At 37.0% G+C, this 144,179-nt stretch overlaps 5 protein-coding genes and 1 long non-coding RNA gene across 9 annotated transcripts; 2 read left to right on the top strand and 4 right to left on the bottom strand.

The window, feature by feature from the left end:
* Positions 1-38,711: 38,711 nt before the first annotated feature.
* LOC149844098 (alkaline ceramidase-like) lies at positions 38,712-61,048 on the top strand. Its single transcript, XM_090002054.1, has 3 exons — positions 38,712-38,837; positions 39,035-39,339; positions 60,232-61,048. Exons 2-3 carry the CDS (start codon positions 39,083-39,085, stop codon positions 60,743-60,745), a joined length of 771 nt encoding a protein of 256 aa, XP_089858180.1. The 5' UTR covers positions 38,712-38,837; positions 39,035-39,082; the 3' UTR covers positions 60,746-61,048.
* Positions 61,049-69,793: 8,745 nt separating this feature from the next.
* LOC149844097 (uncharacterized) lies at positions 69,794-74,634 on the bottom strand. The gene is made up of 2 exons (XR_016430952.1): positions 74,400-74,634; positions 69,794-70,052 (listed from the first exon to the last, which is right to left on the bottom strand). It is a non-coding gene; the product is annotated as an uncharacterized LOC149844097 (long non-coding RNA).
* A 3,075-nt stretch (positions 74,635-77,709) lies between these two features.
* Positions 77,710-89,710, bottom strand: LOC149844096 (vesicle transport v-SNARE 13-like). 4 transcript variants are annotated; one of them, XM_090002057.1, is made up of 7 exons: positions 89,348-89,710; positions 88,684-88,773; positions 88,321-88,509; positions 80,018-80,076; positions 79,734-79,919; positions 79,274-79,444; positions 77,710-78,181 (listed from the first exon to the last, which is right to left on the bottom strand). In XM_090002057.1, the coding sequence occupies exons 3-7, from the start codon at positions 88,412-88,414 to the stop codon at positions 78,029-78,031; spliced, it is 663 nt and encodes a 220-aa protein (XP_089858183.1). In that variant the 5' UTR covers positions 88,415-88,509; positions 88,684-88,773; positions 89,348-89,710; the 3' UTR covers positions 77,710-78,028. The 4 variants fall into 4 exon arrangements, with proteins under 4 accessions (XP_089858183.1, XP_089858182.1, XP_089858184.1 ...); XM_090002056.1 differs by lacking the exon at positions 88,684-88,773; XM_090002058.1 differs by lacking the exon at positions 88,684-88,773 and having other exon boundaries at positions 88,321-88,450.
* A 5,074-nt stretch (positions 89,711-94,784) lies between these two features.
* On the bottom strand, positions 94,785-99,361 carry LOC149844095 (NPL4-like protein A). Its single transcript, XM_090000318.1, has 2 exons — positions 98,227-99,361; positions 94,785-95,253 (listed from the first exon to the last, which is right to left on the bottom strand). The coding sequence occupies exons 1-2, from the start codon at positions 99,214-99,216 to the stop codon at positions 94,993-94,995; spliced, it is 1,251 nt and encodes a 416-aa protein (XP_089856444.1). The 5' UTR covers positions 99,217-99,361; the 3' UTR covers positions 94,785-94,992.
* A 23,166-nt stretch (positions 99,362-122,527) lies between these two features.
* LOC149844094 (peroxidase 24-like) lies at positions 122,528-124,553 on the top strand. Its single transcript, XM_090001034.1, has 4 exons — positions 122,528-122,743; positions 123,057-123,251; positions 123,369-123,534; positions 124,130-124,553. The coding sequence occupies exons 1-4, from the start codon at positions 122,528-122,530 to the stop codon at positions 124,531-124,533; spliced, it is 981 nt and encodes a 326-aa protein (XP_089857160.1). The 3' UTR covers positions 124,534-124,553.
* Positions 124,554-125,725: 1,172 nt separating this feature from the next.
* Positions 125,726-128,674, bottom strand: LOC149844093 (peroxidase 3-like). Its single transcript, XM_090001033.1, has 4 exons — positions 128,459-128,674; positions 128,108-128,299; positions 127,775-127,940; positions 125,726-126,132 (listed from the first exon to the last, which is right to left on the bottom strand). Exons 1-4 carry the CDS (start codon positions 128,672-128,674, stop codon positions 125,726-125,728), a joined length of 981 nt encoding a protein of 326 aa, XP_089857159.1.
* Positions 128,675-144,179: the final 15,505 nt, after the last annotated feature.

The following is a 144,179-nucleotide window of genomic DNA, read 5'->3' as shown; positions in this document are numbered from 1 at the left end:
TGCTAATTGAGAAGCACTGAAGAGACTTCGATAAAAAGAAATGGAGTGACTTAGACAAATGTTGATTATGGATATCCTTGGATCAATCAATTGAATGTTGATTAATATGTGCAACATAAATTTTTTTGAATAATACAATGATTTTCACAAAAAATCAAATCACTGAATTGTTCAATGATTCATTAAAAGGAAATATGGGTGGCCTTGGGGGCTCGATCCCTAGGCTCGGAGTTTTATGCCTCTAAGCTGATGACCGTAGGTATGGCAGGCTGAGTCAACGCGACTAGGTCTTCAATCCCAGATGCAGTTTTTTCCGGTGAAAAACCAAAACCAAAAAACCAAAAAAAAAAGATAATGGTTTTTCTCATTATCAACTTGGGACCCTAAAATCACATGGAGTTTAATAGCTATTGGCTAATTGATAACTAAAAAATATTGTCTATGACTCTATGGTTTCTGGATGTACACCAGTTATCACGTTGGGTTCTCTGAGAGGACAAAGAACTCACTAAAAATGGTACTATTTTGTGGGTTGTTGGAACCAATGTTGTCAGAATAGATTTAAATCTGCCAATTCGAATCAAATCAGTTCTTCACTGTCTTTTGTGAGAATCAGCTGAATCATTTTTTATTTTTTTTATTTTTTATAATAATTATAATATGTATTGGCTGTTTCTTTGTTTAGTCATTAAATGCATATTTTAGAATTTGATTGGACCTGGGGTGTCAATAGGTCGGGTTTGGTTTGGACGTAGGTGAAACCTGACTTGAACCAGATTTTCGGGGATGGTATCGGGTCCGGACATAGGTCTAATCGGGTCTACTATAAGAGAAACCATACTCAAACTCAATAAGAACTACATGAACCAGACCCGGATCATACCCGGTAAAATAATATTTTTTGTCATTTTTACATTGAAAAATTATAAGTCTTAATCAGAACTCAGGTCGGGTCCGAGTCTGGTATAAAAAATCAAAAACTATACCTAGGTCCATGTATTACTTGGACCTTCGGGTCCAGACCCAGGTCTTTTTCTTTGTCACCATACCTAGAACCTATAGGGTTTGGTTTGGGTAAACCCGACTCGTTGACACCCCAACCTACAAGTAATCATTTCATTTATTTCTGTATTTTCATACATTTTTTTGAATTTTTGAACTTTCTGATTTTTAATATTCTTCAAACTTTTGTAAAAATAAGAAAATTTTAAAAGTCTGATTCAAAGTGTTTCGATTCAATTCTGAATCGACTGATTCGCTGATTGTTTTTAGAAAGAAATATGTGATGGCCACCATAAATAGTTGACACCTCATTCCACCTCTTCTGATCTTGTCCTACCTTTGTGGAGATCTTTCATAGGACTTGGAGGCACCCGGAGGTCCTGGTTAAGGAGGAGTTCTTTACGCTAGACCTCATCTTGGGTTCGGTCTGCCTTCGGCGCAGCAAGTGGTGGCGGTTAATCTGGAGGTCATGGTTGTTTACCACTTGGTGGTTTGTTTGGATGGCGTGCAACGATGCCCTTTTTTGGAAATCTTTGGTCGACATTAATCATCTTGCACAAAAAATCCTAGTGGATGTTTATGCGATTCTGCATATTCATCTTCCCGATCTAACGTCTCCTCCTGTTGTCGCTTTGCTCCCTTTGGGCCTTATCGGTTTTGCGGCTCCTCGTGAGCTGCTTGTTTTTTGTTTGTTTTGCTTCTGCTTGTTTCTGTTCTGTTTTTGCTTTTCTGCTTTTGTTCTCTTTGGGTTCAACTCTGTTGACCCTTTATGTGGCTATGTTGAAATCATGTTTCGGCTCCCTCTCTCTCTCTCATTCTTGTTGGGAATACAGAAATACCACAAAAAATTACAACAGTAAAAGACTCTCTCTCTCTCTCTATATATATATATATATACATATATATATATATAGCAACTACGTGAATAGGTCCATTGCTAGAATCTAGAATATGATAATCTTTAGACCTATTAAACATGAATAGTTTTTTGGATTGGCTACCATTAATATTTCAACGTTTAAAACTATAAAATTCATGATATGTTAGGCAAGATATTAAAAATCTTACAATAATGTCAGGATCTTCATGGCCTCTGAAAATCCCACAAAAAATATTGAAAGATTTTCAACATATCAGAAATATTTTTGGCTCTTGGTGCGACTCCACTAATCTAGCCCCACCATCCTGACCCAACAGAACATTAAGTGTAGGGCTAACATATTGATGAGTAGTGGGGCGTATACCGATGAATTCTTGGGAGAGACGTGGTGTGGTGCATGGGCACCATTATGCATAAGCAACGATAGAAGGCCACTGTGTGGGAGCGAATGACTAATCAGTGCCAAAACACTTGAGAGGCCTAATGAGGTGTGGGACTTGAGGGCATAGTAGCAACAATGATACTCGGAAGGGACGGCCACACACAGAGCTACAAAGGCGATGTGGTGTGACACGCAATCACCAAAGTGTAGTGCAGTGTGGCACCAATGAAGCAAGGATGCATGAGCAACCGTAAAGAAGACAAGCAACAATACACACAAGACACCAAAATGCAATAGCAATGGAATAGAGACAAAGGCATTGTGTCAAGAAAGCAAATTGTATTGAAAGGCAAGCCAGAAAACACTTACAAGAGGCGGCAACAATGAGACGTTCTTGGACAGTGGGCCTTCGAGGGAATCTCTACTAACCAAAGAGTCCCATCTATAGGTATTAACAGTGTTATCCCCCATGAATATGAGAAACCTAAAAAAGACTTGAGGAACCATAAAATTTTTCAAGAAAGTGTCTTCTCCTAGCCAAGAGTGGTACCATGCATGCTGACAAGGAGCTCATGGGCACTACTACTCCCCTAAGCTAGTTACAAGACCAAAATGGCTCATTGAGTCGTGCAAAGATTTCAATAGGGAATAACAAGGGATAAAAAAACACAAAACAACTTAGCTATAGTGCGGCACTCAAGTGCCAAAACATGTAGTACAAACAAAGGGTCTCGGGGAAACTTTGTGGGTTGTCAATAGGCCTATCGGGGTTGTTTTGGTGCTCGACAGAACTCCCAGACCCTGCCCATAGGTATGGAAGGCACTTTGCACACGTCCAAGCCATGATTGGGCACTCATGCATGCAACATTCTCCCCCACCAAATTCGGCATTTCCCTCGATGACAACTATTGTTGATTGAGTTACTCATCAATCTTTGCTCAAAATTGGGAGAGCTTCATTGTGTCCTCCCAAGTTGCTTATGCTTTGAGGAGACCCTTCCATTTGACTAGAAAACTCATTGTAGCCATTGCACGTGTTTTTGTGATGATTATGAATGTAGTCAACTTCTCTAACACATATGGTTATGAGCGGTGTTGAATGATGCATGGGCTTCTGCTTGGGTCTTTATCAGCAATGTAGAAGGGCTTGAGTTGAGTAACATAAAAGACTGAATGCAAGTTGAAGTGCGAGGGAAGATCAAGCTTGTATGTGAGATTTCCTACCTTCTTCACAATAGTAAAGGGGTCTTCACACTTGCAAACGAGACCCTTATGTAGCTTGCAATAGGCACAAATCTGATTTGTGTTGAGTTTCACTATAACTTGGTTGCCAACCGTCAATGCTTTAGATTTTATCATTTCTTCATGCGTATGACTGGCTTTCGCAGGAATTCCTTCACAAGTTCTATTTTTTCCAGCCAATCATGGACGAACTAGTGGGCAAGGAGAGTTTTTCCTGTGAGCCTAGCAAACAAACCATGCTGAACGTTTCTTGTGAATTTTTTACTGCTGATATTTTGCTGTTTTTAACTTTTGTCACTATGATTGTACATACAGTAGACAATAGCAAATATATATATTCTATCAGACTTTGAAAATTCTGATTAAAAGTGTTGGTTTAGAACCGCTGATTAGCGTAGGGTTTTGTTGAATTCCATAGGTCATTGCAGTCTTCTCATTGGTAATGCTGGATGCCACTCATGGTGGGTGATATTTTGAAAATAATATGAAAAAGTGATATTTTGGTAACCATTTTAAACAATCAAAATACCATGTTATTATTCTAAAAAGATTGCAATATTATCATTAAAATAAAAATGTCACAATTTTATCATGATAGTTTATGTTTATATCAGCTATATTACTAAGGGAAAAGGTCTATTTTATTTATACATCAAATAAAGGTAAAGTAGTTGATTGGCTTCACTCACTTTATTTGTTTATTCTCAAAAGATTGCAATATTATCATTAAAATAAAAATGTCACACAACTTTATCATGATAGTTTATGTCTACATCAGCTATTGCTGAGGGAAAAGGTCTGTTTTATTTATACATCAAATAAAGGTAAGGTAACTGATTGGCTTCAGTCACTTTCTTTGTTTATTCCTCTCTAGAAACATATGATTTCATGATATTAAGCTATTAACTTGTCACCATGAATATGTTTGGATGGTCAAGAACATACGATTTCTTCAAACTCTCTAGAAAAGAATTATTTAGTTGAAAATATTGATAAAAAAGATAATGCTTAGCAAAGTTATGATTTTGAAAACTATAATGCGTTGGGTTAGGGCTTCAAAGTGCCAAACCTAACACATGGATGTCCAGATGCCTTTCGTGTCTTTGTGGAGTCTTCCCTTAATTTTAAATAGTGATTGCCTATCTAAGTTAAAATAGCCAGTATTTATGCTATCAACTATAAGTTGAAACTATTTTATTCAAGTCGTCACCTAACTTTAATGCTTTTTCCTTGAAAGGTTGGAGAAACCACCCCTGGAGTAAGAGACCTGTCCAGGCTTGGCTTTGAGGTGTCAAGGGTTACTGACTGGTAGTCAGCTTAAAGGGGTTGTGATCGAATGACTCACTTTTTGCAAGTTATAGTTTAATTGGGAAACGCCTAGTAGTTGCACTCAAACTCTCTGGTTGACATTGACAAAATGTCTCAAATAGTCTTCAAGAAGTGCCTTGATTCATCCGACCTACCATCTGTTTGTGGATGGAATATTGTAGAGAAATGATGTTCCAACCCCAACAACCTTAACACCTTGGTCCATAATCTGCCAGTGAAGCAAAAATCATGATCACTAACAATGTCTTTTGGTAATCTCAAGTACTTGATTATGTTCTTCATGAAGAGCTGGGTGACGTGATCAGTAGTGCAAGTAGGTGGAGCATGAACAAAGATGTCATACTTTGAACACTTGTTTACCACCATAAAAATTAAGTTGAATCCATCAACTTACGAGAGTGCAAAGATAAAGTCAATGGAAATGTTTTGCCATAAAAGATTAGGGTTTGCCAGCTAGATAAGTTTAGCCATCAAAATTGGGAGAGCTTCCTTGTGTCCTCATGTAGTTCGCATATATTTTTTGCGAGGATGAGGAAGTACACATGTTTTATGCGAGGATGAGGAAGTTCACACATATTTTGTGCGAGGATGAGGAAGTTTGCATATAGTTTTTTACAAGGATAAGGAAGTCTGCATATATTTTATGTAAGGATGAGGAAGTTCGCATATATTTTTTTGTGAAGATGAGGAAGTTCACATATATTTTATGAGGAAGACCTCACGAAATCCACATAAAATATGTGGACTTCCTTATCCTTGCATAAAATATATGTAAACTTCCTTATCCTTGCCTATATTTTATATGGACTTCCTCATCTTTACAAATATTAGTCATTTTTTGCCTAATTTTATGCGAACTTTGTGAGGTCTGAAATATTTTTTTTTTAATCTACCTTTTAATTACATGGTGTGATACATAAGAAAAGTCTATCTTAAAGATAGTGTTTCTCCCAAATCGCTCATAAGATCAAGGCGGTCTTGGTAGTGTTGGAAAGCTAACACACCAATCCTTTTATCCTTTTTATTATTTTTTTAGATTTTTAACTCCGCCTGTGTATAACTGTTTAGTTATACACTGTCGGTCCCAAGCCCGGATAAAGGAGGAGGGTTGCAGTAGGCCTGTGACAGCCAACATAAAAACTTAGTCATACCCTATGAATATGAACCAATATGAGAATTTTGTTGGGGCATTCCCTATTGAGCGACGTGCTGTACTCTATAGGCCCGGAGGCAGTGATAAATGGGCAAGGGTTGCTAGGTCGTCGCTCGGAAGCGACGCGTCATACCGGCGCCCGGGTGTGATGTCAAATAGGCAAGGGTTCCCTCACTTTGTTGGACGGGTGGGGGTAAAGAAGTTAGTCCAAGACCATAAAATTAGGTTAGCCACTTGGAACATAGGATCTTTAACTAGTAAGTTGGTAGAGTTAGTAGGTGTTATGTGTAGGAGAAAGATTGATGTTTTATATTTACAAGAGACCAAATGGGTAGGTGAGAAATCAAAAGTGATAGAACCTTGGGGATATAAGATTTGGTATACAGGAATAAATAGGAATAGGAATGGAGTAGGGATTGTTATGAGTCGTGAGTTTATAGATAATGTAGTAGAGGTCCGTAGGAAGGGTGATAGGATTTTACTTAATTAGTAGTAGGTTCGGAGATTATTAATATTATTAGTGTTTATGCACCTCAAGTAGGTTTAGATGATTCCATTAAGCATTAATTTTGGGAAGATTTAGATGGAGTAGTACAAGGGATATCTTATGGAGAAAGGCTTTTCATCGGCGGTGACCTTAATGGGCATGTAGGTATTAGTAGGGATGGATTTGAGAGTATCCATGGAGGCTATGGTATAGGAGAAATAAACAAAAGTGGAGAAAGGATTTTAGATTTTGGTTTGTCCTATAATATGATCTTAGCAAACACTTGGTTTAGGAAGAGGGAGTCTCATCTAGTAACATTTAAAAGTGGGGTTAATACGAGTCAGATAGATTTTTTCCTACTTAGAAAGAGAGATAGGGGTTGTTGCATCGATTGTAAGGTTATACCGGAAGAAAGTGTAGCTACACAACATAGAGTCTTAATTTTAGATCTTAGAATTAGACAATGCCGCAAAAGGGATAGACATAGTATAGATCCTAGAATTAAGTGGTGGACACTAAAAGGAGCCAAACAAGGAATGTTTGTAGAGCAGGTTGTTAAGGAAGTTGATTAGTGTCTTGAGGAGGATTCAGAATCAATGTGGAATAAGATAGCGGGTGGCATGAGAAAGGTGGCTAAGGAGGTATTGGGTGAGTCTAAAGGCGGTGCACCGCTAGGTAAGGATACATTGTGGTGGAACGAGGATGTCAAATTAGCTATTAAGGTTAAAAGAGAGTGTTATAGAAATCTAAGTAAGAGTTGTGATAATGAGAATTTGGAGAAGTATATGATAGCAAAGAAGAAAGCTAAAAAAGTAGTTCGGAATGCGAGGGGTAAGGTATATAAGGAGGTTTATGACAAGTTGGATACCAAAGAGGGCAAAAAGGATATTTATAGGCTTGCAAAGATAAGAGATAGGAAATCGAGGGATCTGGGTATGGTTAGATGTATCAAAGATGAAACGCAAAGGGTTTTAGTCAAAGATGAGGAGATTAAGGAGAGATGAAAATATTATTTTGATAAGCTATTTAATGAAAGTCATGCTCAAGATCTTGGAGACTTGTCCATTCCTTTTCAGGAGATGAATCGTGACTTCATGCGCAAGATTCAAAAGAAAGAAATTGCAGAGGCTTTGAAGAAAATGAAATCAAGAAGGGCAGTTGGCCCAGATGGTATACCTATCGAGGCTTGGAAATGCTTGGGAGAGAAAGGTTTAAAATGGTTGACAAATCTTTTTAACAAGATTTAGCGGACAAATAAGATGTCTAATGAGTGGAGAAAGAGTACTTTGGTGCCTATATATAAGAATAAGGGTGATATACAAGATTGCACAAACTATCGTGCTATAACCACCTCATCTACAAGATTGCACAAATTCACTTTACATCTAATTTGCTTAAACTCTCTTTGATCTCTTTTTTGTAACAATCAACGACCTAATTTCTGTATTTTGATTGTTGCAGGCTTGTACTGAGAAGCTTTTGCTATTACACATGAAAGTATTGATGGGTAGCCTATTTGCACCCTTCTTTGTCGACTGTTACATCATTCCATGACTGCACAACCATCTGAATTTTTCATGCTAACACTTGGCAAGCGTTATCTTTATTATTTCTCATATCATGGAAATTTTGTGGGACCTTGCATTCCATTCCTTACAACTCCAACCTTTCTCTATTCAACTTAGGGCAATGCTTGTTTTTGTAAAAAAAAATGGCTCTTATTTCCATATGCTCCTCTTAGATAGCAATGCATGCATCATTAGTGTTGGAGTGTGGAGCATGTTTCCTACCTTAATATAAATTTTAAATTTTTGCAGCAAATTTTTTAAAAGGTATTTTTGTAATTTTATCCTAGACTCCTTGTATAGTCCAACTATACTTGTAGAATCTTTGCTATATCTAGCAACATTGTTAGACTCCTTGTAAAATTTGTAGACTCCTATTTAAGGAGGCATTTGTCTTCTTTATTCTGCATTACAATCAATAAAGAAGAAGCCTCAATGCAGTCGTGGACGTAGGCAATTCTTGTTAAACCACGTCATGTGTAGTTGTTTTTTCTCTTTTTGCTTTTTCGTGTTTGTTTCTTCAATCCATCGCCAGATCAAAGGGTCATTCCCTAACAATCACATCACATGCAACACCTTTGCATTTCTTAGTCATCCTTCTTTTCTCCTTGTGAATTTAGCATTTTTGAGACCACAAATTTTGCACCTTTTTTATGTGCATCATTTGTTTCATCATCCAAGTCCTCTTTTTCATTTCCTTTTTTTCACCTTTGTAATATGTGCTTCATTTTCATAATTTGATTTTTCAAAAACCTCTTATAACTTAGACAAGATGCAATCCAATTCTTCTACTTCATAAGCTGAAATTACCATCACATTGTATCTCATCATCTCCTTTTTCAATTTCATACAGGCTTTGAGTAGGAACTATAGTGCAAGATTGGTCCACTGCACCATTCATAAATCTAGAATTTTCTTAATGCTACCTGCAATTTTTTTAGGTGTTGCTTCTTCCTCTTCAACTCCAATGATAACTAGAGTGTCAATGATTTGACAAATTCTTTTGATTTGCGTACCCAACTCTAAGGCTCTTGAATGAGGTACCCTAATTTATAGTAGACGTTTTTTCTAGAAGTGAACACAACTGCATGCATAATTTCCAAAGTAATTTATACAACTGCCTTGGATTTTTCATTGCCCCAAATAAACTCTTGAACTAAATTTTCTGCACTTAACTATATTGGGGTTTTGTTTAGGCCAATTGGAGTATTGCAGGGATTAGGTTAATTTCAGTCAAAGCTTGGTTTTGTAATAGTTGGGTAATAACAAACTTTAATGCATAATTTTTAATTAAGCAAAGGTGTCCAAAATTTCTCAAATTTGGAGGGTATGAATTCAACACATGTACAAAACTTCAGTAAAAAATTTAGGTTCATATTCCAAGTAATTTAAGGGATATGATTTTTTTTGAATTGGACTAATTCTTCAGAGTTGTATAGATTCAAGTTTTACATAGTCTTGAAAAATAGGTTTCACCATAAAAAAATTATCTAAGATCACAGATGTTTAAAAATACTAAACATTCGATAGTAGTATGTAGCTAACATGTGTATGGAGCAGTAAAAATTTGAGAGTCAAACTTAGCATAGCTGTCTAAAAATCTGAAAAATTGGAAGACAACAAGTTGACAAACTAAAGTAATTGCTATCTAATTTTGAGATCCAAAATTTTTAATCTGACCCAAAATAAGAAATGTTCTGGACTAGGCTATGATGAGTTAGCACTCTTATAAAATCAAGAACTTAGCCATTGAACCTCCAAACAAGATATGGCACCCAAACACGACTTTCAGTTCTTCTCTACACTCCAAATCACAGCAAAACAAGGTAAATAGCAAGAACAATAGCAGGATCTTAGCTACACACCACACTCAAGAGATCAATGATCAAGATCTTGAGAACTCTAACAAGGCTTCATTAGGACCTTGTGAATTCAATCAAGATTTGACCCACAATTCATGCACACACTCCATACACTACAACAAAGCAGTAGATTAGCGACGACCACATTCCGTCGCTAATCCGTCGCTAACATGGTTAGCGACGGATTAGCGACAACGAGGCGACAATATGCTTACATCGCGAATATTTCGACGCTAACTGGCGACGGAATTATTCCGTCGCCAGGTCCGTCGCTAATTGCGACGGAATAACGAGCGCTATATTCCGTCGCCAATCCGCCGGTACTCAACGTCGACCACCGCTTGGCGACGGATTTACTTCCGTCGCTATGCCGTCGCTATATTAATATGAATAGCGACGGATGGTTCCGTCGCTAATCCGTCGCAAACACGAAAAAAAAATTAAAAAAAAATTATTTGAAAATTAATTACCGAGAACTGTACAATTTCTATTTCCTGTATAATTTATATTTCCTGTAAATAAAAAATAAACCACAAAAAAAAATTCATATAACAAGAATCTACAACAATTAATCGTTCCACCTTAAAATTAAAAAGTTTAATTATTTACAATCCAACAATTATAATTAGGAAAAATAAAAAAAATAGAACTTCTTCAACACAGTCCTCTAATCATCGCCAAGATTTTGTGCGTCTTCTTGTTCATTGTCTTTATCTGTCCCTTCAGCTCCACTACCCTGATTATCGCTAGCAGCCTACACAAGAAAAGAACAGTCAATATTGATAAACAAAATATAATGAAATAAATTACACACTATATGTGATTCTATCATGTGCTCATGTGTGATCTAAGGCAATAAAAAAACTCTATATGTGATTCTATCATGCTCATATGTGCTCTAAGGCAGTCAAAAAATTGAATATGTGATTATAGCATGTTCATATGTGTTCTAAGGCATCTAAAAAAACTCTATATGTGATTCTACCATGCTCAGATGTGCTTTAAGGCAGGCAAAAAACTATATATGTGATTCGATCATGCTCGTATGTGTGCTAAGGCAGTAAAAAAATTGAATATGTGAATATAGCATGCTCATATGTGCTCTAAGGCAGGCAAAGCCAAAATTTTTATATGTGATTCTATCATAAATGATATATAACATGTTCATATATGTTCTAAGGCAGTAAAAAAACTCTATATGTTATTATAGCATGCTCACATGTGTGCTAAGACAGTAAAAAAACTGAATATGTGATTATAATATGCTCATATGTGTTCTTAGGCAGTCAAAAAACTGAATATGTGATTATAGCATGCTCATATGTGTTATAATGCAGTCAAAAAAACTTTATATGTGATTCTATCATGCTCATATGTGCTCTAAGACAAACAAAAAGTTATATATATATATGTGTGTGATTCTATCATGCTCATATGTGTGCTAAGGCAGTAAAAAAATTGAATATGTGAATATAGCATGCTCATATGTGCTCTAAGGCAGGCAAAGCCAAAAAATTTATATGTGATTCTATAATAAATGATATATAACATGTTCATATATGTTCTAAGGCAGTCAAAAAATTGAATATGTGATTATAGCATGTTCATATGTGTTCTAAGGCATCTAAAAAAACTCTATATGTGATTCTACCATGCTCAGATGTGCTTTAAGGCAGGCAAAAAACTATATATGTGATTCGATCATGCTCATATATGTGCTAAGGCAGTCAAAAAATTGAATATGTGAATATAGCATGCTCATATGTGCTCTAAGGCAGTCAAAAAACTGAATATGTGATTATACCTGAGAGGGACCTGGAATCGAAGATCCCCTATCCTGAACAGCGGCCTTGATCTCATTTCGGAGAAAGGGGGCGACGGTGTATTGAAAGTAGTTATTCAGTGATTCATTAATGATCTCGCGTACATCATCACCAGAAAGAATAGTCAGCTGCTTGGAGCTTATGTCGGCGCAAGAAGTCGGTGAGCCGTAACTGAAAGAACCAATAACTGGTGAAGTGTTCATATTACTCCCAAACCCGAACACGCGACCTTTTTTGGGTTCACCTGCTGCAGTCACCCATGCTGTAGGATCAAATGATGGATGCTGAGTAGCGTCTTCGCCATATCGCTCTACCATCTGTTGCTCATATGCCTCCTACAAAATAATGTTTAAAGTATTCATTAATAATTAATGATAACATTATGATAACTTGCATATATATTGCAATGATTATTAATAGAATTAATACATACCGTTGTCGTTCTCGCCTTCTCTGATACGAAGACTCCTGTGGTCTTCCGTTTATGTGTTTCTACAAACACATCCTTATATGGTACACTGCCTCCTTTTTCTGCTTCCTGCGAAGTTAAATGACAAAAGATTTAGTACACAAGTTTGCAACAATACTTATAAAATTAATATTATATATTGATGAGTTACCATTTTCTTTAGGTGGCTCCCAAATGTCTTAGATCCACCTGTGTGTAGATGGGCTTCGGGCATCTTCGATCGATTTTGTGAAGCCTTCGCAGAGCAATTTTTAAATGCATCTCCCGCCCACTTATCGCACATTTCATCCCAGTAATCTCTCCTGATAGTAATAGGATCATGGCTCTTCCACAGTAATGGATCATCTACTACGCCAGATGTTTTTTTTGCTGCAGTCTTCATAGTGTGCAGCATGTCTGCAAATCGATTGGCAACCACCTTCTGCCATACCTTCCTTGCATCATTTTCTTCCACCGTAGTTGCGAAGCGATTTGAAGCCTACAAATATTTTCAGAAAGTTAGTAGACATTGCTTAAATAAATTAAATATGAAATACATTAACTATGAGGAACAACTGTATACCATGAATGAGGACCACAATCTGTCTAACACCTCCTTTGGGTACTCTTTCCATTAAGCAACTGGTCCTGGTAGATGTTGAAGAAGTGAATTCCTAATCTCCCGTACTACTTCTTGTGGCTCAAACCTCGTGCTGCACATGAATTGTTACACAGTAAATATCAATATAAAATATTTAAAAGATATGCAATAATTTAAAACAAAATACTTACGGTCGATTATCGATATACACTGTTGTGCCAGCCTGAGAAGACCTTGTTTCCTGTGTTGGCTGTTGACTTGTGTGATCAACTGGTGTAGGTGGGTCGTGTACATGCGCAACATCATCTGTAAAAAAATACATTAGAAATTCTCAGAATGTGCATTTGAACTAATCAAGCATCTAATTAGTTATATGATATACCTATCACAGGAGCCTGTGAAGATTAAGGCTGAGTCTGGCTACTACTCGATGAGCGACCACTATAACCTCCACGAACCATATTCTAACAAATAACATATGTCATACAATACATTCAAATAATTCACATCAAGTATTACAATGCAATCAAGTCATTCACATCAAGCATTGCAATGCATTCAAATAATTCAAATCATTGGCATCAAGTATTGCACTAATTCAAATCATTCGTTAATTGCATAAATTATAATACATTCAGATAATTCAAATAATTCACATCAAGTATTACAATGCAATCAAGTCATTCACATCAAGCATTGCAATGCATTCAAATAATTCAAATCATTGGCATCAAATATTGCACTAATTCAAATCATTCGTTAAATGCATAAATTATAATACATTCAGATAATTGAAATCATTCACATCAAGTATTACAATGCAATCAAGTCATTCACATCAAGCATTGCAATGCATTCAAATAATTCAAATCATTGGCATCAAATATTGCACTAATTCAAATCATTCGTTAAATGCATAAATTATAATACATTCAGATAATTGAAATCATTCACATCAAGTATTACAATGCAATCAAGTCATTCACATCAAGCATTGCAATGCATTCAAATAATTCAAATCATTGGCATCAAGTATTGCACTAGTTCAAATCATTCGTTAATTGCATAAATTATAATACATTCAGATAATTGAAATCATTCATATCAAGTATTACAATGCATTCGAATCATTCGTATCAAGTATTACAATACATTCAAATAAAATTTATGATCATTCACACCAAGTATTGCAATACAACTCACATCAAGTATTACAATGCATTTAAATAGAGGTTTGTAGTATAAGATTTTGCTCACTAGCTTGAGAATTCTTCCTCGTCACTAGTTTGACTTTTTTCTTCTTCTTCTTCTTCTTCATTGTTTGCCCATCCTCTTGGTACATCATTTGGATCACATTCCTCTATGAATGTTTCATCGGCCAATGGAGATATGACATGCATATCATGCGCAACATCGTGACCATAAGCGAAGTCATAGACATCATCTGATTGATAGTAATCACTGTCTTCGGCTAACTCATCTTCCTGTAACTGATCATACTCGGGGTATAGTTTGGATTTCACCTTGCAAACTGCCCACCATTCATTTCTATCTGACTTTTTTATACTCGGATATGAAGTATAATAAACTTGTTGAGCTTGCGAGGCTAATATGAATGGTTCATATGTTCCAAACCTGGATTTATGATTCACCTCCACAAAGCCTGAAGCTTTGTCGAGTCTTGTTGCAATTGGATCAAACCAATGACACTTGAATATCGTAACCCTGTTATTCATGCCTAAGTAAGTCAACTCCATTATTTCCTCTATAACACCGTAGTAATCATGTTCATTTTCACCGTAGCTGCTACCCTTGACACACACGCCACTATTTATCGTTGATTTGTTTATACCGTAGTCTTTTGTATGGAATCGATAACCATTTACGATATACTCGTTGTAGCATTGCACAACTTTGGTCGGACCATTTTCTAAATCACATATTCCTTGATCTTTAACATCACCATTGCGAACCTACGCACAAACATAAACAATGATTGTGATCACGATCAATTAAGTAACTTAGTGTTGTTTATAAGTACAAAATTTATGTTAGCTTCTTTACCAACTGTTTCAACCACTCCACAAACTTAGTTTCACGTTCTTTTTGTACTTCTGCATCAGTGAGATGTGAAACTTCGTTTTGCAACTCCAGATCAAATCGTCTACAAACCACAAATACTTATATTACTGAGCTATGTATCCACATATAGAACATAAAAGGATTTATAATTGAGTTGCATATACATATACTTACTCGATGTATGGGTCGATCGCTGAGCAATTAAAAAGAATATAGATGTGTGCTGCATCTTGCTCTCGATCTGTCAATAGCCTTGATCGGCAACTACCAAATGCATGCCCAAGTGGTTGAAATATCGACAACTTGTCAGCTACAGTTACTTGTTCTCCATCATCGTTACGAGGCGGGCATGTGTAACGTGTTGGAATATGAGGTTCGAAGTACATAGATGAGAAATTTGAAATCTCTTCTAAAGTGTACGCCTCACAAATAGAGCCTTCTACTCTTGCTTTATTACGAACCTTTTTTTTAGGTCGAACATGCATCTGACAAGAATATATATTTCAAATTTTAAATATCTGTCACTAAAGAGACAAATATAAAAAAACATATACCTTTCAAATGGGTACATCCATCGATATTGCACAGGGCCACCAACCCTTAGTTCATATGGCAGATGTATGATCAAATGTTCCATAACATCAAAAAATGCTGACGAAAATATCTTTTATAACAGACAAACAGTGGTGATGACAGAGTCCTCGAGATTCTTTACATCTGATACAACGACCTCCCGTGCGCACAATGTTCTAAAAAATCCGCTCAACTCAGACAATACCCCCCATATAGGTTTGTCTAACATATCATGGAATGCTAGGGGTATCAATCGTTGCATAAAGATATGACAATCATGGCTCTTCAACCCATATAACTGTCCATCGTCAATCTTCACAGCCCGAGCAATGTTAGAGACATATCCATATGGAAATCTCAGTTGTCTCAACCATTGACATACATGTTTTATTTGATCAGGTCCGAGCACGTACTTCGCCTTTGGTTTCAGTACTTTGCCATTATACTCTTTGAGTTCCAATTCTGGTCTTTTACATATTAATTTTAAATCCATACGGGCCTTCAGATTATCCTTCATTTTTCCTTTAATATTCATTACTGTATTGAACACATTATCAAACACATTTTTCTCTACATGCATCACATCCAAATTATGTCGTATCAATAGGGTCGGCCAATACGGTAGTTCCCAAAAAATAGATTTTTTCGTCCAATTGTGATCTTTCCTAAATCCACGGAAGAGTGTAGGACTGCGGGCATCTGTTAATACATCTGGAAAGTATCGCAATCTTCTTAGAATCTCTATGCCAGACAATCTTGAGGATGGACCTTCCGTTTCAGTTGTGCCTGCTTTAAATGCATTCTTTTGACGTCGGAACGGATGATCGCTGGGTAGAAATCGACGATGACAATCAAACCAGCAAGGCTTCTTTCCATGCCTCAATCTAAAAGCTTTGGAATCCTTCATGCAGTACGGACAAGCCAACCTCCCATGTGTGCTCCAACCAGATAACATACCATATGCAGGGAAGTCACTGATTGTCCATAGAACAGCGGCCTTCATGTTGAAATTTTGTTTTTTGTGGGCATCATACGTGGTAACACCGTCATCCCACAGTACTTTTAATTCATCAATCAATGGCCTTAGATATACATCAAGATTTTGGCCAGGTGAGGTCGGACCAGGGATCAACAGAGACAAGAAAAGTTTTGGACGTTTCATACACAAGCTTGGTGGAAGGTTGTATGAAGTTACAAATACTGGCCAGCATGAGTATGGAGTTGATCTACCCCCAAATGGATTAAATCCATCTGTACATAGACCGAGTCTAACATTTCGCACTTCCATTGCGAAGTTCTGATGAGTACGATCAAAGTGCTTCCAAGCTTCAGCGTCAACAGGATGCGTGATCTTGTTTTCATCGTGTCGAACTTTATTTGCATGTCATCTTATGTGTTTAGCTGTCTTTGAAGACATATACAATCGCTGCAATCTAGGAGTGATAGGAAAGTAGCAGAGCGACTTGTATGAAACTTCCTTTGATCTCGTGCTACCATTGCCTCTTGTCTTTGGCTTGAACCGAGGATGCCCACATGACGGGCATGATATGTCGTTTTCCTGCTCCTTGAAATACATGCAGTGATTTGGACAAGCATCAATCTTTTTGTAACCCATACCTAGAGCGTTGACCATAACTTTTGCACGATAGAAATTTTGTGGCAATTTCTCATCTTTAGGCAACATGCTCTTCACAATCATGCACAAACGGTCAAAACATGATTGACTCAAATTATACTCGGACTTCAAATTCATTAGTTGAAGAACTGCAGACAAGATAGTGTGACTCTCACAACCATTCCAAAGTGGCTCATCAGCATCTTTAAGTAAATCATAAAATATACTAGCAGCATCGTTTGGTGATTCTTCATCTACGGCAGTTATTACATCACTAGAACTCATAGCAGAACCCAGTTCTGTTCCTGCAGCATCAAATATCAAATTCGTATATGGATTATCGTGCACCACATTCACCCGTGCATCAAAATCGTTTCTAAATTCTTCTCCATGAAACGTCCAGTTCTGATAATCACTCACAAAACCTTTCCTGTATAGGTGATGTCTAACGCCATGAGGTTCTACAAATCGTTTATTCTTACAAATCTTGCAGGGACACCTAATCCGACCTGTGGGATCTACCGTACTGACACTTGCCATTGTAAATTCAATAAAACTATCGACACCATCCATATATTCATGCGATAACTCATTATCCACTATCCTACGGTACATCCATTCACGGTTTGTAGTCATTCTGTCGTATGATGTTACGAATAGTATCCTAACCAGTTAAAAGAGAACCATCAGAATGCTATGATGAAGAAAATATCAAATTTATCATGCAATATATGATGTCATACAATCACAAGAATTATGATGCATGCATTGATAACTTAATATTTTCATGTGCAAACTATTCATGACACAATACATTCATTTGAAGCATGCTTTCAGTATACAATTTCACATGGAAGACATAATCAAATTGAAAGTAACTACATGTAAGCATGGATACAATCACATCAAACATTGTAATACATCGAAATAATTCAGATCAAATAAATGTCAAACATGTACCTGCAGCAAACACACTTCAATATCCCACTAACTACTACCATGCATAGCATGGACTCCGTACTCCAAAAATAAGAACACTTCTATTCTCATACATTAAAATCATGCTCAGCATGATCTCCGAACTCCAACAAAGCAGTCCTAGATATCAACAACTAAGTGAGTGTGTGAACAATAAAGTGTTACATTCAATAAATTAAATAACATGTGATGCGCTTGCATCACTTACTCACCACGGGTATTTACCCGATTTGCATTGTTTTTGTCACTTACTTACCACGGGTGGCGGGGCACAAGCGAGTTCCGTTGAGAAATCTACAAAAAACACTGTGTTAAAATGAATATTGAAGCTAATTAGGGAAACACAAACACTTATGCAATGCAAAAAACAACTAAACTGTTGATGATATATCTAATGATGAAATGCGATGAAATAAAGTGAAAAAGAAGCATTGATGATATATTTTTTTAAATTAGCGTCTTCCCCTAAAAAAAAGGGAGAAAAATTATAAGTGCACTCTGAACCTTGTTTTTGAAGCTTGAACATCAAATTGTAGTGAGAACTCGATGAAAAAACTAAAGGCTAATTTTTCAAATTGCTCCCATGTTTTCAGTATAATTCAAAATTGCACCAATGTTACAAAACTTTTCGCCCAAAGTAGGAAAAAAAAAGAAATCTGATTCTTTCATGCTTGATGCACACATTCATGATCATCACCAAAGTGGAAAAAAGAAAAAAAAAATTAACACAAGCATGTGGAATCTTAAGGAAGAAATGTGATTTTGATGATTCCAATAACAAACCAAGCAAAAGACCCACAACTTGAAGGTTTGAGGGACCAACGTGAGGGCGATGGAAGGATTGTGGATCTTGAAAACGTGCACACAAGGGACAGCGAACAGGCTGGCGATGTTGCGTGGATGAGCAAGACCTCAAGCCTGACTGAAGTGAGGAATGGAGGCTAGGCTGAGGTGAGCTCACCTCAGGGGAGGCTCAGACGTGAACCTGGCCCAGGCGAGGGCTCGACCCTGGCCTCAACGAGCACACCTTATGGCTCGAGCATGAGGCTGGCTCAAGCGAGGACTCACCTCAGGCTATGAGCCTGAGGCAAGCCCGGCTCAGGCGAAGCCTCACCTCAGGCCATGAGCTTGAGGCAAGGCAAGCTCAGGCGAGGTTCGTCGCCGATAGCCCGGGCTCAACCTCATCGGCCATCGCCGGGGCGTACAGCGTGAAGAAGAAGAAGAAGAAGAAGAAGAAGAAGAAGAAGAAGAAGAAGAAGAAGAAGAAGATGCAAGTGATTACCTGCGCGTCGCCGGGCGGTGGCGGGAGGTTGACGGGGAGCGGCAGCTGGCGAGCGCCGGCTGGCGAGCGGTGGACGGGGAGCGGTGGCTGGCGAGCGGCGGCGGCTGGCGAGCGGCGGCGGCCGGACGGTGGCGAGAGCCGACGGGCGGCGGGAGGGAGAGGGCGGCGGGTGGGAGCAATACAGCGAAACAGGAAAAAGAGAAAGAGGGATGGGATTAGGGATTTACGCGACATTTAGCGACGGCTTAGCGACAGAATGTTTTCGTCGCTAAGCCGTCGCTAAATCAAAATACAAAAAAAGCGACGGAATATATTCTGTCGCTACGCCGTCGCTAATTAGCGACGGATTAGCGACGACAGAGTTCCCTCTCTAAATCCATCGCTAAAATGGTGTTCTTGTAATAAAAAGTAGCGACAAAAAATTGCAGTCGCTAATCCGTCGCTAAGTAGCGACAGATTAGCGATAAAAGTTGTTTCCTCGCTAATCCGTCGCGAATTAGCGACAGATTCTATCTCTAGCTAATCTGTCGCTAATTAGCGACGGAAAAAATTCGTCGCTAATTTCCGTCGCTAATTAACAATTTTCTTGTAGTGATAATCAAAATTCTTGCATCAATGAACTTCTAATTGTTTTTTTATTCACATATATATGATCCACAAGTTAACTCAAAACAATTATCTAATAAATAGCAAAAAAAATAACAACTATATTGGGGTCTCCAACATGGCTCTAGAGCATGCACACATGAATCAACCCAATCAAACACTCAATTTCATATAGAATCTCAATTTTTAGAAAACTTGACTCTAATCAATTTTCAACATATATGAAATATGAATACTAACTCAAACAAGATCTCATGCAATTCTTAAAAAACCATCCTTCTAAAGTCACACGTCAAGGTGGCTAGCCGTGTGGGTGCATATGACCCCCATGTTTGGCTAATGATAATGGCTAGGGAAAAGTGCATGTAACATAATGAGGGCCTTGCGGTGAGTAAAGTGACTATTCCTAGTGCATTTTTAACCCATGATTGTGACTTGCTCTGATACCAGTTGTCATGAGCTAAATTGAGAGTCCATGTTGTTTCTAGGGTGAGTGCTAGACGAGTCTTAAGTAGTAGGGTGAATACCTTGAGAGTGGCACAGTGCAGTGCATGGTGCGTGAACACTATTAAGCAAAAGTGACTTGAGGGAGAAATGATAGAATGCCATCATGTGGGAGCGGATGCTCAATCAATACCAAATCACTCGAGAGGACCAATAAGGTATGAGACTCATGGGCGGAGTAGCAACAATGGTAATTAGGAGGGACAAACACAAAGGCGATGTAGTCTGACGGATAATCACGAGAGCATGGTGCGATGTGGCACCAATGCATGAGGAACATGTGAAGAAGATAAATAAAGAGCACACACGAAGTACTAAAAAACAATAACAATGCAATAGGGATGAAGGCACATTATTGAAGAAGCAAATTGTATTGAAAGGCAAGTCAGACGACACTTATAAAAGACATCAATGATGGAACAACCTTGGAGAGTAGGCATTCTGGGGAGCTTTACTTACCAATGAGTCCCCTCTATAGGTATTAATGGTGTTATCCCCTGTGGATAGGAGAAACCCAAAAAATACTTGAAAAACCATAAAAAATTTCAAGGGAAGGTCTTCTCCTAACCATAAGTGGTAGCATGCATGTTGATAAGGAGCTCATGGACATCACTACTCCCCTAATCTAATTACAAGGCCAAAATGGCTCATTGAGTCATGAAAGTCTTTTGGTACAAAGTCTAAAAAAACACAACCTAAATATAGTGTGATACTTGGATGCCAAAACATGTTGTAAGGACAGATCTCAAGGGCATCGCTCGGGTTATTGGTAGGCTTATCGGAGCTGTTTTGGTGCTCAGTGGGCCTCTCGGACCCTACCCATGGGTGCAATGCCCTTTTGGTGCTCAGTAGGCCTCCCAAACCCTACCCATGGGTGTGGGGTTAGTTTGCACACCTGTGAGCCATGGTTGGGCTCTCACACGCATAACACCAGAGCACAATAGTCCCAACCCAAACCCAAACCCTCTTAAAGATCAATCTAAACCCATGTTCATCAAAAGCTCAACCAGATTACTATCTCTCTCTGAGAAAAGGAACAACTCTATATTTTTTGTTATCTTAATGAATTTACAAAACCGTATATATAGCCAATGAGGCTGGCAAAATACATTTTACACGATAAGGATGCATTATGTTTTCTACAACTATCTTCTAGCTAATCTTGATCTTCCATGATATAGTATCTCAACTTCTTGCTAAGAATAAGGGATCGTTACCAGACATTTAAGGAAATAACTATCAACATTATCTAAAATGCCCAGTTTGGAGACTAGCAACTGAAATTGATCCTTTCCCAGTGCTTTAGTGAACAAATCAGCAAACTGAAGATTTGTATTCACATATTTTGTTTGAACTACTCCATTATTTGTTCTCGAACAAGAAGACAATCTATGTCTATATGCTTTGTTCATTCATGGTATACCGGATTAGAGGTGATGTGTAATGCTATAGAATATGAGATCTTAAGATCATCAAGGAGATATCACAGCCAAATGAGCTCACATATTGCATTTGCCATCTTCCTATATTCGACTTCAGTTGAAGAACTAGACACAATATGCTACTTTTTTGTTTTTCATGAAACTAGATTCTCTCCAAGAAAAACACAATACTCAGTTACTGACCATCGAGTATCAGAACATGTTGCTCAGTCTGAATCACAGTAAACTAAAAAATGACATGAATAAGAAGCTTTGAAAAACAAGCCTTGTTTGGGGCTTCTTTTAAGATATCAAACTACTATTAAAGTTGCTTCCATGTGCAGCCTTCTTGGTGAGTGCATAAACCGGCTTAAAACATGTATTGAAAACATAATGTTAGGTCGTGAGATGGTTAGATAGATTAACCTTCCCATAAGATGACGATATTTGCGACAGATCTTTTAGAAGTTCTTCATCCGACGAGCTGAGTTGATGATTTTGTTCCATTGGAAATTCAGTTGGTTTTGCCCCACTTAGTCTTGCTTCATCAAGAATTTCAAGAGTGTATTTTCTTTGTGAAATGCATATACCAGATTTGGATTTGGAGAGTTCAATGCCTAGAAAATATTTAAGAGGACCTAAATCCTTCATATGAAATTCTTTGTGTAGATATGCTTTAACCCGATTAATTTCATCCTCATTGTTACCATCCAACACTAGATTATAAACATAGACCAAAAGTGCAACAAATTTATCATGTTTCTGGTATATAAACAAAGAGTAGTCGGCCTTGGATTGAAAAAAACTAAACTGAAGCAAGGCGACAGAAAACTTCTCAAACCAATTTCGTGGGGCTTGTTAGAGACCATAAAGAGATTTATTTAATTTACACACTAAATTCTCTCCCTTTCTCAAATAGCCCTCAAGAATACTCATATATACATCCTCATGTAAATCTTCATGTAAAAAAGCGTTATGCACATCCATTTGATACAAGCACCAATTTTTAATAGCAGTAATAAAGAGAAGACATCAAACAATAGTAAGCTTTGCCACATGAGCAATGGTTTCATGATAGTCAAGACCCTCCTGTTGTGCATAACCTTTGGCAACAAGTCATGCCTTATATTGTTCTATTATACCATTCGCTTTGTATTTAATTTTGAATACCCACTTATTGCAATAGGTTTAACACTTGGAGGTAATGTCATGACAGTCCAAGTATTGTTTTTCTCAAGATTACGGAGTTTAGCTGTCATAGCCTATTGCCAATATGGATTTTGAATAGCTTGACTATAGGTAATGGGTTCATGATTATGAGAAATGACAACTAAGAAGGCTTTATAGGATATTGAGAAGTTATCAAAGGAAACAAAATTAGCCAAAGGGAACCAAATATCTTGCTTGGAAGTGATTGAATTGGATAAGGATCCAGTGGCCGACCAATAAAAATCCTTCAAGCGTACCGATGGGTGTCGTTCATGAGTGGATCGACGAAGGGGTTCATGAGTAGATAAATTAGTTTGGATGTTAGCTTCTATAGGTTCAATGATAGGCTCAGGTATAGTAGGTCCGGATCTAGTAATTTGATTTAATGATGAAATTTGAGGAAGGTCTGGTATAGGTAAAGGCAAAACTAGATCAGTAGATATTTCTTTATGATTATGAAAAGAAAAAAATTCTTCGTAAAAGATTACATCTCTATTAGTGAACACCTCATGTTTTTCAAATTCAAACAACTTATAAGCTTTTTGTGCATAAGCATAGCCAATCATTATGCATTTTCTTGCTCTAGAATCGAACTTAATTTTATGGTGAGTGTAATTTGTAGTAAAACATAAGCTTCCAAAAACTCGTAAATGTGTATAAGAAGGTTTTTTATTGAAAAGCCTCTCATAAGGAGTTTTTCCACCAAGTTTTTGTGTAGGAGTTCGATTAATTATGTAAGCAGCAGTGAAAACGCATTCTCCCCAAAATTTTAAAGGGAGATTGGCTTGAAACATGAAAGCTCTTGCAACTTCAAGAAGATGGCGATGTTTTTTCTCGACAACACCATTTTGTTGTGGGATTTCTACAAAACTATGTTGATCAATGACCCCTCGTTTGGTAAAAAGAATTGCATTTCAAGAGAGAGAAATTTTGACCCATTATCAGTCCGAATTTTTAAGATTTTTGCCTTAAATTGAATTTTTACCATCTTAAAAAAATTTTGATGAAGAGACTTGGTTTTGAACTTATGCCGCATTAAGAAAACCGAAGTGCCTCTAGAGAAGTCATCTACAATGGTTAAAAAATAATGTGCTCTAGTAAGAGATGCTTGAGAATAGGGACCCCACAAATCATAATGAATAAGTTCAAATACTTTATTTGAAGAAATTTCACTTAAAGAAAATATGAGTCTAGTTTGTTTGGCACAAGGACAAACTTCATAGGTACAATATTCTTTCATAGAAAAATTAATTTCATAATCATGAAGCAATTTCATATGCTTGTGAGATGGATGACCGAGACATTGGTTCCATAGATTGAAGGTGAAAGTTTTGATGGAGGTCAAGCTTGCTAGTATGCTTGTTGAAACTTTTAAGTGATAAAGCACATCCTTTTCCTCACCCATTCCAATCGTCATCTTGGAAGCAAGGTCTTGAATAAGATAGTAATCAGAGAAGAATGTGATTGAACAATTCAATGCTTTCATGATTTTACTGACAGAAAGAAGATTAAAACAAAAAGCGGAAACACACAAAACATTTTGCAAGGATAAATTAGGTGTGATGTTAACTGAACCAACATGAGAGACTTGAGCCAATTTTCCTATAGGGAGACAGACTGGTAAAACTTCAGATGTAAACCAAGACTGGGACAACATATTGGGTGAAGTTACCATGTGTTCATTTGCACCAGAATCTATGATCCAGTTGCAAGCCTGAGAAGAACAGGACATACCTGCAAAATTGATCGAAGATGATTGATGTTTGACAAGTTTCATCAGCTGATTGTATTCCTCCATTGTGAGTAAAAGAGCAACATTGGACTATGCACTAGAGTTACCTTCAGACATCTTATCCATGGCTGGAGTTGGTAATTTATTATGTTCCAAAGTAGACGGCTGACCTGTCTTTTGTTGAGCTGCAACATTCTTGTTGGAGAAGATCTGTTATTGGAAGCTTTGGCTTTAAATCTAGGTAGAAACCCGTGCAAGAAATAGCATCGCTCCTTGATATGGCCTACTTTATTACAATAATTGCAGACAAGTCGATTGCTTCTCAAGTTTGGTTTGAGTTGTTTGGAGATATTTTATTGAGCGATGAATGATGTTTTCTCAATCCCCGCTAGGAGATATATGTGCTTCTCTCTGCTTCTATTCTTGTATTACAAGGGAATAGTTTTTTTTCACAAAAAGGAAGAGGATCTAAAAGAAGAATTTGTTCTCTAATGGCATTATAACTGAATGACTTTTTTTCTTTGTTGTTGATCATTGATTTCTTTCATATCACCACACATGCAACAAGACAAAGTAGAGTATGATGAGAACTCATCCCACAGTGATTTGAGCTTAGTGAAATAGTCAACTACAGACATTGATTCTTGCTGGGGCCTTGATATAGCAAACTGAATTTGATATACCCTTGGTGAAACACTTTGGGTATATCTTTCTTTGAGATCGTCCCAAACCTCTTTCATTGTGGTAGCATATGCCACGCTGTTAGCTAATTTTTTGAAAAAGAATTCAATGTCCACGACAGAATCATATGATTACATCGGATCCATACGGGCAACTCAGATGAAGTAGAAGCAGGTTTAGCAATGATACTGTCAATAAATTTGAGTTTGTTCTTGGCGCTGAGGGCCATGATCATGGCAATGCTCCATGTTGCGTAATTTTCTCTATCAAGAACTTGTGTAACTAGAACAATACATGGGCTATCAGAGTGATGCGGATAATACGGGCTTGCCATATCAACGTTGTAAACTGAGGAGTTAGAAGCCGTGGGTTGAGGATTTGCCGAAGACTGAGAATTAGCACTCATGATGAAAAACTCGACAGGATCATACAAAGCCTTAGGCTATGATACCATGAGAAAAGGAACTTATTTTTTGTTATCTTAATGAATTTACAAAGCAGTATATATAGCCAATAAGGCTGGCAAAATACATTTTACATGATAAGGATGCATTTTGTTTTATATAACTAACTTATTGCTAATCCTGGTCTTCTAGGATAGAGTATCTCAACTTTTTGCTAAGAATAAGAGATTGTTATCAGACATCTAAGGAAATAACTATCAACACTCTCTCTCTTAGATAATTAACTTGAGGATAATTAATATTTTCCTCTCTACCATTTTATGGAACTTCCTTCACGTAAGTGGGAGAGAGAGAGAGAGGCTCTTTTCTACTGGTAGAGGCCTCTTGGATATGCCAAATGGTGGCATGCCATTGTTTCTCTTTGAGAAACGATTTGGTTTAGAAACTGATTCTGTCAACATTGGTTGGAACTAGGGGTGGCAATCGGGTCGGGTTGGCGGGTTGGCGTGTCAGCATACCTCAACCTGAACCCGACCTGTTTATTAAACGGGTCGGCTGTGGCAAACACGAACCCGACCCGTTTAATAAACGGGTAACCCGACACGACCCGCCAACCCATTTAATAAATGGGTTGGGTCGGGTAAACGGGTTTTCAGGTTGGCGGGTTGACGGATTGGGTTGTCAAGTAGGCAGGTTGGCGGGTCGGGTTGACAGGTTGACGGGTCGGGTTGGCGGTCGGGTTGGCGGGTTGACGGGTCGGGTTGGCGGTCGGGTTGGCGGGTTGACGGGTCGGGCAGACGGGTTGGCGGGTTGACCCACCCGCCTAACCCGTTTATTAAACGGGTCAGCCGGGTTGGCATACCCCCAACCCGAACCCGACCTGTTTAATAAACGGGTTACACGGGTCGACCCGTTTATTAAACGGGTTGGCTTAAGCCCAACCCGAACCCGCCTAAGAGGCGGGTTGGCGGGTCGTGTCAGAAATTGCCACCCCTAGTTGGAACAATGTATTTTGGTGTGTTGATAAGAGGCTGATTGACCTATGATTCTCCCACCAACTCTATCTAGCTAATTATAGGCATCAGTTGAAAAATATGGATGAAGAATTGAGTGAACATCCTCAACTGTTAAAAACAGCAAACTTTTACACCCACCCGGGTAGCCCAAATTGCAGCTGGTCTAGAGAGATGGTGCTGACCCCTTTGTCCCAGATTCAACTCTCACCGGATGTGCGGGTGCTTTTAACTGGTGGGTTCGATACGGGCTTGGGTGTCGGCGACCCCACCCAGGGTTTTACCTGTTCGGGGTTGGGCCTATTAAATGACCTAGTTCTTAGCGAGGGTTTCTCCTCATAAAAAAAAAGAATTTTCATGATTAAGTGGTCGAGAACAATATCTTTATAGCTGGAAGAGGGATCTTAATAAGAGTGTTCCTTTGATAAAGAGAGTTCAACAAGCTAAAGTTGCATTTCTAGAACAGGAATATGAAGAATCATTCTGTAGCCACTCAAGTTTGTGCTATATTTTTTTTTAGCTGGACTAATATAGTGGTGCTTTGATGGGAATCCAAACTAGAGCATCAATCATGCACAGGTTAAAGGCCAAGATGACATGTGAAATATACCTGTCCAAATTTCTCAACACTAAAAAGGTACCTTGTTAAACGTGTTTTGGAACCACATTAACAAAAATGGGTGATTTTTTAAATATCAAGATTTTTCTACAATATTTTGAAAATGTTGCAAATTTTTTTGTGATATTTTAAAACCTGATATAATTAAAAAAAAACATGATATTTGCAAAAAGTCACTATTTTGAAAATATTGTGATTTAAGTGACCCGGTTCTGATTTTCTGGAGGAAATCCTGAAACCAATAAACTCTTTTATTTTGGTGGAAATCCGGACATAGGTTTGAACGGCACCAGCTCCAAGAGAAAGCAAATTTATCAAGTACGAATGAGCATCTGCTTAATAAAAGCATAATAATCTATAGTTCAGCTAGCTAGTGAAGTGCATATCATACAAGTATGAAACAGAGATTAACAGAAAGAGAAAGCTAAACAAAGCAAAAGGGACTAGTAAAGGTAGGTTAAGGGACTTCACTTTCAATTTTCAAATTAAAATTCCATGCAAAAGTGATGTCTGGCATGGGGGCATGAATGAGGGTGACCTAACCATCCAGCTATCTCATTTGACCCCGGGTTCGTAGTTACAAATATCGTGAGATTTATGAAAATCTCACCACAATATCCCGAGAAATTGCCTGAAAGTTTAAAACAGCAATTTCTCGCGAGATTTTCAAAATATCATGAGATTTATGAAAAAACATAAATACCGTGATTTAAATGCAATATTTATGTTTTAAATGGCTATTTATCGTGAAAAAATCATGTATTTTTATTTTTAAATAATTTTATTAATATTTTCTTATAAAAATAATTTTTATATTTTTTAATTAAATTCTTTATTGCCAAGATTTTGCCAAAAAATGTGAGATTAATGAAAAAATATCAATTTCTCACGAGTTTTTGAAAAATGAGATTTTGCCAAAAAAAAAAGTTTGTCACTATGCCCTTGTCCAAGTAGATCGTTGGGCCGACTAGTCTTACTATCTTAACCTAAACATTTTGGGCATGTTTGCAGTGCCATGCTATACTTAGGCTATTCAGAATATGTGAAAGAGATTCTAATAGCCTGAAATTTCATGTTCATGCCCAATATGAGATTTCAGATTTTTAATCAGAATTCTTCAAAATTCTGAAAAAAGATCTCACGGGTTGCCCTGGGATTTAGAATCAGTTCAAATCATTTTGATTCTACCCTTAGATTTTCTTAAGATTTTTTATTAGAAATTCCAATTACAACACTTTCTGAAGGTTAGTGATACATAAGAAAAGTACAACTTGTGTTTGATTGTGATTGTTTTTGCCTTGAATCTTGTGAAAGTTTGCAACAAGATTGACCAGCAATCATGCTGGTTTACCAATTCTGCTCTCATAACACCAAGCAAATCTCGAAATCAAGTCATCAGGGTCTTGAGGTAAACAAACACTGTGCTCGCATATTACTTATCCATGGTTAAATTGCACTAGGCTATTGAGATCAAGAGTATATTTCCAAGCCATATGTGTCTTTTATGTCGTGTTTGATACACCGGACAAATGCTGCACGAACAAAATGTGAAGCATTTGTCCGGTATTCTCCAGTTGCACCCCTAAGGGTGTAACTGGAGTGTCCCATGCTGACACGTTATAACATGTCGCACGGCATGCTGTTTTGTCCCATCCAGGATGTGCTCCACGGTGCAAGTCAAATGCGGGACGCACGCCTCAGGGGCCACCCACTTTGTCCCTGCGGTGGCGTGAATCCTGCAACTCAAACACACCCTTATAGTCTCTTCTTAGATCATTGTATTCCATCATCAAATTCATTTAACCAACCCGAAAACCTAAGGGTTCCTCCGCAAGGTTCATCCCTCGGAGGGTGAGTCAGGGCCTAAGATCAGGCCGAAAGGCGTAGTCGATGAACAGCAGGTGAATATTCCTGTTCTACCCCTTGATTCACATCCAAAATATATCAATAGTTGGAAGCTTTTAAGTTCTAAGCCTCCCTCCTCTCTCTCCCTAAATGGAGACAGTAGTGATAGTTGTTAATTGGCTTTAGCTTTGCAGCAAGGACCCTGAGGGCATGTTTAGAAGCATGAAATGCTAGGAAAAATACAAGTTGGAAAGGAAAAGTGGCAATTTTGTCATTAGTTGCAAACAATAGAATTTTTTTTTTGAAAAGAAAAGTTTTCTATAATCTTGCCTTGATTTTGACAGGAAATTTTCTCCATCTCAGAGATGGAAAAAAAAATCTATAAAAATTTTTGAGGGCAACTCAGCCTAACCAAAACAAACATTTTTTCAACCCGATTTCATGTCCGAATATTTGTCATGATATGAAAACTTCTCATAGGCAAATTTTTTCTTTTCCTATAAGTTTTTTTGTCACTTACAAAAATGTGTCACAATATTCTCAATGTTTTTCAACTTGAATGCCTCAAGGATCACATTAACTAGATGTGTGATGCTCAATTGGGCTTTATGCTTGCATATTATCTAGAATAAAAGAAATGTATTTACTTGAGACAGTGCCTCATATCTCAAGTGAGTCCAATATTGAATTCACGGCTCTGGGGTGTAGGCCTCATTTCATGCAAGAACATGAACTGCAGTTAGGCTCATTCAATATATGAGCTCATGCTGTTTTCATACATCAACTTACATTCTAATATTTTTTGTGAGGAACCGGAAAACCACCCCCGGGATCAGAGATCTGGTTGCGCTGGCTATGCCTGCCGTACTTACGATCGTTTTTCGGACAGTGTAAACCTGTGGCCCACCCCTTGCCCAATTCACATTTTAATATTGGTTGACCTAATTTTAAAATGGTGTGGTTAAATGAGCAGCGTGACATTGTGGACTATTTACTTAGAACACTTATAAGAAGTTAATTTTCAAATCATATTTATCATTTGCATTAGCTTTCAATTTTTTGGATTTATGCATGTGGCAACATTTTTCTTGGTTATTTGACTAGTATGCTGTGTTTGATTTGTGAAAAAAAAAGTTGATTCCATGATACAATGCATTCACACTGAGAGAGAGAGAGAGAGAGAGAGAGAGAGAGAGAGAGAGAGAGAGAGAGAGAGAGAGAGAGAGAGAACTAAGGGTGTGTTTAATTGCTTGGTATCTCCCCGGGCTCCGCCTGTGCCTTTAACTGGTGAGCTCTGTAAGAGCCATAGTGACACACGTTTTTATAGGCAATTTCTCGTTTTTAAAAAACTCGAGAGAAATTGAAAAAAATCCATAAATCTTGCATTTTTTGGCAAAAATCTTGGCAATAAAAAAAATAATTAAAAATATATATAAAATATCTTTTTAAAATAAAATATTAATAAAAATACATGATTTTTTTGCGATAAATAGCTGTTTAAAACGTAAATATCGTGTTTAAATCATGGTATTTATGTTTTTTTATAAATCTCACGATATTTTGTAAATCTCGAGAGAAATTGTCGTTTTAAACTTTCAGGCAATTTCTCGTGATATTATCGTGAGATTTTCATAAATCTCGCGATATTTGTCACACTGGTAAGGGCTTGAGTGTTGGTGACCCCACCCAGGGTATATCTTACATGGGGCAGGCCCATTAAGTGACCTAATTCTCGGCGTGGGTTCTTTATCATAAAAAAAAAATGCTTGGTATCTCAAATCAAAGCTAATTTGAGATCCTATAATTTCAAATAAAAGGATCTTTGGACTAACCTCATTCGGGAATAGAGATTCTTGCATTTTGAGGGTTTTTTAGAATTTTCAAAGTTTAAAATCTATTGTTTGCAAAATCAAGAACTGATCTGAGATCCGAGACAGTCAAACACACCCTGAGAATGACCCTTTCTCTTTTTTGAGAGAAAAATATTCCCTGAGAATGACCCTTTCTCTTTTTTGAGAGAAAAATACTCCCTGAGAATGACCCTTTGCTTTTCATGATGCGTATATTTAACACTTAAAAGAATGCCTTTCTCAATGTGGATTCTACTTTTTCATGTAAGAATGTCCTTTCATATGTTGTTTTGGTGGAAAATGGAATAAGCATTTCAGGCGGTTTACAAGCTGCAACTCTTAGGTTAACTGTGTTGAAATCATAGTGTCAAAATGTTTAAAATGGCAATCTCACTGCAGCCAAAAACTCAAGAGAAATTGGTAATTTAAGATTTTCATGTGTTTTTATCAGCAAAATATCCGCAAAATAAATGAATATAAAATAGAGAAATATATTTATAAAAAAACAAAAAAAATGTCATTTTTCCTATTAAATAGCCAATGTAAAGGTAAATGTCACCATGGTCATTTTTATGATGAGAAACTCTCGCAGAGAAGTGGGTCACTTAATGAACTGGCAGCAAGCAGGCGATACTATGGTTGTAGTTCCGCAACAAGAAAAGAAGACAAGACATGCTGTTACAGGCCCAAAGGTGACACATTGACCGTGGACATGACTTGGTGTTTGTAGCAAAAACTCCATGAGTACTCTCATTTACCTGCGGAAGCTAGCTTCCAATTTTGGCTTAGGCTTGCGAGCGAGGATGTGTACCCCGAGTATCCAACTCACAACCTCATTCCACCACTTAAAAGCCATAAGGGCGTGTTTGATACGCTGGATACGCTTGGGCGGAGACAGATCAGTTCCTGCCGGGCGCTATCCCACGTTTGATTCATGGGGACAGAGCAGTCCTGGCTGAGGCTGCTTTGTTACCTCAGGTTGTATTTCAGGTGGGACTGGCGCGTTCTGGACGATTTGTCCAGCAAGTCAAAGTACCCTAAAAAAAATCAACTAGACATTGTGGAGTCCTTGTGGGCTTCGTTTGAGGGAACTGAGTCTGGAGGACAGGGTGATAGGACCCACGTCTCATGTAGGAGGATGGCTCACCAATGATATATATATATATATATATATATATATATATATATATATATATATATATATATAGTGATAGCTGCTTACCACTTTTCTAGTTTACTGCTAGCTTATCTTGAAGGGATTTTTCTATTTGTTTTTTAAATCTTACTTATTTTACATGCTTGGAATTGACTCTTGGACCATCCAATTCCGATACGCAGCCATCTTTTTATAAGATTTAAAACTCGACGGTCTACAATTTTTATAAATATTTAATGCTTAAAAACCATTTTTTTATCAAAAAAGCAGTATCAAGTGTCATTTCTTAACAAATCTAACACGTCAAACACATGCAGGGTCAGATTTGGGAAAAACAGCACACAACCACCTATTTGATCGTGGTTATATATATATATATATATAGATAAAGAGAGAGAGAGAGAGAGTAATGAGTAGGTGCTAAATGAGTTTTTCAAAGCTTTTTTATTTTATTTTAAAATTATGACCATACAGATGTGATCTATGTACTTGATTTTAATACATTGGTGGGTTTTTATAAGGTTCCAAAAAACAATGGTCCAAAATATTTGCAAAATTTTTGACACTCTAAATATCATTTTTTTATCAAAAACACATGATCCAGGTGTGGATTCCTCGTAAAATCGATCAGCCCAACATATTTATGGGTTGGGAACTAAAAAAAAAACATCAAAAGTGCAGAAAAGCCCATTTAACATGTATCATTTCGCATGCGTCAATTTCACACTTACCCATCTCTCTCTCTCTTTATATATATATATATATATATATATATATATATATATATATATATATATATATATATATATATATATATATATAACCACCGCAGTGGGGTGGTTGTGATGGTGTTGAATTGAAGACCCCCGATCAAACCCCGTTGATGCATGGGTGTGTCAGTAGAGGTGGGCCACATAAGGCAGAGTAGTCATGGGGGCCCAATCACGGTTTTCCTTTGCTTAGGCAGGAGTTTTTTATCATTATATAGAAAAACTTTAAAAGTAAACCAACGAAATATGTAAACTAGTATGAACTAGGGGGGTCAACGGGTCGGGTTTGGTTCGGACCCAGGTGAAACCAGACTCAGTCCACATCTTCAGGTATGGTATCAGATCTAGACCTAGGTATAATTGGGTCCTCTATAAGAAAAACCATACCCAGACCCGATAAGAACTATATGAACCAAATCCAGACCATAGCAGTTAAAACCATTTTTTTTATCATTTTTACATTGAAAATTTGCAGGTCTTAATCAATAACTTAGGTCAGGTATGTGTCTAACATAAAATTTCACAAACTATATTTGGGTCCAAGCATTAATCAGACCTTTGGGTCTGGACCGAAGTCTTATTTGGGTCTTCTTATTTATCATCATACTTGTACCCTATAGGGTTTGGTTCAGATAAACTAGGCCCATTGACACCCCTAGTATGAACTAGGATTTTCGTTGTTTTTTTTATAAATCTAATCCTGGAGATGCATTCGACGTGGTCCATTTGCTTGCAATCGACTATTGGATCATTGTAATAGGATCAAAAAATGTGATTTTGTATGCTTAAATATTTCCAAAAATTTTGAGTATTTGATTTTCAAGCCTTAAAAGATATTTTGAATACATCTTAATCGAATGGTCTAAGGGTCTAATTCTATAAAACCAAAACATCTAGATAAAAAAAAAACTTATAAAAATCTTGGTTCATACTAGTTTACATATTTCAGTTATACATTAATTATATATATATATATATATATATATATAGAGAGAGAGAGAGAGAGAGATGAGCATATCGTCAAACACACAAAGCGTTTGATGAAAAAGCATACACTTTTCTGTCACTAATCGTGTAAGATCAACGGTGAAACATATTTTTTTTGTTAAAAAGATCCTTAAGCGTGGTCACAACTGCCACTAAAGACTATTTTTCAGCCCGAACCTTAAGAGGTGGTCGTGACCGCCGCTAAAGATCGAGAAACACACCCCCAAAAAATATAACTGATGTGCCAGGTGCATCCGACCCACATTCGGCGAGGAGGGCGTCCGATGTCACACCCTTCTCTCTCTCTCTCTCTCTCTATATATATATATATATATATATATATATATATATATATATATAGTGTTAAAGTTTGCCACAATCATTTGTTGTACAAAAATCATTTAGTAAATTTTTTGATGTTGTTGGTAGAACTCACCTTAAGTTATATATATCCTTTTTTTAGTGGCAACCAACTCTTGAATTGCCAGAATCCAAATTCTCTGATAACTTAGAAATCAACGGCTATAAAAAACACTGATTTTTTTATTCAAATAATATTTTTTATAAAAAAAATAATCCAAGAGTTGATTTCTACTACTAAATCAACTATACTTAACACTTATATAAGGATAGATTGACACCTATATAAGGTTAGATTGAATCAAAACAACTTGGATCATGAGATTCCAACTAGATTGTAGTTTCAATCGATTGTCTATACACGGGCGTGCACGCACACACATTAGTCGTACCTATTTGTTACAGTTAAACCACTGAAGAAAACATTAAATCATTAGATCCATGGAAACCGTTTGGTTTAACAACTAATAACACAAGGTACACACACATACAATGGAGAATAAAAAAATGCAATCAACTATGAGTGAAGCTTCGATAACATTATTTGAACGATTAGATTATATATTCAATCTAACATATTAGACTTACTTTTAAGATTCAAGCCCATAAAAATCGATACAACCTAAATGGTGCTTGTGAATTAGTTAACATGCAAAGGTAGCTCATAAATGATACTAACGAAAACAGACATTTATAAAAGGTTTGAATTTTAAAACTAAATTTGAATGGGAAGCTGAGTCCAAATAATGTTCTCAATGGATCACTTATAGTTTTTAATGCTCCCATCTTCATCTATATGAGGAATGCACTCATTTGGACCCATTTTTATTACGGTCTCTATTAGAGTCATAAAAAAAATCACAGTTTTATTCATTATTTTTTGCTCAATATGAATCTTTAGACGTGTTTGTCATTGCTTATTTATTAAATTACATACTCTGGATGTAATTTATCAAATGAAAAACCCCCGTCTTTTGTTCATTTAGTGTCATATTAGCCATTGACTTTTTACATCTTTAAGAAACACAACTGATCGTGATATAACCCCTATCTGAATCTAGCATAAACACACACAAACATTATATATATATATATATATATATATATATATATATATATATATATATATATATATATATATATTAGAAGATTAAAAAACAAACAATCCACAACATGTTAAGATTTTATGATTGAGAAAAATCATATTTTTACATCAAAACCACTTGATCGAAAGTGCATTTTTGAGTAAATAAACTATGTTGAACGCATATGTGAGATTAGATTAATCAGATAAAGCTCACACCTCTGGATTTTGTTTGAGGGTTCTGTATTCTAGAGTGTAGTCAATATTTTCTCACATATGTGTGTGTATGTGTGAGAGAAATGAAAACCTACAAAATGGGCATGGTGCTAAATGAAATATGTTATTGAATTTTTTGTGTTATTTCTTCTTCAAAATTCCAACCCCATAGATGGATTCATCATGATAGTTTTACTAGAAATTGATACTTGGATCATGCATTTTGGATAGAAAAAATGGTATTTGGAGCCTCAAAATTTTATGAATATTGCAGGCCATTGATTTTTGAAACCCTATAAAAACCGATCCATGCATCTGAATCAAATGCTCCAAGAAGTTATTCCTATAAAAAAAGCATATAGATCACATCTGTATGGTCAGAATTTTGAAAGAACATTGAAAATTCAATTGCATGTTTCAATTAACACCATGCCCATTTTGTATGTTTTCATTTTCCACACACACACACACACACACACACACACACACATATATATATATATATATATATATATATATATATATATATATATATATATATAAGATCACCATGGCATCCAAATGTTTTTTTGTTATTTTTCGTGAAATTAACCTTATAGATATGATTTATATGGTTTCATTAGTGAAAATTGACTCATGTTTGATTGCCGCAAGTAGGCATAATTTTATGAGGTTTGAAAAAAAAAAGAGGTATACCATTTTTTAATAATTTTTTCATTGAAAAAGTATGATCCAAAGTCAATCCCTAGCATTTGGACCATGCAGAACACATCTATAGGGCTCAATTTGGTCAACACTACATGCACTTATGATTTTTAGTTCATTCAAATAGTTAGGTCATCATGAGTAAATGTTGCTATATATATATATACAGTAGATGTAGCTTCCTACTTCATTTCATGCCAGGGGAAGGAGGGAGTTGTTTTTCACAAATCTGACCCCGCAGATGCATACAACATGGTCGATTTGTTAGGAAACAGCAGTCTGATATGCATTTTTTTGGTAAAAAACATAATTTTTTAAGCTTTAAATATTTATGATGTTTTTAAAAATTTTACACCGTCCAAACCTACCTGCGCGTCCGAACAGGCCGATGCAAGAGTCCATTTCTATAAAATCTAGCACATAAAACACATATGCATGATTAGATTGGAGAAAAACATGAAAACCCTTTAAAGGCCTTGTAGGATATGGTAGGGATCGGTGAAAGCAGCTACCTTCTACTATATATAATCTAGTACAAAACACTGATCTTATTATAAATAGTTTTACTTTTTTTTTATAGATATAAACTTATAAATGTCATCTGCATTTATAGTAGAAAACAAATGCAACAAGCAATTTGGTTTTCCAATTACTTCAAAATCAGAAGCCCACAATGTACCAAAATTTCACTATTAAATTAATCATATTTTACATCATAAAAAGATTATTCAAAGCACAATTCCTAACAATCAATCCATGTTGATTCTATGAGGTTAGACTCTATGGTTACAACTTCTACACTACCAATATATATATATATATATATATATATATATATATATATATATATATATATATATATATGAACAAATGAGTATTTTGAGGTTGTTTTCACAAATCTGACCTGGGCAAATGTGTTCAACATGATCAACTTGCTAGGAAACTACACTTGGATCATGTTTTTTTATAAAAAAATATGATTTTTAAGCCTTAAATATTTATGAAAAACTTAAACCCTTGATTTTTAAACCTTATAAAAGCCTACATGTATGCCAGACTCAGATGATCCAAGAATCTATTTTTATAAAATTAAGCATGTAGAACACATGTTTACGATCAGATTTAAAAAAAACATGAAAAAAACCTGGTAGGTTTGAAATGTGGTAAGCAACTACCATAAACTATATATATAGTGAGGGAAACAAGCTAATTTTGTTTTTTGATAATTTTTTGATTTACTTTTAAATTTTGACCATAAAGATGTGATCTATGTACTTGATTTTATAGGGATTAGCTCTTGGAGTGTTCAAATCTATGTACTTGATTTTATAAGGATCGACTATTGGAGTGTTTGATTCTAACGCATGGGTGGGTTTTTATAGGGTTCGAAAAATTAGCTGTATAAAATCTTTGTAAAATTTTGAGGCTCCAAATATCATTTTTTATCAGAAACACATGGTCCGAGCATCAATTCCTAGAAAATCAACCATGCTGAACACATCTATGAGGTCTGAATCACCAAAGAAGCACAAAAAAAGCTGAAAATCTCATTTAACATATTTCTCTCATTATATATATATATATATATATATATATATATATATATATTATGCATATATCGAAATGAACGACCCCAATTGTTTTGGGATGAAGGCGTAGTTGTTGTTGTTGTTTTGTATATCGAAATGAAAACTTACAAAATGAGCATATGCTCAATGAAGCATGCTATTGGATTTTCTGTAATTTTTTAAAAATTCTGACCGTATAAGTGTGGTCTGTATGCTTGTTTTTATATGAATCACTTGGAGCATTGGATTCCCGATTCATGGATAGGTTTTTATAAGGTTTCAAAAATCATAATTTTTATAAAATTTTAAGGCTTTAAATACCATTTTTCCATCCAAAATGCATGATCCAAGCATCAATTTATATTAAATCAATCATTCTGAACACATGCATACATGTATGCGGGTTGCACTAAAAAATGATGAAAATCCATTTGCATGTTTCATTTATCACCCTGACGTAGGTATCCATTTCTCATATATATATATATATATATATATTATTTTATTTTATTTTATTTTATTTATAAAACTACGTTAAACTAGCTCTGGCACAAAGGATCGTCATTTAACACAAAAGATTGTATGCATCCCAAGCACTGTCTATGAGGGCAGTGTCGTAATTTAATACCATCCACGATTGTTTTGCCCCTCCTTCGCTCTCCCGCCTCTATTGATCTAACCCTAATAAAGAGGGAGATTCCCGCAGGATCGCTCACTGCCACTCATCGACGGGCGATTCACGCGATCGGCTGCCGGAGACCGGTCTCCGGCCACCGGAATAAGGAGATCAGATCCGCACTGGGGTGGGTTTTTGTCCCTACAATCTTTCGTTCCTCTTGTTTCCTTCCCTCTAGAGAAAGAAAAGGATTGATCTCTACACCATGCTTCTCTGTTTCTTTCTCTACCCGAAACGCCCTACCAATCGATCCGTTCGGACGAAAAGTTTTGTGGATATTCATTAGAATCGATTTTCTGACCTGCCCATCTGTTTTTTCTCAAGGTTTCTGATCCAGATGCGTTGAAAAACATCGAAAAGATCGGGGAAAAAATGGCGGACACGGTGGTATCCAGTTTCTGGGGGCCCGTCACCTCCACCACCGAGTCGTGCGAGAAGAATTACACCCACTCTTCGTACATTGCCGAGTTCTACAACACGATATCGAACATACCGTGCATCCTTCTCGCGCTTGTGGGGCTTATCAATGCGTTGAGGCAGCGGTTCGAGAAGAGATTTAGCGTTCTTCATCTGTCGAATATGACGCTTGCGATCGGGAGCGTGCTGTTCCATGCCACATTGCGACGTGGGTATGTTCTTGCTTTGTTTGAATTCTTTTGGGGATTGAGTCCTGGTATTCTTTTGATTACTGTGGAAGAGTGTGCTGAACTTGGGCACATTAATAGTGTTTTTTTTTCCTGCAGATTTCTTCTTAGTTATTGCGTGCGTATTTGGTATTTGTTGTTTAGTCTGTTGCTAGATGATACGTTGGTAGTATTTGATTTACTTTGCAATTCTTTTTTAGTTTGTAGTGGTGGATGCTATGTTGGTGAAGTTAGGTAATGATCTTTTTTCTACCTTTTTCGTTTTTGATGTGGTATGTATGCCATTGACTCTTGTTATTTAGATTATTGAGAATTATGCTCTGCCTGGTATTCGAAGTCTTATATTGACTGTTATCCGTGATTTGTTTAAAGGTTTATAACCATGAGTCACCTTTATATTTGGAAGTCTTTGTTCTTTGTAACTACTGGCATTCAAAGAGATCTCTTCCTCCCCCACCCTTATTTTCATTCTTGATATAGCTTTTTAGGTCAACTGTGTTATCTTGTGATCTCTGTTATTAGTGTTCTGTTTCTTTGTTGCTCCACAGTTTTTTTTCAAATGTTGCCTTTCTGTTTAGGACATTGAAAACCCTGTAATGGTTGTTCATCTCGACAGTTTCTTGTTGCATATGAATGGTGAATTATAGATCAGGCTCAAAAGGAATTTATTTGATGTCTGGTATTGTCTTTTGTAGATTTTTCTACCTATTTGATGCCCTATAATGTTTTAAGGCAGAGAATTTGATTTTCTACTTTTCTAGACTTACTCATTACATTAGGCTGCTTTATTAGTGTTGGGCCGCCACACCATCCCTGTCGCAGAAGTTGGAAAGACAAGATCATATGCATTTTTATATGTATATTTTATGTATGTGTTTCAAACCACCATGTTTTCAACTTTTTGCGTCTCTTTGGCACTCTCCAATGCTTGTAAATGGCCTTTGACCTAAGATTCCCATTATACTTCGATAACGAGCCCCTCTCCCCCCTCTCTCTCTATCTTTCTACTTACAAATTGTTATAAAGAAGTTTATGCATCCTTGCCTCCTTGCTCTTTCTATATGTTTGCACATGCACGTACTTTTGTTTTTGCTCCCGCGCGTGCGTTTAGAGTTTGACTGTGCGCTTGAAAGACCTGCTTTCGATGTTTGAATAACTTGAGGCGCCGTTGTGGGGCCTTCACTTTTAAGCTCGTGACAAGTTGGTACCAGAGCCTTATCAACGTTGGGATTGACAATGCCGCCGAAGAAACAGAACATGATTCAATTCAGGTAGTCAGGATTCTCCCGAAGAAGAGTTCATGTCTGAAGACTGTGTGACAACTCTCGTGCACGATGTCACCAAGCTAATGGGTACCGTAACCAATGTGGAGAAGTTGGTTAGCGATAGGAATATTGCTTTTGTGACGCTTGATCAAGATATCAAGAATGCAATATAGGGAATAGAGGGCTCTCTGGAAGGTCTTGCCACTAAATTTAGGGTCCGAATTAATGATCTTACTATCAAGTTTAATGATATGGTAGAACGGTTCAACACCATGGCTGTAGAAATGAATGTTGTTCGATAGAAGAATAATCAGTTAGAGCGTCATTTAAGGATTGACCCAACTGGTGGAGTAGTGACGCATGTGGACAAGCCGCGTATCAAGCTGCCTGAGCCTGCCAAGTGTAAGGGCACTCGAAACTTGAGAGATATCGAGAATTTTATTTACCTGATGGAGTAGTACCTTGATGCTGCCAGAATTGAGGAAGACGCAAACGGATTGTTTATCACAATGATGTACCTTGTGGATGACGCTATCCTTTGGTGGAGCCACCACTTGGGCAATGTTCGACGAGGGCTTGTCGTGGTAGACTCATCGGAGGATCTCAAGAGAGAACTATACGACTTCTTTTTGCTCAAAAATGAGGAAAGAATGACTCGCAACAAATTGTTAGCATTGAAGCAGACAAGGTCAATTCATGAGTATGTCAAGGCCTTTACCTCAGTGATGCTAGACATCGAGAATATGGGCGACAAAGATCGGTTGCTCCACTTCATGCATGGGTTGCAGGGGTGGTCAACTACGAAACTCAATCGGTAGAACCCTCCAACTCCCTCTGTGATGCTTGCTATTGTCGAGATCGTTAGGCGCAACACGATATTTCAGGGTAGACAATTTGAAAATGACAACAACAACAACAATAAGAGGGATAACCGAAGGAATGCCAATGGGCATAATGCTGGCCATGGGAACCAACATAGTCCTGACCGTCAGGATGGACAAAATAACAACAATCAAAACAAAAACAACTTGTAAGAGTTAAATTATCATCGTCGTGACTATTATTTCTATCACGATGATCATTAGGCCAATACGTGTCCCTCGTCAACCTACAGAAGCGACGATTGTTGGAGCAATGCGGATGATGAACACGGTGAAGGTGACAACTATTGTGGATCCTCCTGTATGCAAGAAAATGGTGTACTTGAAACTCTTACTCAACGAGAGACTCACTAAGGCATTGGTAGACACATGTGCCAAGGATGGCAGTGGATCGGGGCAGGGGCGGGGACGGGGGACAAGGTCTCCACCCCCGCTGTGTTTCAGAATCCGATCCTCCATCCCGCACGGGGATGGATTTTAACCTGCATCCCTGGTCCAAACGGGGGTGAGGCGGGGCCCCGTTTCCCCTTTGTCTATAGTCATCCCTTGAAGGATTGGGGACGGGGCGGGGCAAGGCGGGGATTGAGACGGGGACGGGGCGGGGCAAGGGAAAGCGTAAGTCCATCCCCGCACGTTGATAAATTTTAACCTTCATCCCCGCCTCCATCCCCAGTCCAAACGGGGCGAGGCGGGGCAGGGCCCCGTTGTCCCCCGGTCCACTGCCATCCCTAGTGCCACACATAATTTCATCTCTCGTGAAGAAGCCGAACGTTTAGGGTTGTTGTGGGAAAAGGAGAGACGTATGAAAGCGGTCAACTCTGAAACAAGATCCATCTATGGTGTTATCCATAATGTGCCAGTGGAAATTCATAGTTGGTCGGGAATGATCACATTTTCAGTAGCACCGATGGATGATTTCAAAGTTATCATTGGAATTAAATTTTTGAAAAGCAATAAGGCAGTGTCGATGCGTCACCTGAACATTGTCAGCTTTGAGGGTGAGAATCAGCTGTGCATGATTGCTACACTGCCTGCAGAGAAGCCTCGTGAGAGCTTTGTGTCCGCGCTCCAACTGAAGAAAGGAATTAAGAGAGGTGACGAGACTTTCCTCGTGCCTTAGTGCCTGTGTTAAAGGAGTTTAGTGATGTTATGTCTGTCGAATTGTCGAAGAAGCTACCTTCGAGGCGTGAGATAGATCATCAGATCGAGTTGGTGCTAGGTACATAACCACCCTCAATGACTCCATATCGTATCCCAATTTCTAAGCTGCATGAATTGCGTAAGTAATTCGATGACATGCTCGAAGTAGAGATCATCCAACCGTCCAAAGCTCCCTTTGGAGCACCTGTGGTGTTTTAGGCAAAACATGATGAGTTGAAGTGCTTGTGCATCGACTACAAAGCATTGAAAAAATTCACAGTGAAGAACGAGTATGCACTTTCTTTGATCGCGAACTTGTTTAATCAAGTCTAAAAAGCTCAAGTTTTTTCTAAGTTGGACTTGAGATCAGGTTATTAGCAAGTAAGAGTAGTTGAAAATGAAGCCAAAACCACTTGTGTGACATATTATGGAACGTTTGATTTTCTTGTTATGCCATTCGGCTTGACGAACGCGCCTGCGACCTTCTCTACCTTGATGAACAAGATATTCTACCTGCACTTTGACAATTTCATCGTGGTTTACTTGAACGACATAGTAGTATACAACAACTCTATGGAGGAGCATATTCAACACCTTAAGATTGTGCTTTAGACTTTAATGGATAATTTGCTTATGTCAAGCGAAAAAAGTGCCTATTTGGTCAGGGAGCCGTTCACTTCCTTGACCATGTTGTGGGAGGAGGCAAATTGAACATAGATGATAAGAAGGTCAAAGTATTGAAGAGTGGGAGCCATCTGCTAAGGTTTTTGAGTTGCGTTCTTTCTTGGGACTTGCTAGCTACTACTGACTATTCATAAAAGGATATTCTTACATTGCCGCTCTCTCACTGAATTGCCAAAGAAAGACATGCCATGACTATGGTTTGATGCATGGTTGCAAGTTGAGGAAGCGGGAGCAGGAAGCGATATGGGAAGCGAAAGCGGGAAGCGAGGGACTTTCAAAATTTTAGGAAGCGGGAAGCGTGGGATGACTTAAATGCGAATCAAGAATCGTCTCAGAAGCGACCTAGGAAGCGAACCGGAAGCGACCTAGGAAGCGAGGGAGAAGCGAAAAAGAGAAAAAATAAAAATAAAAATAAAAATACAAAAAAATGAAAAAGGGGGAAGCGCGCTTCTCAAAAAAACTTGGCACTTCCCAACGCATTTGAAAAGTGCGGCGTTTCGCACTTTCGAAACACGCTTCGGGAAAACATGCTTCCCCACTAGGCCAGGCGCTTCCGATAACTCTGGTTTGATGTGTGCCTAAAAGCTTTTGAGAAGTTGAAGTGTGCCCTGATAGAAAAACCTATGCTAAGGTTGCTAGATTGACAACAACCATTTGAAGTGCATATTGATGCGCCTGACTTCATGATTGGAGGGGTGTTGTTTCAGGAAGAACATCTCATTTCATTTTAGCGCCACAAGCTTAATGACGTGAGCGATAATACATTGTGCACGAACGAGAGATGTTAACAATCGTGTATTGTCTCCGCACCTGGAGACACTACCTTTTGGGGTCACAATTCATTGTGCGAACTAACAACGTTGCAACGAGCTACTTTCAAAATTAGAAAAAGCTGAGTCAAAGACAAGCCCGTTGAAAAGATTTTCTAGCAGAATTTGATATGGTTCTTGAATACAAGTCAGACAGAACCAATGTTGTTGCAGACCCATTGAGTCAGAAGACATATCTTGCAGCATTGCTCACTTGGGACGACAACGTTAGCCACCCGACGAACGATCTTTTCTAGCAAGTTTGGAAAACATCGAGGAATGATCCGACGGCCCAAGAGTTGATCCCGTTGGTAAAGGAAGAAAAGACATAGATTTTGGTTGGAGGACGATTTGCTCTGCTTCATTAGAGATAATTTGTATATCTTGCGGCAGGATATTCTACGAAGTCTCTTAATGCATGAGTGCCATGATACAATCTAGGCGGGTCACCTAGGGCAGCAAAGGCCTTTGGCATTATTGAAACGTGTGTTCTACTAGTCGCAAATGCGCGATGATGTGGACGCTTATGTGCGAACTTGCTTGATTTGTCATCCAAACAAGCCCATCAACCAGATACCTACAAGATTGTTGGAGTCACTACCAGTGCCAAGCCGTCCGTGGGAGTGCATCTCCATGGACTTCATCGTCAACTTACTAAAAGCACAAGGTTGCAGCTCAATTTATGTGGTTGTTGAAAGGTTTTCGAAGTATGCTATCTTCGTACCTGCTCCTGCCACCTGCTCAGCTGTCGATACTGCAAAGCTATTTGTGCAAAACGTAATTAAGTATTGGGGAATCCCCGAGAACATTATCAGCGATTGAGACACCCACTTCATTGAAAAGTTTTGGTGAGAAGCATTTTGCTTGATGGGTTCGAACTTGTATTTCAACATAAGTTTTTATCCCCAAACCGATGAAAAAACCGAGAGGATCAATGGCATGCTGGAGGAATATCTTCGACACTTTGTTTATGCCTACCAAAGGGATTGAGTGGATTTGCTTGATGCCACCCAATTCTGCTACAACCTCCAGAAGAGCGAGTCATCAGGCCACAATCCATTTGAAGTTGCAACAGGACAACAACCGCAAACTCCACACTCACTTGCCGCGTGAGTTTGTGGCAAGACGCCTTATGCATACCAGTTTGTCAGAAATTGACAAGATCACATAGAGTTGACAAAGGCGTATCTAAACAAGGCGACAAAGTGCATGAAGAAATGGGTGGACGAGAAGCATCAACAACGAAGTTTCGTGTTGGAGATAAGGTATTGGTGGAGCTCTTCCCTAACCGTACAACTATCTTTCGGGGTCACCATTAATGCTTCATCCACAAATATCAAGGATCCTTCACCATCACCAAGCGCGTTGGGAACTTGGCGTATAGGCTGGGCTTACCATTAAATTTATAAGTGCATTCAGTCTTCTATGTTTCAAACCTTAAGCCGTTCCATTAATACGAAGGAGATCCACAACGGAGCATACCTCCGCGTGCTCCCATTTTGCAGTGCACTCGCTCAACTACATCAGCAAAGTCAAGAAGTACTTGGTGCAGTGGGAAGATCTACCAGAGAGTGAAGCCACCTGGGAAAAAGCTATCCACATGTTGCACCATCGTCAACTTGTTGAGGATTACCATGAACGATTGGCGTTGAGGACGGCGTCAACTTAGGCGGGGGAGCGTGTTCTAGACCGCCATGTTTAACTTTTTGCATCTGATGTGTATACCTCTTTGATACTCTCTGGTGCTTCTAAATAGCCTTTGGCATAAGATCCCCCGTATACTTCGGTGACGGTCCCCTCTCCTCTCTCCCTCTCTTTGTGCTTACTTACAAATTGTTATAAATAAGTTTATGCCTCCTTGCCTCCTTGCTCTCTATGTGTTTGTGCATGCACTTACTTTTGCTTCAGCTCTTACGCGTGTGTTGAGAGTTTTCCTGTGGGCTTGAAGGACCTGCATTCGGTGTTTGGATAACCTAAGGTGTTGTCGCAGGGGCCTTCACTTTTAAGCCCATGACAATATGTATGCGCACGTCCACGCATGAGTGTGCTGAACTGTGATACAATATCATGATGTGCTCCTCTGGCTGTGACCTGTCACAGAAGTTGGAAAGACAAGCTCATATGCATCTTTATATGTATATTTTTTGTATGTATGAGAACTTGCATGCATGAGCGTGCTGAACTGTGATACAATATCATGACTTGCTCCTCTGGCTGTGAATCTGGCCACCAAAAGGGAGAAGTTTTATTCCAGTAGGTTCAAGCTTAGAAATGCTCAAGTCATGTCAGAGTCAACCTTAAAAGAATATGCCAATCTTAGAGTTAGCTTTAGCTTTTTGGGAATTGGGTCTATATTTAGCAAGACCGTACCATGAAAGGTTTCATCTTGTGCTCGTGTCTGATTCTTACATAAGGATTTATCATTTTTGAAATCTATGCATGCACTTTCCCATGTCATTGATGTGTTTTAGCAGTCACATAATTATTAAACTATTTCTTCAATTGGAATTAAAATGATTGAGTCACCACTTCCAGGCTGATCCTAGACTCAGACATCTAACCGGACTGTGTTATGCTGCTTGTGTATATATTGTATTCCTGCTTCATAAGGTAAATATTTGAATTGTTTGACATCCACAGCAAAAGAGGTGCAACTCTTTGCAATGAGAATGAAGCTGCAATTGTGTGGGTTTCTAATGTGGTTGTAATACCAGAAATGTTGGCAAACAATTGCAAGTCAGAGATATTGTAGGGGGTCATCATGTCTGCCATGTGCGTTTCCTCTTTGAATGTGCTCAAGACATACTTCTCTTTGCTCTGTGTTTTATTCATTCAAAAAGGAAAAAAGCTTGCTGGCAGTAACACTGAGTCATGATGCATGTCTTCCAATGTTATGATACCATTCCTGGATCCTGGTTTTTGCCAGCCATGACTGCACATTAATGATAATAGATGCTAGGTGCAAATTATTAGTGTTTTTTAATGCATTGATGAGCAGTATGCTCTTGTTCTTGACTTTGTCTTGCAAATTAGAATGTCTAGATTATTGTTTCGTCATCATGTATATGATATTTTCATCTTTTAAAAGGGTTCGCATACTTCAACTTATATATATTTTTCTTAGTCATTATTCTAAAGCTATTATGTGCAATATTGGCATTAAAAATTTCTCACCTCTTAATGGCTCTTAATGAGGTCATACAAGTTTTCAGTTTTGACATTTCCTTGGCAGAATTTTGATACATCTGAAGTTTGAACTGGGTATTTAGTCTTCGTCTTCTGTATTCAGGATATCTACAGCTTGTACCTTTGCTTCACAAAGCTGTATTATTATGTGCTCACCACGGTGTTCTTATGATGCTATTATCTATCTTGCATTTTATGTGAGGCGGTGGTGTGACTATTGAGAAATTTGTGTTCTCTTAACCAATTGATTCTCAAACTCTTGCAATCCATTGTCTAGTATCGTGTAGAGATGCTTTTCTTTATTAGAAATTATAATGGCTCTCAGCGTATTTTCTGTGTCTGAAGTGTCTAACCAATTAGTTTGTTCATCAGGTTCACTACTGTATGTTGCAACCTGCTGTATGATACCCCTGTACCCAGTCCATTAGGTTGTTCATAGTTAAAATGCTTCTACTTTACTATATTAAAAATTTCAGGTGCCTAGCAATCAATACTTTTGCATGTTCTAAGATCGCCCTGCCAGATGGAATTATTTGTTCAAAAGAGTGATGTCATAACCATATTCAGTAGTCTATAACATTTGACATTGATTAACCTTTTTCGAGAGCAATTAATTTTTTTTGATGAATGAGATAAGTTAGAAGGATGGTTTGGACATATTCGGCGAAGGCCTAATGATGCTCCAGTTAGAAGGATGGAGAAATGGGAAAATATATTAGTTAAAAGAGGTCGGGGTAGGCCTAGGAAGACTTGGATGAAGATGATAGGAAAGGATATGCATGCTTTGAACCTCACCGAGGACATGACATTGGATAGAAATGATTGGAGGAGAAGGATTCATGTGGAAGACCCATAATGATTTTCTTTGTTGGTTCATATCGCCGACCCCAATTGTTTTGGGATGAAGGCGTAGTTGTTGTAATGAGATAAGTTAGAATTTGCAATAGCCCCTTTAGACTAGCAGCTTGTGACACTTCAATCAGCTTGCAGACTTCATTGCATAATTATTCTGTATTCTTACATCTTTTCTCTTTGGAAAATTGGTTGCTTCTGGTGCTCCATTTGTAGTCTCGTGTAGTTGTATGCTGATTTTCTAATTTAGGTCTGGTAGTTTAACCTTTTAGTTTTGTTCATTTTTATGTCCTTGGTTTATGACCATGGTGTTAAAAGTATATGTTTTGTGCTCATATATATATATATATATATATATATATATATAGAGAGAGAGAGAGAGAGAGAGAGAGAGAAAGAGAGAGAGAGAGAGAGATGTAATAGGTAATACCCATTAGGGGTATTTTTTATTTTTTCATCACTTATTGTAACATAAATTGTTTTAGGTCTTTTTTATTTATTGTATATAAATGTCCTTTAGCTAAAAGCTGAAGGGCATTTAAGACCTTTTTGATAGTCGTTGGGGAGGGTCCCAAGGCTCTATCTCTTGTCTTTGCCTATATAAAAGGGTAGAACACCTCTTGTATCTTAATGTTTTCTTAAGCATTTCTCTCTCAATCAGATCCTATATTTTTTATGTTTGTTGTTCGACCCCTAAGTGGGTTATGTAATTGTAATATTGTATTGACCCATAAGAGGTCTTTGTGCTTTTTGCCATTGTGTTCTTGTAAGCCCATATAAGGCACTCTCTTGCATTACTTTGCCTATTTCATTATAGGTACCAGAGCGAGAGGTACATTTGAAGTGAAGGATAATCCATTCAAGCATACGTGGAGGAGGAACAAGAGACCGTGAACTTTATTGCCTTGAGAAGCGTGCCTTCATCTTCATTATTTTGTCTTTTTCTCTTCCATCTTTATATCTTATCTTCTATCCTTTCATGGTGCGATGGTCGAAAAGGAAGTGGTTATAGTTGTTCCCATCAAATTTGATGAAAAAAACTATAATCTGTCGGCCACCACTATTAAGCGGATCTTGATTGGCAAAGATTTGTGGGAATACGTTGATGGTTCTCTGTCAAAACCTCAACATATTCTGATTAAATCTGTTTGTGGATGTAATGAAATGGTAGTCTTCCATGAATGCACTTGAATCTCTCAAAAGAAAGTATCTAAAAGATACTTTATACAAGACCCAAAAAAGGGTATAAATGAAAAAACAAGAAATAAATGATAATCTTTATTTATGAGAACAAATGCTTAAAAAGCATTTTTAGTGAATGATTTTACAAAGGGGGATGCACCCCTATTTATAAGAGAAAAGGAGGAGAGCTCATAAGGAGCTCTCTTCTTAGCCATTGGAACTAGTTCGATCGGCTAGATGCTTGGTCAAGTTCCAATCAGAACTTGACCAAAAGCAAACTATCTAGTTCAAAATGAACTAGTTAGTTAAAAGACAAAAAATAAAAAAAGATATAAATTTATATAATAATATAATATTAATATTATTATATAAAAATATATTTTACATTTTAACACTCCCCCTCAAACTTACGGTACAATAAGCGAAAGTTTGTCTAAGAGGAAGTGAAATCGGAGAGCCGCAAGAGGTTTGGTGAAGAAGTCTGCTAACTGGTATTCTAACGTAACATATGGCTGATCAATGATTTCATACAAATACTCTTCTCTGACATAGTGATAATCCATCTCAATGTGATTGGTGTGTTCATGGAACGTCTGATTGCTTGCAGTGTAGATTGCACTATTGTTGTCACAACATATTCGTGAAGCTTGTGTTGCTTCAGCTCCCATATCAGCAAACAGTCGCCTGAGCCATACGATTTTCATTCTAGTGGTTGCCATGACTCTATATTCAACTTCAGTGGAGGAAAGAGAAACCTTCTGTTGCTTCTTGCACCTCCACGATATTAGAGATTCACCTAAAAACACACAGAAACCAGTGGTTGAGTGCCTATTATTATGATCACCTCCCAAATCACCATCAGTATAAGCAATTAATTCTAATGAGGATGATGCAGACAAGAAGAGTCCTCGTGAGAGTGAGTTTTTTAAATATCTAATAATACGTAAAACCGCTCTCATGTGAACAGAAGTGGGATCTTGCTGAAACTGGCTAGCTGTGTGTACATGTGTAATGTCTGGCCGAGTGATGGAGCGATAAAAAAGTGTTCCAACAAGCTGTCTGAATGGAGTAGGATCATCAAGACGCTCTCCATCATCAATTTTCATTTTAACATTGACCACTTCTGAGGTGTCCACCTTCTTATTGTCCGTAATGCTCGACTTGAAAACAATATTAAGGGCAAATTTAGATTGAGACATTAAGTATCTACGAGGGGGACAAGCAACTTCAATTCTTAAAAAATATCTCAATAATCCTAAGCCAGACATTTCAAAATGAGTTTTAAGAAGAGTTTTGATATTGGTAACTCCCTGTTTGTCGTCACCGGTGATGATCATATCATCCACATAAAGAAGAAGAATGATGATACCTACATCAGATTTCTTAATAAACAAGACAATGTCAGTCAAGCAAGAGTGAAATCCAATATTAGTCATAACATGACTAAATCTGTCATACCACAGGCTTTTGGGGCCTGTTTGAGGCCATAAAGGGCCTCTCAAGACGGTGAGTTTTGCCCTTAAGGATACAAATACCAGGCGGAGCGTCCATGTAGACTTCTTCAACGAGACTCCCATTTAAGAAAGCATTTTTGACATCCATTTGAAATATAGCCATTTTTTAATAGAAGCCAAGGCGATTAAAGTTCTAACAATGGTCATGCAGGCCACAAGGGCAAATGTTTCTTCGTAGTCAATGCCATACTCTTGAGCATAACCTTTGACTACGAGTCGTGCCTTAGATCATTATAGGGTCCCATCACTTTTGGTTTTGACTTTATAGACCTATCTACAACCTATAGGTTTCTTTCCGAGGGAAAGATCTTGAATGAACCAAGTGTTAGCATTTTCTAATGCATCCAATTCTGTTTTCATGGCTTCAACCCATTCTTCACGATTTTTGGCTTCAGAATAGGAGGAAGGTTCAACATATGATTAGATTAATGCAAGGGCTGCCCTATATGAGGGTGAAAAAGATTCGTAAGAGATGAATTTTTCTGGACGTCTAAAAATTCTAGAAGTCCTTTGAGGAAGAACTTCAGAAAACCTTTCTAATGCACATGGAGGGTGTTGTTCTCCAACTCTTCGTCTTGAATATTGCAGACCAACATCCTACTAGTTTGGTCTTCACTATCATTTTCAAAGATAGTAGGACTTTGATCATTGTCAAGTTACATTCAAAATCTTCTTCATTGAATTTTGAAGTTAAATCGATTAAAAAAGAATATTCAGTAATATCTTTGAATTTTTCACTTTCAAAAGAACTTTTTTTTCTAGAAAAGACACATTTCTTGATACATATAATTTGCCATTTTGAAGATCATAGCACCTGTAGCCTTTTTGATTTTCAGCTTGGGATTGCACGAGGGGAGAATTTATCATTTTTGTTTGTAAATATAAAACACTTGCATCCAAAAACTCTTAATGTAGAGTAGTCTGTAGCTAAATTATAAAGTTTTTCAATTGGAGATATATTTTTTAATGAAGAGGATGACATTCTATTGATGAGATAGGTGACAGTGAGAGCTGTTTCAACCCAAAAACCTTTCGAAACTTGACTTGCAATTAACATAGTTCGAGTGGTTTCCATAATGTGACGATGCTTGCGTTTTGCAAGACCATTTTATTGAGGGGTATGTGGGCATGATCGTTGATGAGTAATGCCATATAGATTAAGATAGTTTTTAAATTCTCCAGACATAAATTCTCCCCCTGAATCAGTGCGAAAAATGAAAATATTACTTTGAAATTTGTTTGTGACCATCTTATGAAATATTTGAAAGTGAGCAAAAACTTTGGATTTATGTTTAAGAAAAGAAATCCAGGTGTGTCTAGAAAAGTCATCAACAAATATGACATAATACACATAACCGCCTTTAGAGATAACTGGTGCGGGTCTCCAAACGTCTGAATGTATTAACTCAAGAGGTTTTGTAGAGACAAAGGTTCTATTAGAAAAATGTAATCTTTTCATTTTACCAGGAATGCAGTCTTTACAAGCAAAATTTTCAGGATTACAAAAATTTTTCACACTTGGGAAGTATTGGATTTTAGACATATGAGGATGGCCTAGCCTTTTATGCCACAACTCTGTTTCTAATTTCTGAACATTTAAACAAAATACATTCTTTGGTAGTTCCAAAAAGTTCATGTAATATAATCCTCCTTCTTTATGGCCTTCCCCAATCAGCTTCCCTGACTGAGGATTCTGTATCCAGTAACCATCAGAAGAGAAGGATATATTACATCCATAATCAGAAATTTGTGACACAGATAAAATAGTCAAATTTAATTTTTGGATATATCTAACTTCTAGAATACAAAATTTTTTGGATTTTTGAAAACTTTCAAAACATCCTACTCCTTTTGTTTCAAGAGATGTTCCATCTACTGTAAAGACTTTTGATATACTTGAGTTATTTTTAAGACATTCAGACAAACATTTATCATTTGGGGTCATAAGAAATGCGGCACTAGAATCTAAAAGCTAAGGGAAGTTACCTGGACCGGATACAGATGCAACTGCCGCTCCAGTTGAGGCTTCAGTTGAAGAGGATACCCCTTTGAGAAGATGTTGAAGAATCTCCATCAGTTGAGCCATGAAAACAGGTGCATCTTGATCTTTTGACTCGGTTTCAATAGATACAACCCTCTTTTCGTCTCTCCTTTTTTAGCTCCGGACATTGAGGCCTATAGTGCCCCGGTTCATGATACTAGTGACAAATAACTTTTCTTTTGTCAAACTCACCACTCTATTTCTCAAAATGAGGCGGCCTATAAGTGCGAGTATGATTCCCTGGTCTAGACACAGCTAGAACGGAATCATCATCAACCTTTTGAGTAATCTTTTTGAGACAGTTTTCCTCCATAGTTAGTTCTTCAATAGTATCCACAATAGTAGGGATTTTACCACGACGAAGAAAAGCCGATTTGGTGGATTCAAATTCTGGCCTTAATCCATTTTCAAATTGGTAAAAGTGTTCCATATCGAGTTGTTTTTGGCGAAACTCGATGTCCTCGGCACAATGCCATTTTGGCTCTAAGAGAGCCCATTCTTCCCAAAGTTCGGATAACTCATTATAATATTCACAGATAAATTTGCCACTTTGAGTCACGGTTCAAACTTTCTCTTGAAGATTGCACACATGTGCAATATCTTTAAGAGAATACATATTTCTAAGGTATTCCCATGCCTTATCGACATGTTCCAACTTAGCAAGGCTAGAACATTTTTTAATGTCGACGCTATTAATAAGCCATGACATTATTTTAGCATGTCCCATCCTCCACTCTTTCCATTTCTTTTCATATGAGGCTAGAACCTTGATTTTCTCCTCTTCCGTTAGAGGAACATCCTTATCACCCTCTTTCTTGGTGAGGGATAGTTTGGGTTCCGAATTTGAACCGTCCATGATTCCCCGTAAACCTTTTCCCCATATGTGGTGCTTCATAATTGAAGCCCATATCACATAATTAGTATCATTCAATTTCATGGAAATGATGGTGAATTTATCATGGTCATCCATCTTTTACAAGGGTGTAAAGTAGAAAGATAGACGAAAGAAAAAGAAAGGAATAGAGAAACAAGGAAGAAATACAATACAATGTTGTTCAAGTCCTCTCCAAATGAATCCTCTTGTAGCCGATAGATAAGTGGTAAAATACCTTTTCGGCAAGTGATAAAACACTTCTTTCTAAGTGACGAAACACTTTTTGTAAGAACAAGGTGGTAAAACACCTTTGCACAAGAAGCACGGAAATCAGTGTTATTAAAAACGCGCCTCAAGGCGCAAAAAGCGCGCCTCACCTCAAGGCGAGGGGCTTTATGCCTTGAGGCGCGTATATAAAGCGCAAAACCCTCGAGGCATGCACCTCATACGCCTTGAGGAGCATGCCTCGAGGCGAGGTGCGCCTCAAACTGAGGCGTGTATGCCTGGGGCTTTTGGTCAAATGAGGGTCAAAGCCCTCATTTGACCAAAAAATAGGGTTTAAAGTTTAAACAAACCCTAATCTTTTATGTTTTCACCCCAAAAAATTATTCTACTAGATACAGCTGAAGCCAGACTGGATGCAGAAGAAAAGGAGGAAGTCTTTGCCTCTTTCGCAATTTCTTTTTGGGCTTATTTGTATTTCACCTGGAACCACAATCCACATATCTAAAAATCTCTGGCTTTGTAACTTTGTACTGATTGTCATTCTTCCACAAAGATGATCTCGAGCATCTTTGACCAGGAATTTGTTCTTTGGGACTGCAGCTGCTACACCATTTCAGAAATTGATCTTGTAATGACTTGGTAAAGCAAGATCTTTGTTAGTGACATGAATCCTGTCCCACAAAAGTACTGGTTATTTATCAGGCATTATAAGAATGCTAACCCAATGAGGCATTTATGGTTTATTACTGAAGATATTGTTTCTTTTTATCTTCGAAATTTGTGTTTGATATGTGAAGGTATTTATTTCAGTCTGATCCAGATCTGCTTTCACTTGATTGTTTTTAAATTTCAACTGCTGTTTTGTCAGAATTTAATTTTAAGTAGTTATGTATTGTATGCTTAGTATGCTTGAATTGCAATCCATTTTGCTACCAGCACTTTTCACTTATTAGTTTTTAACTGCTTGATTCGATGATACTCCAACTTGTTATGTCCATTTTGTCCATAGCTAAATCCTTTTCAATCATGTCTTCTTGAAATAGCTATACTGAATTCTAATTTTGAATAAACTTGCTTGGGTAATTAAACTAGTCAACTTTGTAGGAGCAATAACTGGAATGGGAAAGGATCATCAAACCGAAAAATATTGGATGCAAATAAAATTCAAAATGTAAATTATGACTGCAAGCCAAGATCATTAGGTGCTGTTTGACTGCCATGACAATTTCATACTAGAAGAAACAAATCCTAGTGACAAATTTATGTAGTAGAAGTTTGTCCAAGAAAAAATTTACTGTAATTGATTTAGATTCAAAATATCACACTTTCTGCAGAAAGAAGTCTGATGTCCTGAGCTGAGTCTTGTCTCCGAAAGAAAGAGTATCCAGAGAAATTTTCTCCATGTTGGGGATTGGAGAAGCTAGTGTGCCACACCTTTCTTGGACAACCTTCCGTAGGGTTATATGGCCATAAGACAACTGTTGATGCCTTTTCCAAGTATGTTTAGATTTATTGAATTGAATGCTCATATTTTGTTTCTTAGATACTTACATAGATTAAGTTGTTGCATTAATGTTATTTTTACATGCTAATCTCATATTTTTTCAGTATTTATTTGAGATTTTTTATTTCTTGTTGGTTGTTGCTTCATCAATAAAGCATTTTTTATTTATTTATAATTTTAGATATTGTTTATAGTTTTTTTAAGTTTAATTTTTTTTTGAGGCTTGCGCTTTACGCCTCGAGGCTTACACTTTACGCCTCGAGGCTTATGCCTCGCCTCAGATTTTGGTGGAGCGCCTCGCTACGCCTCAACGCTTTTCACAACACTGACGGAAATCGAGGCGGAAGCTTTTCAAGATCTAACAATTCTGTAGCTTTGATACCATGTAATGAAATGATAGTCTTCCATGAATGCACTTGACTCTCTCAAAAGAAAGTATCTAAAAGATACTTTATACAGGACCCAAAAAAGGGTATAAATGGAAAACAAGAAATAAATGACATTCTTTATTTATGAGAGCAAATGCTTAAAAAGCATTTTTAGTGAATGATTTTACAAGGGGGGATGCACTCCTATTTACAAGAGAAAATGAGGAGAGCTCATAAGGTGCTCTCCTCTTAGCCATTGAAACTAGTTCCAACGGCTAGATGCTTCCAATCGGAACTTGACCAAAAGCAAACTGTCTAGTTCCAAATGAACTAGATAGTTAAAAGACAAAAAATAAAAAAATTTAAAAATATATACAAATTTATATAATAATAATATAATAATAATATAATAATAATATAATTATATAAATATGTATTTTACATTTTAATAGTGGAGAAGATGGTGTTACCAAATAAGAACTTCTTAAGGGAAATGAGAGGGAGAAGACTCTCTTGGATTACAAGAAGCCACAAGGCATGGGAAATGGGACATGCAAAAGTTTATCCCTATTTATGAGAAGCATGTCTGAAGAACCATGCAAAAATATATTAGAATATGAGAGGGCCGATGAAGCGTGAGTTTTTATCAAATAAACCTATACTAAAAAATGATGCCACACATAAATTGGAATTACAAGACAAAATTCATAATTGCAAACAAGGAGAGAAAGATGTTATGGAGTACTATACGACTCTCAAAAGGCTATGTGACCAAATGGCCAAAATGAAGCCTATTTGGGATACCCTTAAAGATGTTCGCCATAAAAAATCAAATAATTAGTGAGCGAATTTTTCAGTTTATAAGAGAGCTTAGCCAGGAATTTGAACATGTTTGGGGTTTCAATTATCCACCTAAACCGAAAGCAAGAGGAGCTTCCTTCTTTGCATGAGATTTTATCCCAAGTATGCATGGAAGAAATAAGGCTAAAATACATGATTGAATCTAAGAAGACAAGGAACAATGTATTGGCGGTATCTAGACCTGGTGTCAATACTTATTCCTTTAAGCCTCCTCACTTCTATAAGAATAATTCTTGGAGGCCAATGAGCAATGAGAGGAGATATGATGGAAAAAGAAAAAAATATTTGTCATAACTATGGAGAACCGGGGTACATCAAACCTTATTTTCTTAAATTCAAAAAAGATGAGAAAAGAGTAGCTACCTTAGAAGCTCTTCAAGAAAACAATGAAGCTTTTAACTCCGGTTACAAAGGCATGTCCTTGTCCCAACTTGCAGAAGCTCTACGACCGCTCCTCAAAGACTCATCCTCCTTAACTAGTGCCGTAGTCTCTTCTTCCTCACTTGTTGGTGCTATGCTCTTCGATTGTAGTTTTAATTCAAATAGATCTAATGTTTTTACTTCGGATGGATCTTCTCTTGAAATTAAAGGAATTATTTTTTTTTAAAATTCTTCAAAAATTTTTATTCAAAAAATCAGAATTGTTCCAAAACTTAACTTAAATCTTCTTTTAGTTTCTAAAATAATCAACCATGGTTGTAAGGTCTTCTTCATATCTGACCATTGTTTAATACAAGATCTCCAGTCTGGGAAGCAGATTGGGGGACATAGAGAAGGAGATCTCTATTACATGAATCAGTTGATCGTTCCCAAAGACACTTTTTGCTTCAATGTGCAAAAATTAGATATTTTTTTTGGCATCAATGACTAGGACATGTTAGCATTTCCAAATTATCTAATGTATATAATTTGAGACAATTTTGTAATGAAAAATCTAATGTATTGATTGTATTTTTGGTTAAATGAAAGTCATTCCTTATCAAGGGAGAACTTTGGTTGCCTCTAAGCTGCTTGAATTAATACACTCGAATGTTTGGAGTCTTGCCCCTGTTTTCTCTAAGGGAGGATTTACTTATTATGTGATATTTGCGGATGATTATTCTCGTTTCACTTGGATTTACTTTCTTAGGCACAAATATGAAGTCTTTGAAACTTTCAAAACTTTTCATAACATTGTTAAAAATTTTCTTAAAACCAAAATCTCTATATCGGTCTAATTCAGGGGGATCTGTCAAAAGATTTAAAATTATTTGAAACATCACAACATTTTACATCAAAGATTTTGTGCAAACACGCCTTAACAAAATGGTTTGGTCGAAAGGAAGCACATGCATATAGTGAAAACCATTAGAACCTTGCTTATATCTAAACATATTTCCAAAACTGAAGTTGCGCTTACTTCAGTATATCTCATAAACTGACTTCCTTCAACCAAACATCAAAATATTTTTTTATGAGAAACTTTATAAAACTACCCCTAACTATTTCAGACTAAGAACTTTTGAATGTAAATATTTTGTTATTACAAATAAAAATAACAAACCATCACCAAGAGCCATTCCTTGTGTTTTTCTTGGTTATATGAAAACCCAAAAAAGATTTAGATGTGTTATGATTTTAAACATAATAAACTTTATATATCAAGGAATGTTACCTTTATAGAGCAAGAAAGTTTTTTTGATTTAAATGTGCCTACTAAGAAGGTGATGATTACTCTTTTCTTGAATTTTTTCCTAAATATAATGATGTTTTAAACAACAATGATGTTGTTGATGGTGAAATTTGATCCAACATTCAGTATGGCGAGTCAAATGACATTAATGGTGGACCTCTAGTTATCCAATATGAAAGAAGAACCGGTGATAGACATCCAAATGCCTTAGAACAATATTCTAGTATAGAAAACCAAGAACCAAGCACTCAGTAAATCTGCCAGAATACATAGGCCTCCAGATAGATTTGTATCTTATGAGAACTTTTCTCCTCGATATAGAGCTTCTCTAGCCAAGATATTTTCTTACTTTGAACCTTCCTCATACAACCAGGCCAAAAATTGTCTTGAATGGATTAGTGCTATGAATGATGAATTACAAGCTTTAGGAAAATAAAAAACCTGAGATATTAGAAGTCTTCCTCGTGAAAAGAAGACAATAGGTTGTAGATGAATTTTAAAATTAAAACCAAGAGTGATTGAACCTTAGAGAGCTATGTTACCTCGACACGACATTGATTGTGTCATGTCGACACGGGTACTGGTACTTGGACAAGATATTTGCCGTGTCCTATATTATATTATATATTATATTTTTAATATATAATATATATTTTAGATATATAATATATATTTTAGATATATAATATATATTTTAGTATATATTTTAGATATACAATAGTATATGTTTAGCCGTGTCCCCGTATCCACATTTTTTGGAATTACCGTGTTGTACCCTCCGCACCCGCACCCGAGTGACATAGTTAGAGAGACATAAAGCTAGACTAGAGGCCAAGGATTGCTCTCAGGAGTATAGTATGAATTATGATAAAGCTTTTGTCCCAGTAGCTATGATGACTTCTGTGAGAACTCTAATAGTTATAGCTGCCGTTAGATGTTGGCCTCTTTATTGTACCTATTTGGACATCAATTTATTTGAAGGATGTTCCTTTAAGTTCAACCTCTTCTTGAGGTCAGGGTTTGATTCAGCCTCCAGTTTGCATCATTAATATGTTACTCCTTTATGGTTACAAATAATTGGTTCAGTTTAAGACCCTCACTACTTGCCAATGACATGGTTAGTGGGAACACTAACATGGTTGTGATGCTTTTTTCTAATTCAAGAAGACTTGGATTGTGAATGATAACTTGGATTCATGACACATTTAGTATCCTTTTAGCATACAGCTGGGCAAGTGTACTGTCATAATCTTGTTAAGGTTTATTTTGACAAAGTGCACTACTATAGGGGTTGACTGACATAGCTGGATGGTTAGGTCACCTATCATGACCGAGGGTCTCGGTTCGAATCTGCAAGGGTTATCCCCCAACTTGCCTACCCAAAAAGCACCATCATAATCTCGTTACCAATAAATTATGGCCCATGACTTGGGCAAGTCTAGTATGTTGTGGTCAAGGTTAGGACGCCAAGGTGGAGATAATAGAGTATATTTAGTAAAGTGCAGATAGGCCTGTCAAAACCACATTTCCTTCTTATTTCAGTGGTCCTTTTTTATTTTTTCATGGTCTCTGTCTATGTTCGTTTCCCATCATAAACAGGTCTAGATGTTCATCTCCTCTAGTGTTTTTAGATCCCATTTGAATTGTATGACCTCAACTGCATGAACATTTTCCTGCTAGGTGTTAGATAGTTGCATGTCTGCATGTGGATTAGCATTGCATTTTTTTTGTCAGTTGTGCAATATGAAAATGTGGTTTAATGCAATAGCCAAATATATAACTTCTGTTGTGACCTGATGGTTTCAAACCATATCTGCAGACAACAGCAGAGTGATGAGACACCCATGGTGTGGGAGATGCTTCTTTACTTGTATGTCCTCTATTCTCCAGATTGGCACTATAGGAGCACCATGCCAACCTTCCTCTTTCTCTATGGTGCTGGTTTTGCCATAATGCATTCATTGTTACGGTTCAATATAGGTTTTAAAGTACACTACGCTTTCCTCTGCCTACTGTGCATTCCTCGGATGTACAAGTATTACATCCATACAAAGGAGTTATCGGCGAAGCGGCTGGCCCATCTCTATGTGGCAACAGTAGTCTTGGGGAGTTTGTTTTGGCTGCTTGATCGCATCTTCTGCAAGCAAATATCAAAGTGGGATATCAATCCACAGGGCCATGCACTGTGGCATGTTCTTATGGGTTTTAATTCTTATTTTGCAAACACTTTCTTGATGTTTTGCCGTGCTCAGCAACGGGGCTGGAACCCCCAAGTCCGCCACTTTTTGGAGCTCCTCCCCTATGTCAAGATCAACAAACCAAAGGCACAGTGATGGTGAAGAGGATCATACCTTAAATTCTCAGTGTGGGATTGTGCTTTCATATTTCTTTCCTTTTTTTTGGGCGTCTATAGTTCTTCATTTTGGCAAACCAGCGGATTTTCTTTTTGTAAGTGGGTGTAAGGAAACTGAATGTTTACATGGTTCATTGTTCAATTTAGGTTTCCGTGTAAACTACTGCTGCTTGTGCTGTATCATATTATTTATTTGTGTTTTCCACTTGCAGGGACTGAAAACTTTGCCCTGACTGCCTTGAGAGCATATTTTTACTAAATATTCAATTCCTTGATAATTTGACAGGATATAGCCTCTTTTAAGGGGTCGTTGTGATACTGATTCACTTCTTTGTAAGGCAAAATAGTTAGTCGTTCGATAACAATGACCCTAAGCTATGAGGAGATTCTTGGTGTGCTGAGGATTTAAGGGATCTAAGACTTCAATTTAGATTGCTAACTTGTGAACACACACACATATATATATATATATATATATATATATATATATATATATGTATATATATATATATATAAAATGGCTGAAATACCTAGCAATTTGACAAAATCTCTCAGATATCCAAAATGGTTGACTTTGACTTTTTTGGGACATTTTTGCTTTCCATACAAGCTAAACCTGTTGAGGTTTGCGTGATTAATAGGCATAATGTAGGAAGTTTGCAACCCTTCAATAAAAAAGAGATTATGTGAACATTCACAAATAAAATGCAATTTTTGCAAATATAGTATGAATTCTGCGAATATAACTTGTGAACCTCTTTTAATAAATACTCTTCGAGGAGATCTTGTTGACATTCGCACTATGATGAAACCTCTGCAAATATTTGTTGACATCTGCAAATGTCCTTGACTTTTGCACTTTGATGAGACTTTTGCAATTGTAGTATGACCATCACAAATACAATATGAAAGTGAATGTAACCTGCAAAGCTCATTTAAGTAAATACTTTTTGAGAATATCTATAGATGTTTGTTGACAATCACAAATACTTGCTGCGAATGTCCTTGACTGAATGTCCTTGACTTTTGCACGTTGATGAAACATTAAAAAATATAGTATGAACTTCATGAATATTATTTGCGAATTTTCTTTAAGTAAATACTCTTCGAGGATGTTCTTAAATGTATGCTTACATTTGCAAATACATGTATATGCGGATCATGTGCCTCATATGTAGGCTTACTTGAATGTGAATCTTCCCATTATTTTGTGAATGTTTGTACGGTATTAAATGTGATGCTATAATATTTAAAAAACGATGATTCACATTTTAAGGATTTTTTTTTTCATTTTTAAGGCTTTGATTGTGGTTACTAACCCCTTTTGCCCCATCGTGTTCCCTTTGGCAAAACTTTTTGATGACTATTTGGTGGCATTTCATTGACGACTTTTTGAGTTTCTAAGACCATTAACAATGAGATAATTTGATAAGCATATTTTTAACGATTGAAACAATTATTTTTTAAAATTTCTGGCGTGAATCTATTATTTTAACTACACATTAGCATGAATAAGTTATTTTGATACTCTTTCTATTAAATGAACTGATAAATGTTCAAATCTAAAAATTGCTTCATATTTTACATGTTTATGTTATTTTGGTATTATAAAAAAAATGTATTGTACAACAAAAATGATGCGTTTTTCAAAATTCTCTATAATTTTTTAAATCCACTTGATATCAAAATTCACAAATTCTAGATGTAAAATGACATTTTCCCCTTTACACAAGCGAATTTTCTCAAGTTTGCACATTATATCGGTACACACTCATCGAGTATCTTAAACTCTTACTAAAAAGTAGATTTACACATTTTTTTCAGACTTCACGATGTTCATGTGACAAAACTTGTGAACTCTCTGTAACTAAAACTTGTCGTAACTTCATAAATATTCTACTAAAATTGCATATATTGTACGAAGTTCACATTATCAAATCTTTGAACTTTTTGTAACTAAAACCTTTGGAAACTTTAAAAACTAACTTTGTATACATAGTACGAAGTTCACATTATCAAATCTGTAAACTTTCTTTAACTGAAACCTAGAAACATCGCAAATTTTTGGCTTTAAAAGGATCTTTTGCCCTTCACATAAGTGAATTTCCTTTAGATATGTGAATTTTCTTCAAATATGCATATCTGGAATTTTTCTCTCAAAAATGTGAATTTTCTCCTAAATATGCAAAATTTCTCTTAAATATGCGAATTTCCTCTCAAATATGCAAAAATGCTGATTTTTCTCCCAAGTTTTGTGCGATACATTGCTCGCTATCCGGATCTTGCAACCTCTCGTTAAAATTTGTATTTACACGATGTTTTGCAGAAATCCCAAAATTTGCATAAACTACATTAGTACATTCGCATATGAGGAGTTAGCCTTATAAATTAGATGAAAATGTGTGAATCTGGTCAAATATTTGTGGATGTGCATCTTCGAGACTTGCAAGATCCCCATAAAAATAACTTGTTCATACAATAATTTATTCTATTTATTAAAAACTGAACCTGCTTATGCATATATTCATTATATTCATTAAAAAATAAATCTGCTCATATAATCATATATTCATTACATTCATTAAAAGATGGACTTGTGCATACAAATTATTCATTTCATTCATGAAAATCATCAATTTCACGAAGGGTTAGAATGTTGCACATGCCTGCTGTTATGGCCAATGAGAGGTATATATTTGTTCCTGCATGACTCTTTGCGCAATTGAAAGATGTGAATTCTGAATTTTGAATTCTGAAGCGCTCTATTTAGGTTCAACAAACTATGTCACACAAGGTCATTAATTGATGAAATATGACAACACTCAACATCAAAGGGTTTAATCTTTGGGTTCTTAATGCTAGCTAGATTACTGTTTTTGTTTGTAGACCCTCTCTTCTCTCGAGAAAATGATTGAAACAAAATTGTCTCCTCGGTAATCTGACTCTTGAGCTTGTGAATCCTACAATCTAACTCGGAACAAGCACTTGCTCCTCTAATGGCTCATCTTTCACCTCCTCAGTATCTTCTTGCACACTCTCTACAATCAGAGCATTCTCCTTCGATTAAGGAAAATCAACATCATTCACCACCTTAGCATCTTCATTTTATATCTTTTCTAAAATCTTCTTCACCTTAGCCATGACATTCTCTCATAGTTGTTTCAGTCGTTAACGATATGCTTACCAAAAAATAGTCATCGAAAATAGTCACAAGAAAAATGAACAAAAAATTTGCTATGAGAAACATGATGGGGCAAAAGAGGTTGAAAACCACAAACAAAGCCCTAAAATGTGAATCATCACTTTTTAAATATCGAAATATCGTATTTAATGCTAGTACGAACATTCACAAACTGAATGGAATAAAGATGTTATTTCTCAGCAAGAGAACGACTAATTACTTTGCACGTGTGTAAACTCAATACATATGTGTACATATTGACTTTTTATATGATTGTTACAACAAAGATTGCGATATATTTGTCCTGATGTACATGTTATACATGGGCAGAAATATGAACATTCATTTTATATAAGTACATGTTTATATGTTGTATTTTGAACTATTCAAGCAATATAAGCTAATTAATTATTTGGTAATAACTATTTTTTTATGCTGATGCAATAAAGTACAAGAAAAGTATGGTCAATTATTATAAGAAATTAAGGAAGAACAACAAAAAAAAATGCATGTTAAAAGAAGATAGCGGAGGAGGCAATGAAGCAAAAGACCTTGATATGAAAGTTGACATGAAGCAAATATGAGATTTTTGGAGTCGTCGTTGACAACATTGTAATCAACTATTTTCAAAATAGTCTTTATAAATTATTTTGATTATAAAATTATGCACTTGTACTTTTATTATTACCTTTATGTCAAGTTTATTTTGATTACAAAGTTGTGCATATTCATTTTTCATGAATGAAATGAATATATGTATGAAAAAGTTTATTTTTTAATGAATGAATGAATAAAATTACATGAGCAGGTTTATTTTTAATGAATGAATGAATGAATTCCTTTTTTAATAAATTAATGATTGTATGCGCAGGTTCATTTTTGAATGAATGAAATGAATATATGTATTAGTTGATTTATTTTTTAATGAATGAGAATGAATATATATGTGTATCATCATTTTCATTTTTAATGAATGAATGAATGAATATATGTATAAGCAGGTTTCTTTTGATTGAATGAATATATGAATGTAAATAGACATCATAGTGTGTAAAACCATGGACATTCATACATCAGAATTGTGACATGCCATTCACAATTGAGGACAACCTTATCAATGTGATGCCATTCACACATTAAGATGTGCAAACCTGAGACCATATTTGCAAATGTAGTTACATATTTACAGATGTCTATCTTCGAGACTTGTGAGATTCACATAAAAATAATGTGCAAAGGTTCTCATATATGCAAGCATGTGACCACATTCACAAATATAGGATAACATTCACACATCAGAACGTGTGAACCTCACGAGATTCATAACTGAGAAGTTAACCTTATAAATTGGATGACATTCACATATCAGAATGTGTAAACCTAAAACATATTTGTGAGTGACATTAGCAGATCATAATATGCAAACCTCACGATATTCACAACTGAGAAGTTAACCTTATCAATTGGATGACATTCAAACATCATAATGTGCGAACCCAAAATTATATTTGCGAATGTGGTCACATATTTGTAAATGTCCATCTTCGAGAGTTGCGAGATTTGTAAGAAAATAACGCGCGAAGGTTCTCATATCTACTAATATGTGATCATATGTACAAATATGGGATGACATTCATAGATTATAATGTGCGAACCTCTCAATATTCACAACTGAAGAGTTAACCTTATCAATTGAATGATATTTACACATTAGATCATGCGAACTTAAAACCATACTTGTGAATGTAGTCGCATATTTGTGGATGTCCATATTCAAGAGTTGTGAGATCCACATGAAAATAACACACGGAGGTTCCCACATCCACAAATCTGAGATAACATTTGCACATCATAATATGTGAACCTCACAACATTTATAATTGCGGAGTTAACCTTATCAATTGGACGATATTTATACATCAAAATGTGTGAACATGAAACCATATTTACGAATATGGTCACATATTTATAAACCTCATATCTATTATAAAATGACTTTTGCACTCTTATGTGTGAATGTCATGAGGTTCAAAAAATCTTGTGTGAATGTCCTGACGTTCGCATAATCTTATATTCGAATGTCATCTAATTGATAAGGTTAATTTCTTAGTTGTGAATGTCATGAGGTCCACATATTATGATATGCGAGTGTCGTTTCATATATTTGTGGATGTAGGGACCTTTGCACACTACTTTCATGTAGATCTTGCAACTCTCAATATGGACATCCACAAACATGTTAGCACATTCGCAAATATGGTTTTAGGTTCGCACATTCTGATATGCGAATGTTATCCCATATTTGTGAATGCTACACACACTTTTGTGTAATGGATCTTTTAGGAGAAATCATCCATAGTCTTGAGTTTTTTCTCATGCATACGAGTTACTATATTACTGTTGCTCTTAATGAATTTTGATTTATAGTTATTTCTGATCACATAATCTTTAAAAAACTTACAACAATATTTAAGATGATTAAACATTTTCCCGACAACAATGTCTCCATCATTTGAGCTTATTGTTAGCCATTGGAAAGAGTCCTAATTATTAAGTTTTTTGTTACACAACTCATCATCAACTTAAATGCCTCTGCTTCAATGATTTTCAATTGTTCTTCATTGTATAAGAATCCAATGAACGAGAACTTATTCAATTATGTCTCATTTATATAAAACAAAAATAATTCTGCTGCCCAATAAATGCTCATATAGCTTGTACAACCTACCAATTATTCAACTTTTCAATTGGTATTTATGCATCATTTTCATGCACCATTAATTGTGCCATGTTATCAGTGTCTTTATCTTTGTGCTCTCTAATCCTTTCTGAATTATCCTCATCCGATATGGTATAGTCATCATTATAATCCGATTATCTACTGTCAACCTGATCACTGTTACGACTAATTGACTATTTGATTGTACAAACTAAATCAAAAGTCATCGTATTTGACACTTCATTTTCTTTCATGTATTCAATATTCTTGTATTTCTAAATTTCATGATTAATCATAAAAATAACACTATTATCACACCTGTATCTCAAGCATAAATTGCAAAGTTCAACAACTTGTACCTAGTTATATCATCTGCATCCTCTGATTATGTTCAACATCAATTGTTTGTGAAGGTTTGCACATTGAGCATCTATATTACTAATTGGTTGGGGCAACTGCATGTCCTCCATGTGTATGTTAAGAACATTAATATCATCCACTATTTGAGACAGTTTGATGTTCACCAAAGGACTATGTTCAATAGATGGTGCGTCATATATAAGTATATTCTCCGCAGGGTTCCCATCATTCTCACTAATAACTGTTCCTTGTTTAACTTTGTGAACTTTCAAGTAAACATCACCACTTAATAACATCAACTTTACATCATTATTGTCCAAAACATCTATCTATATTTGTTGTTTGTCTACGTTTGGAGAATAATTATACCAGAAGCTCAATAATTATTCTATATATCTGATTTTACGAGAAATCAAAACCACAAATTCTTTAAAGCTATTGGTTTTGAAGACTACTATAGATTCCAATTAGTGTAATAAACACTATAGTATTGTACTTTAACCTTTTCAGAGGCAATCATTAACTGTCTACACCAAACACACAACATATCATTCATATAATGAAAATAGCATGTAACAAAAAGATGATCCATATATCCTTCATACATTTAATTAACAACAAAAATCCTAACCCCTATTGAATGTTTGTGCATAGTCAACCCTAACCTCATCACACTAATTAAATGCTTATGCATAGTCAACCTTGACCCCATTACTTTAAGAGAAAACTACTAAATATTAAATAAAGGACAAAAAACCAATATAAATCATCTACAATACCAATATATATATGAAAAATTCGTAAAAATAGTAAACCCTAAACAAAAAATCTGATACCAAATATTAAATAAAACACAGACAAATATACATAAATCTTTCACGGCCACATCTAAACACAAATAATATAAGGTTATATTAAATATCTAAATCTAATATATATATATATATATATATATATATATAGAGAGAGAGAGAGAGAGAGAGAGAGAGAGAGAGCTAACCGAAAGATAAAGTTAACCAAAAGGATACCACAACTTCATCAAAATGCTGCAAGATGGCTTCACAGGAATCACCGTAAAAAGGAGAGGAGAAGAGGAAAAAGGGTTAGGGTTCTAACAAGAAACACGCAAAAAAAAATGAAAAAATCACCGCAATGACTTTATATATGAATCAACAAACATGTGAACGTTAAGGACACTCCTCGAATAACATTTACTTAAAAGGAGGTTCACAAGTTATATTAACGAAATTCGTGCAGTATTTGCGAGTCTTATCAAAGCGTGAAAATCGAAGACATTCACAACTGGTATTTGCAAATGTCAGCATACATTTATGGATATTCTTGAAGAGTGTTTACTTAAAGGAAGTTCATAGGTTATATTCGTGAAGTTTATATTATATTTGCAAAGGTCGTACTCTATTTGCGGAGGTCTTATTAGAGTGCAAAAATTAGGGACATTAGCAAGTGATGTTGTACTGTATTTACGAAGGTCTCATTAGAGTGCGAAAGTAGAGGACATTTACAAGTGATATTTGTAAATTTTAGCAGACATTTGCGGATCTCCTTGAGGAGTATTTATTTAACAAAGGTTTACAAGTTATATTTGCAAAGCTCGTACTGTATTTGCGAAGGTCTCATCAGAATACAAAAGTTAGAGACATTTGCAACTGGTATTTGCGAATGTCGATGAACATTTATAGATCTCGAAGAGTATTTATTTAAAGAAGGTTCACATGTTATATTCATAAAGTTCATACTTTGTTTATAAAGGTCATACAATATTTGTGAATGTCTTGTGAGAGTGCAAAAGTTTGAGACATTCATAATTGGTATTTGTGAATATTAGCAAACATTTGCAGATCTCCTTGAAGAGTATTTACTTAAAAGATGTTCACAGGTTATAATTTTGAAGATTGTACTGTATTTACAGAAGTCTCATCAAAGTGTGAAGGTTATGAAAGTTAACAAACATTTACGAATCTCTCAGAGTATTTACTTAAAAGATGTTCACATGTTCACAGGTTATATTCACAAAGTTTTTATGGTATTTGCAAAAGTCATACAATATTTACGAAGTCTCGTCAAAGTGCAAAAGTCAAAGACATTCGCAACTGGTATTTGCGAATGTCTCGGATCTCTTTGAAAAATATTTACTTAAAAGAGATTCATAAGTTATATTAACAAAGTTCATACTGTATTTGTGAAGGTTATAATGGATTTGTGAATGTTTGCAGCATTTCATTTTTATTAAAAGATTGCAAACTCCCTACAACTATATATTGCATGAACATTAATAAGTTCGCATGTAATGTACGAAGGCAAAAATGTCTTAAGAAAGTTGAGAATCTACACTTTTGGATATGCAAGCGATTTTGTCAAATTGTTATTTTGCAAGGACTACCGCCATTTCCCATATTTTCAAATTATTGCTACAACAAAACAACAACAACTACGCCTTCATCCCAAAACAATTGGGGTCGGCGATATGAACCAACAAAGAAAATCATTATGGGTCTTCCACATGAATCCTTCTCCTCCATTCATTTCTATCCAATGCCATGTCCTCGGTGAGGTTCAAAGCATTTTGCTGCCATTTCTATCAAATTATTGCTGGCTGAAAAAAAACCATATTCTTATTTTTGGCATTTAAACATTCTGAATTACTGAACGAAGGTTGTTGCTGTCTGGCATAAAATTTTAGACATTTTGTACGGAATTGCTTGGTGCGATTATGCATCAGAATAATTCACAGAAAAAGGTCGCACAAATTCTCAAGCATATTAACCTTGCAGCAAAATTTATTGCAACACCATCAAGTTCCAAGAAAGCTGAATGGCATGTTTCTTTATACAGGTTCCCAGGATACCAGAGAGGCATCCTTGATTGATCATTCATTCAGCCAAAGGGCACGCGCTTTCAAATTGTTGCTGCTCTTTGCGACAGAATTCAAACTCGTTAGTATGGTAATACATGCAACTTGCATATGCATTCATCTCCTGTGGACACCTCTTATGGAGCCCTTTTAGCCTGAAAAATGAAGCTTATCAAGTGTGATGCCATCATAAGCGCCAGTAATAACAAATTGAGTTCTATAAGTCACCAAGAAGAAGAAATAAATAGCTTCCAACCAACTCAAGCAAAAAAGTATAAAGTAGATAACAGAACTAGTACTAGGCCATTTCAAAGCTTCCCATTAGGCCTTAAACGAAAATGACAGCATGAAGTGCTTTAGAAAGTTTCAGGATGTAGGAAAAAACTGATTGTGTTCTTTTACTTATAAGTCTACCACTTCCCGTTGCATAACATCTTGCTGACAATGGTCCAAAAATTGTTATATTCATCAAAAAATTAAAAAAATACCCCATTCCTGTGATCTTTTCCTACAAGAACAGCCTGAGGTCATTCAAGCATCTATAAGAATCTCCAAACCAATCATTAAAAATGGTGTAGCTGTTCCATCCTAGTGAAACTACCATGACATATTCCAGTCCTTGATGCCATATAAGGACGTAGTCCATGGTACAATAACACAAAGCAATTTCTTCAAGTTCTTGTTATCCTTTATCCCCCCTCACTGGTCAGTTCACACCAAGTGATCTCGATCTTGCAATGTCAACAACCTTCTGCAAGAATCTAAGCCTTTCTGGAAGGGCTTAAAATAGGGGCGGCCCGATGGGCTAAGCCGACCCGGACTGCCATGGGCCGGGTTTGGGCCATGATTTTAAGTCCGGGCCAAAACCTGGTCCGTTAGCGGGCTGGCCCGATGGGCCTAAGTTATTTATTAATTTTTTAATAATATATATATTTTTAAAAATTAACTATTACATAGTAACTTGGATAACCATTACTATTTACCTAATTAGTTGCATGAGAACTTGCTATTTGTTAATTATTACTATTTACCTAATTAGTTGCACTAATTAAGAATTAGGTTTTTGTGTGTCGTGTCATGGAAATAAAGGGAAACAAATGGGTTTGGGCCGGGCTGGGCAGGACTCGACCTGCTTCACATTGGCCCGTTGGGCCAATGGGCCGTGGGATTCTCTTCAAATCCCAGCCAGTTCGGCCCAGTCCATTAGTGGGCCGGGCTGGGCATGATGCCCACCCCTAGCTCAAAACATCTTACCTGAATGCAGTTTCAACATTCATAAATAGGAAAGTACCATTCTTGACACGGGTACACCAGGCATTTTGAAGTACCCACGTTATTTAATTGAATGCAGACCTAAATATATCAAGGACAACTAAAACCCAACTATATTGCTTTGTCTATAGAATTTCATGTTTAAACCATGATTATCAGTAGCCAATTCAAAATACATCTACTTTAGTGGGGTAGATCTATGATAACTCCTTCAATCTTTCATAACCTAATTTTTTGATTATACTTGTTTTCTCTTCAAGAGTGTTAATTAGGATACCAAATTTTCTTTTAGGATCTGTTTGGGAGCGGGTAGTTTGGTATGGATTCACATATTCCATGCACAAAGTGGTAATGTATGATTCTTACTTCAAGAGTGTTGATTAAGTTGGCATAAACTGATTTGAATATTTTCTGCGAAATGCACATTTTCCATTCTTCCAAATAAATTTTGGCACTAGGCGTGTTTCTATCTTTTAACTCCCCTTTGCATCTATTGATGACTTGATGTTATGATAATTTCAGTATAATGCATGGTTGAGGCAACTAAGAAGCAAGGAAAAACTGACCTTTTTACTGTATATCCAAACCATGGTCTACAAGCTCAACTGCTAATTGGGATGTGGATACAGGTAGCGTGCAACATAACTGCACTAGTGGCAGAAAACTGCCGTTGCATGTGGAAGAAATTCAATAGAGTCCTTTGCAAAGTTAAGGGGATCATTGACTGAGGAACATTCTGTCCCCTGAACAAATGGAACCTGACCACCTAGTTATTTAAAAAACCTGCATATTCATGAACAGACCCTTATCACTCTACTTCATGCATTACCTATGTCTATCATTTGACCTTAGGTCCTAGCTAGACAATATCCAAGAATCATGTGCCAACAACTCATGACAGTCCAAAGTAACTATCAGTTAGACTACATCAAACAATTATTGAGCATTTAGTTGCAGGATCATACTTGATGATGAGTATATTCACTTTTACCATGTTTGCCTCAGGCCTTGCATCCAGCTCCTTAAGCTCTAAGAATAAAAATATTGAAAACTGAGTAGCTAAATGAAAGTAAAACCCCTCTGATGGAAAGCATCTCTATGATGAAGCATCTTCCACAAAGTCATGCTTTGGCATTCCCAATATTGCTCTAGTTGTAGACAATGTTTATGGTCATACAAATGGACATTGTTCTCCACAGTATCTACTATTTCACGGGCCTTCATTACGCCCATGTTATCCAGCTTGAGATACTGGTCTAACACTAATGCAAATTAAGTTGGCAGAGTCAAGAAAATTGAATCTGTATCCTAGTACAGCACTGGCTTTAAACTGTGTCTACCCCATATAGCCTATGATACATATATGCAGGTAAGAATCTTTGAAGGTAAACAACTATCAATCCTGATGACATGCATTCAAACTAATAGAATATATATATATATATATATATATATATATATATATATATATATATATATATATATATATATATAGAGAGAGAGAGAGAGAGAGAGAGAGAGAGAGAGAGAGCATTTAAAGAAAATTATAATTTAAGAAAGAGAAAGTATGGATATGTATTGGTATTTGCTTGTTGTTTAGGCATTTGTTAGATGATATGTTGATAGTATTTGCTTTACTTTTCAACATTTTTAGTTTGTAGTGGTGGATGCTATGTTGAACTTTTGATACCTTTTTCGTTTTTGATGTGGCCCTTTTTTCTGTACTGATGTGGTATGTATATCAATGACTCCTGATATTTAGATTATTGAGAATTGTTGCTCTGCTTCATTCAAAGACTTATATTGATTGTTATGCATGTTTCATTCAAAGGTTTATAACCATGAGTCACCTTTATATTTTGAAGTCTTTGTTCTTTGTAGCTACTGGCATTCAAAGAGATCTCTTCCTCCCTCACCCTTATTAAGTTTCATTCTTGATATAGATTTTTAGGTCAACCTTGCTATCTTGTGAACTTTGTTACTAGTGCTTTCTTTCTTTGCTTGCTCCACAGTTTTGTTTCAAACATTGCCTTGCTGTTTTTGACATTGAAAACACTGGCATTGTTTTTAATCTTGACAATCTCTTGTTGCATAAGAATGATAAATTGAAGATCAGGCAAAGAGGGAATTTGGTTGTTGCCTAATAGTGTCTTTGGTAGACTTTTCTACATATTTGCTGCCTTATAGTGTTTTAAGCTAAGCATTGATTTTACTTAAGGAAGAAAATTCGATTTTCTATTTTTCTAAATTAGTCATTACATTAGGCTGTTTTATTAGAGTTGTGGTCACACCACCCCTGTTGCAAAAGTATGTACATGTATATGTTTATATGTATATTTTATGTATGTATGTGTGCACTTGTGCGTGTGCTGAACTGTGATACGATATCATGTTGTGACCCTTTGAAGGTAAACAACTATCAATTTTGATGACATGCATTCAAACTACTAGAACAGGACCTTATCGAAATGACCCCCACAATGAAAAATTGTTCTAACGACGACCACCATAAATCCAATTAGTATAATTTTTATAAGGCTTCTTACGTAACCAAAGAAGCAACCAATAAACAGGTATGAAAAGGAACAAAACTAACACCAATCAAGAAGGAGCAAGAATCCCATGTTGACGAGCGCACTTGGTAGGCTACGATGAACTGATTAGGGAGTTCTGATAGCAGCTTTCTTGTGAATGACATCCATTCTCAATTAACAACGTCGTTTCCCCTGTCCACTGCCCCAAACAAATGCACCAACATAACGGCAATCCGAAAAGACAAAGTATCGCAAAATGATTGGGAGAGCAATGAACAAAAAAATAACACAAGCAAAATCAATCCAGACGAATCACATGGAATATTCAAATTCAATTAGAAGGACCTAAACCCTTGTTTGAATCGCTAAACTCTAATCAAACCCTCCTTCATTTTCACACCCTCCAGAGACAAAAACAGAAAAGAAAAAAAAAAGCAAAGGAAAAGAAGGGGATGAGTTTATGCATCCGTAATCAAAGATCAAAAAGTGGGTATACGTTCTAAAGCATAAACCACCGCAAGAAAACACGTTTACCTCAGAACCGGAAAGGAAAACCCCAAATCCACGAAGAATCAGAATTAAAAATTACGATACGTAACGAAAAACCATCTTCATATTCTCTAAAATCTATTACCACGAACACGAATGAGAAAACAAAAGAGGAGGCAAAGCGAGCGAGCGAAGGGATGCACTAACAGGGTGAGGACGCAGAGGGTGACCTGGTGGCCCTTGTCGAGGCACTTCTCCGGGTTGGGGTCCCTCTTCTTGCAGGCGACGAAGGCCCGATTCTCCGCCATGCAATGCGATGCTATGTGCTTCGAAGCCGCCATCAGCACCGCCGACGCCGAGATCGGCTCCCCTCCTCCGTCCACCACCGGGCTCCTCCCCTTCTCCATCATCGATTTGATTCCTCTCTCTCTCTCTCTCTCTCTCTCTCTCTCTCTCTCTTAGAAGAGCGGACCGGATATCCTTTCTAATTTCGTACTCCAAATAACTAGAGTATAAACGGGTCGGATCTGATCCAGGATTAGTAGATCCGGAACAGAATTCAGACTTTGAGTTTGAGGTGCTGGTACCGGGTCCGGGGACGAAATGAAGCAGCTAGGTGGCAAACTAGATTCGATTCTGGGTTTGGATAGTAAGAACCACTGAACCGGACCTTGTTAAAGCTCTCTCTCTCTCTCCTTTTTTTTTTTTTTTTAATATTTTGTGAAATTTACAAATCTTAATCAGACCTTAGATTGGACTTAGGTCTGGTTTAGAACCTTGGAACTAAATCCTGGTCCATGTACTGTTCAGTTCTTATGAATCCAACCCCATAGAAAAATCTGTATCTGTTACCACAGAAGTCCGGATTTTAAACCCACTTGTTTGACCCAACCCTGATCCAGATTCAGAACCCCTATCCAGATGTAGCCATACTTGATCAGATAGAGCTTAATTGCATCAAGGATCGTGGCTCGGTGCAATGAAGAAAATTCTGATCCATCACAGATCAGTGTCGTCAGCATCGTTGCGAATCAGCCGATTCAAGCTGAGTCTTACCGTATCGCACAAGATCTGAGTCGTTTTAAAAACTTATTTGATGTTCGATATCGATATTGACAACATTGTCACAGATTCGAGTAGCAACTTTATAAATTCAACGTACACTTACATGATAACGGGTTTGGATCTAGTTGGTTTAAGATCAAATAAAAACCTGAAATCTCATCCGACCTGATTGCCTAATAAACTGGACATCAAATCTGACAAACAGATTTGGATATTGGGTGAACAACCGGGTCTACTGCAATTTGGTGCTTTGTAGGCTAGGATAGAATATATGAGCCTACTAGATGGGTTGGTGCCCCAAGGGGGTTGGTGCAGTGGGGTGGGGCTTTGGCTACTAGATGGGTGGTCGGTGTCCCATTCTCATGGGAATCACTTTCTTTGCATATTGCCGAGGCATGGCGACTCCTTTGGAGCGAGGAGTGCGACATGGTTTTACACCGCCGGAGAAGTGACCATAGACCAGCATGGCCAGGTCTCTTACTTTGGGGGTGGTTTTATCTGGTTCGCGGTTCTCATCGAAAGAAAGGTCAGTCCACTCTTTCAAGATCTACCATTATATATGTACCAACAGGGGCTCTGCTTGTTTGGTGATAGTTTGTGCCTGTAAGCTTGTGTGTATCAACTTGTGATAGGATGTTGCAAGTTGGAAACCTGCTTGATACAAGCTAGCAGATCGAGTCCAAGGTTGGGTGACATTTTCAAAAACAAATGCCACCAAGATGCAGCAAGTGTCCTGTTTAAGTCTCACAAAAAGAGGTTTAACTGAACAGCCAGCTCCATCAACTCTCCCTTTTCTTCCCTCTCTTTCTCATTATATATATATATATATGTATATTATCTCTTTTTTCACTATGGGCACTTTTGGAAGCGAGAAAGATGTAGAAAAAGTGATGCAAAATGAATTTGTCGCTGTGAGTTTTTCTAAAAAATACACTTTTTATAAGAAACATTCTTCCATGAGAAAGGAGAGGGGTGAAGGCATGTTTCCTACCAAGAGATTTTTTTTTTCAGCACAAAGAAAGCTGAGGTTAGGCAGACCTAGTGTTCGAACTTGTAACGTCCCAACACAAGGTGATATGCACTAACTGCTCCTGCCAGACAAGAAAAAATTTATTTTTATACTTTTCACCACCCATCTCACCACTGCTACCACCACCCACCACCATCACCCTCCTCTCATTTTTTTCACATTTTCCCACTATGTTCTTTTCATGCTACGCAAAAAAAAAAACTTTCTTTTGAAAACTTCACGTATCAAAAACTCTTATAGGCAAAACCTTGAGAGTTTTTCTCTCTTCCAAACGTGCCCTAAACCAAACAAGCAGGAGAGGAGGCAAGCAAAAAATAAATGGCTTCTTCATCCTCATCCATCTCTGCCACCAGATTCCTCTACCCTTCAACCCACCCCAACAATCCCAAATCCCTCCTCACTTCCCCATTTTTAGGCTCCAAACTTGAAACTCTGTAACCCATCTTCCCTCTCCTTCACACCCTTCACAGAACCTGCTCATTTTTGAGCGTCCTCAAGCATAAACCCCCCAAAATCGGTTCACTGGTAAAATCATTACAGCAATTCCGACAAAAATTATTCACCAACATCATCAATCTCTTTCTTATGAAAGATACATGTTTCACTTTCTTTGGTGTTTTCTTCTTTGTGAGTGTTCTTTGATTCAGTTGGTGACGAGGGAAAAAGGTTTGGAGCTGTATGAGGACATGTTGCCGGGGAGGTCCTTTGAAGATATGTGCGCTCAGATGTACTACAGAGGAAAGATGATGTTAGGCTTCGTCTATCTATAGAATGGCAATAGGCAGGAGGCAGGAAAACCGAGAGCAGCGGGTATATATATATATATATATATATATATATAGAGAGAGAGAGAGAGAGAGAGAGAGAGAGAGGCGGGAAACGAAAAGAAACGGGGTTAACGGCGGTGGCAAGTCATGAAAAGATCAGGTGCAATATGATTGCACAAATATTTGTGCATTAAGCACATGATCACCCTCCGGAGACAAGCCTGTCAGTTGTGGGGCCCTAGGCCTGATGGAGGGCGATCAGGTGCTTAATGCACAAATATTTGTGCTTGTGCCATGTGATTGCACCGGATCCGGACTCGAGCAGCTCTGTTGCATCCTCTCTTTTAGTGAGACCCGTTAGGACACTTGGTGTGTCCTGATCGTGTTATAATTTGAGAAAGTCACCCATTGTTTCACCTGATCTGCTCTCCTGGCACATGGGTGGTTGAATAACTGGCAGGAGTCTCCCTAAACCCAGCTAACCTTTCAGCCGAAAAAAAAAACAAAAGAAAAAAGAAAAAGAAAAAGAAAAAGAAAGAATTTTTTTTTTTTGGAAAGGCAAGCTGGGGTTAGGCGGACCCCTACCAGAAGAACACCCGCCCCATGTGGAAGAGGGATTCGATCCTGGGCCTTCAGCTTGACACAGGACCCCGCTTAACACATGGGATACCACCTCAGTGGTAAAAAGAAAGAGATTTACCACAATAGCATACTAACTAGATTATGAGATTATTCTGAAAAATAAATCATAATGAATTTTATTACTAGATATGATAAAAGCATTAACACATTCAAGTTTTAGAAGAACAGGTCATGACAAAGCCAAACCAAACACAATTAAACACAGCAAACCAGAAACAAGCCTGCATCGTGAGATACTAGAAAAGCCGAGGCATAAGTCACATACATGCGCACGTATTAGAAAACTCAAACCAGCTGAAAAATTGCACGTGAAATTGGAAATGCCGGGATGCCTAGTGGGTCAGCTTAAAATACAGAACCAAAATAATCACGATGACCAGAACGGCAATTACGGCGCCAATAATCCACTTGTTCCTGTCCATTCGTATTGACATGGCGGTCAGGATTTTTCTGCTCTTACCAATGTTGTCGTCCACACCATGAAGCTGAGATTTGTGTGAACACAAAAATCAGGATATTGAATTTAAACTACTTCAAACAGAAGAAAACAAATAAAGAGCAAAAGCTCAGAAACCAAGAGCAATATTCAAAACTGAATTTTATAGCATGTTCTAATTGGTATCCCATGACTAAAAGCTGATGCACAATGCAATGGTTTAAAAGGGATAACATTTGACACCCACTAGGGTAAAGAACCCCACAGTGAAAAACTCCATTTTTTCTTGGTTTTCTAAACTTTTTGCATCTGATCAAGAAGTGATCTACATCTTCGGTTTGGTAGAGACCGGCCTTAGGATCATGTTTGACCGACAAGTATGTCGGATTTTCTGGGGGTTGAAAACTCAATGGCCTACAATATACTGAATTTTCAACCTTCAAAAAATCATATTTAAAAAAAATACAATCCAATGGTCGATTCCTACTATTTTGACCATGCTTGACACATTCATTGGTCAGATTTGGTCAAAACAACCTCTTTCTGAGTTCCAACTAGGGGTTAACTATCCTGGTTTAAAAGTGACATTGTTATGTCTCTAATAACACAAAGGGTGATGCGCAGAATGTACTTAAATGGCGGATGTAGCCAGTCCTCTGCATGAATTCCCAATCACACCGGGAAAATTAACCAAAGCAAAAGTTGTGCTCTAGTTGTATATAAGCCAACAAATTTCCTAAAATATCAACCACAGCACTGGGAGATAATTTGTTTTCTCTGATCCAAAAGCCTTGCTAAGTTGACTGAAAAATGAACATTATGAATAACTTGAGTCCAAAAGCAGATCGAAGCAACATTAGGAGCATCCGAAGCTAGCAACTATTAATAGGTAGCTACTAAAAACAAATGAACGAGGGCAGAGAACAATTTGCTAGACTTAAAGGAACTAACAAAACACAAAAAATATGCAGAGAATATGAACCTAATTCAGAGAAAATGCAACTGGCTAGATGGCGGCACATGACTAAATGCAGTATGTTAAAAACCTTAGTGTGCATAATTCACCTATAATCCTATTCTTCCAAATCAGTTATATGCAGTATCAATAATAACTTCAGGACAAACAAAAATCTCAACATACTGTATTGTGAGCATGTAAGAGTGACTGGCGTTGTTGATGAAGGTCTTGAAGAATTGAAACACCAAGCTCCTCGGTCTCTAGCATTGTCCTCCTGCTTTCTTTGACGTGTTCACTAGACTGGTTTAATCTCTCTGTCGTTGTAAGCAACCTACTTCTTTGATCAGCTGATACCTATATCATCCAATCTCAAAACAATCATGATTGATTAGGACTAGCTAATCTGCAAGAAGTTATAAAGTAAAAGGAGACTGGCGTGTTATGAGTTTCCTAGATGCAATGTATCATGAAAATATGGTAATATGCCAAACCGAACTGCATCCCCCAAAATAAAAGAAGATAAAATGGAAAAGATTGAAGTGCTTCAGGTGAGATCAATTACTGGCTCCAAGACTAAAAGTCAGCACCAATAGTGACAAAATTTTCATATGAATCAAATAAATTTTTTAGCATGATACATTACCATAAGGGTATCTGCCATTCCTGACTCTAGAAGTTCATCTCTTGCAGCCTGAGCATTAGCTGATGTGATCTTTTTAACTTCACTTTTCAAATTGTTCAAATCAGATTTATATTCTCTCAACTTCTGAAGAAGCATAGCTTTCACACCTGGCTGTAAACTTCTGGCCTCAAGGTCCATCTTGCGGATCTATGCAGATTCACCCAGACAGGGAAACAACATGGTTAAAATACAGTTATAGTGTACTAGACAACATTCTACAGAAACAGAAGTTGATTCATACATACCAAACCCTCTGCTTCATCCAACACAGTTTTTATTTCAGATATTTTTTGCTTCTTTTGTTCTGCAAACTCAAAATGACATGACATAGAGCATGAACAACGTATTCCACCAAGGGGAGGGACAAATACTCTATAATCTAGAAACTAGTTACAAGAAAACTCATCAATTATTGACATACTTTATGGTCACAACATATTGCAAATGTTGTCCTATTATAAATCATATATGCCTTCAAGCAAGAGGACTTCACACTGTCTCTCTTCTTGAAATATTTCAAATGGTACCTTGATAAAAGGCTACCTTTTCAAATATAGAATAACGGTGCTGGATGGGGCACATGGAGAAGAGGATAGCGCATATCAATGTTGTGAAAAGCGTTGAGGCATAGCGAAGCGCTCCACCAAAAACTGAGGCGAGGCATAAGCCTCAAGGAGTAAAGCGTAAGCCTCAATTTTTTTTTTGAAAACTTAAAAAATACTTTAAAAATACAAATAAATAAAAAAATGCTTTATTGATAAAGCAACAATCAATAAGATAGAAAATCTCAAATAAATACCGAAAAAATTATTATACATAATTACTTTCTCCTAACACATAATTATACAAAAAATTATTGGTTTTTATTTTCTAAATGAGTTCCACGAGAAAAACTACACAGAATATTCATTACCCTAACTATCTTCTCTACCATCAATGCTCAGTTTGGTTTTAAACTTACCAACCTAACAACCTATGGACTAGGGGAGCAAATGGATCTGATACCGTCAAATATCCAATCCAAGTCTGGCATATTATTGTGAAATTGTCTACGAAGAGACAATACATAAACAAGTATAAAAACCTTATAAAAGAAGTGCACGAAAGCACTCTCACAACACTTGAACAAAATACACAAAAAGTGTATAAATAATAAACATGCAATAATGCATGTATTTCAATATATAAAAGCAAATGCTTGAGACTCTCAAGCTTAAGAAAATACAAAGGGGGAACACCCCTATTTATACAAGAAGGAAGGAGGCAAGAGGGGGCTCCCCAAAGGAGTCGTTGGGGAGCTCCCAACGGTCACAATTGTGACCGTTGGGGGCTCCCCAACGACTCTATTGGGGAGACCCCCAATGCACTTTTTGAGAGTGCAAAAAAGAAAAAATAAAAATTAAAAGAATTACAAAAATAATGGAAAAATTACAGCATATTCCAAATGGAATATGCGCAAAATGTAAAATGACAAAAATACCCTTTCGGGTAAAAAAAAATAAAAATGTATAAATATATATACTTATATATAGAGATACGTATACATATAAAATATGTATACGTATCTCTATGTATATAAGTATATATATTTATACTTACAATATTGATTTTGAGTGTACATTTTAACACCCCCCCTCAAACTTACGGTGTGATAACCGCAAGTTTGTCCAGAAGGAAATGAAATCTAGGCGAACAAAGAGCTTTTGTGAAGAAGTCCGCAAGTTGATACTCAGACGTCACGTATGGTAGATCAATGACCTTCTTCAAGTATTCTTCTCTGACATAATGGCAGTCCATCTCTATATGCTTTGTTCGCTCGTGAAAGGTGTGATTTTTGGCAATATAGATTGCACTTTTATTGTCACAACACAGCTTTGTTGGTTCTCGGATAGGTACTCCCATATCTTCCAAAAGTTGTCGAATCCATACAATTTCCATGGTAGTGGATGCCATGGCTCTGTATTCGGCTTCAGTGGATGACAAAGAGACTTTCTGTTGCTTTTTACATCGCCATGAAATCAAAGATTCACCTAGAAAAACACAAAAACCAGTGGTGGAGTGACGGTTACTAGGGTCACCTCCCCAATCTGAGTCAGTATAAGCAAGTAATTTTAAATCAGAAGAGGAAGATAGAAATACTCCCTTATTTATTGTGCCCTTCAAGTATCTGACGATGCGAAGAACAACACTCATATGAACGGTTGTGGGAGCGTGCTGAAACTGACTGGCGATGTGTATAGCATGTGATAAGTCAGGTCTAGTAATACTAAGATACATTAACGAACCTACCAGCTGCCTGTAAGGGGTAGGATCGGTTAAAGGAACACCATCGTCAATTTTCATTTTTGCTCCCACAACTTCAGGAGTTTCGCATACTTTGTCATCAGAAATCCCGGATCTGTCAATAATCTCACAAGCAAGTTTAGACTGAGATAAAAAATAACCACGTTGCGAATAAGCAACCTCAATTCCAAGAAAATATGTCAGAAAACCCAAGTCTGACATCTCAAATTTTGAAGTCAAGACGGACTTAATACCCTTGACTCCTTGAACATCATCACCTGTAATTAACATATCATCAACATAGAGCAATAATATTACAATCCCTGCTTTAGATTTCTTAGTAAATAGAGCAGTGTCAGTATAGCATGAGAAGAAACTATTTTCCAACATTACACTGGTAAATCTATCATACCAGGCTTTGGGAGCCTGTTTCAATCCATAAAGAGCCTTTCGAAGACGAAGAACTTTATTTTCAGGAATCTTCATGCCTGGTGGGGCATCCATATATACTTCTTCGTTAAGATCACCATTTAAAAAAGCATTTTTCACATCCATTTGAAAAATGTTCCAATTTTTAATAGATGCAATAGTAATGAGACATCTAACTGTAACCATTCGGGCTACAGGAGCAAAAGTTTCTTCATAATCAATTCCATACTCTTGCCCATACCCTTTTGCAACTAAGCGAGCTTTATACCTTTCAAGGGATCCGTCACTCTTAGTTTTAACCTTAAAAACCCATCGACAACCTATAGTTTTCTTTCCTATGGGTAGAGTTTCGAAATCCCAAGTTTCAGCCCTTTTAAGAGCATTAAGTTCATTTTGCATAGCTTCTTGCCATTCTATACATTTTTTAGCTTCTTCAAAGTTTCTAGGTTCAAAATAAGAATGAATGGCACTAAGACAAGTCCTATATCGGGGTGAAAAGGAATCAAAGGAGACAAAACGAGTTGGAGGTCTCCTATTCCTCTCAGATCTACGGTGATCGAGAACAGGAACAAGTTCACTATATTGATCAATAGCACTTCTAAAGGTGTCTTGGTTTCTACGTGAGTATGTTATTGGATCACTTGAACTCCTGCCTTCTTGTTGGTTATGCTGTTCGACATTACCCTCAATGTCCTCATCATGGTTTGATGATACATCATCATCACTAGATACATCATCATTACTAGACAATAAGTCAAAAAGGAAGGAATAATCAAAATTTTCTTGTTGCAAAACATTTTTTTCAAATCCACTTTCATTTTCCAAAAAAGTTACATTTCTAGAGACATATAACTTATCTTCTCGAAGATCATAACACCGAAATCCCTTTTGAGTTTCAGAATAGCCAAGAAAAGCGCAGGGGATAGCCTTGGGAGAGAGTTTGTCATTCTTATCCGTAAGTATGAAACACTTACACCCGAAGACTCGTAATCTATTATAATCTGGTTCAAGTTTATATAAAATCTCAAAAGGGGATATTTTTCCTAATAATCTAGAAGGCAAACGATTTATCAGATAAACAGAAGCAAGAGCAGCTTCAGCCCAAAAAATTTTTGGTATGTTTTGGGAAATAAGAAGGGTTCTAGTGGTCTCAATAATATGTCTATGTTTTCTTTCGGCCAACCCATTCTGTTGGGGGGTTTTAGGACAAGATCTTTGGTGAATGATTCCTTGATCTTCAAGATATATTTTAAATTGGTTGGAGAGATATTCTCCTCCAGAATCACTTCTAAAAATCTTTATGTTACTATTAAATTGATTCTTGATCATCGAATGGAAAGTTCTAAAGCATGAAAAGACTTCATGTTTGAATTTAAGAAAAAAGATCCATGAATATCTAGAGAAATCATCCACAAAAATAACATAATAAGAAAAACCTCCTTTTGAGACAACAGGTGCCGGTCCCCAAACATCGGAATGAACAATTTCAAAGGGTTTTGATGAGAACATAGTTCTTTGCTCAAAAGGTAAACTTTTCATTTTTCCGAGAATACAGTCATTACAAGAAAAGGAACTTTTACATAGGTCTTTTGCAAAATGTAAGTAAGACAACTTGGTGATATTAGGATGACCAAGTCTTTTGTGCCACATGTTTATATCTTTGTTTCGGGCAACATTACAAAAAGATTTTGGAACTCGAAGAGATTCCATGTAGTATAAATCGCCTTTTCTAAAGCCTTCCCCAATCAATTTCCCGGACAGGCGATCCTGTATTAAACATTTATCACATGAAAATTTAATATCACAACCATGATCCGAGAGTTGAGAAACAGAAAGAAGATTTAAATTAAGTTTAGGTATAAATCTAATTTTTGGAATAAAAAAGTCTTGAGTTTCAAAATTACCTATTCCTTTAATTTCAAGAGAAGTTCCATCCGCAGTGGAAACAAAGGATGGAGAAGCATTTTTTGAATAATCGGAAAGTGAAAACATGTTTGGGGACATATGAAAGGATGCACCTGAGTCCAAAAGCCAAGGGACTTTACCTGGAATGGAAGAAGTAGACACGGCGGCACCGGATGTAGCTCCCTTGAGAAGAGGTTGAAGGGCTTCCATTATTTGGTTCAACGAGAGTGACCCACTTGATGATGCCTCTTCCTTTTATGGTGCGCCGGTGGTGGCCATAGCAAGGAGCTTCTTCCATTTGGGACATACCGGCTTGATATGCCCCGGTTCTTTACAAAAGTGACATATAGTCTTGCTATAGTCCCGCTTCCCTCTTTGTCCACCATCTCCTCCTTGATTTTGGAATTTAAAGTGAGGAGGACGATAGGTCTTTACATTATTTCCGGGTCTTGATACGGCATTAACCTCATTATTTTCTTCATAATTACAAGGAACCATAAGAACACTTGGTCCTTGTTTACATAAATTCATACGAGTCTCCTCACCACTTAATTTGGTGAGAACATCTTCAAGAGAGGGAGGAGTAAATGAGGATAGAAGTGATGACCTTATTTGCTCAAATTCCGGTCTCAACCCATTCAAAAAATTGAAGAAACGATCTTCTTCAAGTTGCTTGTGGCGGAGTTCAATTGCCTCTCCACTCCATTTTGGTTCAAGCATAGAGAGCTCATCCCAAATAGAGGAAAGATCGGCAAAATATTCCCTAATAGACATATCACCTTGAGTAAGGGAGAGGGCCTTCTTTTGAAGGTAATACTTATGAGATAGGTCTCTTGATGTATACATCTTCTCGAGATAATGCCAAGCTTCCGATGCCTTTTTGAATTTGATAATGTTGGCATTAATCTTCGTTTCGACGGATGCGAAGAACCAAGAAAGAATCTTGAAATTCTTCATTTCCCATTCGTCGTGTTTCTTTGAGTATTCTTCAAGAGCTTTGATCCTTTCCTCTCCCTCAAGAATCTTGATTTCACTTCCGTCCATTATGGTTATCTTGGGTTCCGGTTCCGGAATTGTTCCTTGCACATAACCCCACAATCCTTTTCCTTTTATGTGGGCCTCCATATTCCCGGCCCAAATATGATAGTTGGACCCATTCAACTTGAAGCCAAGGGCAAAGTGAGACTCTTTCTCACCCATTAAGACGTAGAGAGAAGAAGAAAAAAGGCGTACCAATACGATGTTTCCACTTCTTCTTAGCACAAGATCCTTCTAAAATATTTGAGAAGCAAGATCCACCACTTCAATCTCAAAAAAATCCGAAGGCACGGTTTTCGAGGCACTCGAACAAAGGCGGATCTCACGATCTCCAATCAACAACCGAGCTCTGATACCATGTGAAATTGTCTACGAAGAGACAATACATAAACAAGCATAAAAACCTTATAAAAGAAGTGCACGAAAGCACTCTCACAACACTTGAACAAAATACACAAAAAGTGTATAAATAATAAACATGCAATAATGCATGTATTTCAATATATAAAAGCAAATGCTTGAGACTCTCAAGCTTAAGAAAATACAAAGGGGGAACACCCCTATTTATACAAGAAGGAAGGAGGCAAGAGGGGGCTCCCCAAAGGAGTCGTTGGGGAGCTCCCAACGGTCACAATTGTGACCGTTGGGGGCTCCCCAACGACTCTATTGGGGAGACCCCCAATGCACTTTTTGAGAGTGCAAAAAAGAAAAAATAAAAATTAAAAGAATTACAAAAATAATGGAAAAATTACAGCATATTCCAAATGGAATATGCGCAAAATGTAAAATGACAAAAATACCCTTTCGGGTAAAAAAAGATAAAAATGTATAAATATATATACTTATATATAGAGATACGTATACATATAAAATATGTATACGTATCTCTATGTATATAAGTATATATATTTATACTTACAATATTGATTTTGAGTGTACATTTTAACAATTATGTCCATATTTGAATCATTCAAGTAAGATCCAAACATGCATTCAGATTGGGCTCCAATTCGCTTAGCATACAGCTCCACTGCTACTGCTGATGACCATCCATCTCAACGTATGTCAGAAAGACACGTCGTCGACACAAGGACGCATGAGCAGGTTTGACTTGTAAGTTTGAAAATGTTTTGAAAAATAAGATGCGAGGACACAATTGTTCAAAGTTTTTAATTAATAATGTTAAAAAATGCATTTTATTAAAATAAACCTTTAAAATAATAATAAATAATGCATTTTAATGTTTTGAAAATGTATTTTTTGTCATTTACGCCTCAGACATGCGCCTCAAGGCACAAAGGGCCTCACCTCAAGGCGATGCACGATTTTAACAACACTGGTGCATATAGTTAACCAAGTACTCTTATGCAGTACATAAAAAATTTGCAAAATAATTGTAAATGCTATCTTACTGGTCGGGAGTCACTCTAAACAAAAAAAAAAACATGATTAAATGATTGGCCTTTGTGTTTGAAAAGCAAAATATATGATATCGGCTGCCATATGCAAAGATGAGAATTTTGTTCCCCTCAAGATCTATTTTATCTTTTCTTATTACCAAAACAACCTGACCATGCACAGTTGGCCACAAGATAATGCTGGCTTGATTTCGGGATTCCATTGGTGGTCACTATCACTAATTGGTAAGGTCAAAATAGCTGTTATATAAAACAAGCATAAGACTTGTCAACAAGCATAAACCTAATATACATTTCAAATCCTTAAATAAGTTCCATATAATTGCCCAGCATGTGATTGGTGCTGTTTACTACTTTTTTTTTTCAAAACAATGGTCAGCATCTTTCCTTATGTTCAAGTTAGTTAGGTGGTATAATCCTCAAAGTGCTTGACCATTTGGCTACAATATCCTTATGATACAGGTACAGGGACACTGCACAACACAGAGACAGACTGAGATAATATATGGGCCTATCTTTGGTATCTCAGAGGTTACCATACTTTCTAGTAGAAAGACATGGTTGCAGGTATTATTTAGCCAATCAGACCCTGTAGATGTGTTTGCCATGGTTTTCTTAGTAAGAAACACGCTTTGGATCTAAGTGTTTTGAGTTTTTGGGGTGAAGTTCTCATGCACTGTGTCGTTTATTTTTAAGTTCCTAACCTGTATACACATCAAAGCCTCTTATCTTATTGCATGTTTTCCAGTAAAAAACTAGGAGACAACATTTTGTATGGTCAAAACCACAAACCATTCAATAGTAAACAAATAAAAATCAATGGACCACCAGATAGTATGTACCATCAAGTTACTAAAGTAATGCCCGATAAGAGTGTGTTATTGACATAACATATGAAACAGTAAGATAGAATCATTTGGATTGTGTTGGGCTAAAATGAAGCAACCGGGTAGTGTAGTGTAGTGTAGTGTATAATTCCATTGTACTTGCTGTCAGAATGTTTAGTCAGCTACTGTTTCTTGATTTGAAGATTCATAGTTGATTCTATCAATCCAGACTGAAATGAATCCTCCCTCCAAACAAGCTGACTCAAATCATATTGAGATGGAAAAATCATATTGAAATGGACTCCCAATTAAAAAAGGATAACTTGAGAAGTAATCACATGCATTTTCTCATCTCCTTAGAGAAGTAAATCAAAGACCTTTTTCTTCACTTTTTTTCTCCAAAATAAAAGAAAGTGAACAAAAAGGAAAAGTAAGTACAATAAGTTACGGTTCCTGAAAAGCTAGCTGTATGATCATAAAATATGAAGACAGAAATTCCTCCAGCTAAGTCCATATAAGTCGCAGCTGCTAAAAGCATGACTGCAATACATGGTAATAACTTGAGAGTGTAAGTTCCAAAAAATATTACATTATCTCAAGACTAGTAATTCATACAAATTAGAGGAACAGTAGCATAGTGAGCCTCACCTCCATCAAGCAGACCAGCAGAAGTGCACTTCTTAGAGAGATTTGCGGACAGTTCACAATATTGACGCTCGTATCCTTCAAATACCTGACTCATTGTGCCTTACTGCTCTTTTACTGGATCCCCAATGCCCTGGATCTCCAATCAATAAGCATAATCATTTAGCCTAATATCAAGATGGCAGGCAGCATCTGTTGAAAAATAAAAATAATTTTATTTGTGGCAGTGATTTTATACATCTATAATATATTGAAAGTTGTCAAACAAAAAAGAAGTAAATTCTCCTTTAATATGTATCCTGGTTCGTCTGCTGTCATCATAATTAAGAACCTAATTCGATGAGTTCTCGCATAATTTTAGCAAACCTCAAACAACCAAGCCCTAGAAGATCTGTGGTCATCTATCCAGCAGCATTGCGTTTTGTACAACACAACTTAAGATTCTCATTCCTTCGTCTGTAATTTGCAACAATTGAAATTAAATTGGGATTGATGTCATGAAATTCATGGGAACGAAGAGATTTGGAGCTCACAAGTTACGAAATTCTCAAGCATGCCGATGCCGAAAACTGAAGAATTCCTTTTTTTTACGAGACGAAACAACAAACAAGAACTACCAACAATAAAAAAATAAAACAAAATCCTAATTACGTGCTCTCCACCCAAAAAAATCCCGCTAAATTCATGGATCATACCAAGAACTCGATGAAACCATTTTTCTCGATCGCCCAATCAACGACCCCTATGAACCGAAACAACGCCAAAAGGAAAAAAAAATCACAAGAAAGATCAAACCATGGAAAATCAAGCATCCAGGAGGACATCGATAAAGGATCAAACCCATAATCACCCAACAAAGAAAGCAGGGAAAAGAAAAAAAAAGAACAAGAACGACACAAATATCCTGAAAACCCAACAAATTCGAAACACCCACAAGAAAAACTTCAGAGAATTAGAAACCCAAGAAAACCAAAGAAGGAATTCTGACACGTTACCCCATAATCCGCAAAGAAAAAGGAAGGAGAATTACCCGTACAGCAGCGGCGAGGATCCGGCCGGATTTCAGAGGGCGAGGGCGGTTTCCGGCATAAGAGGAACACCGAGAGAGAGAGAGAGAGAGAGAGAGAGAGAGAGAGAGAGAGAGAGAGAGGAGTTTTTTGGGGGGCTCCAAGACCGATACGAGGCGAAAGAAACGAACTGTGACGAGGGAGATCTGGGAACTCGGGGTTCCAGGATCTAGAACATCAAATAAAGCAGCGAAAGAATCACTTGTTTATTTATTTATTTATTTTGAGAAAAAGCAGCGAAAGAATTACGAAATCCCCAAATTCAAACCCAGGCGTTCATTGGAGATTTCACCAGGAAAGCAAATTCAATTCCAGATGTTCGATCGATCCAAACAAAGGAGTTTAAGATGGGTGCTTTTGACATTTCCTCTAATGTTTATGGGCAGTTCTGTAAAAACATTGTACCCCTAGGCTTTTGGTTGCTTCAATTATCTCTCTCTCTCAAGCTACTTTCTGGGTAGAGGTAACCATCTTGGTAAGCAAGAGTTTTATGGTTACCATCTTTACTTGGATAAATTGTTTCTTCATGCTTTTGCATGTATTATGTAAGTTGGTTCATTGTTTGCTTGGTGTATTATGTGAGAAGGAAGGTGCCACTTTTGATGGTAAACATCAATCAATGCCTATTTGTTAAATGTTTTTGTTGATCCTTATTCTTTATTTCATTGTTTTTTTTTTGTAATTTGGGTATATTTGGTCCTTGTATTTTTACGATTGATGATGAGATTAGGTTATGTCCGCCAAATGTTTGAGTAAATGCCCAAAATCATCATTTTAATGGATCTTCTTGCTTTTTCATGTTACTTGGCTGAATTCATTTAGGTGATTATATGTGCCCACCAAGTGCACGCAGTAGTTATGTTTTCCAAAACGATTAAACCAGTTGTAGTTCAAGACTCTCAATTTCAAGTATTGATCCAAATGTCATTATCTAATAGGAAATTAGGAATTGCGGGTTTCTAGTTCCCATATGTTGCACCCATTTATCCCTATATATGTGATAAGTTGGGATATTGTGATTGATAAGTGGGTGCATTCAAACACTCCCTTGGGATCATTCCATTTGTTGGAATTATTCTCAAAGAAGAATAAGACTTGTGAATTCTAGCGCGACTTCTCTTGGGATATACAGTGACATTGTTTTTTCAGCTTCACCCTGTGTATATTCTTGCAACTGCAGTTGAGGTCTGCTGCCAAGTGATGGGCAAAGCAAAAGGTGGTTCCATATTCATCAGGCTCGTCTCTGCGGCAGGTACCAGGTTCTTCTGTGTCAAAAGAAAGAACCCGCGAAGGATCACGGAGAAGCTTGAGTTTTAGGAAGTATGATCCCCGGGTGAACAAGCATGTTCTATTTACAGAGGCAAAGATGAAGTGACAAACTGATCATGCTTGCCTAGACCTCTTTTCTAATTCCGTTAGAATGGTGTCTGAGATTTAAATTTCAAAATTTCTGTCTTCATTAGTTCTGCAAGAACCCCGCTGTTTCCTACTTTCTAAAAAACAGTTCTCTTTCTCTCCAATTTTAGCAGTGCTTGCTCTTTGATAAAGATATGGTTTACTAAAACCATTGTTGTGATGCTATTTATCAGGCAAGACTTGCATAATCAAAATGCTGCATCGTGAGAATAAAAAAACTCATTTGGAGCACTAATTAAAAGTAATTATCATCAATTGAAGAAAAAGCAGCCGGCACCTTTACATGGGGAGCCAGTAATTGTCTTCAACTCTGAGAATGATCACAGTACCAGCTTGTACAACTAATGCCGTGTGGAAAAAACTTCAATTTGCATGATAAGTGTTTGTGATTGTATTGTAACTCTTTTTATTTATTTATTTCTTTTTTTATGACAAGGAACTCACCAGGCAAGTCATGGCTATAATTCCAGTGGGAATAAAACACGGGATGTCTGAAGTACAAATGGATGATTGCAATTCAAACTAACCACATGGGGCGACCCCATGGTGGGCAATTGTGTAGCAACTGTCATTAGTGCACCTTGTGCAAAGCCTAATTATACCTGCAATTAGAGCATGGTCCACTGACTGTGTGATGACATAAATCCCCTGATTATTAATAAGGTTTTTATCATAAACTTTGTTGGAGCATCATGGCCAACCAAATTAAACATGGTCTTCTTGGAGTTTAATTAAACTTGCACCATTTTCTATAACCAGAATCACCATCTTCCTGTACAGAAACATGCCCTTGAAAGGTTGTTAATCATAAACTTCATTAGCTAAGGATCCTGCAATTATGCTAACACTGCTTAGCACTGAAAAAAGCGATTGCAGCCCTTGCTTGGACTCTACTCCGTTGGTAGTTTTTTCATTTCTTACAATTTCCAGCATGAAAACAACTCTTCGGCCCTGTTTGAAAACAGCCAGTCGGTGGCAGCTAAGGATCCAGATATGAATCCCCAAAATTTATGGTTTTAGCAAATCCATATGGTTGTTTGGGATAAGTGGAATGGTTCAGCTGGGGATTCACAAATTCCACTTGTGCAGCTGAAAACTGAAATTAATACTGGAAGAGCATTGGGAAGGTCGTCGGAGCAGTCACCGTTGCCGGAACTAGATTTTTACTTTGTTCATGAGAAGATAAAGAGGAGCTGAGCGTTAATTTTATTTTATGACAAGATCAATTGCTGATATTTTGACTAAGCTTTAGCAGGACCACGTTTTGCTTATTTGAGGTCCAAGCTGAATCTTCCTGATAGATTGACGGGCATGTTAATGAGGAAAGATCCAAAATCATGCAGGTCAACTCAAAGGAATTTCCTACTTCATATGGGAGTTAAGATACAAAGGGAATGTCTACTGAAAGGAGTCCCCACGTTATCTAATGATAATAATAGAGTTCTTAATGTTGACAGAATGCAGGTGCACATGTAGTTATGAATCTTGACACTTGATGTACCAAAATTATCTATTTAATATGACCTCTCTCAACCAGAAGAATGTGTGTAAGAATGAGAGGGGGAACTTCTTGGCCCCGTGGATGAAAGTCCATACTGAACAAAACCACGTAAATCATGTGTTAGCGTGTGTGTGTGCATACGCCTTCTGGTTTTCGAGTTTTACAACAATGGTATATCGTTTTTAGTTCCCTTGTTATTACATTTGTGCAGAAATTGGAAACTTTAAGTCTTTATATTTATATATATATATAATGCTTGTTCTGCCCCTTCAAAAATCATAGCTTTTCATATTTTTTCTCACATCTAACACCATGGATGTCATCTATAGGTTTTGTTTAGTGGGAACAGGCTTTTGGGTCACCAAAATTTGACCTGTATACATGTTTTTCTAAAGATCCAAAATCAATGGCCACGAAAGAATCATTTTTTTTGCTCATAAAAATACATTTTTTGTCCAAAAAAACATGATCCAAAAGTCGATTCGCATTAAATCGAGCATGCTAAACACATCTAACGGTTCAGATTTATCATAAAACACATCAAACTATGAGGCAGAACGAGAAAAAAATGCCTAATATGCTCAGTTATATATATATATATATATATATATATATATATATATATATATATATATATATATATATATATATATATATATATATATGTGTGTGTGTGTGTGTGTGTGTGTGTGCGTGCTCACATAATGCTTTACTTTGAGTTTGAGGCCAAAAATGATAACCATTGGCAGAGATAGAAAGAACCCAGCAATAGGACTCTTTAGCAATACAGTTGGGACTATGGTATGATAGCAGCCAGCCGTTGAGTTTGAAAAACAAATCTTGCCCCTTTTCAGAAAATTCTTTTCACACTCTTTGGACATAGCACCTCATTCCTTTTTTCTTTTTCTTTTTTCCTTCTAATGAAAAGGGACAGAGGATGGATCAAGTGATTTAACAAAACACAAATGTTTTATGTTTTGAAATCGCCACCATCCCTCCCTTCAGTCATCACCATTCATTGTACGCAGGGAGTGGAGATGGTGGTTATTGAAGTGATGGAGGGTGGTGATTTCAAAATACAAAAAATGTGTTGTCAAATCACTTGATCCGTCTTCTAATAGATCACATCAGCTGACGTATGATGAAATCTATCCTACATTCACTCTAGCTGTGTGCAAGTAGTATTAATTTACAGTCCCATCCACCCCAAATGACTTTGGCACTGAGTATTCCCCACTTCCCACTCCGGCTACCTCCGACGGCCAGTTTCCAAACAGGGCCTTCATCACGTTGGGCATTGCCCAAAAATATAAAAAAGAAGAGGAACCTCATCAAGTTTAAACACCACCCTCTCATATCCGACACTAGAACAAATGTTTCATGCCTAACCAATGGGGGGTTTCTCCGCTTGAGCAGTTAGTGCACGTCAGTGACGTCACCATGTGATGGGATGTTGCAAGTTCGATACCCACTGGTAGGTAGGTGGTTGTGTAACTGCTGTTAAAGGAGGGGGCCTTAATGCCCCAGCTCTGTTATGGAAAAAAAAGAAAATGCTTCATGCCTAAGCCTCAAGGCCCTCAACTACTCAACAGATTCATGCAAAAGAAAAAAAAGAAAAAACAGCAAAGGAAAAGCTCAGAAATTCAAGCATCTTTGAAGAAGAAGAAGACCCAATTGTCATATTCAATCATAACGTGGCAGGCAGGCGTCAAGTGGAAAGCAACACGCTTGCAGTATGTCACAATAACGTGGGGAAAAAATTGCATGGTTCACGCAGAGGGAAGGGAACAAGGAGAGACGAGGAAGGATGAAATTTAGAATATAGTGAATTTTGGTGTTTCGAAAAAATGGTCTTGTAATTATAGAGTTTATACACGAGAGATTAAATAACCCTGCTACACCAACTTCAAAGAGAGAGAGAGAGAGAGAGAGAGGTTAGTAGGATGGGGCCTAGACCGTTTGACGGGCAGTCTAGGTTCAAATCCCATGGGCGTCACCCCCCTTCATAAGCTAAAGCTCGGTGACTCCCTGAGTTAGAGGGGTAAGCTCTCGAAGTTTTACGCCAACATTGGCCAGCACAGCTAGATCTCTGCGCCTAGGGCAGTTTCTCTGAGTAAAAAAAATATATATATAGAGAGAGAGGCCCTTTCCCCTCTGTAAGCTACCCGATGATTCCCCAACACTAGTATTGCTATTTCTAGCGTTATGACTAGCTTATTAGGGGCCTTGACGATCAAAAAGTTTTTTTTAGGTTTTTTTTTTCATTAAACAAAGAAAAGAATGAATAGCTTGAATTATTCCCACAAAAGGTCTGGAGGATCAGATCAGCTTGGTCGCAGCCTACATGTATCTACTTAATTCAAACATGCAGTATGTCATTGAAATGTGCTTGCAGAAACGCATGCTTCGGACCCTGTTTGATGCTTGAAATGAATTGGCATAAAAACAAAAGATCCACAGAAAATTACAAGCGATCAAATCTATGCGTTCAAGCAATTCTCTGTACTGCTATCTGTAAATGAATATCTGATTATGAATTACACATCCAAACTCTTCTGAGAAAAAGAGTTCTTCACATGCAACCAAGCACAAGTTAACAGAAAAAGTATTACACATCATGCTGGCATAGAAATCAAACTTGTTCCATTTTTACCTTAAAAATCCTACCCAAATAATAATCTATCCATGGCATCAATTCCCACCAGCATTGGCTAACGATTCGATAAGGAGTTGGTACCCTTCGGACACGGGCATCTGTGCCTGAACACACTCGGCCAATATAGGGACATCTGACTTGACATCAAGATACCTAGCGAGAAACAGCAGCAGGTGGAAATCTGAAATGCGCTTCACAAATGTGGCGTGTTTGGTTTGATCAAGATGATTCTTCAAAGCTCTTAAGGTCACTGGGTTTATCCTGTTCTCAATTGGGAAGGTTGATGAAAGCGGACCCTGCAAGTGATAAAAGCATCTCATGCAATGACCATGACAGGCAGAGCAAAACACCCCCGAGTAAAATGAAGAAAAGAAGCTAGAAGTCTTTCTTCATAAATTGGCTGCCACATACCAGTACCAGATAATACAAGAGCAAAATTGTGAAACAAACAGAACAGAATGGGCTGGTAACAAGAAAATATACTAAAGTATGGAACATCAAAAGTTGCCAATCCCTTGAAAGCTAGTAACCAACCAGCAAGTTTTTCATCTAGTTTGTATTTTTGTTCATCTCCAGTATTTGATTGTTCTATAAAATTATCTGATTAAGCAGGGTTAACCTCAAAATTAGCTTTGTATTTATCTGTGCCAGAATATGGTCCTAAATGTGTCCATGTCCTGTAAATAAAAACAAAAATAGTAACTGGTTTAAGATAAAAACAGCTAGTGAAGACCAAACTACAAAATCGTGCAGGATACAAAGGTATCTGATTCGGGATGTGATCTAGTGAATTAGGAAATCACGGGACCACATACCTGCACTAGGCCAAGAACTGGACTGTGAAGATATGATGTTTCTAATATAACTGCACATAATGTACTTTACAGAGGCTATTTACAAATAAATATACCCACAACATGTCAATAAATAGGAGTACGTAGCATTTGCTGAAAAGGTGGGCATCTTATAAATCTCTTTGAAAGAATATGCTCAGGAACATATAAAATTCAAAAGGATGCCTTTTTTATGCTCTTTCCTTTTTACCCTACCCATTAACCTAAGAACGATTTCATCTCATTTGCTGAAAAGGTGGGCATCTTATAAATATCTTTGCAAGAATATGCTCAGGAACATATAAACTTCAGAAGGATGCCTTTTTTATGCTCTTTCCTTTTTACCCTACCATTAACCTAAGAACGATTCCATCTGTGTCGATCCAACTGAAACATTGGACCAACTAGAAAGAACAGCCTTAATCCAGGGGAATGGATAAAAGATCTTCCTATGTTACACTATTTAATTCTTGATGATGAATTGATCTTATTAGATCATATATTGTTATTCATGATATTATAATCTCTTTCATCATCATCATCATCATCATCATCAGGATTCAATTAATCCAATCCCATTGAGTTTCAAAATTACGTAGTAGGATTTGTCATCTCTATGAGATTAGATCCCGATTCTTGTGTCTCTCTCTCTCTCTCAAAAAAAAAAAAAGATCCCGATTCTTGTAAAGCAAAATAAAATTCAATTATGAGAGTATGTTAGCAAATATACTCACATTTATTGCTATTGCACTGTTTATTTTAGTTTACTGCTGTTTTACTTATCATAGAAGTAAAAACAATCAGTCAAAATTATTAATTTGATCCAATAAATGAAGGGATTACAATTCCAAAGTCTTAAATGACATGGGCATACTGGATTGAATCTGCGATATATGTATCCAATAGATGAGATAGTATGGTGGGGAGAACTATATGAACCTTTCTACAATACTATCTATTGTATGAAGATATGGGATATGGAATTGATAGAGATCAATCTACAAACAACCTAGGTGTATCTTCATACATGTGGATTCAAATCCATAGATTCATTATCATATATATATATATATATATATATATATATATATATATATATATATATATATAATGTAGATTCAAATACCACTACCGTTCTATCTCTTTGCCCCATCCATCCATTCATTTTTATTTTGATAAATCTGAAATAATCCAACGTTAATAACAAAATTGTACTAACTCTAATTCACATGTTTCTCTTTAATTAAGTTAATAAGGTGCCGTGGTGGGATGCTGTTCATAGAGGATTGGAATCTAAGACCCTTGGTCAGGGAAGTGCAATTCTAACCATCTAGTATCTTATTTACCTCAAAATGATATGAACTTCATTTCTTAGTAGTACATGAAAAATCATAGCCACAACAATCCACAATTGTCACACTAAGAAAGACTATTAATTCAAGGCACCTTAGAAAAACAAGACATTGCTAATCTGTTTGATAATAAACAACAAGATGCATCATTAACATATCATAAAAGCACAATAAGCATGCCCACTGAAGGACGGTGATTGAATATTAAGAAACAGAGAAAAAAATAGTACAAACGACTGCTCATCCAGCAGCTGCACATTAAAGGAGGTAGAGGAAACAAGAGAGATCAAAGTATCTTGGGCCCATCTCATGAACAGATCAGACATAGATTGATAACAAGAATTTATGGTCTAATCACCAATTGGTCTGGTGTCCAAATATGTGAATCATTTACTAAAGCTACCAGGAAATAGGAGACCAATAAAGACTTGGAGGCATATAGCAAGTGAAGGCTTGAAAGATTGTGGAATGATTGAAATAACATTGATACCTTCTACTTGTTTCCCAGCCTGTTTGAGACTACAATTTGCCCTCAATGACTTGTCTATTGCCTTCGGCTTTACTCAGCTTACTTCACTATTTCATGAATTAGATGAGCTTCTTATGAACCAATGTGACTGCCCCTCTCTGCATCAATTATAACTATAGTGATTTCATTATTCCCTCTCACTTGACAAGTCGGCTAAGCATAGTCTCTGTTGATGCATCAACAGGGAGGGGTGGTCGTTTAAGCTATGGGATGTGTGTGTGCGCCGGACGTTTTATACAACTTGTTGATGCAGTACTTTAAAGCAGCAATAATGCACGATGTCAGGCCATGGGTTCAACCCGAATTTATTAATATTTTGCTTTTAGGAAATTGTAAGCGACCAACTGTTCTGGATTATAAAAGTCGAGCACAAAATAATATTAGCATGACATTTTACCATGACCGCACAATAACTCTAATTCAACATAATTTTTTTAGAATGAAGCCAACAAAATTTCGATTATCAAGCTGGGTACTAGTGAGTGATGCTTACTCAAGAAAGAGAAGGCAAACAAAACATAGAGAAAGTCAGTAGGAAATATAGCAAGAGCACACCTGGTGATCGAGAATCTTGACAACCACCAAGAAGAAATCATTGTCCACATCCCGTGTGTCTTTCCCTGCGATGACAACATCTTTCTTCATCCGCGACAGCTTAGGATCCAAGTCTGTGCAATCCTCCACAAACCACCCATCCTTGAATAGCTTAACACACTGATCACTCACCTGAAACGCTTCGAAATGCACGTCGGCGCCCCCGTCCTCGTTCACCTCCAATTTCACCACAGCAGTGACCCATTCCTTCAACCCGCTCTCGCTGTGGAACTCGGCCGACTGTCGAACCTCCACATTCGACAACGTGTAGTCGCCCTTCGTCTGCCCGACCGTTTGCGTGAAAATAAACCCCACCCTCCTCATCCCCAACCCCAGTGCCACCGCATCCACCCAGTTCTCCTCATCAGGATTTCTCAACAAGATCAAATTGTCCTCCGTCCCCTGTTGGGGAGGCTCGTATATGAACTCAACCGATACGTTCCCCTCCCCATCAACACTACCATACATAAACCCCCCTCGTTTCACGGCGAAAGCCAGCATCTCATTCACATAATGCTGAAACGCATTGGCTGCGTCGCGATCGAACGAGACCGAGACGCAATGCGGGTTCTCCTGGCGGGTGATCCGCATCTGCCGGGCGATGAGATCGTCCATGGTCATCTTCCTACCGAACGAGCCCGACGGTATGATGCGGGGCGCACCTGCGACGGAGCGCTCTCCCTGGTAGTACAGGTAGACAATCGATCCATTGGAGATGCCCAACGAAGAAATCGGCTTGTTGGGGTCTTCCATGTCTCTGAATTTCCCATTGCTGAATTGGGTTTCTGGGGTTTTAGCCAGCAAGAGGTTCTGGTTCAGAGACAGCGTCTGCTGGCTCACGGGAACCCTGAGTTGGTGCTCGATGAGGGATTTCAATTCGGAAATCGAGCAATTGGGGTTTTCCACCCTCACTCTCTCCAGCCCATCCCTACTTCTAACTCTGATCATCATCTTGATGCAAACAAAAAACTACCAATCTAACAATCTACTTGTGAATCCGCAAAATTAACTTCAAAATTAAAGAAGAATCGAAAAAAACGCAGAAAGAGATTGTGGGGTACCAACCAAATCGAGTATTGAGCTTTGGGGAGGTTCTCCTTGATCAGTGGGTGGAGGAATTAGGGTTATTATATGAGATCTGTGGAGAGTGGTTGCTTCGCCATGCTCTCAGATTCCTTCTCTCTCTATATAGGTTTCTACTTCACCCTCTCCCACGTTAAGAAGGCAAAGGAAAGCAAGTAAACAAGTCGGTGCGGTAACGGATCAAATTACCCACAATGAGGTCAAAGACTTTTGAGTCCCTTCCCTAAATAGTGGACATTTAAGAGTCTTTGTCACAAAGACACGATATGAGGACGCGTAACGTGGGTTTGATTCGCAAGTTCGAAGGAGGACAATGAGAAAGCTAACAATTTTGATTTTTTAATCAATAAAAAACTATTTTTTGATATTTTAATGTTAAAAATACATATTTATTGAAATAAAATCGTAAAATATTAAAAATCTTAAAATATTATTTGCCAGTGTATTCATGTGTCGGACAGTGTCCGCTTGTTTCATTAAGGACACGCCTTCAAAATGTTGTGTCCTTTGACATAGTTGAGAGCCCGTGCCTTCCTCCAAAGCTAGGGGTGTCAACAGTGGGGTTTGGTTTGGACTCAGGTAGAACCAGACTTGGACTCAATTTTTGGGTAAAGTATTGAGTTTGGGCCCAGATCTAAGTGGGTCCACTATAAGAAAAACCATACATGAACCAGATCACACCATACCCAGTAAAACCATATTTTTTATTATTTTCACATTGAAAAATTGCAGGTCTTAATCGAAACTCGGGTCAGGTCTGGGTTTGGTATAACATTTCACAAACTATACCCAGGTCCATGTATTAATCAAACCTTTAGGTTTGGACTTGGGTCGTAATCAGGTCTTATTATTTATCACCATACTCGGACCTTATAGGGTTTGGTTCGTATTGGATTTAGGTAAACCCGACCCATTGACACCCTAATTGCAGCCCACTAGAGATTTCTTGGTTAGCACGATGCCAGTGGGCCCAAGGCTGCTTATTTTACAAAGACGGAGATAGGGATGTCAACGGGTCAGATCAAGATGAAAAAAATAAAACTGAATCGGATCCGACCTAATCAAATTCAGATTCAAATTCAAAGTCAAATGAAAAAAATTAAAACCTAATCTGGATCAACTAGCATAAAACCCAATATTTACACTTAATGGGTTTGAGGTTTTAGTCCAATTTCTATTTTAATCATATTTAGGTCAGGTTTCAATGAAAAACTCAATACTGAACCTGAACCTGAATCCAATTTCTAATCGGATCCTGACTTGACTACCGAACCTAATTAATCAGATTCGGATTCAGGTTACATCGAACCCGTTGTCATCCCTAGACGAAGAAGAGGCGTAAAATGGCTTCTCACTATTTCCCAACCTGCTCACCATCCTGATGGCAGTTTTTCGATGTAAATATATATATATATATAAAAAGATACTGATCTCCTTCTAGCTAGTGACTGCATGCTTGCAAATCCTTTTTATGATATGGACATGGGCTTGATCTAACGGGGCCTAGGGCTGGTCATTGATCTGGGTTGTTCAAGGGCCAGCATTTTCAATGGTCTGGATGATCCGGTCAAAGTAAGTTGAGCTTGGGTGGTCTTGCCTTTTGAAAAGAGGCGAACCATGGCCGACTTTTCTGAACCAGGCTATGGCTAAGGTTTGAGGCCTAGCTCGTTTTGGTCTGGGCTTAGTCCTGTCTCTATACTTTTTGATGGACCGGTTTGACTGGGGCACTCTGACCATTCATTTTCTTGCCTGGCTGGCCAGCCATGAATTTGGGCTTATTTGACTTGGGAATCACACCGTTTATTATGGAGATAGACAGTGATTAGTGCATCAAGGTTCCAGCTTTGTGGTTTGTTATTGTCTGCATAGGAGGGCAGACTAGTTCATATTGAATATAACCAATGGATCATTGGTCATTCAATCTCTGCCATACACCTCACTTGGGAATAGGGATGGCAGTGGACCGGGGGAAAGCGGGGCCCCGCCTCGCCCCGTTTGGACCGGGGATGAAGGGTATGAAATGTGGATGGAGGCGGGGATGGACGCACCCTTTTCCCCGACCACGCCATGATCCCCGCCCCGCCCCGTCCCTGCCACTTTTCCCTGCCTCATCCCCACCCCGCCTCATCCCCGTTTGAACAGGGGGTGGAGGACATGAAACAAGGATGAAGGCGGGGGTGGAGGTTAAAATCCATCCCCGTCGGGGATGGAGGTTCTAATCTTAAGGCGGGGTGGGTGGGTGGAGACCTTGTCCCCCGCCCCGCTGCCATCCCTACTTGGGAACAATAAGATCCAAGTGAGCCCCCTTCACCCACCGTACATTAGCTAGCCTCTTCTTGGTAAAACCCTTGAAGTCCCTCTACCTGGGAGTGCACCCAAGCTTCGGCCTTGCAACAAGGGACACCATCATGGTTTCGAACTTGTGATGCACCGTCAACTTGATGACATTCATAAGTCACTGATGAATGAAGCCCAATGCAAGAGACAATGGAAAGCGATCTTTCATTTTGAATACTAAAATATCATAATGACATTAAAAAAGAAAGAAAGTTGTAGCTACCCTAAGTTAGGTTAGAACATGTATAAAAGGATGAAGGGGGAGGGGTTGCCTAAAGTGTGGTTTGCGAAGATCATCAAGCTTAGTTTTTCTCTTTTTGAGGTTATCAAGCTTTGGTTTTTCTCACAAGCTAAAAAAATGAAAGGTGGTGGTGTGGGTTTCTTTGTGATAGTAGTCTTGGTTGGGATGGTGGTGGATGGTGTGCATGGTGGGGAACTAAAGGACTTCTACAAGAAGAGTTGCCCTAATGTTGAGGACCTTGTTAAGGAGATTGTATGGGCCAGCATACCCAACAACACTGTTGTCCCTACAAAGTTCCTTAGGATGCATTTCCATGACTGCTTTGATAAGGTAGACATCTCTCTCTCATTGCTACTACTACTACAAATGCATGCAATACCATAAAAACCATAAAAATGTGTTTTTCTTTTACAATGGGTAGGATAGGGACCGTGTCTTCTTTGCTAAGTAGATTATCTTACATGCATTATCGTGACTGCATGACCATTTTTTTTGTTTGGTGGCTAGGTAAAGGCCATGCTATCTCTCTCTCTACAATCACATACAAGTAGTCACACATTTGCCTCGGCACCACTAAAGTCTTCCAAATCACTCTACTATCTAGCTATTTGGACCTTCTATATGAATGTTTCTAAAGCTTTGACTATCCTACCTAAGTCAAAGTCTAGCATAGGCCCTGGGGTGAGGGTCTTAGCCTCAACATTTTATATCGTCGGGATGACGACCTCTTCAGTTTTGAGTGATCCTACTAGATAAATCATTAAAGGCCTACATATGTTTAATCACACATTATATGTGTTCAAATCATTTAAGGCTGAAATTGAAACTCAACTTGCCAAAAGGATTGAGGCTGTCAGATCTGACTATGGTGGTGAATACTATGGTAGATATGATGGATTAGGTGAACATCGTCAATGGTTTGCTAAATTCTTAGAGAAATATGATATCGTCCCTCAATACACCATGCTAGGCACTTATAGAATGAATAGTATTGCTGAGAGATAAAACATGACCTTAAAGGATATGGTAAGGAATATGATTCTCATTCTACTTTACCAGAGTCCTTATGGGGAGAGGCATTAGAGACTGTAACTTATGTATTAAATAGGGTACCAACTAAATCAGTAACTAAGACCCCATATAAAATGTGGACAGACAAAAATCCTAGTATGAAGCATTTTCATATTTAGGGATGTCCAGATGAGGCTAGGCCCTACATGCCACATGAAAAGAAACTGGATTCAAGAACGGTCAACTGCTATTTTGTTGGATATTCTGAAAAATCTAGAGGTTATAAATTTTATGAGACCCTTTGAATAAGTCCTTTTTTGAGAAAAAAAAAACACTTGTTTATTTGAGGATACTGAGTTTGGGAGAGCGATAAGGTAAAAGACATTGCTTTTGAAGAAGAATCTGCTTATCTTCCTGCAATTATTATTGACAATGATTAGATTTCTATTCCTGATATTGTTCTAAAAAATTCAGAACAAGAAAATGCTTTAGATCTCCCTATTCAAAATCAAGCTTTTACTCATGGAGTACAAACTCAACAACCTAAAGGAATACCTCAAGTAACTAAAGAACAAGTGTCATTAAGAAAATCTACTATAGAGAGAAAAAGAGCAATTTCAGATGATTATATTGTTTTTTTCTAAGAACATGAGGGTGATATTGACTTAAGGGAAGATGATCCAATCAACTTTCATCAAGTTATACAAAGTTCTAACTCTCAAAAGTGGATTGATGCAATGCATGAGGATATTAAATTCATGAAAGACAATGGCGTATGAGATCTTGTCCCATTACCTGAATATGTGAAACTCATTGGTTACAACAAATAGATATTTAAAACCAAGAAAGATTCAATGGATAATGTGAAAAAATATAAAGCACGTCTTGTTACAAAAGGGTTTACTCAAAAGGGCAAGCATTGAATATACAGAGACTTTCTCTCCAGTTTCTATGAAAGATTTTCAGAATTATGATGACACTTGTGACTCATTATGATTTGGAGTTACATCAGATGGATGTAAAAATTGCATTCCTTAATGGTAACATTGATGAGACAATATATATGGTGCAACTAGAATATTTTATCTCAGGCAATGCAAAGGAAATTGTTTACAAATTAAAGAAATCCATCTATGGACTTAAGTAGGCTTCCCGTCAATGGTATCATAAATTTCATCAAGTTGTCCTCTTATTTGGTTTTGAGATGAATGTAGTTGATGAATGCATATACCATAAGTTCAGTAAAGGTAAATAAGTTTTCCTAGTTTTATATATCGATGACATATTACTTGCTAGTAATAATATATGCATATTGCACGAAATCAAGAGATTTCTGACAAAGAAATTTGAAATAAAAGATCTTGGTGATGCCTCTTTTGTATTAGGGATTGAGATACATCGAAATCGTTCTTGGGGTATTCTTGGATTATCACAAAAGAACTATATCGAAATGATTCTTGATAGATTTGACATGAAGGATTGTAAACCAGGTGACACCCCTGTTGCTAAGAGAGACATGTTTAGTCTCGCTCAGTACTCCAAACGCCAGTTTAAAATTAAGGATATGAAAAAGATTTTCTATGCAACTCTTGTAGGGAGTCTTATGTATGCTCAAGTGTGTACACGTCCGAATATATTATATATTGTTGGGATGTTAGACATATATCTTAGTAACCTAAGAATGAATCATTTAAAAGTAGCCAAACGAGTTATGCGATACTTGCAAAGAATAAAAGGTTACATGCTCACATACAGAAAGTTAGATCAGTTGAAAATCATTGGTTATTCTGATTCTGACTTTGTTGGATGCTAAGACAATCACATATCCACGTTAGGTTATATTTTTCTATTGGTCGGAGGAGCTGTTGCTTGGAGGAGTGCCAAGTAGACACTCATTGTTTCTTCCACTATGACAGCAGAGTTCGTAGCCTGTTATGTTATGAGGCATCCAATTATGAAATACGGTTACACAATTTTATCACTGGGTTGTAAATTTTTCATAATATTGAAAGACCGCTAAAGTTATTTTGTGATAATAATTCGGCAGTGCTATATTTCAACAACAACATGAGCTCGTCGAAGTCAAAGCATATTGACATCAAGTTTTTTGTTGTTAAAGAAGGAGTGCAGAATAATTAGATATCAATAAAATGTATTGGCACAAACTCCATGATTGCGGATTCGCTTACCAAAGGTTTGCTATCTAAGGTCTTTCACGAGCATACTGCTCGAATGGGTATTTTATCATTTAATGATATGTTGGTTTAGTGGGAGTTTATATTTGGACGTTCTATGACATAATAAAGTTCTATTTTAATACTTCAGTATAAAGTTCAGGTTTCAATTTTATTTTGTATTCATTTGTTGTGATCTCACTAAAGATTAAGGCAAGACCAGTTGAAAACAAGCATGTTTAGATCACATTACATGTAATTTTCACGCTTCATATCCATACTTGATTTATGTTGTTTGGTTATGTCAATATATGTGATCATTGATGGGTCTAATTACAATATTTGTAATAAAGACCGCTTTGGTTCTATGTTGACATGATCAATGGACCAAATCGTTTGAAATGTCATTTGTTAAGACAATGTTTTTGAGCTCATAAGGTTATAATGCGTGATTGTAAGGTGACATATGTAACCCAAGTGGAAGATTGTTAGATAAATCGTGTGGGCCTACATATGTTTAATCACACATTATATGTTGTTTAAGGTTAAGGCTCATAAAAAGTGATCACATACAATTGGCCATATGATATCTCATATAGTATGACTTTATTATATGCAGAGACCTCATGTGCCTTCATGTGTCAATTTTTTATTTTATGATGAGTTGAATTGAAAATACATTATAAGGTGGTTACAATTAGGTTATGGTCCCCAAACCATATATAGTGGCTATTCTCTTTTGCCTCTCCATCATCAAAAAAGAAAATTGTCTCTCTCTCATCAGGTTTAGAGAAGAATAAAAGACCACATATAAAGGTTTTAAAAGATCAAACCCGTGAAAGATCTACCAGAGCATCAATGAATTTAGGTAAGCTTCCACATCAAGTTTCATTTATGTTCTTTTCAATGATTTAGCATGAATAAATTTAACGATCAAATAAAGTTTTTCGATGGATTTAAAATCCATCAGATCTACCATTAAGTTTAAATTATAAACTTTTTACTTTTTCATAAAACTTAGAGACAACCACCGATCTTTTGTGTCAAACTTAAGGCCCAGGATTTAATCCTTCTGGTGCATGGGGTGCCACTGCTTTATCATATTTGGGGCATGTAAGGCTGGGTGGTCGTGTCCTCAACCCGGAGTTTTGCCTCACAAAGGAATGAGTGTAGGCACTCGGGTAAATCCATGCCAAATAAAGTGCTTTCAAAGATGTTCTTCGAGAACTACGTCAAAGCATCTCAATCAAATGGCCGAATCTTAGAGACTATTTCGTCCTTCAGTTTGAATCTCTTTTGTAATCTATGTGGCCTGACCTCTTGTCAGCCCCATATAATGTATAGTAATTCTTTGTTGAAATAAAATATTTTTCCTTCAAAAATAAAAAATACATATAAAGGCATCCACCAATATGATGACTTTTAATTGGGAATATTATATATTCTTTTCACTCTCTTATATAGTTATATTGCTTGCTCACATGCATGTTTTATGTGGTAAGGGATGTGATGGCTCCCTATTGTTGAACTCAAGGCAGAGAAGGGTGGCATCCCCAATGAGCATCTAGTGCATGCCACCTTGTGTTCGGACGTTGCAGGTTTAAAACCAATGGTACAGTGTAACTAGTAGGGGTCTGCTTAACCCATCTTGCCTTTCAAAAAGCAGGTTTCGAGATCATACATCAAGTGAAGGCCCAGGTTGAAAAGAAGTGCCCTGGTGTGGTTTCATGAGCTGATATTCTTGCATTGGCAGCCCGTGATGCTCTCCTTCCAAGTAAGCTTACATGCATGCATGGACTTAGGGATGTAAATGGGTTAGATTCGGTTTGGATGTAGGCATTACCGAATCAGATTGACCTAATCGGATTTTGGGTTGGACTCAGATTTGGATTACAAAAGCTCAATGTGAATCTGGATCCAATTGACTTACTTAAATAGCTAATCAAATTTAAGATTTATGTGCATTCGGACTCAAATATCCATTAGATTCAGATTCAGCCTTGAATGCAATACTCTATACCAAACCCAGGTTCCAATCATCAATCAGATACCACTTATGCTAGGGAACCCGACTAACGGATTTGGATTTAGTTGGATATACAAACCGGATCCGAATAGTTGATATTTCACGACCTAATGAAATTTGTTTCATTTTCTTGTGCAGTTCAAGAAATTGATGTGGAATGTTTTGACTGAGAGAATAAATGGGAGAGTTTCTCTTGATAGTGTTATGCCTTCGAACCTCCTACCTTCACCCTTTATGAACTTCAGTCACTTGTGGAAACCTTTGCAGGAAAGACCTCAATGTCAAAGACCTAAAGACCTAGTGGTCTTATAAGGTATGACTTGGTTGGCTAGCTTCTTCTTTTTTTAATGCTGAACAAGTAAACCATCCCCTGAACCAAAAATCTTGATGGTGTAAACCTGTGGCGCACCGAAAACATTTTCTAGAAAGAAGGTTTGATTGATAAGTCGAGAAAAAGAGGACTCCTGTTGTTAAGTTAATTAAAAATGCCATCTTTTAAAAACAAGGGATATTTTGAAAAGATCACCATTAATTTTTTAGCATAGCATCCTGACTTTGAAAACGTCATAGCAAGATCAAAATATCAGTGGTACCTATAATTATGATTTCATCAAATTCAGTTCATGCTCCTACCTATCATCTAGATATACCAAGAGAGATGTACAATCGAGTGAGGCTACAAAAAATATTTACTCATATCTTAATTGCCAATGATGACTTAGGGTGAGTTTGGGTGACATGCTAAACCCGATTTTAAAGCTCGTTGGGTTTTAGTTGAATAACCCGGTTTTGTGTTGTGTTTATACGACACCAAAATCTAGTTAATGCAAACCCAGTTTGTGCTAAAACCAGGTTTGAAAAAATGAGGTCCCCCATTTAGACATAAAAATTATGATATCAAATTTTAAAAAAAATGATCTCATTTTTTTCTTTAATTAACAATTGGGTCTTTTGCTATGTGTGTTGGGTCGTGTTGCACCGCCGGTCCGGAGTCGCCGGCGCCTCAGCCACCAGCCGGTCTGAACCCTTGCAAAATCAAACACACAGAATGCATACCTGAGGCGGCCATTTGCCGGAGGGCGGAGGATGTTGTCGGAGAGGGGTCTTCTTCAACTCAGCTGGTCTGCAGCCACCACAAGCGCAAGCCTCCGAATGCCACCAGTGAGTCGACCTTTTTCCCTTTTTCACTATATACACAGATTTGATTTTTCACTCTTTTTCCCGTATGAGGTTGCTCATGAAACCTCCCTTTTATAATCACCGAATGAGAACGGTTAAGTAATCGTTCTCCTTTTATTCGGTAATGGGTTTAACTGAAGGAGCACTTTATGGGGAGCGTTACCCACATCGTGGGTAACCACCACCAACGTGGTGGTTTATCCCAACATTCTCCCACTTGTTTCGACGATAAACCCTTTAACCAGAAAACCTTATGGGAATAACTTGATGAATAGAATGGCCTTGTAATTCTATTTTATAGGTCCTTAGTTGAATCTCTAATCATTATAAGATTAACAACAACCATAATAAGAATAAAAAATTGAAAGTGATCACTTTATTTATATGCATATATCAAAAAGAGTTTAACAATCTTATCCTCATTATATGTTCGGAATATAATCCTGGTGCTATCCCTTTAGTAAGAGGATCAACGATCATATCTTTGGTATCAATATTAACAATATGCACTAAATGATTCTCTGTTTTTTCTTTAACAACAAAATACTTCAAGTCCATATGCTTACATGACGTAGTACTTTTGTTGTTGTTCGAAAAGGACACCGCAACTTCATTATCATAGTAGACCTTCAGTGGCTTCCCAATGGAATCGACTACCTTTAACTATGATATGAAGTTCTTTAACCATATAGCCTGCGAAGTAGTCTCGTACAATGCTATGAATTCTGCTTCCATGGTGTGGGCAGTAGTGATCGTCTGCTTCCCACTCCTCCAAGAGATTGCACCCCCAACAAGTAAGAAGACGTACCAGTAATAGACTTTTTACTACCGAGGCATCCTCCTAAATTCGCATATGAGTAGTCAATGACCTTGAGGTGATCAACTTTATGATAGGTTAACATATAATCTTTTGTCCCTTGCAAATACCGCAAGACTTTCTTGGCAGCCTTCCAATGGGGTAAACTTGGGTTAGACTGAAATCTGCCAAGCACCCCTACTGCAAAAGAAATATCTGGTCGAGAACATGTCTGCGTGTACTGCAAGCTGCCAACAACTGATGCATATGGATAAGCATTCATCTGTGCTTTGTCAATATCATTCTGTGGACAATCCTTTAGGCTCAACTTGTCACCTTTTGATATGGGTGTAGAACTAGGAGATCAATTCTCCATCCCATATCGCTTTAACACCTTATCTATATAGGATATTTAGGAGAGGCCTAGAAAATCTTTTGCTCTGTCTCGACAAATCTCAATGCCAAGAACATAAGCAGCCTCACCCATGTCTTTCATATCAAAATGTGATGCAAGAAACTGTTTTGTCTCTGAAAGCAACTTTATATCATTGGTTGCAAGTAAAATGTCATCCATATACAACATCAATATAATGAACTTACTCCCACTTTCCTTAAGGTATATACATTGATCAATAATATTTTCTGTAAACCCGAAAGTCATAATGATTTGGGAAAATTTAATATACCACTGTCGGGAGGCCTGTTTAAGTCCATATATTGATTTGTTAAGCTTGCAAACCAAACGATCATTTTCAAAGAAACCAAGAGGTTGTTCCATGTATACCTCTTCATTTAGATCCCTGTTGAGGAACACTGTTTTCATATCCATCTGATGTAGCTCTAAGTCATAATGAGCTACGACGACCAAGATTATCCTCATTGACTCTTTAGTTTAGACAAAAAAAAAATGTCCCATTATAGTCAATGCCCTCCATCTGAGTGAATCCTTTAGCAACCAATCTAGCTTTATGTCTCTCTATGTTACCTTTGAAGTCTTTCTTGGTCTTAAAGACCCATTTACACCCTACGAGTTTTACTTCTTTAGGTAACGTAACAAGATCCCATACTTGATTTTTAGCCATAGAGTCTAACTCTTCTTTCATGGCTTCTATCTAGTGCGAAGATTGTTTGCTTTCAACAACTTCCATAAAAGTCAACGGGTCACCATCCATATCTATGAAATCACCAGGCTCCTGAAGATACAACACATAATCAGGATGTATGGCAGATCTCCTAATCCTTGTGGATCTCCAAACAGGTCGTTCTTCAGGCTCAGATTGAACCTGATCATCCTGTTCGTGCTCTTTTGCATTGTCCACAATAAGTTCACTTTGAATTTGTGCATTAACAATCGAATGATCAACCACACCATCATTAGGAATAACAATGTGATATCTTTCGATATTTTCCTTAACAGGTGACAAAACTGGATCTTGTACTTCCTCAAAACCAAGGCTTTGAAGTGCACTTAATCCTATTGAACCATCTTCTAGGAATTTTGCCTTATCCGTTTCAGCAATCTGTGGTGAGTGAGATGGGTAATAAAACCAGTACTCTTTTGATCTTTCTGGATAACCAATGAAATATCCATTGGTTGTTCTTAGATCAAAGACTTTAATATGGGGGTTATATAATTTAGCCTCTGCAGAACATCCCCATATGTGTATATAAGATAGTGATAGTTTCTTACATATCCACAACTCGTAAGGAGTTTTAGGCACAAATTTCATAGGAACTTTATTCAAAATATGCACAACATTCCTCAAGGCTTCACCCCACAACTTTATGGGAAGCGTTGAATAATTCAACATAGCTCTGACCATTTCTTTAAGCGTACGATTTCTTCTTTCAGCTACACCATTCTGATAGGCACTACCAGACATTGTATATTGAGGTACAATGACTTCCTCTTTGAGAAATCACGCTAATGGTTCTTCCTTTTACCCCTATCTCAGTAAATCTACCATAATATTCGTCCCTTCTATCAGACCTGACTATCTTAATAACCTTATCGGTTTGTTTCTCTACTTCTTTCTTAAATTCCTTAAACATCTAAAAAATATCAGATTTTTCAAAGATCAAGTAGAGATACATATACAGAGAATAGTCATCAATAAAGGTGACAAAATATTTTTCGCTTGTGTAACAAGGGAAAAATGGTCCACATACATCCGTATGGACTATCTCCAATATCTCACTGCTGCGTTTGGCACCCTCTTTATATGTGTTTGTATGCTTAGCCTTTATGCAATCAACATATGAGTCATTGTCGGTAAAATCTAGAGATTTCAAGATCCTTTCATTTACGAGTCTCTTTATTCTCTTTTCAGAGATATGACCCAACCTTCGATGCCAAAGCATGTAACATTTATCATTTATCAAGTTACGTTTATTTTCAACCAATGCGTATTCAGAAGTCAGAGACTCCTGAGTTTGGATCTTCACATTCAATCTATATAAACCATCATAAACTAATGCAGAACCAATTTCAATTGAATTTCTGAATATGAACAATTTAGAATTTTCAAACTTAAAATAATATCCAAATTTGTCCAACTTTGAAATTGAAATTAAGTTTCTACTATATGATGAAATATAAAAGACATCATGAAGATCTAAAACTACGCATGTATCCAGAGTAATCATGCAGGTTCCAACACCCTTCACATGTGAATGCATCTTGTTTCCCGAATGGATGCTCTTCTCATGCATGATTGGTTTCCTTCTGCTTAGAAACAATTGTAGACAGTTGAAAATATGAATAGTAGCACCAAAATCAATCCACCAACTATTTTCTGGAATTTGTAATAAATTACATTCATGAGAAACAAATGACAAATAACCTCTCTTTTCTAACCAATTCTTGTGCGTTATTCTATCTGCCTTCCTATGTCCCTTCTTCTTGCAAAAGAAGCACCTTATGGGAGTAGAGTCAGATTGCTTGTCTTGGGATGACTTATCCCCAGTTGGCTTCTTCCTAGCATTTCTCTTAAATGCATTCTTCCTTGGTCCTACCTTGGATGTATGAGAAGCCATATGTGCACTCTGCACCTTCTCCCCTTTCAACCTCTCTTTTTGTTCAACACACTTGGACATAAGTTTATTGAACGTACATTCATCATTATGTGTGTTGTAAGAGATTTTGAAAGGTCCGTATTCCAAAGGTAAGGACGTTAGAACTAAATGCACTAGAAAAGAATTAGAGATGGTGAGCTTCATGTCATTTAGCTGAAACACTATGTTCCTCATCTCCAAAATGTGTTGGCGAATGTTTCCCCCTCCAGTATATTTCATAGATATGAGCTTAGACATCAGGATATTGGCTCTGGCCTTGTTTAAACTCACAAACTTTGCCTTAATAACATTCATGAATTCTCTCACTGTTCTACATTATGGAATAGCACTACAAATATTCTTAGCTACTTTAGATTACAAAAGCAACAAGCTAAGCCTATTCGAGCGCTCTCACTTCTCAAAAGCAATCTTTTGATCAGCAGTGCTCTGATCAATGAGGGCAGCGGGTTCATCTATCCTTAGGGCCAGATCTAAATCCATATACCCTAATGCAAAAAGAACAGTTTTTTTCCAATCACTAAGGTTAGATCAATCTAGAAAAGGTATAGCGCTAGAGCCATCTAAAATCACAGAACTAGAAACTGCATGACAAAAGACACGTATCAAGAAGCATTCGTACGAGACTAAAACTTTAATGGAAAAAGCAAAAGAATAAAGGCCCTTGATACGCTTATTTTCAGGTGAGTGAGAGGGGTCATCGAAGTCCTACTTTGATAAGAGTTCCGACACGCGAAACCACTTCGCTTACTAACCAAATTCGGTAAAACTAAGGTTCTTGTGAAGTTAGATCATCAACACAAGGTACCTTTGGATATACATGTGTGATGTATCTCAACACATTTACCTTATTTTACCCTACTTAAATTCCGAACACGATAAAACTACCTTTGGGTCGTTTATTGTTTCATAAATCTAAGTACAATGTAGATATTGACTTAAACTGTATGATAGTATAAAATTCTTTGATGACATACGTGTTTTCAGTCACTTTGGTGACATGAAAACACTAAGTTATCTAACTATTCTTAATGCCAATATGAAAAAACAATATCTTGAAATGGTTCGTAAACCGAATGGACCAGTCATATGACCTTCGAAATGGTTCGAAAACTGAAAGAACCAGTCATATGTATCACAAATCAGTCTTAAAGCACTCTGAACCGGTCTGAAACATCCCCGGACCAGTCATCCAAGGGTCCGAACCAGTTCTAAACCTTATGAACCGGGTCAAGTATGAACAAAAGTTCATAAAACCCTATAACCGTATAAAAAAATCCTTGTATTTTCTTATATTTAAGAAAACAGGGTCTTATCATCTCGGAACCGGTGAGAAACCGGAAGGAACCAGTTAAAAATGGCTCTGAACCGGTCCCAAAAAGAGGCCCAATCAATCCCTGATCCGGTTCAGGCCAAATAGTGCCTGGACCCTACTGGATCCGGGTTGGACCCGACTGTAACCGGATCTGAGTTTGACCTGGTATGAATTGGATCTGGGTCAGATCCGATATTTACTAGATCCAGGTCAGACCCGGTTTGATCTGGATCCGGGCCAGACCCGGTACTAACTGGATCCGGGTCAAACCCGGTAATAATCGGATTCAGGTCTGCCCGGGGTTTACTGGATCTGGGCTAGACCCGGTAATAACCGGATCTGGGTCTGACCCGGGTATAATGGATCCAGGTCAGACCCGTTTAGACTTGATTCGGTCGGACCCGATATTAACCAGATTCGGGCCCGAATCGAATACCAGACCCGATCCGGTTCCACCCATTAAAAAACTGAAAAGGGGCAGAAAACCCTGATTTTTCTCAAAAGAGGGGTTTTCCCCATCTTGCAGCCGGCGACCAATGTCGCCCGCCGGTGACCAACGTCGCTTGCCGGCGACCAACGTCGCCTGCCAGTGACCCACGCCGCCTGACGAAGACTCACGCAGGAGTCCCGCCGGCGATGTACACCAGAGCCCCGCCAGCGACGCACCACCGACAAAAACTTGCCGCTCGACATAGCCTGCTGCCCTGAAATAGGACGCCAGAGTGTCCCGGATGTCGCACGTCACCAGATGGTTTTTGATGCCGGCGAATCGTTTGTCGAAGACTCCAGTTTCCCGGCGATACAACATCCCAATGGCTTCAGGTAAAAGAAAAACCCGAAACCCCTTTAACTTTTTTTTTGTTGTCTATCGCCCAACGGCGACAGTCGCCGACTGTTGTCGATTGGCTGCAAAATTGCCCCACGACGATCTGACATGCCAGACGGCCAGAGCACACCCCACAACGAAAGTGTGGTGGGCCAATAACCCATTGTTGGGTCGTGTTGCACCGTCGGTCTGGAGTCGCCGGTGCCTCAGCCACTAGCCGGTCTGAACCCCTGCAAAATCAAACACACAGAATGCGTACTTGAGGCGGCCATTTGCCGGAGGGCGGAGGATGTTGCCGGAGAGGGGTCTTCTTCAACTCAGCTGGTCTGCAACCACCACAAGCACAAGCCTCCGAATGCTACCAGTGAGTCGACCTTTTTCTCTCTTTCACTATGTTTTTCACTGTATATACAAATTTGATTTTTCACTGTTTTCCCCGTATGAGGTTGCTCATGAAACCTCCCTTTTATAATCACCGAATGAGAACGGTTGAGCATTTGTTCCCCTTTTATTCGGTAATGGGTTTAACAGAAGGAGCACTTTATGGGGAGTGTTACCCACATCATGGGTAACCACCACCAACGTGGTGGTTTATCCCAACAATGTGTACATGTTAGGTGCGCAGTATTAGTCACTGCAATTTTTCAGCTACCGGCTCTACAACTTCACAGGGAAAGGGGATGCAAACCCTTCAATGAACCCCATCTATGCAGACTTCTTGAGAATCGAATGCACCTCTCTCTCAGACACCACCACCATAGTTGATATGGACACCCCAAGCTCCATCTCTTGTAATAACCACTACTTCCTGCTCCTCAAAATGAACCAAGGTCTCTTTCAATCAGATGCAGCACTTCTCACAGACAAGAGAGCAGTGTTGTTAAAAGCACGCCTTGAGGTGCAAAAGGCGTGCCTCAAGGCACCATGGTAAAGCATGAAGAAGAAGAAGATGAACTTTCTTAGTTATATAATCGGTTTTTAGTTACTTTTTTATAGTTTTTTAATTCTGAATTATATAATTAGTTTTCTTAGTTTCTCAGTTATATAATCAAATTTTTAGTTACTTTTTTATAGTTTTTTAATTCTCAATTATATAATTAGTTTCTCAGCTATATAATCAGTTTTTTAGTTACTTTTTTAAATCCCAATTATATAATTAGTTTCTCAGTTATATAATCAGTTTTTTTGTTACTTTTATAGTTTTTTTTAATCCTGATATGCTGTGTAGTTTTTCTCACAACTATATAATTTGTTTCGAAGTTATATAATTACTTTCTCAACTATATAATCAGTTTCTCAATTACTTTTACATGTTAATATCATATTTTTTAGTATTTATTTGAGATTTTTTATTTCTTATTGGTTGTTGCTTCATCAATAAAGCATTTATTTATTTATTTATATTTTTAGATATTTTTTATAAATTTTTAAAGTTTTAAAAAAATATTTGAGGCTTACCCTCTAAATCTCACCTCAGTTTTTGGTGGAGCGCCTGGCTACCCCTCAACACTTTTCACAACATTGCAAGAGAGGTAATAAGGTGGTTGACTCAATGCTCATCTCCAAGAATTTCTCAGTTATATAATCAGTTTTTGTGTACTCACAGGAAAAGCTGGAGAAATAAGGAAGAGTTGGGCTGTTGTGAATGCTTAGAATGTGTTCATGTTAGTAAGAAAGTGAGGCTACATGAACTAAGAAATAAGAATAAGAGACAATTAAGTTGCAATAATGTGCATTTCTGTATTTCCAAAGACCATGAACTAAGAATAAGAAGGAAGTTGCAATAACAATTCTTAATTTATTTATTTCAAAAATGGTTGTTATGCTTGCATCCATCTGATCTCCCATCCAAGTGTTCAACCAATATTATGCCATACCATGATAAAAAATATCATGATATTATCATGATATTTTCAAAGGCTAATATTATATTGAAAAAGTGACATTTTCATAATGTTGCCTGTTATGAAAATATCATTTTTGTCGCAATATTAACTTGATAAAAAAATGATGTATATTTTATGTTTTGATATACTGATATTTTTCAAAGATTTTCTTGACAAAACTTTGATTTACTAAATATTGCAAGATTTTTTTTTCGTTATTATTTTCCCAAGAACTAGATCTGCAACTATGTGCCACAAAAAACAAAAAAATAATAGTATCAGTTTAAATGAATAAGATTGAAGGAAAATCTTATTTCAAAGAAAAAAAATTGAAGTCAAGAAACAGTGATAGATACCAAATAGAATATAGACTTAATGATTTTTTCTTTCTTTTTTTCCTTCTTTTTTTTTGGGCTTAGGCCAAGGGAATACCCTCCCATGACCAGCCATACATTAGCATGCATCCAGTTGGTAAAATCCGACCCTGCTTAAAGTACCCATTTACTTTCAGTATTTTGAACTCAAGCTTCAAGCCCTAAAAGAGATTAATTTTTGGATGACTCAAAATTTAATTTTCAGATTGCCATAATTTGAGCAATGGACATTCAAATGAAAATGTTCAGCAAGGATTCTGCCATAAAGAAAATGATATACCCTGATTGCTAGGCGTGCAAATGGGTCAGATTCGGGGCGGATCCTGCTATATCCGAATCTGAATCCAAAATGCAAACATTAGATATCGATCTGAATCTGAATTCGGATCCGAATTAGATCTGATGAGGTAAGATTGAATCCAAATCTGAAATACAAGTGTGATAATATTGGATCTAGAAAAAATAGAAGAAAACAAGCCATTTACATGTAAAAAATTCTATTGGGTTGGATTTTGATTTGGATAAATTCTAGATCCAAATCAAAATACTGATTCAAATCCGAAAGTAATCCGATTGATCAGATCTGAATCCGACCAGAATGCACATTAGGATTTTAATTAAAGGATCCCAAATCCGAAAATAGCATTTGGACTTGAATAGGATATCCGACCATATCCGATACATTTGCAGCACTACTGAAATACGCACCTGAAGTTCGTGCAAAACTTTCCAAGAAATGTACGTGTGTGCGTGCGTGCGCGCTTATATGTGCATAAAAGATATGCATCACATAATAATGTGCAAATAAATTGGTTGCTAAACATGAAAGGGATAGAATAAGTTAGTTCATTTCTTCAATTTATCATTATTTAGGGAAAAAGGTGAAAGTGGAGTTGAATTATTCTTTTCTCTCTGAAAATAAACATCTTCCTTTTTTTCAACCCAAATGAGTGTTATCCCACAAGATGAGTTTGGTTATGAGCTTAAAAAATGTGGGTCCCACAAGTTTGGATATCCACAAGGCCAAAATCCTATCCACAACTAGGGGTGTCAACAGGTCGGGTTTGGTTCGGACCAAGGTGGAACTAGACTTGGACTAGATTTTTGGGTATGGTATCCGGTCCGGACTCGAGTCTAATAAGGTCCACTATAAGAAAAACCATACCGGGACCTGATAAGAACTACATGAACCAAACTCGGACCATACCCGATAAAACCATATTTTTTATCATTTTGACATTGAAAATTTGCAAGTGATCTTAATCGAAACTCGGGTTGGGTCCGGGTCTAGTATAAAATTTTACAAACTATCCCCCGGTCCATGTATTAATCGGGCATTCGGGTCCAAATCCAAGTCCAAATCGGGTCTTATTATTTATCACCATACCCGGATCTTATATGGTTTGGTTCGGGTCGGGTTCAGGTAAACCAGGCCCATTGACATCCCTATCCGCAACAATGTCAAGAATCTGAATTAGTTAAACTATACTAGTTACTTAAAACAGAAGAACAAAAATCAAGGGTGAAAGATTAGGGCAAATTCAGAGAAAATATTTTCAAACTATTGCCTGTTTTGAAATATCGTGTTTTTAATTGTTATTAACACGATAAAAACACATTTTGCTTAGTTTTTTTTATATTATTTCTATATATATTAAATATTATATATATATATATATATATATATATATATATATATATATATATATTATACAAACTAATATTTTCATGAGATTCTGTCTAGAAAAATGCACTTTTTCAAAATATAGTGAGATTTCCCCTCAACGACGTTTTCCCCGAGAACCAGATTTCTGACTATGGTTAAAATTATTCTTTATAGAAATAATTACGACAGTAAGATAATATACTTATATGAGCAAATATCAAGGATTAGGTACTATCCGATCACCATCCTTGATACATATATGAGCAAAATACATCGGATTAGGTCTGTATCATGAACATTTCTTTATCTTTTGAACAATAATGCATCATGCATGTGGCTACTTGAAAGTGGTCCAGACTTCGGCAGGCTGAGCCAGCGTGGCTAAGTCTCTGCACCTGAGGCGGTTTCTCCGAGTAAAACTCAAAAAAGTCTAACTTGGCCAACATATATATATATATATATATATATATATATATATATATATATATATATATATATATATATATATATATCCACCTCTTTGTCTAGATAATCATTGTTAAATTGTGAATTATCAGGGGAGTTCAGTTCCACTAATCCCCTATTCATTCCCCATCTTCATGCCCCTCTTAAATCTTATCATGCAAGTTGTTTTGATCAAATCTGACCCTACAGATGGATTCGTCGTGGTTGATTTAATAGAAATCTACCCTTGAATCATATTTAAAAAAAAAAAAAATCAATCACAATTTTGTGATTTGTCAACCATTGTTTTTCCAATGATTAAACAAACCTACTCACAAGTTGGATTTAGGCGATTTAAATATAGATCTTCACTGAATGAATGATGCAGATCACATATATGGAATCCCCATTTGATCAAAACAACCTGCATCAATTAAACCCCAAGAAAGGGTGCCAAGATAGGGATGACATAGGGATGAGTGGAATCCATTTGTTATTAGCAGGGATAACTTGACAGTGGTCCAAAATTTGTAAGTCAACATGACCCACAAGTCTCTCTCTCTCTCTCTCTCTCCTTTGTCTAGATGATAATTTTTACTTAATAAATCATATCTTATAAGTAGAGTGTAAGATTGTTGAAGTTGACTTGAAGGCTCTTTTCTTCTTTCATAAAAAAAGAAAAGAAAAGATTTGAAGGCTCCTTTCAAGAGCCCTACATTGTGGTCTGGAAACACGTTTTCAATATTCATATATATGTGTTGCCAAAATGTAAGAGGGCTCTTTTTGGGGAGGGCAGATAGAGTGATCGGACCAAGTACCTTGCAAAATACTTGATCCAATCACTGACAGCCACGTGTCCCCTACTACCCCTCTTTACAAGGATGTCATTGGTTGGTCAAGTTCCTACACAAGATATTTGGTCGTCAGTAGATCTGATTTCCTTTTTTGCTCATGCCAACATCGTGGCCGTCCGTTTTGTATTTTGAAAAAGTTAAAAAGTCAACAAAACAGTTATATGCTACGTGGCATTCATCCAAAACACCAACAGACGGCTACGATGTTGTCATGAGCAAAAAGCTCATGCTCCGCATGACTTGATCTGCTTCCTTTTCTTTTCGGGTTGCCCAAACTTAGTATTGGAGAATGTGGTATTTTTTTTTTTAGTCCAAGAGAAAAAAGCCCTTCATTACTGATCACCGATCGCACATTGGCTGGCCTCATGCTGGTAAAACCCTTGAGGTACCTCCGCCTATTAGGAGGTACACCCAGTTTTGACTCGCGACAAGGGATGCCACCGATGCCAATTACTTCCCAGTCCAGTGCTTTGGCAATATATTTGCTTTCATAGGCGGAGCTGTGTGTGTGTGTGGGGGGGGGGGGGGGGGGGGAGGACTGGGCTACAGTCCAGTCCTGCCTCCCGAAACAGTTGATTTTTTTTTTTTGTAAATGCCCAGTCCTAGCCCAGCTCTGATTCCATATGAAATAGATTTTTATCCATTTTTTTAGCCCAGCCCTGACTGCAGCAAATAGTTTGATTTGTCCATATGAAATAGATTTTTATTAATAATTGTAGCCATTTTTTATTTTATCTTCAAATTTTTTTTCCGGGGGCGCTGCCCCCGAACCCCCGACTATCAAACCAGTTTTTTTTCCTCCACCCCTGTTTGCCCCCCCCCCTCACATGAATCCTAGCTACACCATTGTTTGCTTCTAAACAATAGAAGGTGTTGAGGAAAGCGCGACAACACTCTGCACCTAAACAGCACTAGGTGCTCGGGAGACTGCATTGCATTTTCTGATTCTAAGCTCAGAGTGTGGACCACTTGCATTTCTGTTTTCACCCTCTAGATAATAATTGGTGAGTCCACCCCTGCCTTCAAAAGTTGTATGTTAGATATGGTTTTTGGCAAATTTTACCATAAGAATTTGATCTCTATGGTTAAACTTTTGGATCAAACTTTTTTTTATGTGTAGATAGGATTTTACAAAGATCTAAAAATCAAAGGTTCTAAAATTTTTGAATCTTTTCATGTTATAAAATTTTACCTACACCAAGAAAACTTTGATCTAAGAGTTTAACCATATGTTTTCAACCATGAAGATCACATCTACGAGGCCAGATTTACCAAAAAACACATCTAATGTATATAATATTTTGAAAGGAGGACAAGGGGGTGGACCACCCTTCTTTCTCATAATTGATAACAAAAACTTAAAAATCACAAGGGCTGACTCTAGTTTTTTAATTGACCCATGTGTATTTTTTACGAAACTTCCTTTCATTTGTATATTTTTCGTTGTGTGTGAGGAAATTTCACACCATGATATTTTGATGCACGTTCACGAGCCACCCCCACCCTTTCTCATCCAAAAACTTAAGGAATAAAAAAACATTTTCTACAGTTTCATCTATGGCTGTCAATGCGGGCAGGTTATATGTTCCCCAGGAACACGCACTGTAGCTACAGTGCGTGTTCCTGGGTACCCACTGAGCGCCGCATGGTGCTCAATGGGGTGTACGGGGGAGACATACACCGTCGTACATCCTGCAGGCTGGTGTATGGCTCCCCCGTACGCCCCACTGAGCACCATGCAACGCTCAGTGGGGACCCCGCACTGTAGCTACAGTGCATGTTCCGGGGGTGCACACGCTACACCCTCTCTAGATCACAGCTAGAAACTTAAAAAAAAATCCAACTCCATACATACGACATAGAATAATCATTTTAACAGGTCAGACATAAGTCTAAGGCTTTGTAATTAGCAAACATAAAGTAAACGTTTCATATATATAGCGAGAGAGAGTAATGGGTAGGTGCCATATGTTTTTTGTGCCTACTGAGCTTTGAAAAGATTGTTCTTGTTTTTTTTAAATCTGACCATACAGATGTGATCTACATGCTTGATTTTATAAGAATCGATCTTTGGATTGTCCGATTCCAGATTAAAAAATCAATGGTCTATAATTTTGAAAAATATTCAATGCTTAAAAAGTCATCTTTTTTTTGTCAAAAAACATGATCAAGTGTGGTTTCCTAGCAAATCGATCATGCAGAACACATATGTAGGGTCAGATTTTTGAAAAACAACCTGAAAACCCCTATCCACTGGCGTTAGAAACAAAAATCATTAGACACCTACCCATTGCTATATATATATATACCACTTTTTTAGCCAACCATGAACGAACCAGTGTATTGAGGTTGTTTTTAGCATCCCTTTAAAAGGGCATTCTGCTCCAAACATAGAACCACGCCTCATTTAAATCTTATTTCCAGTACCATAGTAAAGATAGGCCAAGCATGGCAGATTGGCAGGTCATATATATATATATATATATTCATAGCAAAGTAAGAGTAATAAATGATAACGATAATATTTGAAATTAAATGTGGAAACTACTATCATTTTACAAAACAGGAGGACGAGTAGTTTGACTATTAAAACCTACTAAATGACAATGAAAGCAATAATGCAACACTTAGGAACATTAAATAGCCTAGCTTAGTGTAAAAGCATTTGATCTTAATGAAGCAAGTGGGGGAGGTTAGATAGCGATCAAGGAGAAGCAAGTTATTAAGCAAACAAGACGGCTTCTCGGCAAGCAATATACTCAACCCAAGAGATAATTGAGAGTGATCTTTTCATTTTGAATATTAAAATATCATAATCACGTTAAAGAAAACATAGTTGACTATCCTACGTAGAACTAGAACAGTCTATAAAAGGATGAAGGGGGAGGAGTTGCATAGTGTGTGTGGGTTGTGAAGATCAAACTTGGGTTTTCTCTTTTTGAGGTTATCAAGCTTGGTTTTTCTCAAAAGCTGAAAGAATGAAAGGTGGTGGTGTGGCTTTTTTTGTGATAGTGTGCATTGGGGCGGTGGTGGATATAGCGCATGGTGGTGGGGGACTGAAGATAAATTTCTATAGAAAAAGTTGCCCTAGAGTTGAGAACCTTGTTAGGAACATTATATGGGTTAATATACCTAGCAACCCTGTCTTGCCTGCAAAACTGCTTAGGTTGCATTTCCATGACTGCTTTGTTAGGGTATACTCTCTCTCTCTCTCTCTGCATTGCCATGACTGGCCATTCTTTTTGTTTGATGGAAATGTAGACACCACTCTCTCTCTCTCTACACAATCACATATTCACATACAAGTAGATAGTCACATACTTGCTCCGATCACTGAACCAGGCCTCCGATGAACATGGCCAATTCTACTTGCTACTTGGACCTTCCAAATCGATTTGTCCAAAGCTCTAGCTAGTAACTGTAGGACTGTTGATCCACACACACACTTTTCACTCTCTTATATTTGCTTGCTCACACTCATATTTTGTGTGGTATATATTCATAAAGGGATGTGATGGTTCCGTGTTGTTGAACTCAACTGCTAGCACAAAGGAGGCAGAGAAGGACGCTATCCCAAACCTATCATTATCTGGTTTCGACGTCATCGATCAAGTGAAGGCTCAGGTCGAAAATGCATGCCCTGGGATCGTTTCATGCGCAGATATTCTTGCATTGGCTGCCCGTGATGCTGTCTCCTTCCAAGTAAGCTCTTGCATATCCTTGCATGGGTTGCACGGTTTATGCTACTCTGCATGTGCCCATGCAGTTAAGTTGCTTCACATGCATGACCTAATGATTTTGTTTCATTTTATTGTGCAGTTCAAGAAACCATTGTGGGATGTTCTGACTGGGAGAAGGGATGGGATGGTCTCTCTTGCTAGTGAGGTTCCTGGTAACATACCTTCACCCTTTGCCAACCTTACTGTACTTCTGCAAAACTTTGTCAACAAAGGTCTCAATGTCAAGGACCTAGTGGTTTTATCAGGTATGATTTGGTTGCCTTGACGCTATATTTTTACATCCCTAGCAGAATCGGTTGATTATGTGTACATGTGTAGTGATTCGAACCGCAGTCACAAATCTCCTTCTCGAGAAAAATTTCGACAAGGGAAAATCTCATGATATTTTGAAAAATCTAGTTTTTTTAAAGAAAATCTTCAGAAAATATTCATATGTATACAAATATAAATTTTATATAAAAATATTTAAAATCTTAAAAAGTTGTTTTATTGTGTTAATATCGGATTAAAATGTGATATTTTGAAAATATCATGCTTTTTTATTATAATATAGGCCTTTGAAAAGATCGGATGACTTTCAAAATATCATTGATATTTGTGTCTATGATTCGACCAAATTGGTTTGAGCTTCAGAATTTTTTTCACTTTATACTCCTACCTATTATCTGGATATACCAAGAGAGATGTGAAGTCCAATGAGGCTACTCCGAAATACTTATTCGATCTCTTGATTGTCAAAGATGAATAAGAAACTGACCCTTTACAAGTGACATTGAGCTAGATCAAGTTTTATATACATTTAGAGCCTCTAACAACTATATGTTTTTGCTAAATATGTAGGTGCACATACAATTGGTGTTGGGCACTGCAATCTATTCAGCAAGAGGCTCTACAACTTCACAGGGAAAGGGGATGCAGACCCTTCATTGAACCCCATCTATGCAGACTTCCTGAGGACAAAGTGCACCTCTCTCTCAGACACCACAACCACAGTTGAAATGGACCCTCAGAGCTCCCTCTCTTTTGACAACCACTACTTCCTGATCCTCAAAATGAATGAGGGTCTCTTCCAATCTGATGCATCACTTCTCACAAGCAAGAGATCCAGTCTGGTAGTTGACTCCATGCTTCACTCTAGGAATTTCTTCAGCGAGTTCAGCAATTCCATTCAGAGGATGGGAGCGATCGGTGTGCTCACAGGGAATACTGGGGAGATAAGGCAGGCTTGTGCTCTTGTGAATTGATGCTTAGACTGAGTTCATGTTAGTAGGAAAATATTGCGTGAACCAAGAATAAAAAGCAAGTTGCACTGGCCAATTTGTTATTTCTAAAGATCAATAAAGAAGTAATTTACAAGTTGTGTTACTTTTCAGTAATTTGGTAAAAAATAACTGATATTATAAAACATTGGATTGGTTTACTGACTTTACTCGTCAATATTTTTAGCTTCATGATCAACTTGGATTGCGTTAGACTACTTGGGGCTAAAACAATGTATGTTAGGTACCGGATGTGCATGCTATCCAACTCACGGTGAGTCGGAAATGGATTTATTGAAATAATTAACCGGGTGTAGCAGGATCCGGCTTCGTGACTCAAAAGTGTGTGTGTGAGAGAGAGGTGTCAAGACTTAGTTTTCAAACATCAAACCTGCCAAATCGGTTCCACTCATCCCTTATGTCATCCCCTATCTTCATAGTACCCTTTCTTTGGGATTCTTTAATGCAAGTTGTTTTGACCAAATGAACTCAACAGATGCGATCTACATCTACATCATTCATTTAATGAAGATAATTGCCGAAATCTGACTTGTGTACAAGATTTTTTGGTGATTCAAAAATCAATGGTTGACAAAACACAAAATTTTGTGATTTTAAGTCTTTTTTTTGTTGAAAAAAGACAAATCAATGGTTGATTCATATTAAATCGACCATGCATTGAATCCATCTATAGGGTCAGATTTGATCAAAACAGCATACATCATAAGATTTTTGAGGGGTGTGAAGATGGGGGATGACAAAGGGGATGAGTGGAACCCAACTGCAAACCTGCAGTTAGGTCAAGAGATCATTACCACTTTGGGCGTTTTGAGTATAAACCCAACCCACAGATCAGATAAAACGTTTTATGCAAAATGTCAACATAGAAGTTAGTGACACTTCCCCTGTATAGTGGGATCCCTAAAACCATAGATGCCAAACAAGACAGGTGTCATTCAGGTCTTGTATCATTCACCATGAAAAAACTTTAAACACTAGAGAGAGAGAAAGAGAGAGAGAGAGAGATGCATTGCGTTGAGTTACAACACTCAAGACAACTTTTTTTTGTCTGGAAAGAAATAAAGGAATTATATAGATTGAAAGAATTAGCAGAACAGACTTATTCGTTGCATGCCAAAATCCAAATTACACATCTCATCTCTCACAAAATTCACGATTAAGAGTTGATGACAGAACACTTCCTCCTGATCTCACCGGCCTTCCCTGTGAGCACACTAATCCTCCCCATCTTCATTATGGAGTGAGCAAAATGGATGAAGAACTCATGAGATTTAAGCATCTTGTTGACCACCTTCGTGGAATTCACGTTGGTGAGGAGGGAGGCATCAGATTGGAAGAGACCCTCATTCTCTTTGAGGATCATAAAGTAGTGGTTGTCAAAAGAGAGTGAGCTCTGAGGATCCATCTCAACAGTGGTGTTGTTGTCTGAGAGAGACTTGCATTTTGTTCTCAAGAAATCAGCATATGTTGGGTTGAGTGAAGGGTCTGCATCTCCCTTGCCAGTGAAGTTGTAGAGCCTCTTGCTGAACAGGTTGCAGTGTCCAACCCCAATGGTGTGTGCACCTACAAATCCACATATATCAGAAATAGATTTGTTAGTTTTTTTTTTGACAAAAAAACTTGTGGGGGCACCCCACGCGCCCGATGCAAACAGTGGACACACGAGACACTTGGACCTTTTAGGTGTCTCGTAGTGTCCCACCTCTTCCCTGGAGCAGTGGTGTCTGGAACACCTGGAACAAAAACAAAGTTGAAACACCTTGGACAAAAACCTGGCTTCTCCAGGACACCTCTGCTCCCAGCCATCAGTGTCCAAACAGGACTGTTCTACACATTCCTGTCTACGCAATCAAACGGGCCCTGTGTGGACCAGCCTCCTGCTTGGACAGTAAAACCCCAAGATTGATTTGGACCCCAATCAGACTCTTGTATTATCTGGATCAGGTCCTCTTCTATCTCTTGATCTCAAAGTCGTATAACATACAGGATTGATCACACCAGATCAGAATCCAAAATCAAAATGTATGCAATGGGTCTGAATCTGAGTCCACATGCAAATGTTATATGATTTGGTAATAGTATATCTAGATCCAAAATATAAATGGCAATATTGGAACTTGCAAAAAAGGACTTAAAACAAGTTTTTTACATGTAAAAAAGCAAACAGATTGGATTTGATCCAAATTCGACATAGGTCTTGCATGAAACACATTAGTTCCATTTAAGTAAATCTGAATATGATCCGAATGCATATTCATATCTTACTTTTGGGATCCACACCCAAAAAACAATGTCAGACTCGGATTGGATATCTAACTAAATGTGATCAGTTTGCACCCCTGCCACGAACACTAGAATAGTCAGAGTGAAGCACATCCTGATTATGTTGCCATTTGAGATCCATATCAGAATGGGTATGCATGGTACTCTACAACTTGGTCTATATGGACGTGGATCGAGCAAAATTAAACCATACTATGCTACTAAACCAAACTATGAACTCACATACATGAATCAGAAGTAGGGGTGGCAAAACCTGACACGACCCGCCAACCCACCTCTTAGGCAGGTTCGGGTTGGGCTTAAACTAACCCGTTTAATAAACGGGTCGACCCACCTAACCCGTTTATTAAATGGGTCGGGTTCGGGTTAGGGGTATGCCAACCTGCCAAGCCGGCTGACCCGTTTAATAAACGGGTTAGGCGGGCGGGTCGACCCGCCAACCCTCCAACCCGTCAACCCACCCGCCAACCCGCCCGCTAACCCGCCAACCCGTTTATTAAACGGGTTGGCGGGTCGTGTCGGGTTACCCGTTTAATAAATAAACGGGTCGGGTTCGTGTTTGCCACAGCCGACCCGTTTAATAAACAGGTCGGGTTCGGGTTGAGGTATGCTGACCCACCAACCCGTCGGGTCGACCCGCCAACCCGACCTGATTGCCACCCCTAATCAGAAGTGTCAAAAGTATTCAACATTAACGCTTCACATATTAGCCACAAAGACAAAGGCCATTGGCAACCAAAATTGCATTGATCAAGTTGGTTTGATTCTATTTTAGATGCACCAACCTCTGCATAAGGCATTTAGGCTTCGGTTTTCTTGGTCTATATAGTGACCACATAATTTGACCTATGAATCCATAGACTTGGGAATTCTTAGCCCCAGTGAACTCAGTTCCTAGCCTAGTCCACTGAGCTAAACTTACCAGATAAAACTACTAGATCTTCAAGGCCCAGTCCTTTGCTAGCAAAGTTTTGCAGCAGGGTGGTGAAGTTGGAGAAGGGTGAGGGTATGCTTGAGTTAGCCTCAGACAAACGCGAAATGTTTCCATCTCTTCTCCCAGTCAACACCTCCCACATTGGTCTTTTGTACTGCAACAAGCTCAAAAATAAAGCACAATGAATATAAAGGTATTCAATCAAACTAAAGCTTGTTTAACGTTAGAGCAGATGAAAATAACGTGAAAATATTCTTTTTTCAATGTTGGTCATCTTTTTTCTGGGAAAAAAAAGAAAAATTCAAAGTTGGTATTAATTACTTGGAAGGAAACGGCATCCCTTGCTGCTAAGGTGAGAATATCTGCACATGAAACAACTCCTGGGCATGTTTGCTCTAGCTTAGACTTCACCTCATCAATAACATCAAAGCCAGATAATGATAGGTTTGGTGCTGCATCTTTTTCAGCAGTATTGTTGGAAGTAGAGTTTATGAGTATAGATGCATCACATCCCTTCAAAAAATAGCCACAAGTTATAACATAAATAAACAAATATATATATATATATATATATATATATATATATATATATATATATATATATATATATATATATATATATATATATATAATATAAGCGAGAGAGAGAGAGAGAGAGAGTTTCTTTCTTACCCTCACAAAGCAGTCATGGAAATGCATCCTTAACAACTTAGCAGGCAATGCTGAATTGCTAGAAACATGAGCCAAAGTTATGTCCTTAACAATTCTCTCAGCATTAGGGCAGCTCTTCCTGTAGAAATTAAGCCTCAGCCCTGAAACTCCTTGAGATGTTCCAAAAACCAAAAAGCAAGAAAAGAAAAACAAGAATGCTAAGAAGCACGACTTCATGTTTCTTGGCACTACAACTATCAAAAGAACAAACTGTTTTTTCTTCAAAAGAACTAATACTTTGCAACCTATTCAGTTCCACACAACAAACTACGCACCCCAATGCTCCCTTTTATAGCCAACCATAGAGACTCATCCTACTCATTTTTTTGCATATTAGGTATCAAAGGAGGAAGGAGACAAGCCATACTCATGTAAGATACAGGTAAGAAAAGCGTAAACTTTTTTGTTCTCATTTTGTAGTTAGTAAGAATCAACTGCAAATATGCCATAGATTATGGATGGCCAATGTCAACTCTACTATGTATTTTTCTATTGCACCGCTTTCCTAATTGTCTAATCATATGTATAGGAGACAGCAGTCATGCATAAAGCCATAGAAACAAGATATACCCAATACACTTGGGTTGAATGGTCTACCTGACATTTTATTTCAGGAACCGGAGAGGTGTAGCTGTCACATTGCATCTGATCCCAAGGCATGTAGGTTGGTCTAGGAGATTCAGATCCAAACTTAAACAATGAACTAAGGGTGCGTTTGATTAACTCAAATTCTAACTGGATTCAAATCCATTTTTCTGGTGAGAGAGAGGTATGAATGCTGTGGATCACTGAGGAAATCCATTGATCCATGGACACACAGATCAAGGTGTTGGGACATTCCTTGATCCAGGTAGTGGCACGGTGTGGCTCCGGATCTGAGTTATTAAGATATCTCCTCCAGATCCCTTCAATCTTAGATCCAAGTGAATCGAGTGCACCCTAAGATTCTTGTATCTCTGGCCTACCTTCCTCCCTCGAGGCAAAGATTGATGAGTTTGGGGTTTACTTTTGATTTGAAGATTGAAAGATGTAAGATCCCAGTCTTTGCAACAAACATGAATCTGCGTGCAACCCATGCCAGATCCAACACATGAACCAGAGATCCATGCATAGCATTCAAACATACCTTAAGGGTGTGTTTGAGTACTTCGGATCTTAGATCCGAGGTTTTCTAACTAGAGATCCGAGAATCTCTAGTCTGACCCCCCTCCCATCGGACTTGAAATCTGAGGTTTTTGGCCCAAAACGGGAATCTCAAAACCCCCGATTTTAGATCCTCGTTTAAGGAGGTTGGATCAAGGCATGAGCCCCACACCTTGATCCACAAAACCTCAGTTCTCCTCATAGATCCGAAGTAACCAAACACACCCTAATGGATTCGGACGAGGGTATCCAAAACCAAGATTGGAACCTTGGGTACTTGTGGGCCATTGAATAGTTTGGATGAAATTTTCCTTTCTTTAATGGGTCAGATCCATTGCCTATATCCAACCTAGATTGTAATTTTAATATTCAATAAGAAAAGCCTGGTCCATATGTTAGGTAAGGGTCTCAAGTTAGCCAGGTTGGATAGCCCATTGTCTCTATCCGGCCTATAGACAGCAGCAACTAAACCCATTTTGAATGTTGACCGAATGTAGTATATATATTCTTCTTAAACCCCAGGGATTTTGTTGAAAAACCCTTTGAATGATCACCCTGGTCTATCCAAACTCATTCATTTCTTTCATTTCGATGACATGATATGTGTGGCGATGTTGATGATGTGAAAAACTAAGCAGATTAGGAAGCAGTGGCTCTATATGATGGATCCATCCATCCGTGATCTGATGCTGAGATTATGGTGGATGGGTGCAAGAAACAAATGTTGTTGTGGGCGTGTACACGTGTCCAGCACCAACATCTTTGTCTAGCTAAGCTTTAGGAAATTATCCCATGGTGTGTATATATATATATATATATATATATCTATATATATATATATATATATATATATATATATATATATATATATATATATGAGCTAAATTACTAAATTCATCATCACGAACACATTGAACTGAACAATTTCATAACTTTTGAATATATATATATATATAGAGTAATGGGTCCGTGCTAAACCAATTTGGTGCTAAACCGTGTGTTAAATGGGTTTTTCGGACCTTTTTCATTTTATTTTTAAATTCTGACCGTACAGATGTGATCTATGTACTTGATTTTAGAGGGATCAGCTCTTGAAGTGTTTGATTCCAACACATTGGTGGGTTTTTATAAAGTTAAAAAAATCAACAGTCCAAAATCTTTGTAAATTTTGGAGGCTCCAACCATCATTTTTTTCATCGAAAACACATGATCCAGGTGTGGATTCTTAGTAAATCGACCATGCCCAACACATTTATGGGGCCAAAACCACATAAAAAGCACTAGAGAAGCCCGAAAAAACCATTTAGCACGTGGTTTAGCACCAAATTGGTTTAGCACAGACCCATTTTCTTATATATATATATATTGAAAATATTTGATCGTGTCCTACCTCGTGTCCCGAGTCCACATTGTGTCTGTGCTCGTAACTTTATCAATGTGACTTAGGTTTTCAAAAGTGCTTATTTAGGTGACAAACAATATCATGACTGGGATATCCATGAAGCTCGGTATTTCTTTATACATTGTTCATCAAGTAAGAGAAAGGTCTACTTCATCTTTTTCTTTCAAGTTCCATCAACATATGGTTTATAGGTCATAGTCTGGTTCCACAAGGGGCCTAACCCCAGCTTGTCCATAAGAAGAAAAGGTGTTTGTATGGAACAGGGAAGTTCCATATGACGCTTTTCTAGAACTTTCTATGCATGCCAGTTTCCAGTGGTATCCTAATCACCATCCTTATGATTTCTCATTATCTTACTTTTCTTTTTAATTATCTTTCATATAATTATCTTTAGCAATATCATAATTTGAAATTCTAGCTAGGCTACTTCTATCATAGCCATTCATGCAAGAACCAGCTGCAACATATTGAGCACTCAACAATGAAACTTTGACTGGATTTGGATCCAAATTTATTTTAACTAGGATTTTGTTTTTGCCCTTTTACAGACCTAGGTATTGCATTAATTAAGGCATGAAGCACTATAAGTTGTGGTACGGGTGTACAGGAAGGCAGCTGTCATGTTTATTGATTTATGGCCTACCAGTTATACAACTATACCATTGGGATTCCAACTTACAACGTCCCAATACAAGGTGACATGAAGCAGAGGCCCCCATTGGTGATCATGATGTTTATTGGTACATATAGATAAAAAAAAAAGAACCTAGTTAAATTCTGATACGCCAGGGGTGTTCATTTTTTTACAACAAAGGTGCTAGCACAAATCTCGGTTTGAGTCAACTTTCACATCTTACTGTGAGGTCGAGTATTACATATCTATAATGTTAGATCTTTACACTACAATGATGCAGGTCAATAACTGCGATATATCTTGACGTTATTGTCTTGTTTCTCGCTGCTATAGGCCTATAAGAGCGAGAATTTTTGCCTATAAGTCGTCAAATAAAATTGACCTAATTTGTTGAGTAATAATGGTGACATTTATACCTCGTTGTCAAAGGATGAGCCAACAACAATGAAGATTCTCACAAGAACTAAGAACACCAACAACGACATGACAATTTTTAACGCCAAGATCCTTGGCTCGCCATTATAAGCTATCTATAGGTTATAACATCAATGTACTATTCTCATTGTTATAGGCTATAATGGTGATATCTCTATCTCATCATGATATAATGAGAAGAATTAACTCACTGTTATAGGATATAATGTTGAGACATAGATTTTTCCTATAACGACGAGAAAGCGATCTAACCGTTATAAGCTATAAACCTACAAAAAAAAAACCAGTTTATGATTTATTTTTATATTCAACAAAAACTCGCAAGAAAAATATACTTCAAATACATTTTCAAAAATAAAAATCCTTACATCCTCTCCAAGCTTGCAACAAATACACTTCAAATACAAACCCCCTACACCTCCTACATTCTCTCGTGCAACAAACATATACACTTCAAATATTCACATAAATCAAAATTTAATGTGTCATGAACATACACATTTTTAAAGTTATATAACATCTTTCTTAGATGCTACATAACACTGAAAATGTATATGCCTATCATAGGAGAATCAAAACAATTAGATCTTAAACAAGTAAACAAAGAGTTTAGAAATTGTAACAATGAAGAAAATTATAGTTAAATAAAGAGAGTAGAAATTTTAGTTCTAAGATAAGGTTTTGTCTATGTGCATCCATGTAGGTCTACATCTTCTTCTCTCACTCGTTTTATTTCGTGTCTTTCTTGCTCTCTTTCTGCTCTTTCTTGTTTTTTTCTGCTCTTTTCAGTTCTCATTCTTCTCGGTCTATCATTTGTTCTTCTCTGAATTGTTGAAGCTCTGTTTGCGTCGCCTCTAGTTGAGAAAACTCTGAAACTCAGACTTGACTGTAGATGGATGGTTTGGAAGGAATGACAAATGTACTTACCCCCCTAATATACCTGTACCGCTCCCTGAGAACCTTGGCAAAGACGTCTCGCTGCGTCATTGACAAGCCTCCTTGTGAAGAAGATGTTGAACTTTTAATCTCCACATATTATATCTTCGTTTGCACATCATTAATAATTGGTTATCAATAACTAATGATAATATACAAAATATAATAAATGAATGTGGCACTACAAAGTATGAGTTACCTACAAAAGTGTTTTCCGCACCGCTATAGATGAATGTCTTGCAATCTGAATGGGTGTGTATCTCTTTGTAAAATGCACTTGCCATCAGTTTTTGCATATCTATTTTAGTGACAAATTAAGAATTTATTAGATCAAACATATTTATTACTATACTATATGAAAAAAATATACTTAAAGAACAAGAAACTTACCCTCGTATGATTCCTCTAGAGGTACAAAGACGATCTACTGGTATGTAGGACTATCTGTTTTGCTCTATTCACTAAATTTTTCTTCGACACCCGTTGTTAACCAAAGAAAGATCCATTAGTAGACAAAAATCTAAAAATTAAAAAAATTAATATTTTATAAATATATATCAAATATTTATCGTCTAGTAGTCTTTGATGAAAAACTTGTAAATCAGTTTTCACACTCAAGAGTCACATCCATCGGGTGGACGTTATTCTGATACGTCATAGTTTTCAAACTTCTAGTAATACATGTGAATACCTTCTCGAACCTTTGAGTATGATAGTGCAAGTTGCTTCTCCACACATGCTTGACGTTCAGGTATATCATTGTCTAAATCAAACTTGTTCTATACCAAATTGTCAAAATATAGTTAGTAATATTTTTTTATGGATTAATCTGTTTATCAAAATATAGTTAGGTAATATACTTATATAAACTGCATTACACAACACCACATTCTTGCCGTATGAAACCTTCATCCATAAGTTGTGAGTGAGTATGACCCATTCCTTGATGATGCACAAAAGCCTTCTAAAGAATGTGAAGGAGTCCTCACCCATGACCCCTTGCGTCCTAGGCTTGGTAGTTACCACTGTAACAAATATCATGAGATTTTTAAAAATCTCGTGATAATATTGCGAGCAATTGCCTAAAAGTCTAAAATGACAATTTCTGGCGAGATTTTCAAATCATGACAAATATCGTGAGATTTATGTTTTTAGTAGATATTTATTACAAGATTTTTATTTATATTTTCTTATCAAAATTATTTTTTTATAATTTTTAATTTAATTTTTATTGTCGAGATTTTGCCAAAAAATGCAAGATTTATGAAAACTTTTAAAATCTCCCAAGTTTTTTACTCTTGAGATTTTGACATTTTTAACTTTTGTCACTATGGTAGTTACCAAAGCCTTTCGTTGTTTAATTTGCTTGTGGCTGTCTACACATTTATTCTTTCCATGCTTGCATTGAGAAGATTCTGCAGTTGCTAATGTGTAGTAATGAACAAATATTAATAGGAATAATAGTAATAAATTATTAATTATAGTAAAGAATTATTAAAATATTTACCTGAGGTCGTCGTGGACCGCTTTGGAGTTGTAGTGGCCTGTGGTGAACTAATCTTGAGGGAAAAATAATGCCTACATCTTCATCGTGAATATGTCGACATCTGTTAATTTTATGCAAACAATATTAGATCAGACTACATTACATAAGTGATTCATACAAGAATATTCACTATCTAAGTTAGCATACAAGAATATTCATTATCAAAACCTTTTTAATACAAAATACAATTTAGGTTAACATACAACAATATTCACTATCTAGGTTAACATACATTACTATTATTCAAATCAAAATATTTATCAATTATCCCTTTAATCATCTCGTGTAACGGCATGGGATCTTTGTCGATGATGTGGCGAAGTAATTAATCAGCCATTCTGCAATCGACCTCCTGATACACATCATTGTCATGTTCTTCGTTTCGTTCAGCTGAAGATGGTAGAATCTCATACACATTTCTTGATATTATCTTTTGCACTATATACATTTCACTCAGACAAATAAAAGACATGTCAATTGTCTTCTTTAGATATCCACGAACTGTAATAGAAAGTATGCATTAAAGATGTGGCTATCATGATTCTTTATTCTAAAAAATTTAGCATCATTTATATTTACATATCACCCAATGTTAGATGCATAGTTATCATAAAACTTCACATCCTTCAACCAATCAAAAAACTCATTCTTATGCTTAATAAAAAATATGTACTGTGCATGTGGTTTCTTCAGTGTTGCACCACTTTTGTATAAGTATAGGTGATGACGTGTAACACCTCAAAATTTTAACCCTAAATTTTTAGAGAAAACTTTTTTTTTTAAACAACGAAAACAACACTTTTTTCTTTGGGTTAAACGTTATGAGTGAGTTACAATACAATCAATTATCGCAACTGAATTAAAATGTGAACATTAAAATTTAATTCAGTTTCAATAATTTAAAATATATATCAGAGAATTTTGATGACAATAATTATTTTTTCAAAACTATCTCTAGAAAAGGAAATGTCTAACTCTCCATACCGCTCAAGTATTTTGCATTTGCTTTGCAGTTGCATATTATAATTTACCTGAAATCCCATAAAATGGGTCAAACTCGTGAAAGTCTGGTAGAAAATAACATACTTGCAATAAATGCATGATATCAGAATAGATTCAAACACATCCTTATAAATCAATCATGTAACACATATCTCAATAGATAATAAAGCATAAAATCATGCTAACAACAAAATATTAAGTGAAATTAATGCACATTCATTCATGCTAAGATTTGCATCAATACAATAAATTATGCACATGCATAGACATTTACAAAATGCATGAACATATACACGATGCATGAATTTACCATTCCAGTATTGTGAGTTCTTCATGCATGAATAAGTTCTTATCTTTAATTATTTTTTTCTTGCTTAGATGATGCATATCATGTTCTATCTATATACAATTCATAATCTTGTTTCACTTGCTAATATATGTGTGAGTACCATAGAGACTCTCCCAGACTGAGGTACATCCCAGGTTTGTATTTTTAAACAATTGTGTCTTATTAACTTGCATGACACCTCAATCGTGCATACTCCGGAAAGAAAATATAATTTTATAGGAAGAGTTCCCCACTTCTACAATCTCGATATATTAGATTTTCCTCATGAGTCTTGCCTACCACACCACAGACAAATCATAGTAGTTTTTTTGGTTACTGGTCCTATGGATGGGAGACAAAAGCAACCTTCTGTGCTAAGCCAAATATCTCACAGAACTGTCAGTACAATGCTTACTCTCTCAATAAACTCCAAGAAAAATAATTTTATTTTGATTTCTTAATTAACTGTCTTGTTAATCATGTCGATTCAAACATGCAATCACATTCAGGGTTTATATACAACAATATCTATGACACTCTATGCATGCTTTTGATTAGTCCCTACCATAAAATCATTACAATAATGCAATCATTATGCATTTACATAGTCAAGGTAGGCTAATCATTGATATTTATGCATGCCTAATTCAATCAATAATGAAATGCATTCAGTTAACATGCATATCAGTCCAATATTCTATTTAAGCATCAACAAACATGATAAATAAAGTAAAATACAACCTGACATCAACACATGCCATAATGTGCAGTTCAGATCCTTGTTAACCCGATTTTGCAAAACCCAACAAAAATCACAAGAACTTAATTTAACTCTCAAACTTTTATTGGGATTGATCCATCATCTTAGAAACACAATCAAAGAAACAAAATTGCAAAATTCATTGTAATAAAAACAGAAAAATTCTGAGACTGAACCCTATTCAGGAAAATTATCAGACAGATCCAGTTAACTACAGAAATTTAATCCAACTTGAGAATTTTTTCAAGATTTACAAAGACATCTTTTGACAAAATTATTTTTATAAAAGCTTATTATACATGTTACCTTTCACCCATATTTTTCATAATTTATTTTGATTAGGGTTTTAGAGCTTTCAAAATCTTTGGTCGAAATAGTTTTGCCAACAGGGCAAAAATTTTGGGCTTTGTTGTAATGAAAGTTACGACCTCAAAACTTAACCAAACAAAATGAACCACAATTCTAAATTTAAGATTTGAATGTGTAGAACACTTCAGTACTTTTAGTTTTATTTATTGACCTATTTTCAAAGAGATATCAATTTGTTTCTAAAACTGGTTAGAACAAAAATGAGGACAGAATAACCAAGATTCAAACTCATACAAGATCTATTAAGCAAAAACAAAAATCACGATGAAACACATACAATCACAATTTTTGGATACTCTAAACACATTTACAATATCATACAACACATATTTGATCATATTTATACTAATCTTGCTAAAACATCAACATTCATAATTCAAGAATCACAAAACCTTCATAGAATATCTTAAATATAATTTCATTTATGCAAGAAGCACAAGAAATATAAAAACATAAAATCATGGATTATTTATACAATAACGTGTTGTTTAATCATGCTATACATGTCCTAACCTGCTATATATGACCAGTTTAACTTTCTTTATCATAAAATATCAAAACCATAAAACATTTTTGGCAAAACCTTCTTCAAAATGATTTTCGCATATTTTTAACTAAAATCTATATAAGAGACATATTTACAGCATCAAGATCTATGAAAAAATACTCAAAAACATACTTCTACATTCACTATACATGCTGAATAATTCAATAAAATATATATCTATCTATTCACATGATTTTTGCTTTTTATGGTTTTGAAACTAGTTTTTTTTAAAATTGTTTTCTCAAAACCGATCCTCCAAAATACCATTTAGGGTTTTCAAAAATCTTTTTCATGTAAATCTAATAGGCATAGATTACATGTAAATCCAAGTCCTGGATTCAAAAGCGAGTATGCTAATGTATCCCAAAATCGAATATCATAAAAGTAGAGATTCTCTACCAAAAATGCGCTTCTCGCAACGATACCTTCACTTTCTCCTCCACTCACACCTCATTTTGGGCTGGATTAGACCTTCACCAAGGTAGTTGCAAGTCTCTAATGGAGGTCTGAACTATCTTTAAGATTAGGAGGAAGAATAAGATATGAGGAAGAAAAATGAAGATATGTACTTCAATAGGGAGAGGAAGAGAGAACTAACCTTATTAATCCTCCTTATGAGGACCTCTATTTATAGATAGACTTAGTTTAATATTAGAGGTTAATATCTATTAATATATTTTATTAATAAAAAATCTAAATAAATTATGTGTTCTAACTTATTAAATTTTGAAATTAATTAAGCTAGAGAAGAAAGGTAGAGACTTCTTACCTTGGCTTGAGCTTCAATGACATGATAACCTTTCGCGAATCCTACAGACCCAATGACTCAACAAAATTTGATATTTAAATAGTCGATTCGATATCTCTCAAAACATATATCATCATGCTAGTCTTGGATTTAATCGTACGTACACTGATCGACAATAAAATTTAGTCGATACCCAAAAATGTTATATTTCAATATACAATTAGGCATGAACTTTGGTCGATGATAAAATGTTCAAATCAACACCAATTTGGGCATGCAGATAAGCGATTTCAATGCCCTTAAAATAAGGAACATCAAGATTGATTCTGATTTGATAGGTGAGTCACTGATCAACTAGAATTTTTGTTGAAACAATAATGATGTTGTTTAAAGCATACTTAAATAAAAAAATGAATTTAGCATACATTCACTCAATAAATTGCAAAAGTAGGGATTAAAATATAAAACCCCTAAAATCTAAGCACATAAAAAAATAATAAATTAAGGATGCATTTAATCAATAAATTGCAAAAATAGAAATTAAAATACAAAACCTCTAACATCTAATCATACCTGACAATAAGCAATTATATTTAGCACACATTCACAAAAATGTTGTAATGAAAAAAAACCATACATATTTTTACCTGCTTAGAGAGTGATCTGAGAGAGGAAGTCAGTCAACATATGCTTCTTCTACCCTTGTTGCTCCCTCTATGTCTGGTCACCTCCAACTCTACAATGACGCTATCTACCATAAACTGGCGGTAATGTGATCATGAGAGAGAGATAGAAAGGAGGCTGAGGTGAAGACACACTGGAAAATCATCATCGCTAGTCAGATAACCACTGAGAAAGGGTGAGAGGTCAGACATTGAGGGCTAGGGTAGGAGAAGATGAGAGTGCACCGAATGTAGCAGAGAGAGAGAGAGAGAGAGAGGGAGAGAGAGAGAAATATAAAAAGGGTCTGTCGGGCCTTATTTATAAATATCACTTTATAACGTTGATATATCTATCATCATTATAGAGTAAAACCCTATAACGATGAGAGCTAGATCTTATCGTTATTGATCTATAACAACGAGATCTTCTGCCCATTAAATATAGTCGTCAAAGTGTTTTAATGATGATATCTAACGGCTAGAGAATCTCACTGTTATAATTGTACATGTTTCTCATGTTTGATTTTGTTCATTAATTATGTTTTAAGGTTTTTCTTATTCTTCCCAACGAGGGCTTTGCTTTTTTGGCAAGAACAGTTAGCACAGGTCACCTTGTGTTGGGACATTGCAAGTTTGAACGCCAAGTGGTATGGTTGTATAAATGGTACTGGTCTGCCTAACCCGAGCTTTCTTTGTCAAAAAAATGGTTTTTCTTTTTTCTTAAATATTTTATATAGGGATTTCTAGATTCATTTTCCAGATTGTTTTTTGCTACATTTCTTATTGTTTTTAGTTTCCCATTTCACATGTTTGAAAAGCCTTGTTTCTCATTTTTATTTTTAAAGACATTTTTCATTTTTATTTCTCTTCATAGCAGCAACCTTGCTATAAATTAAAGCATAACAAATTCAAGTTACTAAAATGCTCATGAGAACTTTACATACATAATTTTAGCTCACCAATCATTACCAACATTGTTTTTTTTATATTTACATGGAGAAACTATAAAGAAGGTAAAACCCATAGAAGAAAATAGAATTGATGTATATTTCATTTGATGATTTACATTGTCTATTTATACAAATAAGGATCACTGATATGAAGGGATCTTCAGCTTTGCAGATTTATAGTTGTCGAGTACATCTTCTAAACAGACGATAAGGTAAGGTGAGTCCTTCCTTATCGTGATTACTAACAAACTAACAAACTTTATCTAGACTAACACTCTCCCTCAAGATGATGTAGGAATGTTATGAACACCCATCTTGGAAAGAAGATAGTGAAATTGTTCCCTTCCCAATGCTTTTATAAAAATATCTGCAAGTTGTTTATTTGTTGGAACAAAAGCATTTTGGATTACACCAAAATAGATCTTCTCACAAACGAGGTGACAATCGAGATCAATATGCTTGGTTCATTCATGATAGACGGGATTAGCTGCAATATGAAGAGCAACATGATTATCATAAAATAATTTTGCCAATGCTTGAAGTGAGACCTGTAGATCTTTGAGAAGAAATTTGAGCCACACTAGTTCACATGTAGCAGCTGCTATTGAGCGATATTTAGTCTCTGTGGATGAGTGTGAGACTGTGTTGCTTTTTTTATTTCCATGATAATGGTCTGGTGTCAAGGAAGGTACAATAGCCAGATTAGGATCTCTGAGTGTCAAGACAACTGGTCCAGTCTGCATCACAATAAGCCTTACGATCAAAGGAGCTAAAGGATGATAGCAAAAATGCCTTAGCCAGGACCTTTTTGAGATATCGTAAAACTCTCATGGTAGTAGCAAGATGTAGTTTTTGAGGAGCACTAACAAATCAGCTCAGCATATGCACTGCATAAACAATATCTCGGTGGGTGATCATTAAATAGATCAAACGTCCAATAAGATGCCTGTAGGAAGTCAGATCATGCAGTAAGTCTTCATCAGTGGCATTCAGCTTCAGATTTTGTTCTATTGGAAATTCAATGGGTTGTGCTCCAAGGAGACCATCTCATTAAGAATCTCAAGAGTATACTTACATTGGGATAAAAATATCCTTTGTACAAATTGAGCAACCTCAATGCCAAGAAAATATTTCAAAAATCCTAGGTCTTTCATGTGAAAATTCTCATGAAGATGAGATTTAATCGTATGAATGTCAACTTCATTGTTGCCGGTAATGTCGTCTACATAGACTAAATTGGATGTGAAAGAGGCGTTGTTAGAGTATGTGAACAACGAATAATTTGCAAGAGATTGGCAAAACCTGAATTTTTTGATGGCAGTAGAAAACTTAACAAACCAATTTTGAGGAGCTTGTTTAAGCCTATATAAAGACTTATTTAGCTTGCAAACAAGATGTCCCCCCTTATGAGAAAAACTTGATGGCAACTTCATATATATGTTTTCATGTAAGTCACCATAAAAGAATGCATTATGCATATCCAACTGGTGTAATGACCAATTTTGGATGGCAACAATGGCTAGTAAACACCCTACTGTCACAAGTTTTAGAATAGAGCATATGTTTCATGATAATCATAACCCTCAAGTTGAGAGTACCCTTTCACTACCAAATGGGCTTTATATTGCTCAATAGAGCAATCAGACTTGTATTTGACCTTATAAATCCACTTACAACCAATCAGTTTGACATTCAAAGGAGAAGGTGTCAAGGTCCAAGTTTTATTGTCCTTAAGAGCTTGAATTTTATTTGCCATAGAATCACACCAACATGACTCTTTCATAGCCTCACTAAAGGTGGTAAGTTTATTAACTGAAGAAATTTGAACAAGAAAAGCATGAAAGGAAGGAGAGAGGTTAGCAAAGGAAACAATACTTGAAAGGAGATAATGTGTACCTTTCATTGAAGATGGCAATGAGTTGGGATTGGATGCAATGGCCAATGAACAGTAGTAGTCCCTAAGCATGACCAATGGATGACAAGTTCTAGTGGACTGATGACGAGGAGTAGGTGAGGTTAAGGGTGTTGACGACGATGGTGGTGAATCATTGCTAGAACTAGAAGTGTGATTGTTAGGAGGAGGATCTGGCGGCAACGGATTGGTGATGGGTGAGAGGGAATCATGAACATCCAATGCAGAGATGGGTACAACAGAGTTGTTGGTGGGAGGATCGACATGTTGAAATGGGAATGTGGATTTATGGGATAGTGCATCACGACTTATAGAGAATTGTTTAGAGTCCAAATTATAGACTGTGTAACCCTTTTGACCAAACGAGTATCCCCAAAAATGCAACGACATGGACAAGGATCAAATTTGGTTCGGTGAGGAAGGACGTTCGTTGCATTATACAAGCAACCAAAAACTCATAGGTGCAAATAGGTCAGTTTGAATTGGAAAACCTTTTAAATAGACATTGTCCTTATAAGAGAGAAGTGAGTGTTCTATTTATTAAATATGCAGTGGTTAAAATACACTCACCCTAAAACTCGAGGGGTAACTGAGTTTGGAATCGTAGTGCTCTAGCAACATTAAGTAAATGCCAATGTTTATGCTCAATAATGTCATTTTGTTGAGGAGTGTAAACACATGTGTATTGATGCAAAACACCATGGCTCGTAAAAAAATATTGAATTTGGTTGGAAAAAAATTCAGATCCATTGTCGGTTCGGATTTGTTTGATGTGGGTGTTGTATTGGGTTTGTACAAACTGGATTTTTTTTTTACTAAGATAAAAGTTTCAGACTTGTGACACATTAAATATACCCATGTACACCTCGTGTAGTCATCCACAATTGACAAAAAATAATGAGCTCCGAAAATTATAGATGAGGAGCAAGGTCCCCAAATGTCATAATGAATCAAATGAAATAGTGATAAAGTTGATATATCACTTAACGAAAAAGGAGAATGCACATGTTTAGCTAACGAGCAAACATAACAAGTACATGAATCAGAATTGAAAATAGAAGAATCATAACTAAAAAACAACCACACACAAGGAGATGGGTGACCGAGGAGGCAATGCCACAGGTTTGAAAGGCTCGAACGAGAGGTAGCTGTAGAAACAAAAGAACTTAAAGGCTAAAAATTGTAGAACCCATTGCGCTCTTCACCCAAGCCAATCACCATCTTCTTTGAAAGGTCTTAAAAAATATAAGAATTTGGGTAAAAAGTAACTGAACAGTTAATAGACTTGGTAAGACGACTAACAGAAAGAAGATTAAATTTGAAATCAGAAACCAAGAAAACTTGAATTAACAAAATATGATAAGAAAGAGAGAAGTTCCCTCCATGAGAGAGAGAAACACAAGAGCCATTTGGAAGGCTATTTCTAGAAGAAGATGAAAGGGGAATACAATCTGATAGAGATACTAGCAAGGATGCCATGTGATCACTAGCACCTGTATCAACTATCCAAGTAAAAGAATTAAATTAAGAAAGGGAAGCAAACAAGCCTGTTAAGTTTACTAAGGATAAAGGAGTTCGATCCTTAAAAAGCTCTAGAAGTTGCTGATGTTGCTTCATTGTGAAGGTAGGTGCAGAGGACAAAGGAGTCGATGGGGTAGGTGAAGCAATGGTGGTGGTAGCAGTAGGCATTTGGGAAGTGGATGAGCGGCCAGCAGGATTGTGAAGGTGATGAGCAGGTGGATAGTCATAAAGAAGGTAACACTTTGTCCTTAGTGTGCCACACCCAATGACAATGATTATAGGTAGGACGATTTCTGTGTGGCACTTTGGGCTTGAAAGAATGAGTATCATGTTGAGGAATTGGAAGAAGACCTTGTGAGGACAACATGTACAAGCTGAGACGAGATTCTTCCTGTAAAAACAAGGAGTAGGTCTTTGCGATAGTTGACAAGGGATCCATTAACAAGATCTGACCCCGAATGACATTATATGAGTCATTGAGACACATTAAAAACTGAATGATGTGCTCTCGTTGCTACTGTTTCGATATCACTTTCATAGCACCACAGGAAAAAGGCTATGGAGATGTATACGAGAGAAGCTGATCCGCAGCAACAGATAATGAGTCCTGTTGATGATGAGAGATGGACCACTGGATATGATATATGCGATGAGCAAGACTCTCAATGAACTGATCCATGAGGTCTTGCCATACTTCATGAGCAAAAGTGGCATAAATGACGATGTCAACAAGTTTGGACGAGATGGAGTTAAGCATCCACGATAAGACCATGTGGTTGCATCATAC

This window comes from Nuphar pumila, chromosome 3 (assembly GCF_984573655.1).
Source record: "Nuphar pumila chromosome 3, dmNupPumi1.hap1.1, whole genome shotgun sequence".
Classification (NCBI taxonomy): Eukaryota; Viridiplantae; Streptophyta; class Magnoliopsida; order Nymphaeales; family Nymphaeaceae; genus Nuphar; species Nuphar pumila.
The sequence above is the reverse complement of the archived record's forward strand: the minus strand, read 5'-3'. Positions and strand labels throughout refer to the sequence as shown.

Excerpts from the sequence above, each read along its gene's own strand:
- LOC149844096 (XM_090002057.1), bottom strand. The coding sequence starts at position 88,414 with ATGAGTCAGGTATTTGAAGGATACGAGCGTCAATATTGTGAACTGTCC. Across the intron at positions 79,920-80,017 it reads TGGATGAAGCAGAGGGTTTG|ATCCGCAAGATGGACCTTGA; the intron begins GTATGTATGAAT and ends GAATCTGCATAG. Across the intron at positions 79,445-79,733 it reads GAATGGCAGATACCCTTATG|GTATCAGCTGATCAAAGAAG; the intron begins GTAATGTATCAT and ends TGGATGATATAG.
- LOC149844094 (XM_090001034.1), top strand. The coding sequence starts at position 122,528 with ATGAAAGGTGGTGGTGTGGCTTTTTTTGTGATAGTGTGCATTGGGGCG. Across the intron at positions 122,744-123,056 it reads TCCATGACTGCTTTGTTAGG|GGATGTGATGGTTCCGTGTT; the intron begins GTATACTCTCTC and ends ATATTCATAAAG. Across the intron at positions 123,535-124,129 it reads GGACCTAGTGGTTTTATCAG|GTGCACATACAATTGGTGTT; the intron begins GTATGATTTGGT and ends CTAAATATGTAG.
- LOC149844098 (XM_090002054.1), top strand. The coding sequence starts at position 39,083 with ATGGCGGACACGGTGGTATCCAGTTTCTGGGGGCCCGTCACCTCCACC. Across the intron at positions 39,340-60,231 it reads CATGCCACATTGCGACGTGG|ACAACAGCAGAGTGATGAGA; the intron begins GTATGTTCTTGC and ends CCATATCTGCAG.
- LOC149844095 (XM_090000318.1), bottom strand. The coding sequence starts at position 99,216 with ATGATGATCAGAGTTAGAAGTAGGGATGGGCTGGAGAGAGTGAGGGTG. Across the intron at positions 95,254-98,226 it reads TCAAGATTCTCGATCACCAG|GGTCCGCTTTCATCAACCTT; the intron begins GTGTGCTCTTGC and ends TATCACTTGCAG.
- LOC149844093 (XM_090001033.1), bottom strand. The coding sequence starts at position 128,674 with ATGAAGTCGTGCTTCTTAGCATTCTTGTTTTTCTTTTCTTGCTTTTTG. Across the intron at positions 127,941-128,107 it reads GGGATGCCGTTTCCTTCCAA|TACAAAAGACCAATGTGGGA; the intron begins GTAATTAATACC and ends AGCTTGTTGCAG. Across the intron at positions 126,133-127,774 it reads AGATCTAGTAGTTTTATCTG|GTGCACACACCATTGGGGTT; the intron begins GTAAGTTTAGCT and ends GTGGATTTGTAG.